Source organism: Lacerta agilis, chromosome 16, assembly GCF_009819535.1.
Source record: "Lacerta agilis isolate rLacAgi1 chromosome 16, rLacAgi1.pri, whole genome shotgun sequence".
Classification (NCBI taxonomy): Eukaryota; Metazoa; Chordata; class Lepidosauria; order Squamata; family Lacertidae; genus Lacerta; species Lacerta agilis.
In genome coordinates this window covers 29,865,157-29,975,654 of record NC_046327.1, presented here as the reverse complement: position 1 = coordinate 29,975,654, position 110,498 = coordinate 29,865,157, and the positions used below count along the sequence as shown (strand labels likewise).

Genomic DNA, 110,498 nt, shown 5'->3' with positions numbered 1-110,498 from the left:
AAAAACTGGGGTGCAGGGACCGTGGAGATTCCTCCCTTTCCCAGTTTGCAGGCTGCAGCATCCAGTTTTGAATCCAGATAGAGGGTGCCATTATTTTGGAGTGTTTCTGGATTTAAAATTCTGTTTGTTTGCCTTGCTAGGAAGTGAGCGAGGTCTAGGACACCTGATGCCAAGAAGGGTGGCTCTGAGCTCTGGTGACAACAGCGGCAGTGACTCGGCGTTCTTCATCCGTGCTCCTCTTTCCTCTGCATCTTAGATTCCCTTTCCCGCATAAAACCTACTTTTTCAACCTTTTTGGGGGCAGATGATGGACCAAGCAACTTGGCAGATGTAGTCGGCTTCAGCATAATCTCTTGAAGCCGTTTTCTGTTTCAGTGAAAATGAGAAGCATATTCTAATGCACACAAACACCCCCAAAAGAAAGTGGAGCTCAACTATGTGTCACACTGAGCTTTTCTATTTAAGCAGCTATGTTTGAGGAAAGTCTACTGACCACTGCCAAGAATATACCACTGAGTCTAGGGCTTGCTGATCAGAAGGTCGGCGGTTCGAATCCCTGCGATGGGGTGAGCTCCTGTTGCTCTGTCCAAGCTCCTGCCAACCTAGCAGTTCGAAAGCACGTCAAAGTGCAAGTAGATAAATAGGTACCGCTCTGATGGGAAGGTAAACGCCGTTTCCGTGCGCTGCTCTGGTTTTGCCAGAAGCGGCTTAGTCATGCTGGCCACATGACCCGGAAGCTGTACGCCGGCTCCCTCAGTCAGTAACTTGAGATGAGTGCCACAACCCCAGAGTCGGACACGACTGGACCTAATGGTCAGGGGTCCCTTTACCTTTACCTTATGGTGTTATAAGTTGGTTGTTTCAAGATGAGGGTGGTGCTGTGGTCTAAACCACTGAGCCTCTTGGGCTTTCTGATCGGAAGGTCGGCGGTTCAAATCCCCGCGATGGGGTGAGCTCCCGTTGCTCTGTCCAAGCTCCTGCCAACCTAGCAGTTCGAAAGCACGTCAAAGTGCAAGTAGATAAATAGGTACCACTGTGGCAGGAAGGTAAACGGCATTTCCGTGCGCTCTGGTTTCTGTCACGGTGTCCCGTTGTACCAGAAGCGGTTTAGTCATGCTGGCCACATGACCTGGAAAGCTGTCTGTGGACAAATGCCGGCTCTCAGCCTGAAAGCAAGATGAGCTCCACAACTCGGTAGTCGCCTTTGACTGGACTTAACCATCCAGGGGTCCTTTACCTTACCTTTACCTTTTACCTATAAGTTGGCTTTCAGGGCTCAGGTTGCAAGGAGGAATTATCTTGAAATTCAGCCAAAGCGAGGTCCACGAATGGAGACAGATACCAAGAATGATGCTGGTCAGTTAATTTGCACAGGTGAATGGGCTCAGTCCCCTTTTACTTGTTATTTCCTTTGTTTTTACCCTGCTTCCCCTCTCACAACAGCCTTGTGAGGCAGGTTAGGCTGAGAGATAACTGACTTGGTCAGGGTTGCCCTGGGAGTTTTATTGCAGTTGGGATTTGAAGCATGAGTCCATGTCTCACATTCTAAACCACTACAGACTTCCCCGCTCTGGCGCTGCAAAATTTGGTGCAACAGAAAGTGAGTAAAGTGGGGAATGACCAATATTTCTCAACACTGGGCAATTCAGACTTCAACCCCCTGGTCTCAGAACAGCTGCTGCTCTCAGTTCTCTGCTGCTATTTCTAGAACTGCTCCCCTCTCCACGCAGTGCAACTTTATTTCTGCTCACACCATACTGGGTTCCTTTGTCCTGCTACAACCATCTCCGTGAAGCTTTGGTGGCCACGTCAACCACCTTGCAGAATGAAGCAGCGCTGGGACTGTACCACTTCAGCGGGGGATTTGTATGTTTGTGTGCTCTTCCTTGGAGGGGCAAGGAGGAGGGGACTCATTGCATACAGGCAAAGCAGCATGTCAGAAGGGGTTGGTTTTAGCTTCCTGGCAGAACTGTTTTTAAATTTTGATTGTGCCACCCCTCCTTCCAGAGGGAAAAGCTCCCCTGTTGCCTCTGTGTTCTGTTAAGCTTCTTCAGGGGTGAAAAAGTGTGAACCGTGTCAGTAAGTAAGTAAGTAAATAAATAAATAACATCTTTGTCTATCTATTTTGTTGAACATTATTATTATTATTTATTATTATTATTATATATTATTATTGAGTGCAGATATAATTAAGATTAAGAAAACCAAAATGCAGAGCGGCCCCTTGTGCAGCTGCCCTATATGGCCTCTGAACCTGGAGGTCCCATTACAGCTGATGACAAGACTTCTCAAAAGAATTTGTTTAGGGAAGCTTTTAATGTTTAATGTTTTATTTGTTTTAATATTCTGTTGAGAGCTGCCTAGAGGGGCTGTGGCAACCCAGTCAAAAGGGCGGAATATAAGGAATACAATTATTATTACCGTATTATTATTCAATCCCCAGCTGCTGCCACCACTTCTTTATGGCAGTGCAATTTATTTCAAAGGACTGCAAGGGAAAGAAACCTTTGGCGCGCCTACTTGCTTCACTAGGTTTTTTTATTTAGTTTTTTATATTTATATGTGATTTTAATTTTATTAATTAAACCACTGAGCCTAGGGCTTGCTGATCAGAAGGTCGGCGGTTTGAATCCCCGCGACGGGGTGAGCTCCCATTGCTCGGTCCCAGCTCCTGCCCACCTAGCAGTTTGAAAGCATGTCAAAGTGCAAGTGGATAAATAGGTACCGCTCCGGCGGGAAGGTAAACACCATTTCCTTGTGCTGCTCTGGTTCATCAGAAGCGGCTTAGTCATGCTGGCCACGTGACCCAGAAGCTGTACGCCGGCTCCCTTGGCCAGTAAAGCGAGATGAGCGCCGCAACCCCCGAGTCGTCCCAACTGGACCTAGCAGTCAGGGGTCCCTAACCTTTACCTGTGATTTTAATTTAATTTTATTAATGATAAATTAATGATAATTTTTTTATGATTGTTGTTTTCTTTTCTAAGTGTTTAGCTGTTTCCATTTTATGCACAAGCTGCCTTGAGTCTCTGTCAGGGAAAAGGGGAGGGTATAAAACAACACAACAACAACAACAACACAACAACAACAGAGTTTCAATGCATACCCATTTGCTTTTGCCCCGCACATGCAGGAAATAAAAATAAAAATAAAAATAAAAATGACTAGTTCTCCCATGAATTGCAATGCATGCCAACCGCATCCTTGCCCAGGTGCGGGCGCCGTCCCCGCTGGCGGCCAGCAGGGGTCGCCCTCCTCCGCCCTGTCCCTCCCCGACCGCTGGCCGGCGTGAAAACGGGGCTCCTTCGCGAGCTCTTCCACCGCCGCCCGCACGGGGGCGCTGTCCCGCTCACTGGCCGGCAGCGTTCAGGAGGCGCGGCTTCCGGCCTCTCCTCCTGCTCCTGCTGCTCCTCCTCGGCGCCCCTCACAGCAGCAGCAGCAGCAGCAGCAGCATCGGCGGCCGCGGGTCGGGCCTGGGATGCCAAGATGGCGTCGGCGGCGTCGGTGTCGGTCTTCCCCGGCGTGCGGCTCCTGACCATCGGCGACGCCAACGGCGAGATCCAGCGGCACCAGGAGCAGCAGGCGCTCCGCCTCGAGGCCCGCACCGGGCCTGACGCTGCCTGCCTCGCCCTCTATAGCCGTGAGTGGAGGCCCGCGGGGGCGAGAGACGGGGCTGGTGGCCGGGCGGCGGGAAGGGGCCTGCTCGGGCTGAGGGACGGGTGAATGAATGGCTGGCAGGCTGGGTGGCTGGGGCGCGAAAGGGCCCGCGCCGGTGCCTCTGGGCATGTGGAGAGTGCCGCACCTCCGCCACTCTTCCAGTAACGGGGGCCGGCACTTCGGTCCCCCCCGGAATGGCGCCGCCTCACTCTTCCTCCAACTCTCCCCGTACCAAGGAGGATGGGGATCAGGGAAGAGGTGCCTCAGGAACGGGGTTTGGATGAAATGCCGACATTGGGATCCTGCCGCCTGAGGCAGTCGCCTTGCCTCGTGGGTGAGCCGGCCCTGCATCCCAGGGATAGCTTGCATGTTTCGTGCCGCGATGGGCATCTGCTGAGGACAAGGTGTGCTGGGCAGTGCATTTTTTTTCTAGGGGTACGCATACCCCTGAACATTTTGTGAATCTTTGTACTTTTGTCCATTTACTGTATTAATTTATCATGATTTGAAGTATAAAATGGTGATTTTCTTGAGTCAGAATGTGAGTACCCCAATACATTTTTTTAAAATAGAAAAAAGCACTGGTGCTGGGCCAGGAAGTCAGGCTTGAATTGTCCCGATACATCAGGGGTTATCCTTACATTCTTAAGATGGGGCAGGCAGGCATCATCCTTCGAAGGAATGGGCCAGCATGACAGCTCATTATTCTCACCATCGATTGCATTTGTATCCCGCCTTTCCTCCAGAGAGCTCAAGACGGAGTACAGAAATTCTGCTCCTCCATATTTTACGCTCACAACGACCCTGCGAGGTGTGATGTTAGGTTGAGAGGCAGCGGCTGGCCCAAGCTCACGGACTGAATTTGGTGGCCAAGTGGGGACTCCGGACCCTGGTCTCACTTTCCAGCAATAGAGACTGGGAGGAGGGCAGTGGTAATCTCCTTTGCAAGCAGGTGGAGTGGGAGGCTATCCCATGCCTATACAAATTCCTGCCTGGTCCGTGCTGAGTGGCTGTCTCTGCTTCTTGCTTTTAAACACAAACTGACAGGTTTCTTGGAATACTTCACCTGCTGAATGACTAGTTCTGCATTGCCTTGAAAGGCTTTCATAGTCTTATGCAATACTTGCAGGGAGTCCAGTTGGTTCTTCAAAAAGAGATGCAGATGTCTGTCTAGCATCTGAAGTACCTTAACTAAACTAGTAGAAGTTGATTCCCCCCTCCCCCAAGCCATCTTCTAAATTATCAGATCAATAGCTGATTTCAAAAGAGTTTTTTTGGGGGGGGGCACATAGTGGTTAAAGCTGAATGTGAAATGTCTGTTGTGATTCTAGAAGACAAAAAAGTAAATGGGTTGAAAGGCCAGGTAAGTAAAGATTTTAAAAGTTTTATTTCGGTCAATACATGAGATTAAAACTGGAATAGGGCATTTTAAAATTCTGCTAATGTGGAGAAGATCCTTGAGTTTATTTTTGGCCTGGAAGCCAAACAGGTCCAAAATCTGACAGGTTTGTTTAAAACTGGGTTAAGAGGTTGTTTTGAATATCAGAAGAAAGTACTGTCAAGTCAGTCATCAAACTATAGAAGCATATGTAGTGGGGTTCATTTGTCCTGGATACAAATGGCATTTTAAGAGTGTGTTCAATTACTGCTGGAATGGCTACTTGGAAGTATTCACACCATTGTAATAACAATACTTAGTGACTGTATAGTACTTTAAAGTTTCTGTTCATTACCTCAGTAATCCAGTTCAGTAAAATAGACCAGTTTTATTATCCCAGGTTGAGGCTGGGGTTGTCAAAGGTTGCCTAATGAGCTTATGTCTGCATAAGATCTGAATTGGATCTTCCTAGTTTGCAGCTCCCAGTTTAGGCTACTCTGCAACACCACTGGCAGATTCCACTGCGGTTGTGACATCCTATTGCTGTGCTTTGTGTATGTTTAGTTAGCTAGGTCCTTCAAAGGGACCTGCTAATGTGTACAGGATTGTAGTCCCAGGTTCCCAAGTAACAATGCAATGCTGCACCAAGTCTACTCAGAAGTAAGTACTATTCAGTTCAATGGGGCTTCTAGGTAAGTGGGGTTAAGGATTGCAGCCCAAGTCAGTCATACATAGCAGAGTAGTGCAAGCGGCTTTTAGCTTCTGGGACAGAAACACTTCTATTAAGTGCATCATTCTCTGAATGATTGGTGGAAAGGATTCCTAGCATTAGGAAGAAAATGGGAAAGTGCAATGAAACTGGAGTATGTGGTTCAAGAGGGGACCAAATTGTTACCCTGGAAGTTATCCAAAGATGCTGTAATTCTAAGGGCTTTTAATGTGCTCGCATCAATGAAGGAAGGAGCAGGTAGCAGCCAATGGGTGTGCATATGTTTACAACAGAATCAGCCTTGAAATTATTGGGCACCCTAGTAAAGTGTCTGCATTTAGACCTGCAGAGAACATAGTCACTAGGTTTAGCCAATAAATGCCTCACAGAGTGGACTGTGTGTGCTTTTAGCTGTCATTCTTGCTTGATGATGATGCCTCTTACGGAGACAACTGCAGGGAGACTTGAAAGACTTGAAGCTGTGGAAAGAAGCCACTGAGTTTATTAGGATGAAAGCACTGCAATCCCGTGTGTTGCAACACAATGCATCATGACTCCTCAGTAGGGTGACTACAACTCAGTGCTGGACTTTGACAGGTTCAGAATATTTCATATACATGATCTCTAATCCTTTCTGGCTTGCATACCAAGTGAGCTCTTGGTGTTGGGGGCCTGCAATAGCAGGGTCAGGGGATACAACTGCAGTAGAACTGACCACTCTGTTGCCCAACAGGCACTTTTGTTCAAGCTTAGTTGGTCTGATGAGTGATGTGGAAATTTTGGTAAACTTCAGCATACATGATGACTCTTTAGTGCTGGCTTAGGGGTTTATGGCCTCCATGACAATCACCCTGTTAACTGGTTGAAATTGAAACAAAAGCCCCCATGAAGCTGGCCACATACTTCTCTTGTGTTGCTGGGAACAGCAAGAAACCACCAAGCTAATGTACTAGACAGGTTTCTCTAGGGAAGGTTGTGGGGATCAGGAGTGCAAATGCTGCCAAGTGAATAGGTTTTTGTCTTTCAAAAGGCCTGGTTTCTTTTTTGCTTGACTCTGGAAGATTCACTCATTGCAAGGCTGTCCAGGGGAATGGGGCCTGCCTGTCTGCAAGACCCAACAGTGGGTGGGCATTTTTCTAGTGCTTTTATTTTTCTGCAGAAAAATGACTGCTTCATAAGTTCATTTGTAACAATGAACGAATGCAATTGCAAATACAATATTAGGCAAGCATGGCAGTTTCAGTTTTTAGATTTATTTACTAAATGCAAGTAAAATAAATTGCAATAAATAGGCTGCTCTCTTTTGCAATAAAACTTTCTTTTGCACCTTACCCAAATTGGCATAGGGAAGTTACCCTAAATTGAATAGGGGTCCCCCCCTTGAAAACTTAAAACCACTGATAAAACCCATCAGCTAAACACACAAAATTGCTTTTTCAGTAGATTACTCTCACCATCTTGAAGGAATTGTATAATTCTGACAAATCCAGTGTAGTGGTTGAGAATCTATAACTTCCCTTAGGTGTTCATAAGCTTTTGTTGCTAGTTTAGGTTAAATATGAGGAAAATATTTTGACATCTGCTTTCATGCACTAGTGTAACAAACTCATTGGTAGATGTGAATTTGCAGAGCAATTGTTGGTTGCTTTTGTTTAAAACATTTGAGAACTCAACATGGGTCCTCCTTAATCCTCTCTTTAGGCTACACATAGTCAGGTCTTTCCAGCTATCTTCTGAAACCCTTTCAGCTTCTCAAAATCCAGTTTGAAGGGAATCTAAAACTAGAGAAGGTTGTTGTTGTTAGTATTATTATTAATTAAATTTGTATACTGGTTGGTATCTCTACTACCAGCACTGAGCAGTATGACAGCCATTTTAGAAGCAGCTGGCTCAAGGGGTTCAGACTAAAACAAGTGATTTCTGCTACAGGAGGTGCTTTCTCTTGAAAGTGCCACTGTCTTGATCACTGTTTTTGGCCTTTTAACTAGGCATTTTTAGTGCCTACATTGTATTAGACATGAGCCTCACAATACTTCACTTCAAATAACTCTGAGATTTGGTGTTGTCTTCTAACAAGAGAAAGCACAAAGAAATAAGATAATGCGCTATACTCTAGTGCTTGGTTTAGTATGCTGAAACACACTGCACTGTGCAACCTTCATTGCCAGTATTTTCTTTTTAATAATATAGCTTTACTGATTTTTTTCTGTGAAGTATGCAAACAAATGCAAAACAAACAGCAACAGTCATTTTGTATTAACCAAAACAAACACGAGCTTGGTGTCCACCAGCAAATTCTCCACCAGAGTGGCTGGGGAGACCTGGCCAGATGGGCGGGGTATAAATAATAAATTATTATTATTATTATTATTATTACTTCCCCATCTCACCTCTTGTAGAAGTGTAATTGCTAGCTGATATTTAGATACACCTTGCAAACCTCAGACTGGACTTTTGGTAACTTAATGAATAGATACAGTCATACCTCGGGTTACGGCCCGCTTCAGGTTGCATGATTTCGGGTTGCGCACTGCGCCAACCCGGAAGTAATGGAGTGGGTTACTTCTGGGTTTTGGTGCATGCGCGGAATCACGCTTTGCACATGAGCGCTGAATTGAGTCATGCGCATGTGCAGACGCAGCAGCGCGGGTTGCAAACACGCCTCCGCACCGATCACGTTCGCAACCTGAGCGTCTACTGTACAAGTTACTTTTTTTCCTCAACAAGATCTCCAATATGGCTGCAGTCAAATATTAAAAAAACATTAAAATATGTAAAAGAATAAAGATGACAAAAATCTGAATTACACCAACAACTCAAGAAAATATAAAAAACTGGAAAGAGCATGGAATATAAACCTTCAAACCATGTCACAAAGTGAATTCTTTAAGCCTTCTTGCTGCTCCAGGTTTACCAGGAGACAAAACTTCACTTGTCAAGCAGCAGCTTTCAGAGCATTCTTCTAGAGCAGTGGTTCCCATATGGGTTATGTGGACCCATTGGGTCTGCAGACCACTAATTGAGAACCACTCTTCTAGGGTAAGTGATCTGATGCTTGGGCCTGTAGTTTCTCAGGTTTAATCTGTTGTGAGGGAAATCTTAATGTTAAAAGGCAAGAAAGACCTCGGTCCATAGTGTATTGGTGGGCATGTGGGCAAACCTACTAACCCCACGTCTTGATACTATAGCTTGTTATCAAGCAACAGTTTTTGCTATGTTGTTGTCCTATACTTTCTCTTGCGACTTTGATTTCAGGGGATGTTCAGCAGATGATTTGAAGGGAAATTGGCAACTCCTTCTTTCCAGGTTTCTTTCTAAGCCCTAACAAGTTTTCTTGTGTTCCTTCTACCGCTTACTTTTCTTTTTTCTAATTACCAAAAAGGGAAACATACCAGGTGAACTATTGGATCTTCTTTAAATGGTATTTCCTACCAAATTATGGCTTCTGTCCAAAATAATGCTGTAAAACAGGGGTTCCCAATGTCTCTTTTCTCAGGGCCACTCTGCTGACGGTAGTTCAGGGACTAGGAGTATATTTTTATACACAAACTGATCCCCTTGTAGATGCCCTAAGCACAAACATAACACGTTGGCATCACCTAAGGTAGAAAGGCTTGACACGGATTGGGCACCTACGACCCATCACAGCCATGACAACTGTCCTGACTGCCACCCAAAATATGTAAACAGCGGCTCTTACTTATAAGTAAGTGACCCTTATTCAGGCAAGTAACAGGGCTTATGATAATAGTGAAATGTGGGGCACCTCTCATACCTTGAAAACATTTCCTTTATGAGTGAAATACTGTACTGTGTCAACTTCTTACAATACCTTGATTAAAATATGTTAAAGCCAGCCAGGACTGAAAAATTGCTTTGGAATCTCAGTCCGGTCAACCATATTTTCTTGGTTGGGGTTGAATTAAAGTGACAGCTGATTGATTTGACACATCCTTTCTGGTTGGATGGGGCAAAGTTAGGAATGTGAGAGCTGGCTGGAGCTAGAGGTCCATTTACCATGTTCCTGGTAGTTTCAGAAAAGAAAGGAATGGTGTTTAGTAGCTCGATCTGATCCTGGAAAGTTTCTTCTAATGCCTGTCAGTTATCGGGCAAAGTTTCCAGTTGCTAACAAAATACATTACGACTGTAGCAGATGATAGTCCTGCTTCACTATTTAAGCTACGGTAAGTGCTACTTGGAAATCCAGCAGCACTCAGCCTTAGTATCCATTGATCATATAGCTGAGGAGCGTTTGTATAATTAAGGTTCAACCATATTTTTAGCATTCTGTTAGCTGAACTTTCTATTAGTGAATAATAAGCTATTTAAATTTCACAGAATTCAGATAAAAATTGATATTTTTTCATTCACCTACGAGAGAGTTTCAAGAAACGAAGGTACAGCCCTGAATTCTCTTTCAGCAATATGGTAGTTGAATACCACGATATGCATGTAAGATGACGAGAGCTTCACATATGATTGTCTTCAGACATAAACTGGAAACTCAGATTTTTTAGTTTTCTTTTTTAGATTTCTGATATATAGAGGGAGGAGGATTTCTACCTTCATGATTTAAACATGCATTTTCCACCTGATTTTTCTGAAATTTTGAATTTTTCTATCCCTCACCCAAGAGATCCTCTATGTAAATTTTACACTGAGAAGACAGATTGTATCAGTTTTACAAGAAAAGTAAAGATAGTGAGTCCCCCCAGCAGCAAGCAAGTGTAATAGAAACCCTGGCAGACATCCAGCAGGTACTACCTTCCAAATAACTTGCCACATATGTAGCTAATGAACTTCAACTAGACAGGGACATAAGGTTGCTTGATTGTTCCTTGTGAACATTATTGGTCTGGAGTTTAGCTCTAATGACTGGGTAGACCATTAGACTAATGTGTGTTCCCTGCCCGTGCACTATTTAGTATTTAAGAATTACAGTAAGGTTGGTAATTCTGTAGGAGCTATGACGCCTGTGCAACTTACGTAAATGTTTCTGCAGACTTTAGCTAAATTCTGTTGTTCTTCACTGGGACTGTTTAAGTAATGTTATGTGTTATACAGGCCCACTGTTGCCTAGCACAACTAAGGACTTAACCAGTTCTTCAGAGGAGAAGGGAATTTTTGGGACTGTATACCTCTTACACATTTGCATCGTATGTAGCTGGGTTGTAGAACTTGTGTATGTGTCACTGTAGCATACAAAGTTGGAGAATGCAGACCTGGAAAAGCTAAATAGCTAGTGTACAGTTAGAGTCCAGACTGGACTGTGAAGATGGGAGATCTTGTTTCCGTCATGGGTTGCAAGGTAAAACGTGTGAAATACTTTGAATCCTCCAAAGCATCATATAAATGCTAAGTATTGGTGAGGATGTTGTTTCTGCTAAAGAGGAGGATATACATGGGTATTAGAGGGAAACAGAAAAGATTGGTGCCGGCCCTGAGCACACTCTGCTTGGTATTGGGTCTTGGCCTAAAGGCTAAAAAACAATGCCTGCTCTGAGCCCACAAACTTGAATTATTATGTGTTTATATTTGTTAGCCAAGTAAATGGAGCAATAGCCAGAATCCAGCTCAGCCTGTTGTGGTGGCACCAAACCTGGGAAGAAATCAAGTACCATATTATCCACTATTCAGTTATCGAATGATATACAGATGTAATAGTTAAGTTGCTTCATGCCATTTCATTTCACTTCGGTCCCAACTTGTGTGGCCTACTACCTGGGCTCTGGATATTGCTTCCTTTATTTGGCTAACACATTAAACTCATATGTCTGAAGATGTTCAGACAGGCACCAGTCTTTACTGTTTCCTTCTAGTTCCCAGGGTATCTCCTTTGTATTCAGTGCACCATACATTTGCTTCGCTATTCCACTTGAAAGATAATGACTTGGCGTAGTAGAAAATTGAAGGTGAATCTCTTTGATCCATATACAACATGGATCCACTACACCATGCTGTCAGGTAGAGTAATCACTGCATAACTGCTATCAGTAAGGGAATTTTTGTTGTTGTGATACATTCATAGTTAGAATCCCTGTTATAATTGAATTCTACCCATTTAACTCATTATAGTGGTCTCAGGGTCTATTTGCAAGAGTGAAAGCAATATGGTTTGCCATAAAAAAAACCTGGTCAGTTGATCAAGTGTTTTTTTATGTCTTTAGGTATTGCAATTAATGATTTTAGTAGAATTGTATTACTACAAAATCCAAGTTAAGTTGTGACCAAAATCCAGTGGAGAAATACTGTATTTTTCGCTCCATAAGACACACTTTTTTCCTCCCAAAAAGTAAGGGGAGATGTCTGTGCGTCTTAGGGAGCGAATGGTGGTCCCTGGAGCTGAATTGCCCAGGGGCCAAAAGCAGATCCTGCTTTTTTTAAAAGAAAGAGAGAGAAGGGGGTGTTGAAAGGACCCCGCTCAGCAGCTGATCAGCAAGAGATTGGGAGAGAGATAAGGCTCCCTCTGGGCCCCGCCCCCTTGCCCAGGCCTCCATTGTTGAATGTGCCTGCAGAGGGAGGCTGTTTGTTTCCCCAGCCAGGTGTAACTGGCTGATTAGATTATCTTTCTGCAAACTGTAGAATGGGCTCCTTAAGAATCTGCAGAAATGTGAGTTGAACCCCATAAAAATGGGGCTTTTCCTCTTGCTTTTCCCCCTTTGCAAAAGCTTTGCTTCCCCCCTTTGCAAAAAAAAGCTTTGCTCCCCCCCTTTGCAAAAAAGCTTTGCTTTCCCCCTTTGCAAAAAAAGTTTTGCTGTTCTCCCTTTGCAAAAGCTTTGCTTTCCCCCCTTTGCAAAAAAGCTTTGCTTTTCCCCCTTTGCAAAAAAAGCTTTGTTCCCCCCTTTGCAAAAGCTTTGCTTTCCCCCCCATTTGCAAAAAGCTGCACAAATCTGAGCTGATCCTCAAAAAACCAGGGCTTTTCCCTTTGCAAAAAAAGCTGCACAAATTTGAGCTGATCCTCAAAAAACCAGGGCTTTCCCCCTTTCCTCTAAAAACTAGGTGCGTCTTATGTTCGGGCGCGTCGCCGTCTTATGGAGCGAACACTATTAACAGTGTTCAAATGTATGTCATTGAACAAAGGATTGCATAGTTCTTGGCATTTATTTAGAACCCTGGGAGAGCTCAGACAAGGTCTGTGTAACCATAATCCAGAATGGCTAGGGAGCAAGGAGTTACATCTCTGGCTTTTTCAAATTCAGATGACACCATGATGCAAAGAAAGGCCGCCTGCCAATCTGCAGAAGGGCATTCTTGGTTTCATGCAGTAATTGACCACAGCTGTCCAGTACCCCAGCACTGATCCTGTTACTCGTTAACATTAGCAAAGTATCCTTTGTAGAAAATCCCCATAATACTGTACTGTGAAATGAAACTACTGTGGTGTAGTGGTTAAGAGCACTAGACTCGTAATCTGGTGAACCGGGTTCACGTCTCCGCTCCTCCACATGCAGCTGCTGGGTGACCTTGGGCTAGTCACACTTCTCTGAAGTCTCTCAGCCCCACTCACCTCACAGAGTGTTTGTTATGGGGGAGGAAGGGAAAGGAGAATGTTAGCCGCTTTGAGACTCCTTCGGGTAGTGAAAAGTGGGATATCAAATTCAAACTGCTCCTCCTCCTCCTCCTCCTTTCCTTCTTTTAACTTTTAAACAAAGTGTTTTAAATGCAGTGTGTTATATCCAATTCTCTGTGAGTGACGTCATGCTTGTGCAGTATGATACCCCCCATCTGCTCCAGCCTGTCCCCCAACCCTCTGGAGCACATTTTCACGGTGCGCTGTGGGGCAGGGGGTGCTGCCAGGGAGATGGGTCAAGGGAGACGTCCTGTTGTGCAAGCAGAAGTCTGTTGTGTGAGCAGAGCCAGCAGCACTGGAATCCGCCAAGTCCATTGACATGTAAGTCATGGGTGTTTTGTACCAGAAGAAGAAGAGGACGAGTTTGGATTTGATACCCCGCCTTTCACTACCTGAAGGAGTCTCAAAGCGGCTAACATTCTCCTTTCCCTTCCTCCCCCACAACAAACACTCTGTGAGGTGAGTGGGGCTGAGAGACTTCAGAGAAGTGTGACTAGCCCAAGGTCACCCAGCAGCTGCATGTGGAGGAGTGGAGACACGAACCCGGTCCCCCAGATTACGAGTCTACCGCTCTTAACCACTACACCACACTGGCTCCCAGAGTGATGATTCATGATTGGAGTCTCTACGTATGTAAATCTACATACTTTGCATACACTCAAAATATTAGCTGAAGTTTCTGCGTAGCCTTTTTTCATTTGTACAGAATAGTGGCAAGGGGAAAGGGATGAATGTGTGACTGACACTTGTGGTGGGTTGGGTGTGCTAGTGACAGACAACCTTGATTGGGCTCTGCCCTCTGTACATCTAGGATAAATACACTGTCTGCAAGTGTTTTAAGTAAAAGTCAAAGGTTATGTAACAAGCACTAGTGTTGTGTGCACTAACATACCCTTTCTCCTTATTTAGTATGCTTCGTACCTTTACAGCAACATCCATAAAGAGCCTTGTGGCAACTAAAAGGGCTATTGCTTTTATTGTTGTTGTTGTTTAGTCGTTTAGTCGTGTCCGACTCTTCGTGTCCCCATGGACCAGAGCACGCCAGGCACTCCTGTCTTCCACTGCCTCCCGCAGTTTGCTCAGACTCATGTTGGTAGCTTCAAGAACACTGTCCAACCATCTCGTCCTCTGTCAACCCCTTCTCCTTGTGCCCTCAATATTTCCCAACATCAGGGTCTTTTCCAGGGAGTCTTCTCTTCTCATGAGGTGACCAAAGTATTGGAGCCTCAGCTTCCGGATTTGTCCTTCCAGTGAACACTCAGGGCTGATTTCCTTAAGAATGGATAAGTTTGATCTTTTTGCAGTCCATGGGACTCTCAAGAGTCTCCTCCAGCACTGTAATTCAAAAGCATCAATTCTTCAGCCTTCTATATGGTTCAGCTCTCCCTTCCATACATCACTACTGGGAAAACCATAGCTTTAACTATATTTGTCACCAAGGTGATGTCTCTGCTTTTTAAGATGCTGTCTAGGTTTGTCATCACTTTTCTCCCAAGAAGCAGGCGTCTTTTAATTTCGTGACTGCTGTCACCATCTGCTTTTTTGCAGACTAAAATTCCTTGGTGCTTCTCAAACTGTGAGTCATACAAAAAGGAGGTCCCCCCCCCTTTCCCAGGACAAGTAGCCACCTTAAGAGACATGCTTACTCTCTTGCTTGCTCCATATATGCCCTACTTAAATCATATTCAGAACATGATTACAGATTGCATTTGAACTAAGTACAACCATGTTGGTTCTCCAGTGACAACCACACATTCCTAGTTGCTGGGATTGGTGTAGTGGTGTGGGAGGCACCTAGCTACTAATCTTTATTTAGGGAAAGGATTATTGGGATGTAACAGAGCTGGTGAGGATCAGCCTTTGGTTTCATGGACTGGTCTGTTTGCAACACTCTGGATTGCTTGGGGAAATGGTGCCTGAGGCATACCACAATATAAGGTGTCTGAGGCATACCACTACCAATGTAAGACAAGTTGAAAGTATTTTATTTCGTTTTACAGCAGTCATGGAGATGAGCCTAAACGTTGGGAAATGTAAAATCTAAATTGGCCATACAGTGGTGCCCCGCTAGACGAATGCCTCGCTAGACAAAAAACTCGCTAGACGAACGGCATTCGCTAGCGGAAGGCTGCCCCGCAAGACGAAAAAGTCAATGGGGCTGCCTCGCAAGACGGAAAAAAAAAAAAAATTTCGGCGCGAAAACCTCCGCGCTGCATTGCCGCTTCGCTAGACGAAAAATCCGCTCTACGAAGACACTCGTAGAACGAATTATTTTCGTCTAGCGGGGCACCACTGTATTTGGATTGCTTATGCTTATTCCAGATGCTTCTCCTGTTTTGTGAACAACAATCACATAGTAACATAAACAGTCTTTGATTTTTCCTCTTCTGTATTTAAGCCTGGCACTTGGTGGAAATACACAGAGAAAGTATCTAAGGAAGAATGTCTTCCAATGCAGCAACTTTTTCTGGCTTTGCAGTACTACCAGTGGAGCTTAGCGTAGATAAAATCTTGGGAGGTGGGTGAGACACAAGCTGCACCCTTGGAATAAGCCTGCCATTGGAAGAAAGCTGGACTCTGGAGTGGAAGCAAGGCAAGCATCTCATCTCATGAATCCAGCTCTGATGTGACAAAGCTCTGGCGGCCTTTTTGAATTCACCAAGCATTCAGCCCTTTTGTGCTCTGTGTATGGAAGCCCAGAGCACATCTGCTGTGCCTCTTTTATCACTCACAAAGAACTTGGAGGCCCAGCTTGACAGCTTAATTAATGTGCATGAGAGACATTTACATTGAATAGCTTTCAAAAGCAGAATCTTGAAAAGGCAGGGCTCTCTTTTCTAGGATCTGAATTGTGTTCTTCGCAAGGCACACAACTGCTCTGGGATTTTTATCCCCTCCCTGTCTTGGGCTAACCCTTGCCTTGCCAGTCAATTTCAGTCTGAGGCATTGTTCACATCCTATCCTGGCTGCTTATGTCTTCAGGAGACCAAGCCTCATTGTGTTAATTTTACTACATTGTGCAGTAAAATGACTCCAACTGAGCTCATGGCCTTGTCTCTGACCTGTCATTGAATTGGCAGCTCTTGGTGTTGCAGGGAGATTGCTTGGTGGAACTCTTGATTTTTTTCCTCTTCACCTCCATCCTGTCCTCTCGATTTTTGTCCCAGCACAACATGCCATAGTCCATCCAGGGGAATGAGCAGAGTTTTAGAATAACAAACAAACAAAAGGGAAAAAAACCTCAAAATTGTCAGGTCCCTCTCCAAACTCTTAGTATAAAAATTGCACAATGTCTTTACACTTCAATTTCAGACAGTTTTGCACTGGTTGTTGCATTCATTTATTATACAGGAGCCAAGAGGGCGGTTTGATGCTCAGGATAAACTAAAATAAATTACAAGAGTGCCCACTGGAGTTACCAGAAGGATGCTGTGTTTGTATTCTGTGCCATTCTGTGCTTGTATTCTGAATGCTTACCTAGTGAATGCTTGCCTGTGGGGCAATCTGAGGTTGTGAGGGTGAATGTGTGTGGTGCCCACAGCCTGGTGCTCCTTTCCAATGGAGGAAATTAATGTTCATTTCCAAGAAGCACTCTTTTTTGTACTATAGAAATGACTGAGATTGATGTGGTCCCAGGATTATATTATTTAGAAGCCCCAGCAATCAGAATCGTGTTCTTTAAGGAAAGTGTAGCTATGTTTGATCTTGCCACTTGAGTAACCACTTATATTCAACCTCATATTAAAAGGAGAGGGCCTTCTTTTCTGAACCACTCAGGGTAGGGTTCTGGGCCTTCTATGGTGTAGTATGTTGAGCTCTTGAATTCAAGATGAGCCTTGAAATATTAGAATGGAATTTGGTACATTGCTCAAGACCCAGTTTAAAAGAGCGAACCCATCTTGATCCCTGCACCCATTTCCCTGTCAAAAGATGTGAAACAGAAAGCAGCATGCAGTCTTTGATGACTTAAGCCACTTTTTATTCTGGAGTCTTCTGAACACTATTGATCATTTCAAATATGAACTCCAGTTTAACCCAGCACCTGCCTTCAAAAAGAAGGGAATGCAAGATGCATTGCATCATGATATGTTTCAACATATATTTAGACCCTGTCAAGTAAACTTTCCAGGTCATGGAAAAACGTTGTTCTTTCCAGTAACTACCAGCCCTTGTTTCTGGGAAATTCTGATACTTTTCAAGTTTTATTTGTGAATATAGAACAAAATAGAAATTTAACAGTTGCACACCTAAGTTGGCAACAATTCAGTAGGACGAAAAGGCATGTAGGCCTTGACTACTGGCTTTCAACTGCATTCCAGGCTTGTGTTATATGACATTGCTGAGTTATTGCATTTATTCTCACTGATTCCTGAAATATATTTATGGAATCTGAGTCAGATTTCTTTGAATACTGCATATAAGACAGCTTGCTCTGCCACAGGAGTGCTGTCATAAAAATAACAGGACATTTAGCTAAAACCGACACCAGCATTTGCTGAAACAGTTGAGTTTTCTCCTGCTGCCTCATTGTGAATTCAGTTGTGGTTCTGCAACATGCTTGGTGGTCATGGACGTATCCTTCCGATAGTTACCTGGAACAGAGGTTCTCCATATGTTTTAAGGGTTTTGAGAGAGCCCTACTGGACATCAAAATAATTTCTTAAGACACTCAGACATTATGATCCACAGCAGATTGCAAACACTGCTGAATAGATGCTGCAAGACAGAGGTGAGCCCTCTTACTTCCTTTCCCCCTTTCCTTTTGACAAGCCATCCTGACTCAAAAGATGCTCAGGGCTGCTTTTCCTCAGGCCATGATTAAGTGGACTAGCATCTGAATAGAGTATTGCCAATACTGTTAAACTTGAACTGTTGACAGAATAAATTATTCTGCTTGTTAACCTTTGCCAGCATGTGATTAACTTGTTCAGCCCACAGTGCACCCTGAGTGGATTGTTAAGATGCTTAGGAAGAGTTTGGATTGACTTGGAATCTACAGTGGGTTACTCATTTTATCTTGCTTATATAAGATTAATTAGTATTAGGGGCTAGGCACTGTACTCCAAAATTTCTCATAGCTGATGCACATCTTTTTCCTGAATTAGTATTGAGAACACATTTTACAACCTCAAAAGTTTACCTTTAAGAGTGCAAGAGTAAGAACTACCAAATTTTAGAGGACCCCACTGTGATGTTGCTGTATAGATAGGGTATATAACCATTGAAACCATTGTGCTAAACATATGTAAAAAAGCAAATCATGAATATAGGTAGTTGGGACAACATATACTTTTGCAAACATCTTTATACATTATCATTTGAAAACTAAATGTGACAAATACCTTAAACTTTCAGTTTCCATTCAATGGCTGAAACAGCTTTCACAAATACTAACTAGCTGCCTAACTGGCACCTTAAGGAGGGCTGAATATGAGAGAAGATTGCTGACAAACTACAACTTGAGAATTAAGCAATACACCTGCCAGGGAGATAATATAATTTACCATGTGGGAAAAGTTTCTCATGAATGGACATATGCAAGCATAAGAGATAAAAAAAATAGGTTGGAGGAATTCCCTCACTGTAGCATACAGGTGAAACTCGAAAAATTAGAATATTGTGGAAAAGTCCATTTATGTAAGCAATTGTTTTCATTAGCTACTGGAGTTTAATATATGAGATAGACTCATGACATGCAAAGCGAGATACGTCAAGCCTTTATTTGTTATAATTGTGATGATTATGGCGAGCAGCTGATGAAAACCCCAAAGTTGAAATTGTTAATTTGGGGTTCTCATCAGCTGTACGCCATAATCATCACAATTATAATTAAGTTGAATTATTGAAAGAAATAAACCTTTCCGCGATATTCTATTTTTTTTTTTAGTTTCACCTGTATGTGCAAAACAAAGAAAACTGAATAAAGCTATTGCAAACCTTGCACATGCTAGGCACTGAGTACGTGAAAGGTAAATGAAGCAAAAGCCTGTCACTGGTTAGGGTTCAGCTTTCCTATAATCCAAACACTACTAGAAATACGGTTGATGTGAACTAACAGATGCATACTCACCTTACTGAATATCAGTAGGGAATGGCTACAGGTAGTGAGGCATTTCTTTGCTGTAATGAAGATTAGGAAGTTCTTGAAATTCAGGTTCTTGCTTCTGCAGAAGTCCCTGTCCTGCTGAAGTCACAAATCTGTTCCAGAGGGCTAGAGGAAACCCCACAACAGATTTAGGGTGTGTGTGGTGGGAGGAGAGAGTTCAGTTACAGAAGGGTAAATCCTTGTGCTGCTTGAATGAAATATTTGGATATTTGCCCTTGTGTCCCATCTTTTAGGAGACAATGTTTTCAGCATTTGATGGAGCCACTGATCCTATTTTCTTCTTTCCTTCCTCTTTCTCCACAGAAGATGATGTTTGCGTGTTCAAGTGTTCTGTGTCGAAGGAGACGGAATGCAGTCGAGTGGGCAAGCAATCTTTCATTATTACACTGGGGTGTAATAGTGTCCTTATACAGTTCGCAACGCCAAGTGGTATGTACCACCTGATTTGTGTTTGATTTACGTACGTCTGCTGCTCCAGGGGCCGTGAAACTCCAGATTGCTTCCTTAAAAACAACTTCAGAAGAAAATAACCTTGCTGGGTTCAAGATGGCACCAGATACATTTTATATGGGCAGCCTTCCGATCTGCAATGCTAGTGCCTTGCTACGTGGTCTCTGACTTGCTCGTTGCTGAGGCTGTGAAGCTTTATACAGTCAGAGGGCTAGATACTACGTTAATAGCCCACATGGGTTCAACACAGCGTTTGAGACGATTGCCCCTCTCCTAGTCTTCATCCTTCAGAAAGTGTGTTGCTTGTTAGTTCTCCAAGTTCTGTGTTTGGTCTGAACAGTGACATTTGAAAGCTAAACAGGCCGTGTTTGACTTTTCTTTTAGACTTCTGCTCATTTTATAATATCTTGAAAAACTGTCGGGGCCACAGCATTGAGCAGTCTGTGTTCAGTGAGCGTACAGAAGAGTCTTCTGCTGTGCAGTACTTTCAGGTAGGTGGGTGAGTTCAACAGCTGATGCTTTTCTCTGGTGTGTATGTGGAGTCACTGTAAGTTCCTTGTGTTCATTTCCAAATGTATGTCTCTTGCAAACTGGAGATTTTTAAAGCTCCTTATTGGTAAATAAGGTGCTTCTGCTAATTGAGTGTGTATGCTTGTTTGCTACTCACTCATTAGCTTTTTCAGCTGTTGAGGTAGGGATTTGGGGGGGAGGCTTGGAATACTGGGAAACAAAGCAAAAGTTGTATGTTAAGGGCTGAATGATAGGAAGATGAGCAGAACTTTGTCTACTGGAATCCTCCATAGATTCTCCGTGTGCTATAAAGCATTCAAAGAACTGGCCAAATTGTGGGCACAGCTTTCTTCAAAATCATGGGGTCATGGGCCTTAATTGCAACTGCAGATCGCTGGATGCATGTCCTGGTCATTGTCAGAAACTGGGACAGTGTAGTGTCAAGAGTAGTTCTGCAAACTAAAATTACCAGGGCTTGTACACTGGCAGTATCTGTGCACATGGAGAGTGAGTGAGTGCAAGAAGTGATTTCTTCTGGTAGCAATTATTTGTAAGCATTGCTATCATTTGGTATACTGGATGCTTATATCGAGTGAGGTGCTTCTTTCTTTGAGTTAAATGTTTACCGGCTTTAGCAGAGGCTTTTTGTTTCCCTTTAGTTTTATGGATACTTATCTCAGCAGCAAAATATGATGCAGGATTATGTCAGAACAGGCACGTACCAGCGAGCAATTCTGCAGAACCACAGTGACTTTAAAGACAAGGTAAGGGGGTGGAGTCTATTGGCACTTTTTGAGTGCATCCTGTATTTGTGATGCAAGCAGTACAGGCTCCTCCTAATAATCCAAAGTTCGTGAAAGGCAAGACCAAATGTCTGCAAGTTTCACGCCCAGGCTGCATTTCTTCTGTGTTCAAAATAAATGTTATCTATTTCGCATATTTGAAAAGTGGTATAACATGAGCATTTGAAAAGCAGTTTATAACATTAAATTTAAAAATAGATGTGGCCTCACAACCGTGGCAAGGGTCCTGAACTGAATCCTAAGAAATTCTGTCTGTCCACCACCGCTGGTCAGTGAAATTCCAGGGTCAGTGAAGAAATGTTGACTAGGTCAGGACAGGTCATAGAATGAAGTCTTATGCTTAAATGCTTCTAGCTGGCTGGCTTGTTCTCTAATATGAGGACACTGCCACTTAAAATCTCTGGGCACTGGAACTGCCTCCTTCAAAGATGGAAATATTCCACACTTCAGAATTTTGTAGTTGTTTTGGTTAGATTTTGTGTTACATACTAACTTCCTGTTATACAAATATTTAATGCATTTACAAAGTCATTTGGGAGGAGGGAAAATTTGCTTATGCTTAGTGACTTGATGATATGTCTTGTCTATTCACTTTCCCCACCAGATTGTATTAGATGTTGGCTGTGGTTCTGGCATCCTGTCGTTTTTCGCAGCACAGGCTGGAGCAAGAAAAATCTATGCAGTGGAAGCCAGTACAATGGCTCAACATGCAGAGGTCAGTGATGTTTCAAGGCTTATGGAAAAGCCTCTGGGGAGCCACCCATACTTAGGTCACAAATGCTGACATTTTGCAGCTGACAGGACATTTTCCCTTCTCTTCCTTGTGCTGCTCTATCCTTATAAAGAGAAAGTGGTGTTGATTTAGGCATTGAAAAGAAACTACGCTTCGATGCAAGGGTGGAATTAACAATCTTTCCCCCCCATACAATCAGTTTGCTTATGTGCATTTTATTTATTTTTTTAAAAGAATATTTATTAAGTTTTCCAATTAACAATCCATAAAGGCCACATTAAAAACATTCTGAATTATAAAATAATCAAACAGTCCAAATATTAAGCCAAATCATAAATCTTTGTTTGACTTCCCATGCTCTTAGCTCCTCCGGCTTGTGTGCATTTTATATGAAAATCTGGCTCAGATTATCTCGAAGGTCAAGATGGGGAGAAGTCCAGAGGAAGGTTTTTGAGCACACGTATGAAATTCACTTTGGACCAGCCTAACCTACTTCATAGTCTGGTTGTGAATATATTGTAGGGAACGTCCCATGTTTATAGTATTGAGTCTTGAGGCATTTCCAAATTTTCCACATTTCCAAATTTTCTCCACAGCCATTTTGTGAAGGTGGGATTGTTATTTCTGATTTAGCATTGGAAGTGATGTCTTATCAGAACAGGGCTAAACCCAAATTAGGCCGATTCTGCACATGTCTAAAATGCTGGTGTGCCTCTAGTTCATTACTTCCCCTGAGCCATTTTAATCCTTGCTGCAAGTTTGCAAATGTTGCATTCTGTTCCAAGGAAGATCCTTGGGATCCCTTTAAGCTGTTCAACAGTTATTTTGAATTATTTTATCATTTAGTAATGCTCCTTGTATTTTGCACACATGGCAGGAACCTGCATCCCTTCTGATGCACTAGGCTGAAGGGATAGCTCAATCGGTAGAGCATGAGGCTCTTAATCCCAGGGGATTGAAGCCCCATGTTGGGCAAAAGATTCCTGCATCACAGGGGGTTGGACTAAATGACCCTCGGGGTCCCTTCCAACTCTACAGTTCTATGGTTCTACTTTTTGCTTTTATTTAAAGGAGAAAATGGCAAATTGTTCACATGCGCATCCTTCAACTGAGGGCTGATTCAGACTTCCTTTTGCTCCAGGCAAAGGTGGCGCTTTAAAGCTCCATGTCCAAGCATTCGTGTTGTTGTTTTTTGTCCTGGCACTTTCCCTCGGAAAGCCCGCATTTTGCCTGAAACAAAAAACCTGATTGCTGTGTGCTCCGATTCAGCAGTAAAACATGGGTTTTCCCAGGGAAAGTACTGGGACAAAAGAGCACACGCTTGGATACAGAGCTTTAAATCCTGGACAAAAGGAAGTGTGTATGAGCCCACAGATACTACATATGTATTTTGTATCGGGATATCTCTACCCAAGTTTATAACATATATACAAGTCTGAAACTGGGGACTCCTATCATGGGGTCCCAGGTGCCCTGTACATGCTGTCAGTGTTTGAAACTCCCATTGTTCTAGGCGCATTTTGTGACAGGGAATTTCATTAGCGCGAGCAGTTTCTGAGCTCTGGTTGCCTAAGATTTCAGAGTAAAACTGCAGAGTGGAAGGAAAGGAGAACCTTTTTCTGCCTCCCCACTTCCAGCTACTCCCTGAAGACTAGAGAAGAGACCTTCTTAAGAATATTAGGGGAAGGACTAGACCATATGAAAAGTGAACATAATATTTTAGTTGCAGTTCATTCATTTTCAGCTTTGTATTCTTGTTATTAAAAAGTGTGCCTAGACATTCTGTTGCTGCACCCATAACCTAGGTTTAAGGTGCCATTTAGCTCCTAGCTTTTATATCTCTGTTTCTAACACTGCACGCTGTGGCAGCTATCTGGAACTGCAGCACCGCCTTCGCTGCTGGTCCAAAAGATCGTACTGCAGCTATCAGTCCAGCAGGGAGCAGATGACAAAAAGAGTCAACAAAGCAGCTGATTCTGGCTTGACATCTCAGTGTGATGAATTCATTGCTTAAGTTCAAGATGAACTGCTTAGCCACCTGCTGAACTTGTTTCCATGTCCCCAGTCCTGACATTGACATAAGCAGCAGCCCTGAGTTATCTGTCTACCTGTCTGGGATAATATTGTTTTTGGTGTACTGTTAGAGAAGCCCTTAAAAGTATCCACCCCTTTCTCACAACAGATATCTAAGGACCAAACAGGTGGGGATTTCTGTGAGTTTTCTTTGATTGGTCTCTTTCTGATTTCCTCCCATGATTTCCTCCTGAACAGGTTTTAGTAAAGAGTAATAACCTCACTGACCGGATCGTGGTCATTCCTGGGAAGGTAGAGGAGGTCTCACTTCCAGAACAGGTGGACATCATTATCTCTGAGCCAATGGGGTACATGCTTTTCAATGAACGTATGCTGGAGAGCTATCTGCATGCCAAGAAGTATTTAAAGCCCAGTGGTAAGTGACTTCCTTTTGCGCCCATGGTGCAGTGATGGGGTTTGGTTGGGCAGAAGAGCTTTTGTCAAGGCTTCTTCTGACACACTAAGCCAAAATGGCACTGGGTTACTCAATAAGCAAGTGGTGTTTCAAGTACCTGCAGAATAATATTTTAATATGAAGGGAGTGCATTTTAATATGGCAATCATCTTGCAGGCTGCAGGAGGTGACCCTACTCTGTTTTGCTCAATGCGATTCTCCTCTGTCTGCCTTAGATGCTGGTGAAGGAAGAGTTGGGGACGACCTGGTTTCCTGTTCATGGTTTATACGGGTTCACTCACCTTTTGATGCTAGTATAAAGTAGAGGTGGGCCAAAGAGTGAAGGATTAGGAAACCATGCGAAGCTTCTGTATGCCAGTGTTTATAGCAGGTGCTAGGATCAAAAAGCCTTTGGTTTAAGAGAAAGCTGTTCCAAATTCACTCCTGCAGCAGAAAGCATGAAAATTGGCAGGTTAAGGCACCTGCCTCAATTTCTGCGGTTTGTAAGCACTAAACATGTTCTGCCATCTTGCATGTGGTGCTCACTTACAGCATAGGCTTCATGCACTCAAGTCTTTTCTGTTAGTCTTTCAGCCCTGATTCTCTTGTTTTGCAGGCTGGGGCAGCAGTGAATCTGGCGTCAGTGGTGTTAAGTCAATATTTAATAAGATACATACCGTAGTTGTTTAAGGGCAGGACAGAATTCTGCAAAATAAATTTTGCGTGCAAAGCCTCAAATCCCTTAATTCTTACAACCGGTCCCTTGCAAAGCTTATCTTACGAAAACTTGATCCTTTGTTGTAATTTCTAAGCCTTTTAACGTTCCGACAGCATAGTGTGCATCCAGTCTTGTGCATTGCAGGGTGGAGGGATGTTGAAGCCCTACCCTTCCTGTAATGTAGTGGATTGGCTTTAGTGGACTGCAGGGAGTACAGCAAGGTGCACATTGAGACCTGAAACTTCTCTACAGTGTGTGTGTATGGGACGGAGTGTGTGCGTGTGGGGGGAGGGAGTTTCCCCCCAATCCATCTTGAGGAAGAGGAATTTGGTTTGGATGATGCCTAATGGCACACATCCACCAAGCCCAATTTCCTCCACTTTGCCCCACCAGACTAAAGGGAAGCAAGCGGCAGGCTCCACTATGCCGATGCAGCTCTTCCCTCTCCAAGCAGGCTTCAGTAGCACAACGGAGCGTTCACTAGGTAAGTCGCCCACAATTCTCTCTTCATTGAGTAAAGTGGAAACGTTTTAACTTGGCAAGTTTGATCCTACACAATGGATTTTTCGAAACCAACAAGGGGCGCCCCCTAGCAACGTAAACATGCATTGGGGGAAGTCTTTCAACTTCCAAAAACAACAACATCTAAGTAGCCAGAAGCAAAGGGCCTTCATTTCTGTATTCAAATTTCTAAACTGCTCGAACTCACCCTTTTACATCTGGTGTTTTTAACATTCAACTAACTTGTACACCTGAGTTTAAAAAAGAACCCCGCCCCCCAATAAGACATATCATAAATCAATCCTACAAGGAACTTGTGGGACCTGCAAGAAGGTGTTGCAGTATATTACTCTTCCCTTTTTTGATCCTGAGGGCCTTGTGGAATGGGGGGCTGGAGCCAGTGATAAGTGGGGCTTGGATCCAATCTTCCCTAAAGCAGGCGCAGCTTTCCCTTCTCTTGTGCACTATCTCTCACCTCCCCCCCCCCCCCAATCTCAGAGCATCAGGGTGGGAGGAGGGAGGTTTAAACCTTTCCTCCCAGCATGTTGAGATCCCATTGTGTGAGGAGTTTTCCATTTGGTGTGCTTCCTCAAGCAGCTGGGCAGTGGAGCAGGAGTGCAGTGTGCAAGGCGATCTCAGTATTCCTATTGTGTGCCTTCCCCCCCTCCCCCCACTCCCTCACTGACTTACACTCGAAGCAGCAAAGCAGCATGCCTAGCAAAGTGCTCTTTGGCACCAGTCAACTGCTGGGCAGTGAAGAGGGAGCCTCTGGGCTGCAGGCTACATGGGTTTCCCATATGTGCCCTAGAGCAGCTGTTCCCAATTGGTGGTCCATACCGTGGACCCCAGGGGGTCCGTGTAACCCACCCAGGGAGTCCATGGCACCATTCAAAAAACAAAAACTACCATAGAGATAGGAAATTTTTCAAAAACTTGGCTTTTGAAAAACGGGGGAGCCACAATTGGGAACTACTGCCCTAGATCAAGCATGGGCAGACTTTGGGTTTGACAGATCTACTTTGTGGGATTTTTACTTGATTCCCAAAGTTGGTCCATTCCAGCTAGATACAAAATACATGCTGTTAGAATTGAACAACAAGATTAATCTGAGCACATTCAGATCCTGGGAATTTGTTGTTGTTGTTGTTGTTAAAATTTCTATACCACCCTTCATCTGAGGATCACAGGGACTCTTAGAATATAAAAACACAAAAATACATAACCTAGTGACAAACAAAAACAATACCACCCCCCTCTCCAGTACCTGAACTAAACTGACCTCTTGGTAATTTAGCACAAAAGTTACTCCAGTTTAGCGTTCTTCATTTTGGCCACTGGTAAGGTAAAACAACTATGATCCAGGAACACTTGCTAATCTATTGCAAATCACCCAGCGATCTTCTGCCCACCCCTGCCCTCAAACGCTGCAGTTTAGGGTCCAGCCAGCCTGAAGTAGGAGCCTCCTAGTGTTGGTTCTCTATAGCACTATAGAGGGGTTAGGTTTATGGCTAGCTTCCTGTTCTAAACCTGAGCGTCTGAGTTGTATTAGCTGGGGTGGCAGTGGCTCTGGAGAGAGTGAAAGGGAAAAGACTTTCTCCATCCCTTCCTTCTGAAATGTCCCCATATAGACAGGGAGAGGAGTTCCGTTAACCACATAGCACCAATGGGTGCTCCCTGCTCCCAATGCTACCTCTGTCCAGTGAGCTTCAGCAGGCCAGTTTCCTCTCTCTTTCCTCTGCCTTCCATTTTCCTCCCTTTTTACTCAGTTGACATCCTAACATTCTGTGTTTCAGCTGTTTCCAATCCACCAGCCATTTTCTCCCCTCCTTTCCCCCCCGGTGGGCACCATAACTGTTCTCAGTCATAGACTGCATTGATAAGCACTCAGCCTGCCCCATTTCTAGTTCAAAATGGCAAAATCTGGGTTATTTACATAGTGGGGGCAACAGCATGTCATGGTCCTTCTACCTTGCTCCCCCAAAAGCAACAAAGACAAGAGTTCTTGTTGCTGTTCAGTGCAAATCTGGAAGTTTACTTTTCAGATAATGAGTTACTATTTTCTTACCTCTAAGCCATTGGTCCCGGAGGCTCACAGGTGCTTGTTGTGCACTTTGACTTAAATTTTTTTTTTTTTTAATTTACAAATTAAGTCGTTCAGATGTATTGTATCCACTGCCTTTTTCTTGGGTGACCCCATTTTGCTTCCAGACTGATCTGCACTCAACCAGCCAATTTTGCTACGGGAAGGAATTGCAAAATTTTCATGCTTTATAATAGTAGAACAATTTAAAGTGGTCACGCCTTGATTTATAGAGACGCTCCCTCTATTGGTTCTATAATTAGCAAGGCATCATTGCTGGTGTTCATCAGAAGCTTGGTGGAGGCCAAAGGATGATGCTGACAATGGAAGCATTCCCCATAAAAATCAGTTTTAAAGAGGAGAAGCTATGTGGAAAGTGAATAATAAATGCACCGCGAAGAACAACTGCCGTCATTTGAAACAGACGCATCTTCAGTGGGTTCCTGGTGGGGTGATACAATGGGGCAGTGGTCAGGATTGAACTCACTCAATTCTGTGGGAAGGTTTTGACTGTGGTGCTGTTGATTTCCTTCAAATGCTTGTGGCAGTGACTCAAGGTGCAGCAGAGTGTTAAGGAAATTAGTTATCTGAAGGCATTCATGGTGCCAGTGTAAATAAATCAAGATTTGATTAAATAAATAAAGAACAGATTTATTATTAATGACAGTTTTGTTTTGTAAATCTCACTCTACTTTTACCTGCTGCTCCTATATCTTTTAACTTGTTTTTATTTTACTGTCTTCCCAGTTTCTTTTTCTTTTTAACCTGATCAATCGTAGCTGCCATTCTGTCTGATTTTTAACCTGTTCGTTAATTTTTTTCCAGACCCCCCCCCTCCAAATCCTGAAGTTATCCACCTTGGGGTTTTTCTTTGTTAAAATTGGAAGGGGACCATAAGTATATTTCTGTAAATAAATAAATAAACTATGTCCATCTTCCATTCAATTTCAGGAAATATGTTTCCAACCATTGGGGATGTCCACTTAGCACCATTCACAGATGAGCAGCTCTACATGGAACAATTCACAAAAGCTAACTTTTGGTAAGCCACTTTTCCTAGGAAGCAATGCTCTCAGCCCAGTTCCACAACTGCTGCAGTTTATCCGACAGAAAACTAGCTGCTCATGTAACAAACTGCAGTGTTGATCTGTGCCAGACAGACTCAGGTTTGGGTAAACCTTAGCAGTCTGATCTTTCCTAGTCTTCTAGATAGCAATGAAGAACCTCCATGGTCCTCTGCAGTGTAACTGCTATCTTTCCAGTATAGGTTCTTTGGGAGGAGACTAATATTTGAAACCTCACATTGGTGCATCCTTGGATACCCAGACCCTCCCAAGTCACCCAGCCTGCTGTGTTTTGTCTTGCAGGTATCAGCCATCCTTCCATGGGGTAGACTTGTCAGCACTTCGGGGTGCAGCAGTAGATGAATATTTCAGGCAGCCTGTTGTGGTAAGTCTGTCCTATAAAACTTGACATTCTTCCTGATGGTGGGAGCATGGTGAGGGGAAAGGATGAAATGTGATTGAAAGCTGTCTCTAGTCCTCGGAGCCTTCCTAAGGGAGCTTTTGTCAGAAGAAATGGAGGGGAGGGGGATTTTCCAGCTTTTGGTGTCTAATCACCAAAGCCTGTGTGTGTTCATTAGAGACTAATACCATGTGCTAGCTTGGTTACTTGCTCACAAGTAGCACAACCAGTAATCAGCCCAGTTGATGAGAACCCACAAGCTTCTAGCCTCCTTGATGGCTTGAACACCTGTTATACTTTACTTTTAAAAACCATAGTGCACCTGACCCGAACATTTTTCTTATAGGGAGCCATCAGTTTTATGCCTTTGCTATTAGACACATTTACACAAAGATGGGATTGGGTGGCCTGTAACTTCTCCCAGGTCTGACTTCTTCAAATGGAGCAAGTAAACACCAGGGAACTGGTATTGCCATCTGAAGGAAGTACTGAGCACTGGAGAGGTAGAGTGTCTTGGTTCATGCCACTGTTTTGCGTGGAACAGGGCAAGGCTGGCAACCATGATGCTCACCTCCGCTTCCCTCTTAGGGTGGCAGGGAAGAAAGGCATTGTTCTGTTGTATGGCATAATATTCACAAACATCTTCTGGTCCTCAGAGTAAGTTAGTAGTCTGTTGTCTGTCTTCTTTACATTTGTCTGGGAGTGGAAGTGGGTGGAGAGGAGCTCAGACTTGTAGTTTTCCAACCAGAGGTTTTCATTTATGTGCTTTTCTTCCCAAGGACACCTTTGATATCAGGATTCTAATGGCCAAATCTGTTAAATACACAGTGAACTTCTTAGACGCCAAAGAAGCGGATTTGCACAGGTATGTTATCCCCTTTATAGGAGACCAGAGGGATAATCCAGTTTGGCTCCCAACTGTCTGTTACACAGGGGTGGGAGAAGCCAAAGTTATACTGTTTCTGTCCTTAAAAAAGAAAAGGAAGAAAAGAAATTGTGTCTGCAGTACATGCCAGTGTATGTCTTCATGATTGTATTGTTACTGTTGTGTGGCAGAGCCAGATGAAAGTAGCCTGGCAGTCTTTTCTGAGCTATATTTTGGTCCTGCATAGGAGCCCAGTCTTCTTCCCTTGACCATTTAACCAATTATGGTTTGCTAGAAACAGTCTGGTGGCTTGATGCATGCTTTGCTTGCAGGAGACCTCAGACTCAGGGGTCAGGATAAACAAAAATGGGCTGAGTTGGTACAAGAGAGTTCCAAGCTCAAGAGGGCCAACGTTTAAGAACTGTTTGTGTTGACTTCCTGTTCTTTGTGTTTTCTGCCATCCGTCATGCTGCTTGTTGAGGTTTCAGGCCATGTCTGCTGAGGCGATTTATGGTTCATTCAAAAAATTGCAACCCGTTTTTGAGGGCACACTGTCCAACGAAGGGTATTTTAAGTAAGGTTTTAAAATAAAATAACAACAGTTTAACCATTAACTTAAAACCAGCAGCAACTAAAATTCTTCTAGCATAGTAAATACAGGTGAAACATGCCACACAATATCATGGAATATCATGAAAAAATCCATTTATGTAAGCAATCCATTTTCATTAGCTACTGGAGTTTAATATATGAGATAGACTCATGACATGCAAAGCGAGATATGTCAAGCCTTTGTTTGTTATAATTGTGATGATTATGGCATACAGCTGATGAAAACCCCAAAGTTGAAATTGTTAATTTGGGGTTCTCATCAGCTGTACACCATAATCATCACAATTATAACAAATAAAGGCTTGACATATCTCGCTTTGCACGTCATGAGTCTATCTCATATATTAGTTTCACCTTTTAAGTTGAATTACTGAAAGAAATGAACCTTTCCATAATATTCTAATTTTTCGAGTTTCACCTGTAAATCAGACACAGATTAGAATAAAAACCTCTTCAGAGTTTTCCCAAAAATCAGCAGTGACAAAGCCATATATATTTCTCTGGGAGTTTCAAACATGGAGAACGCTCAGTCTCTGGTTTCCAACAGTCTAACCATTCTTACAAGTTGGTTAGAGAGCAGCGCCTCTGGTCTTAATTCTGGGACTGGCTCATGGGGAGTCTCTTGTTTTGCCACTTCCTATACAAAAATACAAAGTCAAAAAACCTTCCTCAAACCAATGGAATCTTGTCTTAACTATTTCCCACCCATATCCAGGTTGGGCTTGTTTCCAGAAGAAGGCTGTTGAGCAATGACAAGATACAATTGTCTAGTGTAGAATGACTATGCATAGTACTTGCATGTCTCAAGTCTGTATCAGTGAGGTGGCTCTTATTTTTTGACCTTCTGAAAATGTGAACATCCAGAATTTATTTTCAGGTTAGAATGAAAAAAGCAAAACAAAAAACAGTACCCTTAAGAAAGCAGCCACAAGCTATTGATTAGTGCAGCTGGAGAAAGGGGGAGCCACAGCCTGATAAAACTCAACTTAAAGGAAGATCTTAGATGGCCTCTATATGAGACAGAGGCAGTCTCAGATCTCCATCTACATACATACATACATGCACATGCATGCGGGTGGTGCTGTGGTCTAAACCACTGAGCCTCTTGGGCTTGCTGATCAGAAGGTCGGCAGTTTGAATCCCTGCGACAGGGTGAGCTCCCTTTGCTCTGTCCCAACTCCGGCCAACCTAGCAGTTCAAAAGCACACCAGTGCAAGTAGATAAATAGGTACCACTGTGGTGGGAAGGTAAACAGTGTTTCCGTGCACTCTGGCTTCCATCACAGTGTTCCGTTGTGCCAGAAGCGGTTTAGTCATGCTGGCCACATAACTTGGAAAGCTGTCTGTGGACAAATGCCAGCTCCCTCTGCCTGAAAAGCGAGATGAGCACCACAACCCCATAGTCGCCTTTGACTGGACTTAACCGCCCAGGGGTCCTTTACCTTTACCTTTTACTGTGTGCTGACTAAGAAGAAACCATGTGACTGCGAGGGAGAGGGTGAATTCATGCGGCATCTCCTCTTGTTTTGCAGGATAGAAATCCCGTTCAAATTCCACATGCTGCATTCAGGTCTAGTCCATGGGTTGGCTTTCTGGTTTGATGTAGCCTTCATCGGTTCAATGTAAGTGGTGGCAAAAGTGCTCTTTCCTCCCATCAGAACTTGGATTTTATAAAACAGATAACTGATTATCACTCCTACACTGCAGTAAACGGGCAAGTTCAAATTAAATTATCTTTTGACTTGTGTCCTTCAGTAGATGAATGTAAATATGTTTGTTTAACTTGGCAGCAGGGGGACGTATTTAGAAAAAAACAACCCTCGGGATAGTAAATGGAAGCTTGCATTTCTTCCCAACGCTAGATTTGCTCTTGGCTGCACAGTTTGATAGAGCGAATGCTTGCTTGCCAATTCTGATTTTGTTTCTTTATTTAATTCCAAGACCAATTAAGGTACTGGTTGGTTTTAAAGCTCTTAATTTTTAAAACCCTGGCTATCTTGGGAGAATGCTGCCTCCCTTTTGAGATTATCTAATGAGGTCCTATTGCAGAGACTACCTTTTATGGATGCCGTATTAGTTTCAAAACATAGCCAAATTGTTTCTGTAATTGTCTCAAAGCATTAGAAAGAACTCCCTTGGTATATCTGCTTGTCTTGCTGTGTCACTGTTTTGCAAGCAGACTAAGGTGGCCCTGTTTTGTTGGGTGTTTTGGAGGAGATACTCTCTTATTACACTGTTTTTATAGTATTTTAGCTGTGTTTACTTTGTGTGTTTTGTGATTGAATTTTATAGTGCTTTGAAAATTGTTGTTCTCAACAACCACTAGTCAACAAAAGTGACTGTAATGATTAGAAGGAAAGCATATCTTCAGTTTCCTGTTACTGCTAACATAACAGAACCAAAATATCCTAAAAAAGTAACAAGTCTTCTATTAATTGTGGCCTTTTTAATTAAAGTTGGCCCTCACTCATTAATCAAGTGAAGCTTCAGCTGGTTAAAATTTAATCAATTTAAAATTGATTTAAGCACTAATAAAAGTTGACTAAAAGGACTGTACTGTAACACTAACCATTAAAAGCAAGATCAAGCAGGAAAGTCTTGACAGGTGCTTCCAAAATGAGCACCTGCCACCAAACTGAACTTTCAAGAGGGGCTGACTTGAGGAGGAAAAACAGGAGCCTTGGTTTCTCTGTGGAGAGTGAAAACAGATTGGTATATGGCAAGCCAGACCTGAGTGCAGCTACTTTGCAGCTGGGGATATGCTGACAGTTGGGAAACAGAGCAATCTGAGAGGGGTAGGATGTGGATTTGTGAAAACTCGAAGTCCTTGTATCTAAACATGATTCCCTTGCCTCTCTCCTTCCACTAGAATGACTGTTTGGCTTTCAACTGCTCCGACAGAGCCTCTCACCCACTGGTACCAAGTTCGGTGCCTCTTTCAGTCTCCACTTTTTGCTAAGGCTGGTGACACCCTCTCAGGGACATGCCTGCTCATCGCAAACAAGAGGTAAGCTGAGCCACATGGAAAAACAATCCCTCTTGCAGCTAGGTCAGATTCTGCAGTGGCAGTGTCATCTAGGGTGTTGTGTGCTGGACTTTAACCAGAGAAAGATGAGTTCAAAGCTATGTGCCAGGCTGATTAAGTTGTTACCAGGGTGGGAAAAAATTGAAGATTTAAAAAATAATTTTTAAAAAATATATAAATTGGATTTTTAAAATAAAATGCTTTTGGAGGAAAAATATTTCTAAAGCTGGTTTTCTATTTAAGCTACATTATAGTCCAAAGGCCATTCATCAGGAAATAAGGATTTGTTTTAAGTTTTTTGTGTGTGCTAAAACTCATTCTTGATTTTTTTTAAATGTTTAACTACATCAGTTAACAAACATGGATACATATGCTATAATGTTATTGTTTTAGTTAAATAAATTGTTTAAATTGTTATTAAGGAAATGGTTATTATTCTCTTTCTAATAAAGCACAGCAGAAAAATTGTCCAAATATAAACAGTTAACATATTAAACCTTACAATAATTTCATAATTATCTGTCTATGTATTTATACTAGTATAACCAAATTAATGATTTTTGATATAACTGTAAAAACTACTATGAAAATTTTTTATTCCAAAAACGAATCCTTCATCTGGTTGTAAATATTAAGATTTACCAGCAAGAATGAGTCTTTCTGTAAAAAAAATATGATATAAATCAAGTCTTACTGACTAGTGATTTAAACCATTCTTTAAATCGATTTGATTTAAATCACATTCACTCTGGTGGTTACCTTCTCATCAATAAATAGGGATAATAGTTACTTTCCCGACAGGAAGGTGCAACTTAGTTCTGGGCTTGTGTAACTTGAATCCAAGCTCAGCCTTCTTGACTGCTAGCTGTTTTTTTTGCACTTCAGAAAGGTCTTGTGAGCAACATTTGCCTGTCTTCCCTTTGCACAGCCCACTTCGGTCACAGCTGTCTTTTTGGTGTTTCGCTCTGCTTCGTAGAACCCAGCAATATGAGCAAGCCCATTGCACTCCTGACATTTTGGGATTTGCCCCAACTTCTCCTGTGACTCACACTATGAAATAGCCTGAGTTTTAGGCCTTGCCATTGCGAAGACTTCTGAAAGTATAGAATCAGGGAGGCCTGCAGTTAAGATGAAGAGGCTTATGGATCCAATCATGCTGGTGGCTGCCCCCGAATTATCCTTTTTGGTGATGGCCCCCCAAGTTCTGAAATCACTTCTGTGTGATATATCCAGGAAACAGGCCCTCTTAAATGAGCTATTAAGACATTTCTCTTCAGACAAACTGCTGCTAAGATGTTGTTTTTATTGTTGGCAATGTTTTATCATTGTCACTATAATTTTACTTACACTGTAATATTTTAGCTCTAACCCGCTTAAGGAACAACTGTTGAAAAGTAGGCTAAAGATCAGTAAATGAAGATATCCCTCGTCCAGGTAGAACTGGTAGAGCAGAAGGTGAGCTGGCTTTGTTTGAGCTTTGAAGCTTTCTGCAACACTTGGGAAGTGTACGTTGCCGGACTTCTTGCCGGTGTCTCCATCTCCTTTCCCAGTAAGCAAGATTCTCTCACCCTCCTGTAGAGTCCTGATCTCCATTAGAAATAGCCCTGCTGAATTGTCAGAAGGGACTGGGGAGTGTTTTACCAGTATCTCTTCCCCTTCTCTTTCAGGCAAAGTTACGACATCAGTATTGTTGCTCAAGTTGATCAGACAGGCTCCAAGTCCAGCAACCTCCTTGACCTGAAAAACCCATTTTTCAGGTATGTCACAAGGTTTTTTCCCCACCTCTATAATAAAGTTTTTTGTTTTTTTTAAAAGGTGTGCTTGTGTGAGTGAGGATGCAGTGTGTTTGAGGAACTGCTTTTCAGGGAACTACTTCTGCCTAACTCAAAAGCAAGTCTTCACTGGGCAGACTGGGAGGGGAAGCAAGCTAACTCTCCCTGATTGAATTGTTTTGCTTTCACAACCTGTGTTGGGAGGGACCGGGGGGTGGGTTGGAAAGACACACAGCAATTTCAGGCAAAGGGGGTAGGAAAGGAGCAGAAATGCATTCCTTTCTTACCAGTATAATCAGATAGCTTTTTGCTGGCGAGAGGAAAGCAAGGGGACAGAAAGATGCATATTCCTTCCTATTCCTCCTTTATCTTCTGAGGTGAGCCCTCCAATAGTATGAATAAATGTGAACCACTAGAATGTGGGCCCTTTCAGCAGGACTAAGAACATAAGAAGCACCCCTGGATTACTCCACATATCATCTCACCCAGTATCTGGGTTTCCCTCAGTGCCCAGCCAGATTTTGAATAACTTGCCATCTTCCACAAACCAGGCTACTTCACTGCTCACACTTCGGGAATCTAAGCATGAGTCAATTTAGGTGCTTCTTCGATGAGAAGGAGGGAGGCATCTCCTCATTTGGGTCCTGGTTTGTTGTAATTCAGATTCTACTGCCTTAAAATATTCACATCTAGTTAGTCCTTGCTTTTATTTCCAACAACATCTTGCTAATTTATGTTGTTATCTACCTTGAGTGGGTGAGGAAAGGTTAGTGTGTAGATATTTAAATACACTTGCTCCTGGCCAGTGACTGCTGGAGCCCTAGAAATCCAGCGGCATAGTTGCCTCTCTGCATCTTGCATTTTGGACAGAGGAGCCCTTGCTTTCTCCTGGTTTAGTTTGAGAGGGTGGGTAAGCTGTGGCCTTGCTGATGATGTTGAACTACAACTCCTATAATCCCTGATCACTGACCCACAGTGTTGTGGGATGATGGGATGGCACTTTGTGGGCTGTCCTTGGATTAAAGTGTGGCAGAGGAATTCTGGCACCAACTTCTTACCGACAATAGCTTTTTGGAGAGACAGTATTGTAGGGAGGGTTTGGGGTTTTTTATGTGTCCTGCCATGTGTGTGTTCAAATTTTCAAAGTGCTTCAAGCTCTACCCTGCAAGAAAGTGAAAGTAGCAGGAACAGCACTGCTGCAATAGGCAACTGAACATTTTGGCATGATTGTCATGGCTATCTATTGGGCAGTGCTCAATACGTGTGGTGCTCAATACGTGTGTGTGTGTGTGTGTGTGTGTGTGTGTGTGTGTGTTAGAGATATTCTGTATTTTACTACTTGAAAATCAGTTCTGTATCTGCATAAACATTCAGGTAAGCTATCCCCCTGCCTCCTCTTTTTAAAGATAAAAGCAGAATTTTGCTTTGGTGTGTGTTCTTCTCTTAAACCAAAGGTGGATGTTTTTTTAAAAAAATCCTAGAATGCATTTGAATGCACGTGGAAATGTCATATACTTTCTTCAGTGGTCTCTTGGCCCCACAGTATTAGCTTCTCTTTCTATGCAAGTTTGTGTAACCCACTTCATGGATTCCACAAAAGCTTATGCCGCAATGAATTTATTGTGCTTTTAAGTTGCCACAAGACTCTCCTGCTCCTCTGGATGATGGTTGGAAATGGCCCACTATGTCTAGAATGATGAGCCACTGGGGTGCTTTGATCTCCAGTGTATTGACGTTGGTGCTGGTGTTTGTGTGTGTGAGTGAGGGTGTGTGTGTCTGCCTTCCAGGTACACAGGTACAACTCCTTCACCCCCGCCAGGCTCGCACTACACCTCTCCTTCAGAGAACATGTGGAACACAGGTGGCGCCTACAACATGAGCACAGGGATGGCTGTTGCTGGTACTGTACCTTCTTCACTGTCACTCCTGGGCAAAGCTGATGGGTCATCTATGTTCCTCAGTCATTTGGGGTCTGGACAGTCAGGACATCAGCCAGGAGTGCTGGATGCCACAGGGCTCGAGCTTTGCCTTCAATTTGAAGGTTCACTGAATGGTTTTGGCTGTAAAGCTTTCTCATACAGTAACATGAGGGCCTGCGGCAAGCAATCTGGTTTTGTTTGCAGCCATATCTTCATCCAGTCCTGGTGGTTCTGCAGCAGAGCATAGGAACATCTTGGACCCATGTAATTGAAATTGAGCAGTCTGCAGAGGCAAGCATAACAAGTGGGAGGATTTTCTAGCTAATGTCACAGAGTTTAGATATTGAGTAGCTATGGGGTGATGAAGAGCAAATTTTCTCCTCCAAGGGCGAGCCCTATTGACACTGTGTCCATAGCATTAATCAAGCAAATCATTTGCAACTAGAACAGTATTCTTGGGATGTGGCAACTGCCTTTCTCTCTCTCTGTAGAGATAGCATATGTGTGATGCAGAATATCATACTTCTATATAATCACTATCCTTTTGGGGTGTTCGTGCCGCTGCCCTTATCTTTCTGCTGGTGGTTATGCAGTAGATCATTGTGTGGCATGTACACCTAAAGTCTGTTGGAGATTACCTCAGAGCAGAAAGAAGCTGGCTTCCTTGCCCCGAGCTCACACATGAAGATGCTCGTACTTATACAGCAGACATGAATTTTCCTTCTCCAGTTGACCGTTTTGATGTTGACTACTATTCCCCTTTGCTGACTGGAGCACTGAGACCGAGGAGTACCTGTTGCACTGGTGCTGTCGACATTTTTCTGTTCATGTTTCTTGCTGTCACCTGCAGACAGCTGCCTGTAACCCCTTCAGCAGCTTGCTCAGTGTTGTGTCTCATTCTGCTGAGCACCTAATGTTGTAACCTTTTAGCACTGGTAAAGCTAAGCAGATGTGGATGAGAGATTGCTGGGAGCCCTGTGTCAGCTGCTTTTTTTCAAGGAAGAGTGGACTTGGAGTGTGATTAATATAAATCTCCTATTGTCCCAGGGGGTACAGCAGCCTGGTCTATATTTGATCTCTACCCAGCTCCTGTTGGGAGAAAATTTCCCTTTCCACCAACATTTCTCCTGTTGGGCTCCTCTCTGGTGGCCACTGCTGTTCACCCCCTTTGTACCTGTCTGAGTTGAGTTGGCCAACACCTTTGTCCCCACTCCCAGGCACAGCAAGTGCTGTAGCCTCCATCAGTTGCTGAGATGGTTCCAACAAGGCTGCCAGCCTTCCTCGGCAGAGAAAATCCAGATTCCATCCACTTCTGATCAGCTAGTTCTCAAGCAGCAACTCCTTCTTCCTCCAAAGGCAATTTTGGCAAGGCATCTCTTTCTCAGGCAACCCAGCCAGACATATAGAAGGGAAGAGTACCATGGAGTGGAGTGAGCAAGCCCCTCTCTTACTTTTCCTGTAAAAACCAGATTACAGCCCAGTTTCACTGCAGCGTTTGCCCAGGAGAGCTTCTGCATGGAAAACCCTATCCCTGCCTGGAACAGCCTGCCCCCTTTTGAAAATCAGCTTATGGGAGGAGGGGCGGTGCAGTGTGTGTGGCCTGGAGAGCCTCATGCGTCTGTAACACTTACCATGTAATGGCCTCTCCTGCCACAACAGTGCTGGGCAGGATGCTTGAAGGTCTAGGTGTGTGTGTCTTGGTTAGTGCCTTCCTCGTTTCTCACCCTCTTCCCTTCTACCCCGTGCTGCAGGGATGCCCACAGCCTATGATCTCAGCAGCGTGATTGCTGGTGGCACCAATGTTGGCCACAACAACCTTATTCCTCTAGGTGAGTTTATCTGCAATGTGGAGCAGATTATATCTAAATGGGAGGATCCTAGGAAACATGAGAGTCAGTGGCTGAGATGAAGGCCCCAGGTCTCAGATCTCCTGAGCATCTGATCTTTTGGGTTTTACTCCTGGCTCAGAGGTCATGAGGAGATCCTTCGCCCTACTTCATCCAAGTACTGGGCTTGCGAATGCCCAACAGGCTATACGTGCCTTTGGTCACAGAATTATCTTCCTGCTCATTGTCCTTGAGTTTACCATGTGCACTAAGCCCAATTGTGGGAGAAGAGTGTCCCTGCTGGTTCTAAGAAGTTGGGTTGAATAATTGGAATTTTGGGTTCAGTTCCAGTTCATTTGTATTTCTTTGGTTCAGACACTTAAGTTTTACAAAATGGTTTTAAATAGAGCTCATAAGACTATCATAACATTTGCTTACAGTATAATTCCTATGAAGAGTACGCTTGACATTTAACATTATTATTTGTTCTTAAAACTGTTGCCTGCACTGCTATCCCTCAGAACTCATCAGTCATGTTTGATTCCTGATGGAACAGAAAGGTGCCCTCTCTTGTGTTGGGTTATTGAACTATGCAAGGTTCCAAAAGCAGAAGCAACAAGCGAGATTCAGTAGAGTCCATACCTGATATTCTTCAGGTCTAGTCTGTGCTGTCGTGCGTTTGGGGGCCTGTGCAGAGCCAGTTTCAGGAACAAGTTAGAGAAGAGAACTAGCTTGAGAATTGGGGCCTGCTCCTTGTCCCCTTGAAAAGACGCTAACAAGGGATGCGCAGCAGAGGGTGAGGTGGGAACTTTGCAACTGCCACATAGATGTCAAGTGTAAATCACAAAGAAAAGGCACATGCCACTGCAGGCAGGCAGTTTGTGTGACTGAACTGATAGCAGTTGTGATCTCTGTGCATTCATACATGCATAACTGGCAAGCTGACATCCCTGAAGGTGGGTGTCAATGTTCTTATAAAAACAGAATGCAGAACAGCCTTCCCACAGTTGACTCCTGGGGTCATTGATGAGATGGTCATGATGCAGTCCACTGTGGGATCCCTTGCTTTTGAGCATCAGGAAACCCATTATCAGTAGATAGTAGGCTTTACCCTCCCTGCAGTCTTGGCTCTGAGTACTGTACTTTGTTTTCTCATAGTAATGAATGGCAAACTATTACCTTTATGGGCAAACACACCAATTGGCATATTCTGGACACCACTGGGTGGGACAGATAAAAACTACTCCATGCCCCTTTTGGCAAACGTGTTTACTCCCATCTGTAAGCCCATCCTGGCTTGTTTCTTGGTCACCCTGAATATGAAGGAACTAAGGAAGTTATGAGAAGATGTGAGCTGGCTTAGCTAAACAAGTGATGCCATTATACTTAAGCAATAGGCATGCACCTGCCCCAGGAAGCTCACACAATAAATGGTGATGGAAGGGGGAGAATGAATGAGAATAAATTTCAGTCACAGCCGTTTCATCATTGGAATATGAAACATTGGAAATTTAGCCATGCACACTTTATTTAAATTTCTGTTTTTTTGCCCTGAGAGAAGTGGTTTGGGGTCAAAGTAAATGCAGAACAACCTATCTTAGAATCTCCCTTCCTGTCTCTCTTGGCCTACTTCTCTAGACCTGAAGTAGGTGAATTACAGGCTTTTCACCACTTCAGCCCTAGAGAGGTTGGCCAAGAGAGACAGAAGCAGGATTCTGGGATTGGCACGTCTGCATTTACTTTGTACCTAGTTAAGCTACTTCTCTCAGACCTCAATAATTGAGATACTCATTTTGAACTGGTTATGGTTTGGGGTGGCTCAAGTGGAGTCCAAGGCATCTTAGGCTCGGGTAGTTCTGCGTCATGAATCAAAATGCCTTTGAATTTTAGATCATACTTGTTTGGAGGTCCAGGTGTTTTATTTCTGCTGAGTAGTTAGCAGCCAGAGGCAGAGCGGGAGAAGCAGTCAGAGTGTGGGATTCACTATGTGTACAGCCTGTTTTTCAGATGCTGTTGGGAATGGTCCATCTGTGGTGCATGCTTACAGCTTGGGAGGTGGGGGTTAAGGTAAAGTGAAGTAGCCTAGCGTAGATTGAACATGTCTGTGTTTTTCCTCCTCCCTTTTCTTCTTCCTGAGCAGCCAACACTGGGATTGTCAATCACACCCATTCCCGGATGGGATCCATCATGAGTACAGGGATTGTTCAAGGTAAACCTGGTCTGGGCTTTCTTGGGAGTTGAGGGGAAAGGATGTGTGTGCCTCTGTTGAGCCTTTTCCTCTTTGGGGGTTTGAGCTGGCCACAAAGGGATCAGGTGCTTCATTGGGAACGAGAAAGGTCAAAGGCTGCCATGTTAATTGCAGAATGTAGTCAAACCTCTGTTGTCGAACATAATCCGTTCCGGAAGACAGTTCGACTTCCAAAACATTCGACAACCGAGGCACGGCTTCCGATCGGTTGCAAGAGCTTCTTGCACTCAAGCAGAAGCCATGTTGGATGTTTGGGTTTCTGAAAAATGTTCGAAAACCAGAGAATTTACTTCCGGGTTTTCAGCATTCGGGAACAGAAGTTTCACTGTAGTATTATCACCCCATATCCCCAAAATGCCGGTGATGTGAACGCTAAACATTTATAGCATCCCATTTTGGCATCAAATTACTTTGCTTCATGATGGGTGAATTAATAGCTGAATTGGGTAGGTGAAGAGATTGACTTGGCTTATTGTGACAGAGGTTTCCCTAAACAAGCATTCACCATCTCAGATGCATGGACCGAGAAGCTAGTGGGCTATATCATGACAGCTTCAGTCTCCTATCAACTTCAGAGTGTGGTTGCCCAAGGTGGTTGAATTTCAACCATGTATGCAGATAACACCCAAAAGTGAGGAGAATCTTAATTTATATTGAAACCTGTCAGTTCAGAGTTGCTTTAGCTTCCTCATAGAGGTTCCCAGTATATATATAAAGTTAGTGGTCTAGTGCTCAGGATTTTTATTTCTGCTAGAAACCTGACTTGATTCCTTACATATGAGACTTCTGAACTCTTTTCTTTCTTTCCTGCAGGTTCATCTAGTGGTCAAAGTGGAGGAACATCAAGTGCTCACTATCCTGTCAACAGTCAGTTCACTATGGGAGGCCCAGCCATTTCCATGGCATCTCCCATGTCCATCACAACCAACACAATGCATTATGGGAGCTAAGAGACCCTCACCCCTGATCCTCTGAACTGACAGCACCAGGAAACCAAATGAAGAAGAAAAAATTCCGCCCTGCCCACCTGCCTTCTGCACCTCAGTTTGGCAATTGCTTCTCTGGATTTCTTCTACCCCATGTCTCCTCCCCTCCCCACCCCACCCCCCAAAAAATTAGGCTTGCCAGAGATGTTCTGACCCTTGTACAATAGAAGACACCCCCCACTCGTTCTTTGATAGCAGACTTGTACACTTTTTTATGAAATGTTGGAAACTTCAACTTGCTCAACCATGACTGAGTTCCTGCGCTCACTGTGTCTTACAACCAATCATGTCGCTAGTGGTTATCATTCTTCAACTCTTCCATGACTGATCAGCATTAGGCACAGGTTGTAGAGCAAAGCTGCAACAGGGCTTCTCAGCAGTACTGTGGACAGCCCAGCGGCAGTGCTAGTAACCTGAGCCTTCATCCTTGCTCCCAGTGTTTTGAACGAAGGGCCTGCAGCTGGCTGTAGAGTGGGCACAGGCGAAAATCCAGCTGCACATCCTTCCATCTACGCATTGGTTTCTTTCACCCAACCCAACCTCTGGGTTCGTTGCTTTGCTAAGACTTAGGAGGAGGAAGTATTTCCTGTCACGAGGGAAAAGCAAAGGCCGACAAGCCCTCATGGCTGGCTTTGTGAGGAGTTCCGGCAACTTACTGCTGTAGATCTTGGGCTTCCGGAAGAACATCTGAGATGAGATGGACTGTTGTGCCACGAGTATCTTATCAGCCGGTCTGATGATTGCCTGTCTCGGGGGGGAATCTCGATGTAGCATCAAAGGGTTAAAAAAATTTAAAACATGAATGTACCAAAAAGAAAAAAAAGGTTGCTGGCTGAAAGTGAACAGTTTGTGTATCAGTTTCCTGTTGCTCAGCTCATCTTGATGGCTATGCCCAGTTCTGGCTCCATTTCCACCCTGTTTTCTAGGCTGTTGCAGCTGCTGTGTCTAGTCCATTTTCTCTTCAGCTGGGCAGGCAGTGGGTACTGGGTGCCAAGTGGCTTAGTATATAGACTTGCCTGCTCCCTGCAGTAGCCACCAGGGACTCTTAGAGTAGATGGTTCTGGCATCTGTTATGGAAGCCCCTTTGTAGTCTTTGTATGTGTAACCTGTAACCATTTATGGTATTTTCTTTCTTTTTTTCCTTTCAGAGCCACCAGTTGGCATGTTCGAAAGGAATTGGCAGGGACCCGTTTTATGGAGGGGGGGGGAGTGTGTTTTACTTAGGCAGTTTCCTTTGGTTCCCAACAGGGGCTTGGTGGGCTGAATTTGGGGGGGGAGGGAGGAGGGGTCTTGTGCAGAAGCTCCATAGTGGCTGGATTGTGGGGTCTACACAGTCAATTGTTAGGTCTGGCTGATCAATGATTTTGTGACTATTGAATAAAACTGGGAGGGTTTTGAAGACTTGTTTACAGTGGCTGGTTTCCCCCACCTCAGGTTTTGATGTGACTCTACAAAGCTCATTTCCCTTTCGCTCACATCTTCAAAAGACAAGCCTCTTATTTTTGACATACAGTTAAGAGACTCTCACTCTGTGCAAAGGCTGCCTTTAGGACCTCAGACGTGGGTACAAAATCCTCGAGGACGAAACCCAGCAGTTTCCCACCCGTGCCATTAGGTGCTACTTTCTACTAGATTTTCGGTCACCCTCTTTAACTGTCAAAGAACGCATGTTACATGGATACTTTTGCTGATCCTGTGTTATACAATGTGGCCACAGAGGATGGCAGTGTCTGTTGGAACAGAAGCTGGAAAAGAGCCACACTCCTCTTAAAAGGCAGTTTAATTTAAATTAGCTTTCCATAGAAAACAAAATCAAGTAGCTAAATTAAATCAAAGTAATCTGAAGTGCTCAACCTCCCTATCATTCAAGCTTCCCTCCAAAGAAGCTCTTACTTCTATTCCTTGATAATCTACCCTTACTCACCGAGGATCTAAATAGTCTCAGCCACCTGCTGACTCCATTACATCCCGCCGTTACCAAAGATTTAACTGGAAGGGGAACAATAGAGAATCACTCCATGCAATCGCTTTCCGCAGCCCTGTCAGGACGGCAGGCCCATCCTGTGATGAAGGAGCAAAAGGCAGCTGCATCCACCCCAAGCAAAGTTTTGTGGTGTTAACAGCCAGGCCTTTAAATTTGTTTCCAAAAGTGGGGTTCTTTGCAAATCGGGCACCTTGGTGACAAGGCTGGCTGAAGTAGGAAAACAGAAGTCTTGAAATGGTGAGGTGATGCAGCTTGGTCCCTGTTCCAGCTCAGGTGTCTCCTTGCCTCTTGAATGAGTGCGCACTTTCCTTCGCCCATGGGCTTTCCCTGAGGCCAGACGTTCATGATGAAACTGTCTGCAACAGAGATTGGTACGGTTGTAGGTCTTGTAAGCAGGGCATGCACTAAGGAAGATGAGAGATGCCAACCCCTTATTACCTCTCCCAGAAGCACATTGGTTCCTATGCTTCCATTGGTAGGGGTGGGGATTGGGGAGCAGTGGGCGCTTTGACAAAGAATATTTGACACCCAGCAGCATTTTTAGCATCTGTTGCATGCCATACGGGATGGCCAGAAGTTCTTACCAGCTGCCTTTCACATACGCGTATCGGAGTGGTTGGCCGGGTGAGGCAGTGTGCTTCTGAAATGAGCAGCTGGCGTGGGATGAGAAGGTGTGCCAGTTGCATTCTGGAAGAAATACAGCTTCAAAGAGAAGAAAATAAATCAGCTGCAGAAATCAAGCAGGCTTGCCTTCCTCCACCTATAATCAATAAGTTAATTTGAAAACCCAGTGACTGCACTTTTAAGAATACTCTGGTTTAATCAAAACCTGAACGCAAACAAGCAGAAACAAAACCTGCGTGTCTAAAACTGAATACATTACCTGTGGCAAATTGTTTTTGGGCTACTTTTCTGCTACCAAGTTAACGGCAAAACAAGGTCCTATATTAAGGGCCGGAGATGCCATATGCCGGTATTCTCTAGAGTAGCCCACTGGATGTGCCTGCTTCCCTGTTCTGCAAGTTGCTTAGGGAGCAAGCATTACCATTTATTTCCCGTTTCACAGAGAAACTGTTTATTCAAGGCTTAGCTACACACGCCAAAAATACATACCGTAATTTGTCAGCATACCGGGGCGTGGGGGGGGGGATCAGGTTTGGAAACATTGTGTAACTGTTTTTCTTGTTACCATCCTAATCCAGTTTGGCAAATGGCAGAAGAAGTATAAATAATACTCCATTCTCTAGAGCACAAAGCTTTCTTTAAGAAACTGAAGTTTCCTAGGGTAGAATAGTGAGACCGTAAATCTGTACATTTGCAATCGGCATGTACCAATACTTGAAATGTAAGTGGGAAAACTGGATTCACTTTAGCTGGGTAATTTAATCCACCCCATCCCATGTTAGGCTGGATATCCAGCTATAACTGCTTCCCCATTTATTAGACGAGAGCTTTGTACAGGGTGTCCGGGCATGTGCGTAAGAACAACAACCCACATCCTTGTTGGATCTTGGCTGTGGAGTTTGTATTGACACTACCAAGGTGGGGCCAAAGAGTTTGCTTAAGAGTTCTCATTTAAGTTCAGTGTTGCAGGCAGAATGTGACTAATCGAGAGCACATTGCACTCCTCTGTCTCCGCCTACAGTGTCATTTCCGAACCTTGAAATGCATGCATGTGAAAAGTCCACACTGTAACGCCAACTGTATTTTTATAACAGGCCTAAAACTATATGAAAACGCAAAACAAAAGTGAAGGGAGTTTAACAAAGGAAAAAAAATGAATTGGGGGTGGGGCTAGCTGTAAAACAGCTCATTTATTTTTCTTAACGTACTTAATAGGCTTCGAGGTTTAAAAATACAAAACGAAAAGACAGCAAAAAAGCAGATAAATAAGCTTTTAAGGAATGTTAGAATATTAATACTAATATTTATTAACGTTTGCCTCTCTTCAAAACCCTAAGTATTCTCCTGAGGAAGGGAGTTCCATAGTTGAGAGGCTGTCACTGAAAAAACCATCTTTTGCCTGACTGCTTTGTGAATCTGCAAGCACAGGCACTCTATCTGATTTCAAGGCCAGGCAGCCTCATACGGGTAAAATGGCCCAAACTTGATCCCAAACTGTTCTGGACTTTAGAAGTTTATGATCCGTACTTTGAATTGGGCTTGGAAGCCAACAAGCAGCCAGTGCAGGAACCTGTTACTCCGATATAAGAGCCTAGCCCCTGCAGGTACCCAGTCTGCTGCATTTTGCACAAGTGCAAGGGTCTGAGCCCTATTGAAAGGCAGCCCCACATAAAGAGCTTTGCAGTAGTCTGGTCTAGATGTATACAAGTAACACTCTGGGATCTTACAGACTTCATCAACTTCACTGTTCCAGCCATATTCTGTCATTTACAAATTCGGCTTCTGCTGACACAGCAGATACATTTCTCACTGTGCTGCAAATTAGCGAGCAGCACCAATATATGCATTAATTACATTAAAAATCCACATCAAAGGTGTAGCTTACACCCCAGGGTTCAGGGACCTTCCAGGCTTCTCTTTGCTGCCTTCGGGACCCTTCCTTGACCGTTTCCCTCCCCGGATCACGACCCTCACCAATCTTGCTGCATAATCTCCGTGCATAACCCTGTCTGGATTTAACTGTGTTGATGCTTCTAGCCTGCCTGGATAGAGATGTGTCGCATAAATCCAATTTATGTTGTACTATGGTAAGTCCCACCCACCACCAGCATGCAGCCTTCATACAGAGAAAGCCCTGTCGCTCCCCAGCTCTGGTTTGCAGGTACACCAGCGGAAGAACCAAATGGCTGCTCTCTTGAAAGCAAGAGCAATCGTTACTCCTCCATTCAACCCAGGATGCCGTCACAAGTGGAGGTCTTTTTGCACCAGAAATGTCTTCCCTGTTATATCTGGCAGCATTTCCCCCACCCCTGGTGGCCCAATCAGTCTGAACAAAAGTTCTGATGAGCTCAAAGTCTTGCTCCCAACCAATATTTAGTTGGGCCTTAAAAGGGCTAGAACAGTTGCTAGAAAGGTTTCAATGGTAAATCACAGCCTGTTGTTTCCGACTTAATCAAATGCCTGTTCCGTTCCTCATAATTTTGGGCACAATGAGCACTGATATAATGAGAATTACTTTTATCTATACAGTGGAACTTGAGAAGCCAAACCCCTGTAAACTCGAACCTTTCGGCTCCCGAACGATCAAAAACCGGAAGTTGATTGTTCCGGTTTCTGAATGGTTTTTGGAATCCGATCCTCCAGCATGGCTTCCGATTGACTGCAGGATGCTCCTGCAGCCAATCAGAAGCCGTGCCTTGGAAGTCGAACGGACTTCTGGAAGGGATTTCGCTCGACTTCCAAGGTACGTCTGTACTCCCACTACGCAATGTTTACATCTAATTTTTTTCAGGGGTCCAGTATAAATCTACCTCAAATATTGTAAGTTCTGAGCAGGTTTTGTCAACCTGTTGCCCTCCAGACAACTCCTTGCCTGCATGACCAGGTAGGCAAAAGCTGGTTTAGAGATGTTCATAATACTAAATTGCCACAGGGTACCCAGAATTATATAGTAAAATCATGCAATGACATCATCATGTTTCTTAAGTCCCTCAAAGTTTTATTAAAAGTGTGTGTGTTTGTGTGTGTGTTAGAAAGTGCCTTCCTGTTTCCAGCCCTGAGTACTTCTGCTGCTGTAAAATCTGCAACTTCCGAGGCTAAAAACTCATTTGAAATATCTGACTTTCTAGTGGCTGCATCGTACACAGCTTATTTCCCTCTACTTTTCCTTCCCCTCTCGGCACAAGTAGCATTTTGCTCTCCAAACCTTGCCTTAGCTTAGTGGGAAGAGAAGAAAACATACCTTGCAACCAATAGCCAGAAGGACATGGAGAGAAACAATGACAGCCAACAGGGCACAAGCTGCCAGCCTGGTGTCTGAGCGGATAACTGGCCAGAAGGTAAGAACCAGAACTGAGCCAGAGAGACCCACTGCAAAGATGAGCAGCAGCCACTGCAGCCAGGATATAGGAATGAGCCACAGCATCTGTGAACGAAGGCGGTGGAAGTTGAGTAAGATCTCATACACACTTCGTGAGAAACAGGACCTCAGCCAGTGGCAGCTCTGAGTTTTAATTCAGGTCCTTTTTGCTGAAATCCCGCAGCACAAAACTAGCAGTGCTTGAGGAACGTGTGAATGTCTGGAGGCGGTTGGAAGATGGATGGCGGCTAACAGATTGAGGCTGAATTCTGACAAGACAGAAGTACTGTTTTGGGGGGGACAGAGGGCGCGTGGATGTGGGGGACTCCCTGGTCCTGAATGGGATAACTGTGCCCCTGAAAGACCAGCCTGGGAGTCATTTTGGACTCACAGCTGTCCATGGAAGCGCAGGTCAATTCTGTGTCCAGGGCAGCTGTATACCAGCTCCATCTGGTACGCAGGCTGAGACCCTATCTGCTCGTGGACTGTCTTGCCAGAGTGGTGCATGCTCTAGTTATCTCCCACTTGGAACTACTGCAATGAAGGTGGCCCGGAAACTACAATTAATCCAGAATGCGGCAGCTAGACTGGTGACTGGGGGTGGCCGCCGAAACCACGTAACACCACTCCTGAAAGACCTACATTGGCTCCCAGTACATTTCTGAGCGCAATTCAAAGTGTTGGTGCTGTCTTTTAAAGTCCTAAATGGCTTCGGCCCAGTATACCTGAAGGAGCGTCTCCACCCCCAACATTCAGCCCAGACACTGAGGTCTAGGTCCAAGGGCCTCCTGGCGGTTGCCTCACTGCGAGAAGTGTGGTTACAGGCAACCAGGCAGAGGGCCTTCTCGGTAGTGGCACCAGCCCTGTGGAACACCCTCCCATCAGATGTCAAGGAAATAAACAACTATCTGACTTTTAGAAGACATCTGAAGGCAACACTGTTTAGGGAAGTTTTTAATGTTTGATGTTTTGTCGTGTTTTTAATATTCTGTTGGGAGCCGCCCAGAGTAGCTGGGGAAACCCAGCCAGATGGGCAGGGAATGAATGAATGAATGCATTAATAATAATAATAATAATAATAATAATAATAATGGGAAGCACAACGGAGCAGGACTTTTGAGTACTTTTTACCGAAACGTTATGCTCTGCAAACTGAAAAGAAATGACATATGAACCAGTCTTTTCCCTGCCACCCCATTTGCCGTACTCACCGCAGTGGGGATGTACACAAATAGGGAATAACCATAGACGCACACCATCTCCAGGAAGGTGTAGGAGTCCACATGGACCTGGACCCCCTTTCGCCACTGCAGATAGCCCCACAGGGCAAGGGGTACCAGCCAGGCATAGCAGTAGATAATTATTCCGGCAATGGACACTATGGAAAAGGAAAAGAATATTAAGAGCAGCATTTGCTCCAAGGCAAAAGCACTGGCGGGGTCAATAACCAGGGCTTACTCTACCAGGAACAAGCCTCTACATATTTGCCTTCTGCCTGCCCTTCTCCTGCAGGCACAAGAGGAGCAGAAGCTCCTTAGCATAAAATGAATGGAAGCTTTAAAAGTAGTTCTCAGTTATGACAGTAAACACAAGAGGGAGGGAGGGAAGGAAGGAAGGAAGGGTTGTGTGTGTGTGTGTGTGTGTGTGTGTGTGTGTACACACACATGCAAAAAAACTCCCCCCTCCCTCTTGTGTTTACTTATCATAACTGAGAACTACTTTTAAAGCTTCCATTCATTTTATGACTTAAGTTATGCTAAGTAGCTTCGGCTCCTCTGCGAGAAGTTAAGGATATCTGGGAGCCAAAATTTAGGCATTCTGAATACTGCCCATTTACTCATCTCACACATCCCCAGTAGGAAAGAAAGGAGTCATTACTACAACTCGCATTTCCTGCTTTTTTGCAGGCCGCACTGCTCAAAAGCTTTTGCAGGTAACGTGCAACTTATTTTTTACCTCCCCCCCCCCAATCTCTATTTTGCCCATTCTTTGTGTGCCTTCAACAATACCCAATATATAAAAGGGCTATGATTGCATTCAACCACTTGACACTCTGTCCAGAAAGCTTAAATTGCAAGAGACACTCGTCCCCGTCGACCCCTCACCTTTGTGGAACTGGGGGCTGCCCTTTTTCTCCTGGAAGCTGGACAAGTTGCCGCTGATAGCCAGCGTGAAGACCAACGTGGCACAGATCCAGAATGGTCCTGTGAGGGGAAGAAATACAACATTACAAGACCAAAAAAGACGGGCAGACTTCCTGTCTCGGCACAGGGCAAAGAATGGAGCCGACTGTGAACTCATTTACCAAATACAGAATAAGGAAGTAACTAAAGAGCCGGGGGTTGGGGAGGTGTCTCAACACAACACTGGAGGTTAACTGCTAGAGCATGCCTTAGAGGGAAATCTATATTCCCCAAGCACAAACCTTGGAGACACAAAAGTGCAACACATTGTTAGGCTACCAGTCCATCTAGCCCAGCCTCCCACCCCCAACCTTCTGTTCTCCAGGTGTTTGGGGCTTAACTCCCATCATCCCAGCAAGCTAGGCCCAAGGGTCAAGGGTGATAGGAGCTATAGTCAAAATAATCTGTAAGAAAGAATCGGAATCAATGAAGAATCTTCTTCAACATCAACTTTGTTTGGATACCCGATTACCGTCTCCCAAAGCAACTACTCTATTCTGAACTTAAAAATGGAAAGCATAATGCTGGTGGTCAGCAAAAGAGGTTTAAAGGCTCTCTCAAGGCAAATTTTTAAAAAAGTACTATTAACACCGACAACTGGGAAACACTGGCCTGCGAGCGCTTCAATTGGAGAACAGCCTTTACCAAAGCTCTGAGGATGCTCAAACTCGGGACGCAAGGGAGAAACATGGTAAGAGGAAGGCATGCTTGGCAAACCCTCACCATGATCAACTCCTGCCCGGAAACCTATGTCCCCACTGTGGAAGGACGTGTGGATCCAGAATTGACCTCCACAGTCACTTACGGACTCACTGTTAAAACCAATCTTACTCAGCTACGAGTGATCGGCAAAGAAGAAAACGAATCTGTAGGGCACCAAGCTGGGGAAGTCTGATCCAGTCCTAATTCCCCAAGGCTTTTCCCGGGGTCAGACATCCACTTGCAAGGTATGTACTTAGGGATGACAGAGCAAGGAAATGAAGACAGCACTTCTGGAAGATGACTAGCAAGCTGCTGGGCAAGCTGAATTCTCTGTCCTGGGCACAGTATGCTACATCACATTTTACAGTTCAATCCAGACTTTGCAAAGCAGGAGGCAGTGCTCTGTATCAGTCTGAGCTTCTCTGTACTCACCATACAGGTCAGGGTTATTCCGTAGATGGTGCCATACAAAGTTTTTCCCTGGCAGCGGAAGCAGTGACCCCTTTATCCTGTCCAACACCTGATAAACAAGAAACAGGCCTTGCCTCAGCAAAATGGAGCCCATGGGGATGTGCAAGGATGCAGGGATTTTTGCTTCCCATCTCAGGTGGTGCAGGGACTACTAGAAACATTGTACAGGCATTTCTATGCCTTGCACTAGATCCCATTGTCAGGGTATGGAGAGAAGACTGAGAATATGATTGCTCAAAGCCAAGCAAGCAAGCTTGTGGTGGAGGGAAGACTGAACTCAAATCGTTATTCTAACTTCATTGTTGGGAAATCTCCATCCCCATAGTCAGAACATCACTGCTGTGAATTTCAGCTCCTGATCAGGAAGATCTTCAATTTGTAGCCAACAAAATAATGTTGGTAATTCAGCCACAGCAGATCCTGGAGCCAAATTAGGCTCAAAGCACAATGCAAATGTGCCAGCCATGAGGTTGTGCCTCCAGCCATGAAACAGAACTGGACCCTATTGATCATCTACCCAGTGGTGGCCAAACTTGGCCCTCCAGCTGTTTTGGGACTACAATTCCCATCATCCCTGAACACTGGTCCTGTTAGCTAGGGATGATGGGAGTTGTAGTCCAAAAACAGCTGGAGGGCCAACTGCAAACTGTATGGCAGGTCTCATGCTTGTTACTTGCAAGCTGAGTTACTATACTCCCTCATCTTGTCAAGTGTGGCTGATTCTTGGCTGTGCCTATGAAGCTAGAACTACACAAGCTCCCTTACCTGGTATGTGTCAACATCAAAGAAAGCCTGGTAATATTCAAAGGTCCAGAAACTGGATTGCTTCTTCTGGGAACTCAAGAGCTGCAGGGATGAGAATGCAGGTTACTACTGCAATGAAACCCAGGAAGGGGAGGTCGGGGGAAGTCCCACTAAGATGATATAGGGAAAATGTGATGTTGATATAAGAATTGTTTGTGTTTTGTTTGTGTTTTTTGTATTTGTGTTTTATGTTTTGTATCTTTAAAAATGAATTTTAAAAATATTTTTTTTTATAAAAAGAGAGAATGCAGGTTACTGCTTTGCCCTTGGCCAGGAAAGAATAGAATAGAATAGAATTTTATTTACGGCCATAGGCCCATACAAGTAAAAAACAAACAAACACATAGATAACAACTTGTGCAAGTGGGAACAACAGCCGCTAAAACACCACAGTAACAATACAATACAATAAAATAAAATGGCATAAAATGGCCAGGAAAGATATTTTGGGTGAGATAAAGCAACCCCTGGGCCTCTTGTGAAGATAGAACTCCTGACCTCGTGCCCTAAGCATTCTTACTTTAAAAAAGAAAAGAAAAAGAGACAGAGTGCTTCATTCCAAAGAATGATCCATGAAGAAGACCTCTTTCTTTCATGGACGCTTCTCCTCCCAGGAACTCCTTGCAGCAAGCTTTGAGGAAACTCCATAGGCTGCAGTTGTGTGTGTTAAGAGGTGGGGGTGAAACTTATGGGAGGGACTATAATTACTAGGGAACATTATTTTTATGGAAATTCTTCCAGTTACTCTTCATACAAGGAAGAATAGGAATTTTAGCTGCTCAAGAGTGAATTAGACAGGTAGGGTGACACAGCAAAGTGCTTCGTGTGTGTGTGTGTCTGTGTGTGCATATATTATTAATAATAAATAAAATTTTATTTATACCCCGCCCTTCCCCGCCAAACCGGGCTCAGGGCGGCTAACACCAATAAAATCACAACAAAAACATAAAACAATTCATTAAAATACAGATTAAAATAAAATTTAAAGTTTAATTTAGACTGCAGCCTCATTTTTTAGCCCACCAATCACACCAAAAGAATAAAACATCAGGGTTAAACTGAAACCAACCCAAAGGCCAGGTGGAACACCTCCGTCTTGCAGGCCCTGCAGAAAGATGCCAAATCCCGCAGGGCCCTGGTCTCTTGTGACAGACCGTTCCACCAAGTTGGGGCCAGTACTGAGAAGGCCCTGGCCCTAGTTGAAGCCAACCTAGCATCCTTGGGGCTCAGGACTTCCAAAAAGTTGTTATTTGAGGACCTTAAGGTCCTACCCGGGACATACCAGGAGAGACGGTCCCTTAGGTACGAGGGTCCTATGCCGCATAGGGCTTTAAAGGTCAAGACCAGCACCTTAAACCTGACCGTGTACTCCACCGGGAGCCAGTGCAGCTGGTAGAGCACTGGATGAATGTGGTCCCGCGGCAAAGACTCCGTGAGGAGCCTCGCCGCGGCATTCTGCACCCGCTGGTTTCTGGGTCAGCTTCAGGGGCAGCCCCGCGTAGAGCGAGTTACAATAATCAAGTCTGGAGGTGACCATGGCATGGATCACTGTGGCCAGATCAGGGCGAGAGAGGTAGGGGGCCAACTGCCTAATACGGCGGAGATGGAAAAATGCCACCTTTGCTGTGGCTGTAACCTGCGCCTCCATGGAAAGTGAGGCGTCAAAGGTTACACCCAAACTTCTGACAGAAGGCACTGGCACTAATTGCGCCCCCGGAAGAGATGGGAGTTGGCCCCCTACCTCTCTCACCCTGATTCTTCCAGTTACTCTTCATACAAGGAACAATAGGAATTTTGGCTGCTCAAGAGTGAATTAGTCAGGTAGGGTGACACAGCAAAATGCTGTGTGTGTGTGTGTGTGTGTGTGTGTGTGTAGGCATTGTGTTGTTATTTATCATCTTTCTTACCCACCCTTCACAATAAGGTTCCAGGGTGGGTTACAGCATATTAAAAAACACACAGTACATCTAAAACATCAACAAACAAAAAGCACACCCATTACCTGAAAACACTAATTCCATACAACATGTTACAGGCGGGACACAAAACTAAATTCTTCCCTTTTCAAAGCAAACAATGGAAGCCAGACAAACATCTATGGAAAGGGAGGTCCACATTCTTGGAGCTACCACCAAGAAGGTAATCTCACAAGCTCCCCAAACCTGCAAGAGCGGGAGAACTACCAGGAGGGCCTCCTCTGCCGATCTTAAGCTCCAAGCTGGTCTATACAGGGAACGAGGCATTCTTTCAGCTATTTGGAGCCCCCCCCCCTGTTATCTAGGTTTTCAACACAAATGTGAGAGAGCAAATGCGAGAGAGCACCTTAAATTGGGCTGGGAAGCTATGAGGGAACCAGTGTAACTGCTACAGACCAGGTGTTATATGCATTCTATGCCTCTTATCTCTGTGCCTTACATCAAAGCTCCCATTTGACCTGTTATCTCCTTCCCACTCTCTTCCAGGTCCATAGGAACTAGCCCCTTGGCTAGGCTTATGTTTCCTTCCTGCCACAAAGCAGCTACTTCTCCAGCTAGCTATAAATCAACATGCAGGACAGAATTTGAAACAGCAGCACCTCTGTTTTATCATCCTCCTCTTCTGCCTCACGCTCCTCATTGTAGCCGGAAGACATGTTTACGGTTGTGTGGCTTTGCCGCTCACTGATGCTAGGAGTGGTGGCATCCGCGTTCTCAGCCAGCAAATCGATGGCTTCGTCGAATTCTGCAAAAAAAAAAAAAAAAAAAAATTAAAAAAAAAATACACCAGGCAGTCACGACAGAAATACTAGCACAATCAGATTTTGCTCTAGAGCCCCTGTAGCTCAAAGCTAGGATAGGACTTCCATAGCGTGACACTGAATGAAAGCAGTTTTGCAGGAGAGCAGAAGTAGATTTTTGCTTTGCCTGTTTCAGAGCTGCCAAGTTACTTGTCTGGAAGAAGTTGTTAGCCAAGCCAGTCACTGCACCATTTTCTCATCTGGTGCTTAAAATCGCAGGATGCCACCAACAGAGCAGGTGAAAAAACCTGGACGGCTTTTCCCTCTAGTTTTAACATACTGGTGACCCAGGGAGCTTTGTGGCTAAGTGGGGATTTGAACCCTGGTCTCCCAGGTCCTAGGCTGACACTCTAACCATCACACCACACTGGCCTTTCAGGTACAGTTTCATGCGTATGTGGTACCAGAGGCAATATTTGAAATTCAGAAAGAAAAGGTATAGGACCCCACTGTTTAGTGAGTAGAACGTCTGCATTTCTCCCTCCTAGCTTCAACCTGTGTTTTTTGAGGGGGGCGGGTTTCCAAGAAAAGCTCAACAACTTTCAGGGTGTCCTGGTTTCTATTTTTTGAAATATGGCAACCCTAGCTTAAGGTAGAAACAAAACTTGGATACTTCCAAAGAACTTGTGTTTCCTTGAGAAATCAAGGTCTGCTTACCTACCTTCAGAGGCAGCAGGAGCAATCTACACCAAAGAAAAATCAGCACACACATACCCCCCCCAAAAAAAACCCAGCTTGCTCACAACACTTTTTATTGTAAACACCAAATGGAACACGTATTAACAATTTTTGCTAAAAAAATGTGACATTAACTATCGTGAATTGCTTATCACTTAGTTCATGCTTATCAAAATAATAAATAAAAAGTGCTGTTGAACCACACATACACACCCAGTGGTGACTAGACAGCTGATTTTGGCGCCCACAACCCAAGTCCCAGAAGTCCTTTGGCTCCTAGCTTTTCTATCTCAGTTTCTAACACTGCCAAGAGCTGTAGACTGACTATTCCTGGTATAGAACACTAATGAGAAAGGCAGATAATCCAACAAAGGTTATGCTCTTGTAAGTGGGACATGTATGAACAGGAAAGCACACTGCACAGCCCAGTGCCCAAAGCTTCCTACAATCCAGAGCTCACTCAAGGGGAATTAAAACACTCACCATGAAACTTGAGCTCATCTGGGGCAGCCATGATGCTACTGGATTATCCTGGAAAAGAAAACAAACTGTGTTGGCAGAAACATCAAAGAGCTTGGAAGCAACTTAAAGACTGAAACTGTATTATGGCATTGGTATTCACGCACCGCAGCCCGATTCCTCAGATGCATGAAGCGTAATCATAAACTGGCAGGTCCATATATTATAGACATACAGATGTGTACATTTAGATGGTTGGGTTGGGATGTATGGACAGAAGGCAGTCAAATGCAGCTTCAAAACAGGTGTTGGGGGGGGGGGAAACCTGTGGTTCTCCCGTATGTTGCTAGACTCTTATCAGACCCAGGTCAGCACAACCAACAGTCCGCGACATTGGCAGTTAGAATCATAGAACTGTAGAGTTGGAAGGGATCCTGAGAGTCATCTAGCCCAACCCTCTGCAATGCAGGAACCTCAACTAGATCATCCATGGCAGATGGCCACTCAACCGCTGCTTAAAAACCTCCAAGGAAGGCGAGTCTGTCCTTTCCACCGTTGAACAGCTCCTAGTTGTAGTCTGACAACATCTGGGGTGGAGGGCAGAGACACCGCTAGCCCTCTGACTTAAAAACGGCTGGGCCAAAACAAGGGCCGGATTTAGGTTTGATGAGGCCCTAAGCTACTGAAGGTAATGAGGCCCTTTATATGTCCAGCTGTCCTTTGTCAACAACAAATTGTCACTTTTTTGTGTTGAATATATGCTATATAGTAATTTATGGACCTAATAGGTATCTAAAGCCATTTTCACATAACAAAACATGTATTTTATCAAAGTAATTGATATAGAAATGAGCAAACCAGTGATATTTTAGGGAGCAGGCTAGCAGGCAGGGCCCATGATGAGCCTGCACAACATGTAGGTTTTATTTGTTTTTTATCCTATATTTTGGAAATGTACATCTTTTTTTCCCTTAATTTTTTTTTTTTGGGGGGGGGGGCAAGAGAGTGGGGCCCTAAAGCTTTGGCTTGTTTAGCTTATATGTAAATCCGGCACCGGCTGCGAAACGATTCCCAGCTGCTGCAGCTTAAATGCCAGCGGTAAGCTTCCTAGTGGCGTAGAGATAAAACATCCGGCACATTTCGCAAAGCTAAGCAGGGTCTGGTATGGGGTTGGGGTTGGTGTGGGTGTGGGGGAACGGGAACTGGCGTCGAGAATCCTGCCTCGCAGGAGGTTGGGCTAAATGACCCTGGGGGGGGGGGTCCCCATCCAACTCTAGGATATTCCAGGAAACACCTCTCCTCCCTCTGCCATGGCAAGCCCCCGCCATGGAAGGGAACAGCCCTGAACCCTGAGCATGACGCTGACTTGTCCAAGGGGGGCACTCTGCACATGCTCAGAGACCGGGCCTGCTTTCCAGGCCTGAGAGAGAGCACAGGTCAGCCTCTTGCGACACCCCCCCTCCAACCTTAGCCCACCCTTGGCGGCCAGAAGCCCCTTACCCGGGCGAGGCTCCCGTCACCCAACGGAGGGGCTTAGCAGGCAGAGCCCGCCCCACGAGGGTCCCTCAGCGGCGGTGGGGGGGAAGAAGCCCGGCCAGCCTCACCAGGAGCTCAGAGGATACACGGACGCCGACGAAAACGCAGCTTCCAGCGAGGCACCGCCGCCGCCCCTTCGCTGCTTCCGGCGCGCGTCAAAAGTGCCCCTGGCGCTCATAGACTCGGAAATACAGAGACTGGAGGCCCCGTGGGTCGCGTGACGGGATTTCCACACCGACACGGATACTTCGGGGCTGCACTTGTAATTTCGCCTGCGATGGCGGAAACCCGTAAAGGGAAGCAACCCGGCGGGACTTAAAACCGCGCGTGTTTTTCTGCCCGAAGGCAGAAGCAAGAAAGGAGGGCAGGCTTGTGAAATGTCCGAAGAATCCCAGAATTGGGGAGTTGGAAGGGACCCCGAGGGTCATCTAGCCCAACCCTCTGCAATGCAGGAATCTTCACTAATTTTTTATTAGCCGCTTCGAGGTGTTTTGTTTGCTTTTTTTAACAACCAAGCGGTGTCAAGATATTATGAAATAAATCAATAATGTTATACACACACACACACGCCCTTCGTCCTAGGATCACACGGCGGTTGACTGTGTAAACTACACAGCGAACAACAACAAAAAGCTAATCTATATATTTCCTATCTCTATGAGCTCCCGCTCCTCGCCTTCTCTTCCTTCTTCCGGTCTCTTCTGAGCTGGTCCGTCGCGCTTTAGCGTCCGGCTTCGCGGTCCTCCCAGAAAAGGCCAGCGATGGCGGATCCTCCGAGCCCGGAGAAGAAGCGCCTTTGGGGGCGGCTCCGCACCGGCCGCATAGGTGAGGCGAGCGGGTGGCTGGAGTTGAGGCCCGAGCTCGAGCCCTGAGCGGCGCCTGCTTCCTCAGACCTCACCCCGAGAGATGGGTGGGGAGGGAGGGGTTCGCCGCCGCCTCCCTGCATGCTTCCCTGTGAGGAGGTGGCGGGTGCCCTTCGGTGGCGCGCTTTGCCTCGGCCCGGGGCCGCCTCCTTTTCCTTCCTCCCGGCGTGGAGCTCACGCAGCTCCAGGTACCTCTTAACCAGAGTCAGGCTTATGGAACTCTCTCCCACAGGCCTGAAAATAAGATTAGAGACAATCAAGGAGCAGCGCCAGATTAAAGGCGGTGCGGGCTGTTCTCCAGCACAGAGCGCTGAGACGAGGGAGACACAAAATGACCGCAATAACAATCCCAGTAATCATAATAAAACCTATGTTCATATAGGTACCTATTCAAAGTCGTGAAGGGTGCCAGATTTTGGCCTGGTTCAGGGTTCAATATATAACCTGCATGGCATGGAGGATCAGGGGGTCTGGGCTGGTTGCTGATCGCTACTGGGCCAGGTTCAAGGTGTTGCTATTAGCATATAAAATCCATAACAAATTGGGGCCGCTTTACCCGCGAGATCTCCTTACCCCACAGGTGTCTGCTCTTGCTTCTCAGTCAGCGGAACTGGCACTCCTTCAAGGTGCCACATTTGTAAGAACGTGGTCGTTCAGTGTGGCAGCACCTGTGCTTTGGAACTCCCTGCCTATTGAGATCACTGTGTTGTTGTTGTTGTTGTTTTATTTTCCACGTGCTAAAACATTCCTGTTTAGACACCCAGGTGGTTAAAAAGTCAAAGCAACTCACCTCTTTTATTACTTCCATTTTTGCATGTTTTAAAGTAGGGTTGTGAATTTTTCTCAATTTAACTGTATTGTCTTTTTGCAAAGTGAGGGTTTTTACAATCAAGAGGTGTATAAACCTTACAAAATAAATACATAAATAAAACAACCACAAGGCTATCAGCCAAGGCTACTAGCTATGCCCATGCAGCAGAGGCCTGGAGTGGGAGCTCCCAGTCGCCTGGGAGGCATGGGGCATTGCCATGACAGCATGAGACCAGCAGGCCCCTCTGGCCAGCTTAGTCCACCGAGTCCCGAGGCAAGTGCACCTGGTTGCCCCCCTCTGCATAGGCCAGCTACTAGCAATAATGGCTGTGCTGAACCTCCACAGTGAGGCAGTAATACTTCTGAATACCATTTGCTGGAAACCTTGGCAGGGGATAGTTGTTATTGTGCTCAAATGCTAGTCACTTGTTTCCCACAAGAGGCATCTGGTTTAGCCACTGTGAGAACAGGATGCAGGACTAGATGAGCCATTGGCCTGATCCAGCAGTCTCTTCTTCTGTTCTTACCGTCCCTATTTTCTTCTTTCCTGCCTCCCCCCCCCCCATCCACAGCTTCGTGGTGCAAGAGCCTCCTGCACGACTATGCTGAAGCCTGCAAAGAGGTTGCTGTGGGTGTCAGGCAGCGGCCGGGGAAAGCTGGGCTCTACCTCTCGCTGCTGGCCGGAGCAGTGGGCTGCAGTCTCCACAGCCCCTGTGAGTCTTCCTTCGAGGCCAGCCTCCTGGAAGCCTCGGGCACCCTCCTCCTGCTCTCGCCCTGGACCCGCAGCAGCAGTTCGGAAGGGCATGTCCAGCGGCTGACGAAGCTGAGGAACCGGGGCCAGCTGCGCTTCCAGAGCCTGCTCTTCTTTGCCCTCGTCTACGAGGCTCCTTTTGACGCGGGAGCAGATCTCTACCAGGCGCACTGCAGGTACCTAAAGCCACGCTGGATGGAGGTTCCCAGCCAAGTCCTCGATGTGGGCTTCTGGGGGCGCTGGTGGGTTCTGCACTCCAAAATGCGGGATCCGGACATTAACGAGGAGGAATTTCAACACCTGCCGGAGCATCTCAAGACAATTTCTTTCAATAACCTCCATTCAGAAGCCAACGAGAAACTTTTTGATGAGAAATATAAGCCTGTTGTCTTGACAGAGGAGCAGATCCAGCAAACAGAAAGGGAGAGTCAGGGAAATCGACATCATTGATGTGCCTTGGTGGCTGTAGTTTATCATCTCCCTTTGGAGATGGTGGAACAAAGAAAAAGATCCGTTAGGAACATGGTCTGTTTTCTTCTAGGATCCTGATTTTCACTGTATTGTTCATGTAGACTCAGCCAGGTATGGCGAATAAATGAGTAAAAAAGAAGAAGCACCCATTCTCTTGAAATTTTATTTGATTCCCTCTCCCTTTCAGTTCTTCACATTTAATTTCTCAGGAGCTGTACCTCCACAGGAGCTCTGTCCAAAACCTATTCTGAAGATGTATAGGGTTTGTTATTCTCTTAACTTTTCCCCAAGCCTCCCCTTTCCTACAGTATATGTACTTGAATAAGTATTTTGTAATACTGTTAGTGAGAAGCTGGATCTTCAGTTATTACAGTGCTGCCTAGTTTAATATTTTGTGGAAATCTTCCATCTGAGGTGAAAAATAGTTCATAGCATCTTCCCATGTGTGTCTGTTCAGAAGTAAGCCCCACTGAGTTCATTAGGGTTTAGCTGTGGGTTAAATCACAGAGCCTAGGGCTTGCTGATCAGAAGGTCGGCGGTTCGAATCCCCGTGATGGGGTGAGCTCCCGTTGCTCGGTCCCTGCTCCTGCCCACCTAGCAGTTCGAAAGCACGTCAAAGTGCAAGTAGATAAATAGGTACCGCTCCGGTGGGAAGGTAAACGGCGTTTCCGTGTGCTGCTCTGGTTTGCCAGAAGTGGCTTTGTCATGCTGGCCACATGACCCGGAAGCTGTACACCAACTCCCTCAGCCAGTAATGCGAGATGAGCGCTGTAACCCCAGAGTCGGACACGACTGGACCTAATGGTCAGGGGTCCCTTTACCTTTGTATAGGTTTACAGTCTTCAATTTTGCTGTTGAATTAGGATGGTTTTTTTTTTTAATTTGTGTTCATCTCTGCATTCTCATGAGCTCCTGTAAGCAGGGCAGTCCAATGACAGCAGCAAAGAACAAAAGAGCTGGTGCAATTGCATTATTAAGTGCAGTGGAGAGAAAAGTCTTAGAATGCAGGAATCTCAGCTAAAGTATCCATAACAGATGGCCACCCAACCTCTGCTTAGAAACCTCCAAGGAAGGAGAGTCCACCACCTCTCATCGGAGTCTTGAAAAGTTTCAAATTGGAGTGGCTGTTTGGTTCCGTTCACCAGATGGCAGCGAACAGGGAGTGGGAAGAAAGAGGCAGTAATTACAGGGTTTTGTCACCAGGTGGCAGAAGCAGAGTGGCAGGCTAGGGAGTAGGGAGTTTAAAGTAAGGCTCAGTTGTCAAGGGGGATCCAGACTGCATTGTTTAATAACAGCAACAATAAAAAGGCCTTTTCCTCTTCTAAATTGTGCACCTTTCTAAGGCTGGTCTACTTTTGTAAAAGATGTGATGGATTTTCTCCACCTCAATTTCTATTCCTATTTTTAATGCACTATGCACACACAATTATTCCTTATTTCAATGAGGGTCCCTGTGGTTAGAAGAGTGTGGGGTTGCAAACTAATGAATTCATGCTTTTACTGCAAAACTAACTCCATGCACTGAGGCTAGTTTGGATTCCCAGCCCAAAATACTCTTGAGATGCAGCAGATTTACTTGTAAATTGCCCCTTTGGATCTCACAGCCCAAATTCAGTGCTCAGCTGAATGTAGAAGACTTCTGTTCCACAGAAGTGCGCGCATGTTGCTCTTTTAAATGTGTTGCATTTTAAATCAATCACTTTGTTGATACAAAATAATACTGGCTTAGAGAAAGGCAATAGATCCTGTCCTCTTTGTTTTTGATGGGGTGGGGGCACTTTTGCCCTTTCACAGTTGGGTTATATTCCTGCATTTCTCTTACTATGTTCCATGAGCAACTCTCACTTCCGCACAGTGAGAAGACAAAAAGAGAGAGAGCATTCATCTTAGTGAAGCTGCAAGTTCTGACTGTGGGGCAGGGGGTGAGCATATTTGTGTATGTGACGGTATAGTTCTGTTCACCAGATGGCAGCAAACAGGGAGTGGAAAGAAAGAAGCTGTAATTGCAGGATTTTGTCACCAGGAGAAGGTAAGCATTTTAGTCCATTTGGGAAAATAAGAATAGATAACGAGAGCCACCGATATTGTAGAAAACAAAAGGAAGTCCTAATTATTTGCATTTGGAAACAGTTTTTTTCTGTTTCAGAATAATAGTTTTTTTTAAAAAAACAATTTTTTTTACAAGTTACACACTTGCACATGTGAAATACTGTAGGGTGTATATCTCTCGAATCCTACCCTAACAGACTCAAGCAGTTATAACGTGCTCTCTCTCTCTCTTTGTGTGTCTCTCTCTCTGCTGTAGTAATATACTATATCCATTCACTGGCAATGAAGTGTCCTGCACTGCATTGAAAGCATAGCAGATAACCAGTGAATTACCACGAAAGGTTGTCTTGCAATAGGATTCCAAATTGCAGCTGCAAACGATGTGGTCTAAACCACAGAGCCTAGGGCTTGCTGATCAGAAGATCGGTGGTTCAAATCCCCGTGACGGGGTGAGCTCCCGTTGTTCGGTCCCAGCTCCTGCCCACCTAGCAGTTCGAAAGCACGTCAAGTGCAAGTAGACAAATAGGTACCTCTCCGGCGGGAAGGTAAACGGTGTTTCCGTGTGCTGCTCTGGTTTGCCAGAAGCGGCTTAAGTCATGCTGGCCACATGACCCGGAAGCTGTCTGCGGACAAACGCCAGCTCCCTCGGCCTATAAAGCGAGATGAGCGGCGCAACCCCAGAGTCGTCCACAACTGGACCTAACAGTCAGGGCTACCTTTACCTTTACCATTTGGAATCTTAACGCAGGACAACCTTCAGTATTGCTAGTAGACGCGACACAGTAGGAGGGGGCAGGGGGAATGAAGAGGAGGAACACAATCTCATTCATATATATATATATATATATATATATATATATATATATATATATATATATATATAAATTACCAAGGGCTGAATTCCCTCGAGTAGCCTGCTGATGGTTGGCATGATAGTGGAGCCACAGACAGAAGTCTTTTGACTTGACTAATCTGCAATAAAGACCACCCTGCTTCAATTTCAACTAGGGCTCTGTCAGATAATAATTCCCAGTCCTATGCAGGTTTACTAGAATTATAGGGTTTCTCTCAAATATATATTTGCAGAATAATATTATATGTATATTTGTATGTATACTGCATACACGTACTGCATACATATATTGCAACAGACAGCTATAGTTGTAGAAATCAAGTGAAAGTAATTCCTTTCTGTTACACACACACACACACACACACACACACACCTGTGGCAGAAATTTATGAATTTAAAGAAACCCAGATTTCACATATAATACAATGTTGCCTCTTTATTCTGTCAGATCGATTTCTACGAAATTCAGAAGACTGCATATTTCCCGGGGTGTCTCTGTGGTGAAGTTAGTGTGCAAACCTCTCTGGAATTTAATTTTTAGCACACATTTGATTGCAACCAAGCTCTGTCTTACCTTACACACAATCCTTAAAAAGAAAAAGAAAAACACAGGTGTTAAAAGTGTGATATCATGGAAGCTCCCTTATGAAAGCTGGGAGGCTTTGCCCCCTTATGTGTGAGATAAGGATTAATATTGACCCCTGATTTGGCTCTGTATTTTATTTCCCTTCCTCCTTCCTCCTATTTTCTCTCTTTGTTTTCTCTCTTTTTTTCCTTTTATTTCCTTTTCCGTTTCTTCTCTATTTTTATTTGTATTAGTTTTATTGTGTGTTGAAAGCTTTAAATGAAAATGCATATCTAAAAAAGTGTGGCTTCTACACAAAGGTGGCTGTATAATTTGCAGGTGTTTGCTCTTAGAGCTACCCTAGAATGGTTTATCTTTTCAGTTTTGCAAAGTACACTACTCAGATTTTTTAATCTCATACCTGGCATTTATATAGTGTCTGAAGTTCCCTACATACATAATTATGTTGGCTCTTATAAGAAGTTATATAGTATTATCCCCATATTTTGGGGGTTGAGGGCGAGACAGAAAAGAGCAAGTTCTAAGGCCCCCCCCCTATAGAGTTGATAGGTAAGGTTATCTAGATGCCAAGGAAGTAGAGGAGCTTATTGGAGTTGAAGCTTAAGGCAGGGATTTTGCCATTTATCATGCAAAATTTCAACCCCCAAATGCAGGAGGGCAGAAAAGTGCCAAAGAATTAGCATTGGCTGCCCTCTTGTTGACAACAAGGCAAGCAAGATGGCTGGCAATTCATTCAATCAACATCCTTGGTCCAAGGTTTCCTGAAAGAGCAGACATAGCCAAAGGGGACAATGCTGAGCACTGAGAGAAGAAATGCAAAATTTTCTTCCCTGCAGTGAAACAATTTGCACTGGGAGGCGAAAATTTCCTTGCAGAGTTTGGTTTTTGGGGGGTTCACAGTTATTTTTCCTCTTGCATTTCATAGGGTAGGGCAACATTACCTGCAAAACTTCAGCAATTTGTGGAGCAGGTGGGCAAGGGAAAGGAGCATCATTAGACTAAAAGGTTAAACTATTTTATTTTAGTTACAGGTAGGTAGCCGTGTTGGTCTGCCATAGTCAAAACAAAATAAAAAATATATAAAAAATTCTTCCAGTAGCACCTTAGAGACCAACTAAGTTTGTACTTGGTATGAGCTTTCGTGTGCATGCACACTTCTTTGCTACTGGAAGAATTTATTTTATTTTATTTATTGTACAATATTTACAGTATATACCACTTGGCTGTACTAAAACCTCAAATGGGTTTACAAAAAACACACACAAACCCACCAATAAATTATGAGGGAAAACAAGTTGTATTCTCTGCACAAGTAGGGCTCAAAGTGAGATAAAGTCACTACAGTAAACATTGTAATAGATAATAAAAAGTAAATCATGAGGGTGCATGTTCAGATTTAAGAGGCCTGCCAAATTCCACATTTACAGCTTGGCCAATTCTGGAGTCAACCACTGTGGTTCTGTGACCTGGAGCAATTCAGCAGCAGGAGGGAGGCGGCGGCATTGCGTAGAACAATAGGATAGAATCATATATTTGTAGAAGGGGCCACAAGGCTCACCTAGTCCAACCCCCTGCAATGCAGGAATATTTTGCCCAACGTGGGGCTTGAACCCACAACCCTGAAATTACGAGTCTCACGCATTGCATGGGGTTGGACTAGATGACCCTTGTGGTCCCTCCCAACTCTATGCTCTGTTGACTGACAGCAGGATGTGGGAGAGTGACAAGTATGGGGAAATGTTGCCCTCTTGGCCTTCTCTTTTGCAATGGTCATGTTCTCCTGCATTTCTCCAAAGATGGTTGGCTGGATAAAGTAACTTCTGACGGCAGCTGCAGTACCACCACAGAGCAACTGGGCTTCTCCCTTCTGTGCAGGACTAACATATCCAAGGCACTTCTTCTACTGAGCCTCATCCACCTGAGGCCCCTATAGCGCTACTTGGGAGGGAATAGATTCTTGAACCTATTTCTGTTCCTTCTCTTGCCCAGCCATGTTACTGAGGATACTTTTCAGCTTTTGAGGCCTGTGGAGGTGGATGAGGGTCCATCACTACCTGAAGTGAAATCTGATTGGTATTGTTGGCATCCATCTGTTTCAAGAGGCAATGGAGTGTGCCTCCAGGGGTGAAGCCAATCCACTGTGTTTAAACCACCAAACTTAACTCCCTGGGGTGCGTGCAAGTCTGGGAGGATTGCGTTGGCTGCCCAGACAAGATGATCCCCCTCTCGGACTCGCTGTGATATAGTTCCTCTTTTCTTGGCTATGATATCAGTTGCCATCCTAGTGGTTCTGGTCCTATCTAGATTGAGGGTTAATGTGACATGTGGTCAGTATGCAGTTCTGCCCTTCCTTTCCCATCTATCTGTCCCAGAAGGCCCTCCTGTTTAGGGAAAGCATTCAGTAAGGCAGGCTTTTCTGAAACCTGCTTTGCTTCCAAAAGGTTTTTCCCACTGCTGTCCTGACACCCATATTATGGTGCTTAATAAAGGTAAAGGGACCCGCGACTCTGGGGTTGCAGCACTCATCTCGCGTTACTGGCTGAGGGAGCCGGCGTACAGCTTCCGGGTCATGTGGCCAGCATGACAAAGCCGCTTCTGGCAAACCAGAGCAGCGCACGGAAATGCAGTTTACCTTCCCGCCGGAGTGGTACATATTTATCTACTTGCGCTTTGACGTGCTTTCGAACTGCTAGGTGGGCAGGAGCTGGGACGGAGCAACGGGAGCTCACCCTGTTGCGGGTATTCGAACCGCCAACCTTCTGATCAGCAAGCCCTAGGCTCTGTGGTTTAACCCACAACGCCACTCAATTGTACAGGACATTGCTGTATTTGGCTTTGATGCCACTCCCAAAACATTGATTGCCCTGGGTTTTAGTGCAGCTATGGTTCTGGTTGGGCACCATGAGGAAAGGATGTAGTGGAAATGCGGAAGACCATTGTCATTTCGAGGAGTTAGGTGATATGTCTCTTTCCTTTCCAGGTCTGCTGGATTTGTGTTTCACACACCTGTCAGGAGTTTCTCGGGGTTTCTGTGTGTAAGTTCTGACTGGATGCCCAGTTGCAGTGAGTGGGAGACTGTCAGCTGCTCTATTAATTGCATCCCAGGGTCCTGGGCTGATCATGAGTAATGCCAGGTGCATTCAATTACATCAAAACAATAAAAAAATAAATAAAATTGTGCATGCACACGAAAGCTCATACCAAGAACAAACTTACTTGGTCTCTAAGGTGCTACTGGAAGGAATTTTTTATTTTTTATTTTGTTTTGACTATGGCAGACCAACACAGCTACCTACCTGTTATCAATTACATCAAGTTGGCTATAACAGCCTCAGGTGGGAGGAGCTCACTGAGCTTCACAGATCGAGGTACCCAATGCTGTGAGACTGACAGCCGGGGTCAATCTCGCTGCTCTACCTGGGGCTCCGAGCAGCTGAAGGGGACATTGTGTAGCTCCTGTCGGGTATGTTTTATTTTGTGTTCTGCATGCCTGCCGTTTGTTTGTTAACCTTATGCAAATAAAACTGCTTATCTTTCATCCACTGGCATGCTTATTGACTCCAGATCCAGAAAGAACCCTGCCCTTGGCAGAACAATGAGCCTTTGGCCTGATCCAGCCTATAAGTTACCCTAGGGAAGGCAAAAAGCAGGACACTATTTTTTTATTATTATAAAAGAATACCTTCCTGGCCCCCAGAAGGTCAGAAGCTGAAGTTTGGGGTTGTTCTCACAACATCCTTGCCTTCCCTCCATCAGCCAAGTTGCTGACTCCTAAAGAAAACTTCCTTAGTTTTACCAGTTGCCTGTTGCCTATCCCAAGACACCTGCCTCATCTTAGGTTAGTTGTCATTATGATGCTCCTAACTGCTGAGAGTAGGTGCATATTGTTGTCTATATTTAATAGGGCCAGTTCTGGAGTTGCTTCTAATACCTCTTTTGTTATTTTGAAGATTTCTGGTAGGACTGATGTCCAAAAGTGTTGAATTTCGAGGCATTCCCACCACATGTTGATATATGTTCCTGGTGCAACTTCTCCAGCATTTAGTTGCGTTTCCTGGGTTTATCATTGTCAGCTTCCATGGTGTTAAAAAACATAAAAGGTAAAGGATCCCCAACAGTTAAGTCTAGTCGCAGACAACTCTGGAGTCTGCAGACAGTTTTTCCAGGTCATGTGGCCAGCATGACTAAGCCGTTTCTGGGGCAACCAACACCGAAACCAGAGCAGCCCACGGAAACGCCATTTACCTTCCCGCTGGAGCGGTACCTATCTACTTGCACTTTTGGCGTGCTTTCGAACTGCTAGGTTGGCATGAGCTGGGACCGAGCAACAGGAGCTCACCGTCGCGGGGATTCGAACCACCGATCATCGGCAAGCCCAAGAGGCTCAGCGGTTTAGACCTCAGCGCCATCCATTGTGTTAGGTACCATCGATAATTGTCAAAGTGAGTTCCCTTCTTTTGGCAGAGATGGATTCAAAGAGTGGCTTCTTAGACCAGTGTTTTTCAACCACTGTTCCGCGGCACACTAGTGTGCCCCGAGATGTTGCCTGGTGTGCCGTGGGAAAAATTAAAAAATTAAAAAGATTAAAAAAAAAAAAAGTCACATTTTCGCCGCGCGACCAACAGCCGAAATGGAGCTTGCGGCGCCAGCAGCCCCACCCACCGAGCAACCGCCGAGCCTTTCCTTTCCCCCCTCAGCTTGGAAACAACGGCAGCCGGCAGAGCCCAGGCGGGTTCTTACGGCGGAACCACCAACTGCAACCTGCCGGGTAGTTTCTCGCGCTGCGTGCGCAGGCGCACTGCGCCAACCCATTGCTCGCCCTCGTCCTCTTCCCCCCACCCCCACGCATCGCCACGAGGAGGTGGGAGGGAACTCGAGTGAAAAGTCACACCTACTCCTAGGGGAGGGTGCACGCGCTTAACAGTCAGGGACTGAGGCAGCGGAGGCGGGGCTAGTTTAAAAATAGTTGGGTTGCGCTGGATTCTGAGGGAGAAGCAGCAGCGCGGTTGCTGTTCTTGGGGAGCTGAACAGCCGAAAAGGGAAAAGGCAGCCAGGCTCAGGGAAGAGCTGTGCAGCTCCTTCTGATATGCCTATGTAGGCTATGTATTAAGTTGTTGGTGAGTACATAGTGTAAGCACGTCTCTTCTGGCTCTTTTTTTTTAATAAGTTAAAGCCTCATATGCCAAGTTACATTTCATTCGGGTTAAATTTTGTCTCACTGGCAATATGCTGGCCAGTCAGTGGATTCACAGTCTCTCTATATACCGGTAGCACCTTCTGCTCTGTCCGTCTTGATTCAAAGGGAAGAGCCTGGACTGTATCGCTAGCTGCCAAGAACCAGAAGAGACTTCCTGACATATGCCAAATATATCCTTAATTATATTGTACCTTTTTGTGGGTTTTAACTGGAACCTGGTGTGAGAGCCAATCCTGACTGAAAAGCAGTACATTAATAAGTTAATATTACGTAGTGCAATCCTATGTATTTTATTTAGAAGGGACTCTTATCTAGTTAATATCAGCTTTGTGTTCAGCCAAACAGGCCCTGGTTGCGCACTGAATAAAGTATGTTATAATTTTTCATATTTCTGTTTACTTACTATTTCATAATAAAGTAATTATAAAATACTTTCTTTGTGTTTATTTGATTCCTATTCAAGAGAATTACTTTATATATAGTCAATATAGGCACAGAGTTAAATTTTTTAACATTTTCTAATGGTGGTGTGCCTCGTGATTTTTTTCATGAAACAAGTGTGCCTTTGCCCAAAAAAAGGTTGAAAAACACTGTCTTAGACCACAGTTTATAGACACAAAGGTGTAAGTTTAAAGCAGAGAGTATAATTCACCTTTTAGACTATTGCAAATAATTTAAGAAGCATGGCAGGGATACCTTGCCCTTTCATTTATAAATATCTGGGAGGATGTAGCAGAGTAAAAATATGTATTGCTTAAAATTTACAATAGACAAAATGCTCCATTACTGGAAAGGATGCAACAGGCTTGTCTATGAGTGAGTGATGGCTGCATTATTATTAGCATGAAGATAACCCGTTTTTGGCCTCAGGTAACCTTAATCCAAGCTGCTCTGAGCAATATATGAGATCATTGTGAAATGTAAGTCAGAGCCTGTTTCAGTTAAAGAGTCTATGGGCATCATGGCTAAGTGGGGGGTCTTAAATGGGTTTCCTGAACCTCAACAAAACTAATATTCGTTGGCTAGCAACATCTCTCCTAGGGCAACAAGGTTATGTACTTATCACAAGGTTCTTGTACGATGACAGCTGCAAATAACTTGCCAATGGCTTATTTAAACTTTAAACCAAAAAAAAAAAGCTAAACAGAAACACGGATATCAGGATGCACGTTTTACTAACCAATCATAACACCAATGCCTTGTGCAGATTAAAAATGAGACAGCAATATAGTAAACACTCTACATTAACTAGAAAGCAGGTGTGTTCCGTATGCAAACACACGAACCATGAGAATATGAAACACTAAAAACATTTGGCAAGTCAATAAACTCTCCCCTCATTCCAAAAGAAAATCTAATCTAGGCAGTTAGGCTGCTGATAAGCAGGTAGGTCCACAGTACGGCCGATAGGAGCATAGCTGTCAACTTTTTCCTTTTTTTAAAGGGAAATTCCCTTATTCCGAATGTGATTCCTCACAAGGAAAGGGAAAAGTTGACAGCTATGGATAGGAGGCAGACATTTCCTTCCCCTTCCAGTAATCAGTACATAGTAAGACTTAAAAAGCAAGGCTAGCCAGAGGAAAAATCAACAGTGTCCTGCAGTGTCATATTTAAAAAAAAGCACACAAAGTCTCCATCTTTTCTGGCAGCTCAGTAGATCCCCTATGACGATAGGTCTTGTCATATTGGCGAATGAAATATTATTTTATAATAAAATGGGGGGGGACGACATGCATATAATACTAAGTTCCAAGTTGGCCATCAGCAACCAAGCCCTAGCTTAGAGAGCCTTTGGCTAGAGGGTTACTGTGGGATTGTTTATGCAGTCCTTCAAGACAACCTGCAGAGATCATCCCTTGCTATTGCCTGAAGATTTGTGGTGCAAGGGAAAATAAAGAGCCTCTTACAGTGTTTCCTGCCAAAATAAAGAAAACCTCGCTTTTCACCTTGATTATATCTGGCTCTGTCCATTATGTTTCTGGAGGTCTCCTCAAGTGAAGAGGTGCAGAAGAGGACAGGTTCAATAGCAGCAGGTTGTTATGAAGAGGTCACAAAAGGCCACCCCCCTTGCTTCCAGATAGTGGATGTACCTTAAACCAGAAGTTCTATCCTCTGCCTCCAAGTCATCCTACTCTTAATAGATATGCAGTTGAAGCAAGAGCAAATGTTCTCTTGTTAAGAAACAATACCTTTCACGAGAGATCAAAGAGGTGGAGGATAACGGGGAAAGGAACAAAAAGGGCCTGTTTTTTTTTTAAGAGTAGAAGCTGCCTTCAAGTTGTGTTGTGGAGGGGCTTCCAGATTTTGAGCTCTTGGGGAAGTGATTCACACAGCAGGCAATCAAGGGTGGGGGAGATGGGACCACTTATTAATTCTAGCATTTGCAGATTCCTCTTCGTGAAAATGGTCTTCCATACACATCGAGTGCCTTTTCCTGGAGCCAGCCAGGACGAACTGATGAAAACCAAGTTCACAGCCACACACACACACACAGCCCTGAGTCAGAAGACAGTAATAAAACTGCCCATTTTCTGTTTTTTTTCCAAGTGCCAAAATCCTTCACAGATGCCAACGAAGGATGTGGGAAGATAGGAGTGGGACTCCTATTTGCAGCAGGAGAATCTGAAGAGAGAGAAAGCAGTAAAAGACTGAGGGCCCTGGGTGGCGGGGAGAGAACCTAAAGTCTGGGAATTAGAGCTGCTCTGGTGTCCTTGAGTTTGCAAGAGTGTCTATCTGATAATGTTGCAGGACAGAGGTGCCTGCTGCAGTGGCAGATACACTGGGAAAAGGATATCCATCCATCTTCACAGCAGCATACTCCAGGCTTGCAGAGAAACCATGACAGAAGTTCATCTTTTGCTGGCTGATGTACCCGATTGCCTGTTGGCCATAGCAGGGCCCAGCAGACTTCCCAAAGAAGCCTCCATCCTCTCCTCCCCCCACAACTGGATACAGACCCTGGGGGCTGCCGTAGATTTGGCTGTGATCGCTGCTATAGTTCTGGTTGTTGACGCTGATGGGGTTGCTGGGATAGTTCTCGTGGGCATTGGCCAATGAATGGATATTCCTAGCATCATTGATGGCGTATCCTTGGTGATAGCTGGGGTTTATGTCCATGTAACCGTTCTGCAAAGAGAAAAGTAGTGATGTTTCAACACACACCCAAATAGCAACACTTAGCACTTAGACATCACCTGTCTACAGAAGCACATTGCACCCAAGTATAGCTCCCAGTACATTTCCAAGCACAATTCAAAGTGTTGGTGCTGACCTTTAAAGCTCCATAAGACCATCTAGCCCGGCTCTGAAGGAATAGGGTGTTTGTTTTCAAACTTATATACACTGCACATTAAAATAATGATTTAAAAAATGGTGTCGTGCCAACAGATAGCCTAAGATTTAAAATCTCCCAGTTTATTTTGTTGTTTTCATGCCCCCAGAAGTGACCTGGGAATAGGAGGAATAGATGGGTGTGAGTGGCTCACTCTCCTGGACTTTTAGGAACAGGCCTTTTCATGGAATCACACAGTGCCGGATTTACGTATAAGCTAAACAAGCTATAGTTTAGGACCCCACTCTCTTGGCCCCCCCAAAAAATTAAAGGAAAAAACAACTGGATGTACATTTCCAAAATATAAGATAAACAACAAAATATCACTGGTTTGCTCATTTCTATACACAGTGGTACCTCGGTTAACAAACTTAATCCGTTCCTGAAGTCTGTTCTTAAACCAAATCTGTTCTTAAACAGGGGCACACTTCCCCTAATGAGGCCTCCTGTTGCCAGTGCCTTTCCACCATTCAGCTTCCGTTCACACACTGAGGTAAAGTTTGCAAACTGGAACACTATTTCTGGTTTTGCGGAGTTCGCAAACCGAATAGTTCGTTAACAAGGCTGTTTGTAAACAGAGGTACCACTGTACAGTGGTTACCTTGGTTCTCAAACTTAATCTGTTCTGTTCAGTTCAACAATTACTTTGAAAAATACATATTTTTGTTATTTTGTTATGGCTTTAGATACCTATTAGGTCCATAAATGACCATATAGCATTTATTAAACACAAAAACCAGCGACAATTTGTTGTTGACAAAGGACAGCTGGACATATAAAGGGCCCCATTACCTTCAGTAGCTTAGGGTCTAATCAAACCTCAATCCGGCCCTGGAGTTGGAAGGGACCCCCAAGAGTCATCTAGTCCAACCCCCTGCAATGCAGGAATCTCAACTAAAGCATCCGTGACAGCACTTGTGGTGCTGAGGGGCCCTATTTTGATCACATGTCCATGTCAGGATGTCTGCCACCATCCCTCCCTATGTAACGGACCAGTATTTCAAAGCTCTATTGTCATACTGAGGCCTGCTTTGTATTTTTTTTGTGTGAGATACATATATGGGACATTATTCTTGTTTGTTGATGTCGACACCCATGTCAGTGAAGAACCCAATATATGAAAGCGAAAAAAGTGCCTGCAACCTCTCTCCCCACGCTTAGAAATGGAGGCTTAGCTCAAAGTGGGATAGTTCAGTCTGTACAGCTTGGGACTCTTAATCTCAGGGCTGTGGGTTCAAGCCCCATGTTTGGCAAAAGGTTCTCGACTTGCAGGGGGTCAGGCTAGATGACTCTTGTGGTCCCTTTCAACCCTACTATTCTATGGTTCTAGGTTGGATTTAGAAAGCCCCGTTTCCATAAGGAAACCATAAGGAGCTGCCTTATACAGATAGATGAGCTAAGGATCTCAGTATCAGTCATTGTCTAGACTACCTGGCAGCAGCACTTTCAGGATTTCACAGGGATCTTTCCCAGCCCTACTAGAGATGCCAAGGATTGAATCTACAACCCTTTGCTCACATTGTGGGCCAGGCACTACTATAAGGGCAACACACTGGAGCCTAATGAGTCAGAAGCTGGAGAGGTTCTGCTCCATCCGATGGGCCGCCTTATTACCTGAGGTTGGCATATTCCTCTTCTCGTCCACACAGCTTCCTTCTGGGTTCGTTTAAACTTCATCCGCTGATTCTGAAACCAGGTTTTTATCTGAAATACACAGTACAAGATAAGCAACTTCCTTCATCTGTAGTCAATCTATGCAAAGGTATACCGGTCTTTGCACCACTCACAAAACACATGCTCAGATCTTTACATTGTCAGCCACGAAGGTGAAAAAAGCTCACCCAGTGAGCATGTTTATACAATAGGTTTAGAATGAACTTGACATTCCATCTTCTCAAGAAATATCTGGGAGTTCTGTGCAGGTGAGTAGAGAGTCAGCCATTCCCTCCATTTCAATGTGCAGGTGGAGATTTCTTACCAAATTGGCACTACTTGTGTGCAATTTCATTTCATTTTTAATTTGTATACCGCTTTTCTATAGTACTATACACAAGACGGTATAAAAGCAGAAGAAAACAAGACTGCACACCTTATAACAATTTGATCCAATACAAAAATGTCATAATATTAATAAAACCTAACTTTAATAATTAATAATTTAATAATTAATAAAACCTAACTTTAAAATAAACAACTTGCATCAGATTTCAGTAAAATTCAATAACCCATTAGACTATAATAGTACCCAATAAAATTAAATATCAGAAAACAAACAGAAACAGCAACTCACAGTGCATAAAATAGGAAGGACCTCAAAAACAACCTAATGAGAACTGAAGTGTGCCATGGAATTTTGACTAGTCTGTTGCGATGGGGAAGCAAAAGATTAAATGACTAATCAAGATAACCCGCACTGCAGCATTTTGTTGCAGTTCAAACTTGGATGTCTAATGGAAATCTCACCACCAGCACCAAACTTGAACTCCCAGGAAAGCTCAGAGAAGCCATGGCAGTTAAAGCACAAGGAAACCAATACAATTCTGCATGCCACCAAGAAAGAATAAAGCAAGCTATGTAAGAAAGGAAGCTGTAGAAGGAGAGAAAGAAGGAAGGAAGGAAGGCTCAAATAATCGAGGCATACACAGTCAGAAATGCCTCCTGTGTGGCAGACAAATATTAAAGGTGGATCTCAAGTCAGAAAAGGTACCGTTCTGCAGGACAGCTTGTGCAAGAGCCAGTTAGAACAACTGGAATTCTGACTCTGGAAAGTCAAGTGCAACAAGAGCAAATCTTAAAATAAAAAATTCAGGCCAAAGGTCTCCTGGCCTGACCCTGCCCTGCTTCAGCAAAACACTTACTTGTTTGTAGGTGAGTCCCAAGGCTGAGGCCAGTTCTCGGATCTGTTGTGGACTGAGATATTTATCCATCTGGAATCTGTGATGCAAGATCTGCAGCTGCTTTTGAGAGAAAGCAGTGCGGGTCTTGCCCTTTTTGCCTCCTTTACTTTCCTCCTTGCATGGCTGGGGAGTAGAAGTCAGAACTGGGGAGGGGGGCGGCTTGTTGGGGCTGGTTGCAGAATCTGGTGAATAGTAAGTGAATATCCCAGAGTTGCAAGACCTCGGGGAGAGATCTAGGAATCAAGCAGAGAGAGTATGCAAAGGATAAATAAGGCAGAACGGGGCTTGAAAAGCCAGAATGCAAAAAGTGTTTGATAAATAAGTTTACATGGATAAAACATTACACAAACTTTCTATATATTGTAGAACCCTTGCATCAGGCAAGATCAAACTGTAGCTACATCTCAGACCTGCCATGATATTTGAAAGTTTGCACACTCTGAACACAGAAACTTAAAAGGAAACCTTAAATAGGCTAAACAAAATAGGAAATTCTTTCCAGTAGCACCTTAGAGACCAACTGAGTTTGTTCTTGGTATGAGCTTTCGTGTGCATGCACACTTCTTCAGATACACACGAAAGCTCATACCAGATACACACGAAAGCTCATACCAAGAACAAACTCAGTTGGTCTCTAAGGTGCTACTGGAAAGAATTTCCTATTTTGTTTCGACTATGGCAGACCAACACGGCTACCCACCTGTAACTTAAATAGGCTGCAAATCCTAACTCCACCAACAGGGGACTAAGCCCAGGTAAATTAAATAGCACTTACACCTGAGTAAACACCTGAGTAGGGTTGCATTGCTCATCTCCAGGACCAACAGACCACGCCCATCAATTAAGTTATCATTAGCATCACTAGACTGCAGAACACTAATGAACTAGATGTAAGCAATGCTTTTATTCTGGCTGAAGACAATCACACCTTAAATGGCTCTGCAAAACACCGTTTGGTCTGTAACCGGCTTGCAAAACGCTTCGGGCAAAATGCACGTTCGTAACAAGAGGGAAGGGTTAACGAGTTGACACCCAGATCGCGCTCGCATTTCGAGTCCGCAAAATGTTGGGAATTGAGCAATTTGTGCCCAGTAATAATCCAAGTTAAGAGATAAAGGTAGCCACTTTCCGGTCACCTCCACAACATATGTTTAAAGCACAGGACTTCCCACAAAGACTCTCGGGAACTGTCCTTTACCTGTCAGAGAGCTATAATTCCTAGCACCCTTGGCGAACTACAGTTCCCAGGAGTCTTGGGGCGGGGAGGAGGAAAAACCCATGCATTTTAAATGTGGTGCCGAGGTGAGCTCATTCTTCTCCGGCCAGAAAGCGGTTTCTTTGGCTAGGCAAGCGACTCCTAGCACTGACCACATCTTCGGATTGATCGCCCCTTTTTGCTCCCTAGTTTCAAACCCAAACAATTTTTCCTTGAATACCTCCTCTCCACCAGGGGCTGGGCTTTTGCGCTGGCCTGGAAATCCAGATCCATAACTTGTTTAAGCCCAATTAGGCGCCGCGCACCTAACTTTGCACAGGACCCGACTGCGCACCTGCAACCTGTTCCCTGCGCAATCAGCAAAATGTGCTCCCAAGGAAATATTTCTATTTCTTTAGCTACTGCGTTTCTATTCTGGCTTTCCTCCAAAGCGTTCTAAGTGGTTCACATGCCCCTCCCTCCCCATTTTATCCTTCAAAACAACCCTGTGAGGTAGGCAGGTTGGGCTGAGTGTCCGGGGATGAAACCCAGCGAATTTCATAGCTAAGCGAGCCTTTGAACCCCGGTCTCCCTGGTTCAACAACCCCCTCTACCCACTACGCCCTACTGCCGTGCACACCACCCAAGCTTATCATGGAAAAGGCCACAATCCAAATTCGGTTAAAGGACCCCCCACACACCGAAATTATCATTATTATTACTTAATTATTATTTGTTAGTCGCTTTATCTTGCCAAAGGCAACCCGAAGCGACTTCCGAACAAGCAACCCCGCTTAGGTGCATTAAAAGCAAGCGAGCAAGGATGCCCAACTTTTGCATTCAAAACGGTTTTGTATATTTTTCCCGCTTCACATTTTGCGAATTCCAAGCTTTGCATTCGCTGCAAGAAGCTCCCAATGTTTACTTAACTGAGAAACGGAATTCTGTAAATGCGGGGTTCCCCATACTTGAGTCTCCAGCTGTTTTTTGGACTACAAGTCACATCCTCCCTAGCTAGCAGGACCAGTGGTCAGGGATGATGGGATCTGTACTCCAAGAACTGCTAGAGACTCATGTTGGGGGAAACGCTGCTGCAATGGAGTCAGCTTTTCTGGGTGAAGTGGCTTTAAGATGCTTAAGCAAAGAGGGCTGTGTGACCTTCTTTGCGCGTTTTCCTAGGCGATCCACTTACCTGGGTTATTGCTGAGGCTCTTCCCTTCCGGGCCGCTAACAGCCTCGGGGGCAGGGAACCCCCCGGAGCAGCTGTGCGGCTCCATCTCCTCCTTCACCGAGGGCCAGTAGTAACCGTCGTAGCCCATGTCAGCGGCGGCCGCCGCCGCCACCCCTGCAGGGTAGACCCGGTAAGGGGCATTGAGGGCCAGCGGGATGCTCATGAATGGAGGAGCCGGCGGGACCCTTCGGAAGCGTGGCTGGATCACCGAACCGAGCGCGAGCCCCTGGGGGATCTTTTATGGGCTGCAGGCAGGACTTCCCCAGTCATTTTCATGTTAAAAGGGGGTCCAATCCGCTGGGCGGGGCGAGAGGGAGGGGCGGGAGATCGGAGGATGGAGACCCTCCTTCGCAATTTATTTCCTAACTTTTAAATATTGATTATTATTTGTAGTAGTAGTTATTTGTATACTGCGGTTGCAAACATAAAACCACACTGTAAAAACACGAAATATATAAGAGAAATAAAAGCAAAAACAACCCAATAAACCCCCTTTCCTTCCCAACACATTTAAAAAAGGGCATTGGAAGTCAATTCATTCAGTATTTTATTTATTAAATTTGTATGTCGTGTTGTGTTTTAATTTGTTGGACGCTGCCCAGAATGGCCAGAGCAACCAAGTCAAATGGGAATCATATAAATATTATTATTGTTATTATTAAGGAGTCATTCATCTGTAGATCTCAGGGCAGTTTACATAAAAATACAAGATAAAAATACATAATAAAAACAAGAACTAAAACCAGTAACTTGTTTGTTTTTAACCCTCAAAACAGTTTATTATTCTTATATTAATTCAGATATACTGGGGGCAGATGAATCCAGGGAAGATCAGTCGATCAACAGCAAGGAACCTCAGCCAAGAGAGCTGAAGGGAGCCTCCATGTATAGGGGCAGTATATCTCTAAGGATCAGGTGCTGGGAACAATCAATGGGGAAATGCCATTAGTTTCACACCTTTCCTTTAGTTTTCCAGAGGCATATGGCTGGCAGGCCAATTCTTATTTCTTTGAAAGTCACCAAAGAAAAGCCCTTATCTTCCAGGGGCTTGCTATCTAAATTTCAGCAGGGTGGGAGGACGGCATGAAGAACAAAGAGGCAGGGAAGTGGAATTACCAACAGGAGAGGAAAGAGAGCAATGTTGCTTTGTCTACCTGCGAAAGGGAGGATGCAAACATTACCAAATAGCCATTGTGGTTGTTGCTACAATTGGGTTGGCAAGTGGAAAAGTGCTAAAAGGATGTGATGACAGGCTTGGTATCTAGGCACCTTTATCTTCTGTGTGTTTATTCAGAAGTAAGCCCACTGAATTCAGAGGAGGCCAAGCAGAGGACCTGTAGCCATGAACTTGAGACCTCATGGTACCCAGAGGTGGAGCTTAGGCTGCAGAAGAGATGATTAAATCCTCAGCTCAGCTGTGACCCTGAGGAAGGACTTCTTGAGCAAGACCTTGCTTTCCCAGCCACAGCTCCCTGTCTCTAAAATGGGAATAAGCACCAAAAGGTGCATAAAGCTCTAAAGTTATTATATCCGGATGGGTTATTTTAATGCGGGAGCTCCAAGTGGTGGGTGTGGACTGGGCAAAGTTCCATGGGGAGAGAGGATTTTTAACACACACATTTTATTGGAATTTTCTCTCTCTCTCTCTCCAAACAAAGAACTTCTAAATGTAGCATCAAGATCTCAGCCCTTTCCACCTCACTGCCACCACCTGCTTCCAATTAAAAGACTCAAGGCACAGGGGAGGAGCTCCAGGGAGAGGCGAAAGTCTGCCTTCCACCACCTTCAGTTGATCCTTGAGCTCTGGTGAGTTTCCTTACGGGCAACACAAATGCAAGGTTGCCCGTGTGTGTTAGAACCATAGAATTGTAGAGTTGGGACCCCAAGGGTCATCTAGTCCAACCCCCTGCAATGTCCATGTGGAGTGGAATGTAGAGGGCTGAACTGGGTTATCCTGGAGGACAGAAGAAGGGTGGATGGAAGAGCAAGTTGGTGAAAGGCTCATCCCAGAGGCGGACTTTGGTCTTTCAAATTTCAGCTGTACCCTGTGTGAGGCCATATTTTGGCCTCTGTGCCTCTTCTTGCGGTCTGCACATGCACTATGTCACCATTGCAGAGCCCCCTTGGTTCGGCACCTAGTGCCAGGCTGCTCTGAATCTGGCTCGGCTCAGCCACTTCAGTCAATGGCCTGACACGTTATTCATTCAAGGCTCAGCCACAGCACATTCCCAATGGCAATCTAGGGATCATAATAGGTAAAGGTAAAGGTACCCCTGACCGTTAGGTCCAGTTGCAGACGACTCTGGGGTTGTGGCACTCATCTTGCTCTATAGGCCGAGGGAGCTGGTGTTTGTCCGCAGACAGCTTCCCGGTCATGTGGCCAGCATGACAAAGCCGTTTCTGGCGAACCAGAGCAGCACACAGAAGCACCGTGTACCTTCCCGCTGGAGTGGTACCTTTTTATCTACTTGCACTTTGACATGCTTTCAAACTGCTAGGTGGGTAGGAGCAGGGACCGAGCAACGGGAGCTCACCCCGTCGTGGGAATTCGAACAGCCGACCTTCTGATCGGCAAGCCCTAGGCTCAGTGGTTTAGACCACAGCGCCATCCGTAATACTGTAGTAATAATGACCTGTTTTAGGGCACAGTTGTAAGAATTACTGCAATAAAAGTTGTGGTTTGTTTTACTGCAGCAAACTTAAGAGTTTCCCTTTTGGCATCTAGCTGGTCACTGTAAGAATGGAGGGCCTTTGATCTGATCTAGTGTCCTACCAGCGACTAGCATGCGTTTGGCCAAACTGTGGGAGGCAGTGGAGGATAGGGGTGCCTGGCGTGCTCTGGGGGTCACGGAGAGTCGGACACAACCAGGCCCGTCTTGGAGGAATCTGCCGCCCTGGCGCAGCGATCCCTCGGCGCCCCCAGCCTGCCGCCTCTCCGCCCGCCTCCCTCCCGCGCTGGCCGCCCCTCGGGAGGGGGGGTGGGCGAGCGGGGGATGAGAGGCGTGGCGTTGGAGCGGGCGCCCGTGCTCCGGCGGGCGGAGGATGAGGGGCGGGCGGACGGGCGCTCGCGCACCGGCGGGAGGGCGGGCGGGCTGCAAGCCGGCCGCCCTCGCCTCCCAGAGCCCCAGCTGGAGTGCTGGAAGGTCGCGCAAAGCCCCGCGCCGCTTCAGCGCTACAGCTGGGGCTCTGGGAGGCGAGGGCGGGCGGCTTACAGCCCGCCCGCCGGCGCGCGAGTGCCTGCGTGCCCATGGGGGCGGGGGCGGGTTGGGGAGGGGGAGCCCGGTATGCCGGCGGGCTCACGGGGGCGCCCCTGGGGTGCCCTGCGCCCTGGCGCGCCGCGCCACCGGCCTCTATGGATGAGACGGCTCTGGACACAACTGAACGACTGAACAACAACAAGTGTCCTACCAAAGCCTGCCCTCCAGTTTCTCCAAAGTTTTCTCTACTTGCGAAAGAGTCTCCCATTTTCCTGTCTCTTTCACAGGCTACTTCAGAATTTGAAATTGATCTTGTATGATCATTGCAAATGAGTTATGCAGGGCTGGATTTAGGTTTGATGAGGCCCTAAGCTATTGAATGTAATAGGGCCCTTTATATATCCAGCTGTCCTTTGTCATCAACAAAATGTTGCTTTTTTTGTGTTGAATATATGCTACATAGTAATTTGTGGACCTAATAGGTATCTAAAGCCATTTGCACATAACAAAATAACAAAATATGTGCAAATATATTTACCTTTTTATATTAATAGTGAAATCATTATTAAGCTCTAACTTAAAATGATTTTTTTCATCCACAACAAACTTAATAATGCAAACACATTGGCATTTGGCAATAACAAAAGTTCCTTTAGAAACACAGTTTACAAAGACTCATAATCTAGTCTCTAGAAACTTGCTGTAACATGAAGTAATAATAAGTGTAAATATATGATGCAAACTACTAATAATGATAAAGAGCAGAATGTAGGCACCCTATATATAGAAATAAGCGAACCCGTGATATTTTAGGGAGCAGGCTAGTAGGCGGGGACCATTACAGCATAGGAGCCTACACAACACAAAACACTGTTGCTGTATGTAGGTTTTATTTTATTTGTTTTTTATCTTATATTTTGGAAATGTACACCCAGGTTTCTTTTCCTTTAATTTTTTTGGGGGGGCTCCCAAGAGAGTGGGGCCCTAAGCTATAGCTTGTTTAGCTTATACGTAAATCCGGCGCTGGGGTTGTGGGCGGTTTTTCTTCTTCGCATTAAACGTTTCTCCAGCATGCTGCAGCCTCCCCACCTGCCGGTGTTTCCTGATATCAAAATCATAGAATCTTAGAGTTGGAAGTCTTAAGATTTAGTGTCAGGAGTATAACGTATTCCTGGACACCGCAGAGTTAGACGCAGACTTTTCTGGAAGCTTCTGGCTGTTGTGAAATTGACTAGACAGCTCAACGCAGGAACTCAGCAACTCACTGGATAACTATATACAGTATTTATTGAATGAAGCAACTAGCATCCATAAGTTACTATGTACAGACTATACAAATAAAAGAAACAAAAACATAAAATCTTTCCCTCTCTGTCTCTCTCTCTACACTGACCACGTTCTCCACACACTAACCACACAGCTCTCACACTGAGCTCAGTTCTTTAGGCACTCATTGACCAATCACAAGGTCGTTGCTAAGGGTCTGAGAGAGAGCAGATCTGGGCTTTCTGCCAACTAGCTAATTGCTTAATTGCTTGGAGATAAGACAGCTGCATTTCTGCACGTAGTCAACTCTGAAATCTCTAACAGGAAGGGACCCCTCTGAAATACATGGGGGCATCTTATAGACAGAAAAATACAGTGTAGTTTGAATCTCCTTTCTTGTACAGCGGAACCCTGGGTTATGCACACCCCGGGTTGCAGATGTTCGAGTTAAGAATACCTGCAACCCGGAAGCATTTCCGGAGCGCGTGCGACTTGCGTGCGACCCCTGGATGCGCTGAAGCGCTCAAATCACGATACTTCCAGGTTTTCAGGGTTTCTTCGTGAGTTCAGGATGCGCACGCCCGCGTTACGCACGGCGACCCGGAACGGATCGCGCGCGTAACCCGGGATTCCACTGTAACTTGAAACCAGGAGATGCTTCAGCTGAGATTGCTGCATTGCAGAAGGTTGTACTAGATGACCCTTGGGTTCCCTTCCAACTCTACAATTTTATGATCCTATATGCTGCTTTACTGATTTGGTACTTATATATCAATTGCCTGTCTATCTAGCCATCCATCTATACAGAGGAGCATAGGGGACAAAATAGTAAAAGGTGGGGTTAAATGGCAATTAAAATGGAAACAATGTGACAATTAAATTAAAGCTCATCAGAAAGTGGTGGTGATACTATCATCATCATGACTAACAGTGCAATTCTTCCTATGTCTACTCAGAAGTAAGGGGTGGTATTCAACTAAATTCTAGCCAAAGTAGACCCACTGACATTAACTTAGCCATGTTCATTTCAATAGGCTTACTCTGAGTATAACTTAAGTAGGCTACAACACACATTAAATTGTTGTTGTTGTTCAGTCGTTCAGTCGTGTCCGACTCTTCGTGACCCCATGGACCAGAGCACGCCAGGCACCCCTATCCTCCACTGCCTCCCGCAGTTTGGCCAAACTCATGTTAGTAGCTTCGAGAACACTGTCCAACCATCTCATCCTCTGTCGTCCCCTTCTCCTTGTGCCCTCCATCTTTCCCAACATCAGGGTCTTTTCTAGGGAGTCTTCTCTTCTCATGAGGTGGCCAAAGTACTGGAGCCTCAACTTCAGGATCTGTCCTTCTAGTGAGCACTCAGGGCTGATTTCTTTGAGAATGGATAGGTTTGATCTTCTTGCAGTCCATGGGACTCTCAAGAGTCTCCTCCAGCACCATAATTCAAAAGCATCATTTCTTCGGCGATCAGCCTTCTTTATGGTCCAGCTCTCACTTCCATACATTACTACTGGGAAAACCATAGCTTTAACTATACGGACCTTTGTCGGCAAGGTGATGTCTTTGCTTTTTAAGATGTTGTCTAGGTTTGTCATTGCTTTTCTCCCAAGAAGCAGGCGTCTTCTAATTTCGTGACTGCTGTCACCATCTGCAGTGATCATGGAACCCAAGAAAGTGAAATCTCTCACTGCCTCCATTTCTTCCCCTTCTATTTGCCAGGAGGTGATGGGACCAGTGGCCATGATCTTAGTTTTTTTGATGTTGAGCTTCAGACCATATTTAGCGCTCTCCTCTTTCACCCTCATTAAAAGGTTCTTTAATTCCTCCTCACTTTCTGCCATCAGGGTAGTATCATCAGCATATCTGAGGTTGTTGATATTTTTTCCGGCAATCTTAATTCCGGTTTGGGATTCATCCAGCCCAGCCTTTCGCATGATGAATTCTGCATATAAGTTAAATAAGCAGGGAGACAATATACAGCCTTGTCGTACTCCTTTCCCAATTTTGAACCAATCAGTTGTTCCATATCCAGTTCTAACTGTAGCTTCTTGTCCCACATAGAGATTTCTCAGGAGACAAATGAGGTGATCCGGCACTCCCATTTCTTTAAGAACTTGCCATAGTTTGCTGTGGTCGACACAGTCAAATGCTTTTGTGTAGTCAATGAAGCAGAAGTAGATGTTTTTCTGGAACTCTCTAGCTTTCTCCATAATCCAGCGCATGTTTGCAATTTGGTCTCTGGTTCCTCTGCCCCTTCGAAATCCAGCTTGCACTTCTGGGAGTTCTCGGTCCACATACTGCTTAAGCCTGCCACATTAAATTAGCCATGTTCATTTCAATAGGCCTACTCTGAGTACAACTTAAGTAGGCTACAACACACTAATTTCATCATGCTGTTGCATGTGTGTGCTTGGAACAGCAATACACAAAGAGCTGATTCCATTAGATTTGGCAAATGTTGCCACTATTCAACTTGCCTAATTTGAGTTCTGATTGATGTCCATGAATTACCTGAAAGAGCATCTCCACCTCCATCATCCTTTATCTCCTTGACATCAGATGGCAGGGCGTTCCACAGGAAGGGGAAGGCCCTCTGCCTGGTTCCCTGTAATCTCACTTCTCGCAGTGAGGGAACCGCCAGAAGGCCCTCGGAGCTGGACCTTAGTGTCCGGACTGAACAATGGGGGTAGAGATGCTCCTTCAGTGCATTGCTAAAAGTGGAAAAATACATTGATGGACTTCCCCCCCCCTTCCCCATCTCACATTGCTGTCTAGAGCACTTGGAAGTCCCACATATCTGTGGTGGAGAGAGTCATGACAGTGGCATGGATACTTCTCACCTGGTCTGATGGACAGCCTTCAAAATAGCTTTATTCATCATTTCTGCAGCTTATGGGAGGAGCCAAGTAAGTTCCTACATCTGCATTTTTATAGTACCAGATCAAAATAAAAAAGTTCTTTCCTCCCCCTTAAAGGTAAAGGGACCGCTGACCATTAGGTCCAGTCGTGCCCGACTCTGGGGTTGCAGCACTCATCTCGCGTTACTGGCTGAGGGAGCCGGCGTACAGCTTCCGGGTCATGTGGCCAGCATGACAAAGCCACTTTTGGCGAACCAGAGCAGCGCACGGAAATGCAGTTTACCTTCCCGCCGGAGTGGTACATATTTATCTACTTGCACTTTGACGTGCTTTTAAACTGCTAGGTGGGCAGGAGCTGGGACCGAGCAAAGGCAGCTCACCCTGTTGCGGGTATTCGAACTGCCAACCTTCTGATCAGCAAGCCCTAGGCTCTGTGGTTTAACCCACAGCACCACTTAATTGTACAGGACATTGCTGTATTTGGCTTTGATGCCACTCCCAAAACATTGATTGCCCTGGGTTTTAGTGCAGCTATGGTTCTGGTTGGGCACCATGAGGAAAGGAGTGGAAATGCAGGTGACATGTCTCTTTCCCTTTAACATCCCCACCTTGAGGTCTGCTGGATTTGTGTTCCCTTAATCCCCCCCCTGTCCTCTTAATCCCCCTTAATTTTTAAATTTTAAGGGAACCAGGTAATCCTTTCCCTGGATGAATACAACTACCAGGCCAAACCAGTCCTGGCGGTTCTCCCATTGCTCTCCCCTGCAGCAGCTTTCCTGGAAAAGGAATCTTTATGCATATGAACAGTTGCTTCCCATTTGCCCTTGGGGCTGTCAGGTCACAGAGAGGACAAGCTTCCCTTGCCACTAAAGCCTCAGACTCCTGATTATCTGAATATCTTAGAACCATTAAGGCTTTTATTGGCATTGGAGATGCAGGGTCAAAATTTAGCCTGGGGCACAAGACTTTGGCTGGGCAAGTGTGAATAGAGAGTGAAAGGGGAAAGCACAGGTTGGCAGTGCAGCTAATGGGCAGGGGATGGAGCACCCTGCTCTTCCATGCCCCCTTTCTGCCCTGTGCTTCAGTGCAGAGAGACTTTTATAGCATGGAAAGATATACAGATGTTGCCAAAGCAAAGTGGAGGTAACATGTCCTGCAGAATGTGTCCCCTATCCACAAGTTGCACAGCTCTCCATGCATGTGTTGTTATGGGAGTCATTTTGGACTCGCAGAACACATTGCCCTACCCTTTTGATTCCCAGGCCTCCAAGGATTTCCCAGTTATCCAAGCGCTATCTAGCCATTGAACACATCATATATCTCAATAGGATGATTCTTGGTTTCTGAATTGAGGTTGAATCCTGACAAGACAGAAGTACTGTTTTGGGGGGACAGGAGGCGGGCAGGTGTGAAGGACTCCCTAGTCCTGAATGGGGTAACTGTGCCCCTGAAGGACCAGGTGCGCAGCCTGGGAGTCATTCTGGACTCACAGCTGTCCATGGAGGTGCAGGTCAATTCTGTGTCCAGGGCAGCTGTCTACTAGCTCCACCTGGTACGCTGGCTGAGACCCTCCCTGCTCACAGACTGTCTCCCCAGAGTGGTGCATGCTCTAGTTATCTCCCTCTTGGACTATTGCCATGCGCTCTACGTGGTACCACCTTTGAAAGTGACCCTGAAACTGCAACTAATCCAGAATGCGGCAGCTAGACTGGTGACTGGGAGTGGCCGCCAAGACCATATAACACCAGTCCTGAAAGACCTACATTGGCTCCCAGCATGTTTCTGAGCACAATTCAAAATGTTGGTGCTGACCTTTAAAGCCCTAAATGGCCTTGGCCCAATATACCTGAAGGAGCATTTCCACCCCCATTGTCCAGCCTGGACACTGAGGTCCAGCTCCGAGGGTCTTCTAGCGGTTCCCTTCCTGCAAGAAGTGAGGTTACAGGGAACCAGGCAGAGGGCCTTCTTGGTAGTGGAACACTCTCCCGTCAGATGTCAAGGAAATAAACAAATATCTGGCTTTTAGAAGACATCTGAAGGCAGCCCTGTCTAGGGAATTTTTAATGTTTGATGTTTTATTGTGTTTTTAATATTCTGTTGGGAGCCGCCCAGAGTGTCTGGAGAAACCCAGCCAGATGGACAGGATATTATTGTTGTTATTATTATTATTATTATTATTATTATTATTATTATTATTATTAATAATAAATAACAATAATTTCAACATTGGCTTACCTTTGTAGTGAAAGGTTACACCATAATTTTGCCAGTTTCTGCACTTGTTTGTGGACCTTTATCGTCTATTACAAATGTCCTTCCTGATACAGTTGATGATGAAGGAACTAGAAATTCTCTGACTATATTTTCATAGGGCACCCAGCAGTAGTCATTTTTAGTTGGCCAAAAATATGTTGGTGAAGGACCAGGTGGGTGCATGAACTGAACTTTAGCATCCCTTTCCTCTGCACAGCTGTTTAGCAGAAGTGTTTTACACAATAAAATTTGCAAGGGTTCTGATACATATTTTCTTTTTATTAATTAATAAAACTTGATTTTTAAAATATTTTATAACCACAAAAAACACCTTCTGAGAGTACAAATGTGTATTTTGAAAGCTGCCTAGAGGTGGTGAGGTAGCCAGGCAGAGAGAGAAGGTGTAGCCCACAACCTAAAATGAAAAGGCAATAACTTTCAAACCACTGGAACTGATAATACACAATGAATAAAGGAGGAACAGCTAGCCAGCCAACACCTTGGGCAGGCAAGTGCATTTTCACGAGGGGTTGGAAACTGGATCACAGTCAGGGCCCACTTTATTTCCTTCGATTCCCATAGGGAATGTGAGGCAGGGGGTGTTTGGGGGAAACTATAAGGGAAGCCCAGATCCAGATGCCCTGGTCCTCCTGAGGAGGGGTAGATTAAGGGGCAGGGCAGGTGCTTGGAAGTTGCATGCGGATACCAAGTGTTGACATGGGACTGAGATGGAGACAGAGACAGAGCCCACAGTCCATTGGGTGAGACTTTGGCCAAGACCTGCCTTCACAATGGGCTGCAGAATGTTTTGTTTCCCAGGAAACCAGGTGAGTTGTTTGAAAGGATCCTGAGATCAGTTAAAAGCTCCTTCAGATCAGTTGACATCGCAGATGTCTGTCTGCTTCAGAGAACTGTCTTTTTTGGATCAGTTGATGTTGGAAACATCTGTCTCCTTTGGACAACTATCTTTGGCTCAGTTGAAAGCCCAGATAATGGTCTTCTGCCTCCCCTGCTGCCACAGAAGGTAAGGTAAGCGGAGAAGAGGGGAGACATTCTGAAGCCTTCTTCTTCCCCCCACCCCATGGCCAGTTTTTAAAGATGCTCCTTGGTTATTTGACCTTCATAAATCCCATGCTCCCAGGGAGTGTTCTTTTTGGTTTGTCTCCATCCAATGTCAGGAGAACTACCGCCTCCCCACGCCCTAAAAAACCCCCAAAATCAGTAAAATGCTCCCCCTGCCCCCAATTTCACCACCCACAAATAGGAAATTCTGGGAGCTCATTTTTCACTCTGTCCTAGTGGCGCTGTGGGTTAAACCACAGAGCCTAGGGCTTGCTGATCAGAAGGTCAGCGGTTCGAATCCCTGCCACGGGGTGAGCTCCCGTTGCTCGGTCCCAGCTCCTGCCCACCTAGCAGTTCGAAAGCACGTCGAAGTGCAAGTAGATAAATAGGGACCGCTCCAGCGGGAAGGTAAACGGCGTTTCCGTGCGCTGCCCTGGTTCGCCAGAAGCGGCTTAGGCATGCTGGCCACATGACCCGGAAGCTGTCTGCAGACAAACACCGGCTCCCTCGGACTATAGAGCGAGATGAGCGCCGCAACCCCAGAGTCGGACACGATTGGACCTGATGGTCAGGGGTCCCTTTACCTTTACCTTTACCTATAATAAACACACCCCACCTCTGCAGGGCTCACACCTGCACCCTTAAGTACCAGTACTCCCTCCCTAGGGTGCATTTCCAGGATCTTGAATTAGTTTCTCAACTCCCAACTCCTATCAGCCCCAGACAGCAGATCCAGGATGTCAGATGTCATGGAGGAGGGGGAGGAGGGCAGTTGGAATCTAGCAGCAACACCTGGAGCGTTTGGAAGGTTAGACACATAAAACAAGGTGATTTAGCATCATAGCATTGGGTAACTGGTCAGGAGTTTGTCCTGACTCTGTTTATGAATGGCCAGAACTAGCCACTTGCTGTCAAGTGTGGAAAGTGGAGCAAAGGACCTTTTTAGGAGAGCAGACCCTGGGATCAGTTCTGCACTCAAAATGAGAAATTGTGTCACTGTGTGGAAAGAGAAGTAACCGGCTGCGACCTTTGCCTGTTTAAAAAATTGTGGTGACTTGACACATAGGTAAGGGAGGCTTTCCAACAGAGAGGTGCCAAAATCGCCTCAAAATGTGTGGCTGATGGACACAATCTTCAAGGAAGAGGATGAGGCCCTCACCTGCATCTGGAGAGCTTACTCTCATTTGCTTGGCACCTAGAGGTGTATAATGAAGGTACCAGGTGAGCCTCACTTGAGAAAATAAAACCCTTTAAATAAAATGTCCTCCTCATTCTTGGTGCCTGCTGGTGGACCCAGAAACATGGCACCTCTTCCTTCAGCCCTTTTCTTGGAAATGCAGGCAGGGCACTGCAAGAAAGAGGGAGAGAGGGCATTGTCTTCCGCTCCGAATCTCTCTCACTGTTTATGTGTGTTGGGGGGCAGGCGGGGGGCAGAGAGAGTTAAAGGCCAAAGGCCTGGTTATAGAAGAAACCTTATTGCCTGGTGCCTAAAAATATGTGATGGTAGTCCCAGTTCAACTGTACAACTGTGAAGCCTGTAACTGACTGTGATCAATTAATTATAAGTACCACTGCAATCAGACCAGCCTTTTCTATCTGTGGTAACAGACTAGAGGATAATTTGGTGGGCCATTCCACGCCAAATCACCTGGTGCCATGTGCTCTCACGTCTCAGATTTTGTTCATTTTTTAAAAAATGTGTAGATACCTATGAGATAACCTCAAATTAATTTTTAAAGATATTTTTGGTCCAAAATTGGGTGCAGGAGAGTTTTTTTTAAATCAATTTTTGCACGATTTAGACCAATGCAATTTCTGTGTCAGTTTAGAAGAAGCCTCCTGTTCTGCTTATTTTTCAACCGATTGGGCTTATTTTGGTATCAAAATAAAGCTATTTTTTATTTTTTTTTAAATAAAGATTTTATTCTTTTTCCATATATAAACAAAAGAAAATACAGAAATACATAATAAGCAACAAACAATAAACAATAACAATAAACATAAAAAACGCAAATACATAACTAAACATACACCTAGCTCAGTCTTCTTCTTGGTTCTATCTTCTTTGCATACTTTCAGACTTCCCCCGTTCCCCCTCCTGCATTCAAAACTGATATAAAATTTGGGTAGCTTTGTATCTTTTTCCATAAATCTTAACCTTATCTCTCAATAAACTTTAAGTTTATTAAACAAATATATTTTCTAACTTAAACTCAATATCTTAGACAACCCTTAAGCATTTGTAACATTCACATCTAAACTTCTTCTACACTGTTCTAGCTAACATATACATGCTAAAGCCAGTTCTGCTAGCTAATTCTGCTCAAATATTCAATTTTGCATATTTAACTAAATAGTCCTTGAATTTCTTCCAATCCTGTAAATCTTCGAAAGGTACCTTTTATCATATGTGGTGGTCATGCCCAGGGGTAAATGCCTTCTGGGACAAGATTTATAACGAATTAAAGAAGGTAATGAAAATTACCTTTAGTAAGAAACCAGAGGCATTCCTTTTGAGCATGACCAATGAAGAGATACCCAGTCAAGATAGAGTATTTTTTATGTATGCCACAACAGCGGCTAGAATTTTATTGGCAAGAAACTGGAAAGGTGAAGAGATTCCGACAGTAGAAGAATGGCAGATGAAGCTAATGGATTTTATGGAACTCGCCGAACTGACCGCGAGAATCCGAGACCAGAGGGAGGAGAATAAAGCTATTTTTTTTTGTCTATTTCAAAATAAGGTATAAAATGGTATTAAGTGCCACAGAAAAGGGTCACTGACCATTCAAAGTGAATTTTAGTCATTTTCTACCTTGGTAGGTTCAATAAGCCATAGCATGCAAACCAAAACTAACACATGTATCATACTTTTTTTGTAGAATGGGCTAACTATGAACTTGTTATGTTTTAAAAATAAGAAGGGTGTTTTTTGTGGTTATAAAAATATTTTTTAAAATTAAGTTTTATTAATTATTTAACAAAAACAAAATACTGTATGTCTTGGAACCCTTGTTCATTTTATTGTGTAAAACACTTCTACAATGATATGGTCAAAGCTATTTTGTTTCCCATAATATGGTCAGTGATACTGTTTTGGCAACTGCATGCAATATGACCTCTCTGAATCAACAAGAAAAAAATATGTGTTTTTTCCCACATTCCAGAAGTCAGTTTTGCAGTACTTAAGACAAGAACACCCATATTTAACAAATGTAGATTATGTTACTGATGGTAGTTCAGCACAATACAAGAACTACAAGAACTTTATTAATGATGGCTGATCGCCGAAGAATTGATGCTTTTGAATTATGGTGCTGGAGGAGACTCTTGAGAGTCCCATGGACTGCAAGAAGATCAAACCTATCCATTCTCAAGGAAATCGGCCCTGAGTGCTCACTAGAAGGACAGATCCTGAAGTTGAGGCTCCAGTACTTAGGCCACCTCATGAGAAGAGAAGACTCCCTGGAAAAGACCCTGATGTTGGGAAAGATGGAGGGCACAAGGAGAAGGGGACGACAAAGGATGAGATGGTTGGACAGTATTCTCGAAGCTACTAACATGAGTTTGGCCAAACTGCGGGAGGCAGTGAATGATAGGCGTGCCTGGCGTGCTCTGGTCCATGGGGTCACGAAGAGTCGGACACGACTGAACGACTGAACAACAACAACATGGTAAAAATCCGTGCAGTGGAATAGGGGGAACGATTAAGCGCCTTGCCAGGAAAGCAAGTCTTCATAGAACTGTAGAGGGACAAATCTTGAATGCACAGGATTTATCTGAATTTGCTTCCTAAAACATAAATGGAATTCAGGTGTTTTTCACACCATCAGTTGAGGTGCGTGCAAAACAAAGAGTTCCTGAAGGGACGGTATGATAATTCATTATCAATAGGTGGCGCCAGAGAGATCCGCTTCTTCAAACCATTGGACAAAAAACCCCTTTGGTGAAGCAGGTTTCAGTTTCTGACAAATGTTTTAAAGTCACTGTTGGTGGTAAAACCAAAGAACTAGTCAATATTGTTCCTGAAAAGTTTTATGCAGTTAAGTATGACAGAAAGTGGTGGATTGGGAAGATACTACACAACTGTGTGGAGGAAAGGTGTTGTTACACACACACACACACACCCCACATTATTTTTTTATTTTATAACCACAAAAATAATTTTTTTGTAGTTGTAAAATATAAAAACATTTTTTTTTGGTAAAAAAAAATACTTCAAGGTTTAAAATACAGGTTTAAGGTCCCATTGAACCTGAAATAACTCACACATTCATGAGAATAGTTAAAATTGTACCCTTTTATGTTACACTGTCATCTGATGTTATTGTTACATTATTTGGACTACTGCAATGCGCTCTACATGGAGCTACCTTTGAAGGTGACCCAGAAACTACAACTAAACCAGAATGCAGCAGCTAAACTGGTGACTGGGAGTGGCTGCCGAGACCATATAACACTGGTCCGGAAAGACCTACGTTTCTGAGCACAATTCAAAGTGTTGGTGCTGACCTTTAAAGCCCTAAACGGCCTCGGCCCTGTATACCTGAAGGAGCGTCTCCACCTCCAACGTTCTGCCCGGACACTGAGGTCCAGCTCCGAGGGCCTTCTGGCGGTTCCCTCACTGCGAGAAGTGAGGTTACAGGGAACCAGGCAGAGGGCCTTCTTGGTATAATAAAATTATTATTATTATTATTATTATTATTATTATTATTATTATTATTATTAGGCAAGATTAACACATTTTTTAAAAAGGGATCCAGGGGGCATCCTGGAAACCAGAAGCCCATTATTTTAAGGGTTTTTTTCTGGGAAAATACTTAACTATATAGAGAAGTATATAGAAGAACAAGTCTTGTCCAAGCAGAACGAGCATGGCTTCTGCAGGTTGCCAGGGAAGGACCCTGGTGAGGAGTCTTAGAAAACGGTGGAAAGGTGGGGATCTTCAGTCCTCGCAACTGCCCCATTGTGGCAAGACCTACTGGGAAGAGTTGCTGTGACCACTAGGTCTGAGCTGTTTTGGTTCTTTTGAATAAAGAATTAACTTTGCTGACACGGAGTGCTTTATTGCTGACGTGCTCCTGAGTCCCAGCTCCTGAAAGCAGTTCACAAGAGCCTAGTGCTTTGCAGCAATAACAGGCTCCATGATCTTTATGCCAACCTCAAACCTGTCAGGGACCTGCAGCTCTCTTTGGCCAAAGGAGGACAGTTCAGTGCAGTTTCTTTAATGGAACTGAAGAACATTTCACAAAGTTCAGATATGGCTTCTACAAGGCCAAATTCTGTCTCACTAATCTTTATTTTAGACAAGTATATAGATAGAGGTGAGCCTATGGATATTGTATACCTAGAGTTTCAAAAAGCTTTTGACAAAGTACCTACCCGCTTGAACGATTTGTTGTCAAGCATTGCTAACTCATTGCTCACTCCTATTTTGAGAACATTTCCTCAGAGATAAGTCCTGCGGATTTCAAAGGGACTTATCAAAGTAAGTGTGTGGAGGATTATAGCCTGATCTCTTTCAAATTCACTGTAGCATATGAAATTAAATCAAAATTAAAGGCAAAATTAAAGTAGCCAAGTACATACAATATTTTAACTTAAATTGAAAATGTTAAGAAATCACAATGAGGAAGAAATAGGAATCTGTTACATGTTTTTACCATGTTGTCAAGTAGCCGAAATGGGCAAAGTGATTGAATTGTATAATGTGACAGTAGGGTTAATTTAGCTTCTAACAATGTAGTTTCTACATCCCAGAATGGTTATTGTATTTGTATGTCTTTAAAAACCAATAAAACGTTTTTTGTTTTTTTTTTTTTTAAAACCAGTGTAATTCTGTGGTATGTTTACATCTTACAGTGTTCAATGGAACGTACCCATTGGTAAGTATATATAGGGGGCTGCACTGCAAATTGCTTTTATAAATTAGCACCTAACTTCCCAATGGTATACAGCAGTAGATTGTATAATACAAACCCTACTGAGATGAATTTAAAAGAAATTATGAACTATTATGTCACATGATTAATTTTAAGCAATAGCACTGCTTGGCAATGAGTTGTTCTTTTGCTTTGCATCCCTCAGGTGTGTTTTATTTTGACAATAGTTACTATAAAGCTTAGTATTTGTCTTATAAAGCATAGCATTTATAATAGCACTTTCCCTACGTTTAAGTTAAAATATGATTGTGATTACTTGCTTTATTTTTGCCTCTAATTTTGATTTAATTCAATACCTTGCAATGCGTTTGAAAGAGATCAGGCTGCATGCCTTTGCACACTTGACAAGTCCCTTTGAAATAAAGAGGACTTACTTTTGAGTAAATGTGCATAAGATAGTGCCTTCATGCTGCATTCTTTTTCTCCACCAAATTCAGTGGCTACACTTCCAAATAAACAAGGATTCAGACTTCAACCTGCTGTCCCTTTCGCCAGGTGCCTTTGGGCTTCTCACTCAAGCATATAATAAAATAAAGATTTCCAATGTTACACAGGGCCCCCCCCCTGTGTTTTGTGGAACCCCAACCCCCCAGCCTGGGTTCTTCTGACCCAAGCATCATTCATAGCCGATTAGCAAGTACTTGAGCCTCAGGCTCCTTGGCCAAATAGCTCCTCTCCATCTGAATGGAGGTTTGGAAAAGTTATGACTGTGGAATGGAAGTGGTGGGGGAATGTCTGGGGCTGAAGGAAGAAGGCAGTTTACCTGCTTTTGTTGGAGGAGATAAAAAAGATAAAGGGAGGGGAAGCCATGTAGATAAGGCTGCACCTTGGCTTTCTGTCCCCCTCCCCCACTGACCTTGCTTATGTTTCTTTAACAACTACAAGGCAGGTAGAAGTTCATCTGGAGAGCAGCTTTCCTCATGCTTATCTTCTGCATGTTTATGTGCTGCTGCTGCTATTGTTCCCTTGCATTCATAGTGTAGACATTTTTGAAATTGAACTTGTATGTTTTCCTTAAGGTGTCATCTATTTTCCTGGTGCTGTGTTTTGATTGCAGTAGAAACAATAAAAATAGAAATAACGTTGTTTTCTTTAAGTAGTCTGACAGCCATTCCTCCCTAAAGTAATAACACTTGTATAGCACTTGCAAATGTCCAAAGTTGAAGGAGTTGAAGGAAGGTAGAAAATTTGGAAAAAAATCCCCCCATCAGGTGTCAAGGAAATGAACAACTATCTGATTTTTAGAAGACACCTGAAGGCAGCCCTGTTTAGGGAAGTTTGATGTTTTATTGTATTTAAAATATTTTGTTGGAAGCTGCCCAGAGTGGCTGGGGAAACCCAGCCAGGTGGGTGGGGTAGAAATAATAAATTATTATTTTTTCCTCTTTTCTTTTTTTTTCTTTTTTTTGTTTTAAAAACAATTTTATTGAAATATCCTTAAAAATAAAATCCAATATTCATACAGTATTACATTCAAACTCAAAAAGCTACAAAAAGGAACAAAAAGAGAAAAAGAGGTAAGTTACAGGCACAAATCATACAGTATTACATTGAACTTAAAGAATTACAAAAAAGAAGAAAAAAGGAAAAGGAAAAGGTAAGTTACACACACAACTCACATCCAATTACAAAAAAGAAAAAGAATTACAAATAATAATAGGTAGATTAGAGATAAAAGTTAAAGATATAAATTATAGAAATAATAGAATTATTATTTCTATAATAAATTAGAAATAATAAATTATTATTATTATTATTATTATTATTATTATTATTATTATTATTATTCCCACCAAGCCAATGTACCACTCCCCTCTGTGGCCAGAAATGAATGGTCATTAAATAATAATATACAAGCTTCTTTGGTAGTGCAAATCATAGAACCGTAGAGTTGGAAGGGACCCCAAGAGTCATCTAGTCAACCCCCTTCAATGTAGGAAACTCAGCTAAAGCAACCATGGCCCTGTGAGTTGTTTGTATTTGAAGTTACTTTGCTTAGCCAGTGCTCCAAGCAGTTTCCTTGAAGAAAATAATGGGGGGAAACAAAACCTGTATTAAAAACACGTAGCTGCTTCTGAGGAACCCATAAGTGGGACAGGGCGCCATTTCACTTTTGACAACTGCTATCTGCAAGGGGGGAAAAGAGCAATGCACCTGCATGCGAGTAAACGGGGCACAATTCACTTCTGCGTGCAGTTGAGCCCTGGATTGCGGTTGGAAGGGCAATTTAATCAGATTGACATTTGCTGCAACTTGAGATAGCAAAAAAGACCTTGGCTGGTATGGCAGAAATGCTTAAAGGTAAAGGTAAAGGGACCCCTGACCATCAGGTCCAGTCGTGTCCGACTCTGGGGTTGTGGTGCTCATCTCGCTCTATAGGCCAAGGGAGCCGGCGTTTGTCCGCAGACAGCTTCCGGGTCATGTGGCCAGCATGACAAAACCGCTTCTGGTGAACCAGAGCAGCGCACGGAAATGCCGTTTACCTTCCCACTGGAGCGGTCCCTATTTCTCTACTTGCACTCTGACGTGCTTTCAAACTGCTAGGTGGGCAGGAGCTGGGACCGATCAACGGGAGCTCACCCTGTGGCAGGGATTCAAACCGCCGACCTTCTGATCAGCAAGCCCTAGACTCTGTGGTTTAACCCACAGTGCCACCTGGGTCCCTGCAGAAATGCTTACCGCAGCCCAAACAGACCCAGAAGCAGACAGCTGCACCAGCAAAGAGGAGCCCCCGCACACATTGCTAGGCCTTCTCGCGAGGTCTGTTCTCCTTTGGGCAGCTCTGACAATAGCAGAGGATCTTCCAGGTTGCAAGGGAGTGGCCAGCATCTGACAGGGGTTTGGATGTGGCAGAACTGCACCCACCCCTTGCCCTTCCTTGTCCTTGGGATGCCCCCTTTTTGTGACCTTTCCCTGGCCCAATTGCTGGAGGATGTCTCACCTGCCTGCTGGCCTGTCTATGGGCAGGAGGTTGAGTTCTTGCTGTTAAAGAGCACCTGCCAGGTCCTCTCTGCCAGAGGGTTCTTTTTTTTTTTTTTTTTTAAAAAAGTTTTTACTTATATTTTTCAAATTTATACATTTCATTAGTTTTACAATCAATTTAACATTTCAAAGTTTGACTTCCTTCCCCATCTTTCTGCGGTTCCTTCAATTTATTTTTTTAAAATATTTTCTGCTTATACAAATTCATTTAATTTGCTCATTTAATTATCTACAAATATATACTCTTATGTTCCACCTGACCTTTGGGTTGGTTTCAGTTTAACCCTGATGTTTCATTCTTTTGGTGTGATGGGTGGGCTACTTAAAAATGAGGCTGCCGTATAAATAAAATTTTAAATTGTATTTTAATCTGTATTTTAATGAATTGTTTTATGTTTTTGTTGTGATTTTATTGGTGTTAGCCGCCCTGAGCCCGGTTTGGTGGGGAAGGGCGGGGTATAAATAATTTATTATTATTATTATTATTATTATTATTATTATTATTATTATTATTATTATTAAACTGCAGGTTATTACAATTATCCTGTCAATGTTTTTATCTGTTTCCAATTTATCTGTAAATATTCAACAAACCATTTCCATTCCTTTATTACAAAAATTGTTATCTTGATTTCTTATTCTTCCGGTAAGTTTCGCCATTTCTGCATATTCCATAAGTTTTTGTATCCATTCTTCCTTTGCTGGGACTTCTGCTCCTTTCCACTTTGGGGCAAGTAGCATTCTTGCTATTTTTCAAAATTTCTGTACAAGTCAGGTGCAGTGGTGCCTCGCTAGACAAAAATAATTCGTTCTGCGAGTATTTTCGTCTAGCGATTTTTTCGTCTAGCGAAGCACCAATGCAAATAGCGGTTTTCGCTAGACGAAAAAAAAATTCGGCTTGCGAGGCAGCCCCATTGACTTTTTCGTCTTGCGGGGCAGCTTCCGCTAGACGAATGCCGTTCATCTAGCGAGTTTTTTGTCTAGCAAGGCATTCGTCTAGCAGGGCACCACTGTATTTCTGTTCCTTAACAGTGGTACCTCTGGTTAAGAACTTAATTCGTTCCGGAGGTCCGTTCTTAACCTGAAACTGTTCTTAACCTGAAGCACCACTTTAGCTAATGGGGCCTCCTGCTGCCGCTGCGCCGCCAGAGCACAATTTCTGTTCTCATCCTGAAGCAAAATTCTTAACCTGAAGCATTATTTCTGGGTTAGCGGAGTCTGTAACCTGAAACATCATGTAATTCCGAAAAGAAAAGCTTCTGGTTGTTTGGTTTTTTTTACAAAAGTTATTTTGAACATCCTTTTCTATTCATTATATATCATTTCCCAGTAAGCTTTAACCTTACTACAAGACCACCACATATGATAAAAAACCTCCTTTCTCTTCACATTTCCAACACTTGTTTGATTTATATTTATACATTTTTGCAAGTTTACCAACGATATATCATTTTCATATAATTTTCTCTTAAAACTATAACATGCTGAAAATTTTATATCCACATTCCACAATCATTCCCGTGCTTCCATATCTATATTATGACTGATATCTATTGCCCAAGTGTATCATTGAGGATTTTACTTGCTCATCCTTTGTCTCCCATTCCAATAATAGCTTATACATTTTAGAGAACACTTTTACATTACATTCCAACAGGTCTCTCTCCAGTTGTGATATTTGTTCCCCAAACCCTCATGTGCTATCTTTCTTAAATACTTCATTCAAATGATGATATTGTAAGCATGCTGTTAATTTTCCACACAATTCCTTAAATTCTTTTAATTTATACTCTCCTCCCTCTTTTTAAAATAAATTTCTATAAGTTGCCCACTGCCAGAGGGTTCTTGCTTTATCCATACTGCCCCCCCCCGGTTCAGAGCATCGGAATGGGGTTTGGATCTCACTCTTAGGACTCAATTTCAAGCACACTTAACTTTGGAATGAGCCCCATTGAACCCAGCAGGATTTACATCCAAGGAAACAGCCATAGGACTGAGTAACCCCATTCACCCACCATTCCTTTGTGAATGTGAGGAGGCTTCTAAGTACAGTGGTACTTCGGGTTAAGGACTTAATTCATTCCGGAGGTCCGTTCTTAACCTGAAACTGTTCTTAACCTGAAGCACCACTTTAGCTAACGGGACCTCCCGCTGCCGCTGTGCCACCAGAGCACGATTTCTGTTCTTTTTTTTTTTTTTTATAAGAATTTATTGACCTTTTTCTTATAACAACATATACCCACACCCACACCTACAATTAAACAAATAGAAAACAAATACATTGATAAAACAAATACAAACAGTGTCAAGTTTTCTTGTTGCATCTTTTCTTTAAAAAGAAAGTTTCTATTTCCTTATCTTGACCATTGACTTCCCCTGCCCTTTCTCCTTCGAGTTCATATCCTTAATCTATTTTATAACCATTTCTCCTGAAATTCAAATTCAATTATATAGTTACACACAATTATATATTCAACATTTAACTAACAATGCATCATCGTAATAATATCTCATCATAATTCTTCTTCCATTGAAATCTTCACCAATCATTTATATCATATCTATCTCTTCTATCCTTTAAACTGCTGCTAATAACATAGTAACTCAAAATATCTCCTTTCATATTCAAACAAAAAATAAAACAGAAAGATTGTTGACCGTATTCACCCTCCGATTTCAAAATTCCATGACAGGCTACTTCAAATTTTACTTAGTGTTTCACCCCACACCCCCTCTGTCCATTATTCTTCTCCTGGTGGCATCAACACTGAATTTCCCTGTGGCTTCCCTCTCCAAGCGTCCACAGATCCAGGCGCAGTCCAAAACTCTCCTTGCCACGAGCTCCAGGATGTCCATCTCGTCGTCTCTCAGCTTCTCCGGTTCTTTGTAGCATTCCTTTTCTTCTTGTAAAAACCTTAATTCTCTGTCCCTGGCCCCCGAGCTCACACCTCGGGGACTGGATATAACAAATCTTACCGTCGCCTTGGGACTGCCACCCCCAAAAGGCGAGTTTCTTCTCCGAAGTAGCTCACTCATTTCTCTCCATCTTCCCAGACACCCTCTCAGCTCTTTGGCAAGACTTTCTTCCAAAGTGTTAAAAGTTTTAAAAGCCTCCTCTGTGGGCAATTGGTTCTCTTTCAGACCCCCACACAAGACTTTGACTTTCCTGTACAGCAGTTCCACCTTCAAAGCAGTGAGCCTCTGTTCGTCCGTTAGTCCAGAGTTCAGTACCAGTTCAAGGACGAAGCCCAGCATACTGGTAGAGGGGGAGGAAGTGGGTATCAAATTTCTACTCCTGCCTCTCTGTTCATCGCCATTTTCCTAAACTGGAGCGCAGATACCGCAACTTTAAATGGAGATATTTTCCACTAATTTACTTCCCAAGAAAAAAGTTTGCCAATCTCATGTATCAATTTTAAGCACATTGTAGCAGTCCTGTAGCAGCAGTTGCTCAAATTGGTTAGCTTCTTTAACTCGAAGGGAAGAAGGCAGGCTGCCTTTCTCCTTCCCCCCGGATCGTTCCAAAAGCTCGATTTCTGGTCAAATTAGTTACTCACGACCACCGGGTTCCTTTGGCTCCATTCTTCAAAGGTAGAACTAAGACGCTCACCGCGGGCTTTGTCGCCGCATTTGCATCCCGGTTGGGGCATATCCCCGTAAGCCCGGCTCCGTTGTCCCTTCACCCCCACTCCCCCTTTACAGGGGGGGCAAGGGAAGGGTTCGGAGCCAGAGCACGATTTCTGTTCTTATCCTGAAGCAAAGTTCTTAACCTGAAGCATTATTTCTGGGTTAGCAGAGTATGTAACCTGAAGCGTATGTAATCTGAAGCGTACCACTGTACCCCCGTAATCAGGAACCCAGAGGAAATTTGAGTGGATAATCTTTGCTGCTGTTTTGTGTGATATTTCCCTATCTCCTGCCCATAACCAACAATGGACAAGCTTTGTTGTTGTTCAGTTGTTCAGTCATGTCCAACTCTTCGTGACCCCCTGGACCAGAGCACGCCAGGCACGCCTATCTTTCACTGCCTCCCGCAGTTTGGCCAGACTCATGCTAGTCGCTTCGAGAACACTGTCCAACCATCTCATCCTCTGTCGTCCCCTTCTCCTTGTGCCCTCCATCTTTCCCAACATCAGGGTCTTTTCTAGGGAGTCTTCTCTTCTCATGAGGTGGCCAAAGTAATGGACACGCTTACTTGCAAGTAAAACATGGAACTTTTACTATACAGTGGTACCGCGGGTTACGAACTTAATTCGTTCCGTAGGTCCATTCTTAACCTGAAACTGTTCTTAACTAGAGGTGTGCTTTCACTAGTGGGGCCTCTTGCCGCCACCACGCTGCCACGGTGCAATTCTGTTCTCATCCTGGGGCAAAGTTCTCAACCCAAGGACCTAGTTCCAGGTTAGCGGAGTTTGTAACCCGAAGTGTTTGTAACCCGAGGTACCACTGTAGTTGGTCAGCAGCTAGGGAAGAGCAGAATCTAGTTCAGGCATTCTTACAAAGCAAATGTGTGTGGAAGTCGGGTTTGAGAGCAAGGGCGAAGCTTCGGGAATCTAAAATTCATAGCCAGAGTTCCAAGACGGCTTGAGGCCTGCAAAGTTGTTCCGATGGGTTTCACCATCTGCCTGCCAAGCGCCGAAGCAGAGAACGCCCATCAACTCTTGAGAATCCTTGTCTCTGCAGAAATTCCAGCAGGCGGATGCTCCACCTTGGGGGCTGAATCGCCTCTTTTCTTCTTTCCTCTCCTGGGAAACAGCACTGAACCCACGCAAATCTCTAAAAAATCTCTCTCAGAGCAGGTTGTGCTCCTAAGCCATTCTCACCCTCCACAGGTGGGGAAGGGGCAGCTCCTAGTGGTGGTAAGGTGGGGGCACACCAAGAAGGCTCTGTTGCAGAGTCTCAACCTCCCCTTCCACTTCTGAGCCCTTTCCCCCAAGTGCATCCCCCTCCTGGTCCGACACAGACTGCTTGGAGGGAACCATGCCAGGTCTCTTGTTTTGCTGCACATGGGCTGCCTGCACTTAAAGAATGACTGCAGCTATTAGAAATATTTCAAATCAAAAAGTGACAGGAGAATGGAAATATGTAGAAGAATATATGAAAAAAGAAGGTGTTGAAACAAGACTGCTGATCTGTTTAGAATGATTCACTCACAGGAGTTAAGAAAATGTAGAGATAAATAATGGTATTTAGATATAAGCTTGATTGGGAAAAATAAAGCAAACAGCATTGATTGGAATATCTGTAAGAAACACGAAGTAGAACTTTAGGAAGTCTTTTAATTTATCCTTAACTTTTATCTTTAATCTATCTATTATTATCTGTATTTTTTTTCCTTTTTTTGTAACTGGATGTGAACTGTGTGTGTAACTTACCTTTTTCCTTTGCTTTTTTCTTATTTTCCTTTTTTGTACTCTTTTAACTTCAATGTAATACTGTATGATTTGTAACTTACCTTCTTTTTTGCTTTCTGTTCTTTTTTGCAACATTTTGAGTTTGAATGCAATATTGTATGAATATTGGATTTTATTTTTAAACATATTTCAATAAAATTGTTTTTTTAAAAAAAGATTAAATGTCTCCTCCAGACCTTTGTGCTCAGTGCAGAAAAAGCTGGAGTTTGAGCTGATGAGGATGTTGCAGGCCTGGCTGGCATTTCTCCCTCCCCAACCTCTGCATGCCTTGGCATAGTATAGAACAGAGATGAGGCCAATCCCAACTTTGGCAGGAAATTCAGTTTAGTTTTCTGTTTTTACAAAGTTCACTAGGTGGACAGGGGAGGGAAGGAGGGAGCAATGGTCACCTGCCTCACGTGGGAGGTTGTAGAGGAGAGTGGAATAAATTATTTGTCCAAAGGCTTGTGGCAAGAATGGCCTTTGTGCTTTTTGGCCAGTCACGCAGATAAGCTGAGACCAGCTCCTTTGGTGACGTATGAGAAGAGCTATGATTTCTCCTGTGTGGATCCTGCCCTGGCCCCTTTAGTAGAGCTGGGGATTGCTTTTCTGTAAGCAGCTGGCTGTGGATTAAAACAGTGGCTCCACATGGCGGCTGTTTAAATAATGGTGATGGTGTATTATTTCTACCCCACCCATCTGGCTGTGTTTCCCTAGCCACTCTGGGCAGCTCCCAACAAAATATTAAAAACACGATAAAACATCAAACATTAAATACTTTCCTAAACAGGAACAGGAATCAAACATTGTGCTCTGCTTCTCTGGCTTTCCAGCTTGCTTGTTGTTGTTGTTGTTGTTGTTGTTGTTCAGTCGTTCAGTCGTGTCCGACTCTTCGTGACCCCATGGACCAGAGCATGCCAGGCACTCCTGTCTTCCACTGCCTCCCGCAGTTTAGTCAAACTCATGTTGGTAGCTTCGAGAACACTGTCCAACCATCTCATCCTCTGTCGTCCCCTTCTCCTTGTGCCCTCCATCTTTCCCAACATCAGGGTCTTTTCTAGGGAGTCTTCTCTTCTCATGAGGTGGCCAAAGTATTGGGGCCTCAGCTTCAGGATCTGTCCTTCCAGATAGGAAGGTAGCTTTGTTTAGATTTTAGCACCTGCTGGATCCAAGGATCCACAAACTCATAACAGTATGGTAGGGTGAAACAAGCCACAATCTTGAGTTCAGACTAAGGCTGTGTACACATGTCTGTTTACTCCAGCTAGCCCTGGTGTCTGAAGCCGACATCAGCTACAATCCATCGCTATCCTGCGGTTCCTTGAGAACTACTGTTATCTGATGTGTTTCCCTCAAATCATCTTCCATCTGATTTGAAGACATAAGCCACATTCATTTCAGAAAAGCTGAGGTGTTTTCATTGGAGACTGCCGTTGCATAGGAGTTGGTGGGTTTGGAAGGATGGGGGAAACAAAAAAGTAAGGTAAATTGGATGAAGACATCTGTACGTGCAAATTCGACTTGAAGGTGAGGGGAAACGACCTCACTGTGTTCTAAGCTGGTAATGTGTACAGAGCCTTGGGTTTGTCCTTCGTGGTTTGTTTATCACAGGTCATCTACCTTTCTGGGTAAATTTGCAAACCAGAGAAACTATCTTGGGCCCCACACAACACTGCAGCCAACAACACACCACAAACTATTACAGTGGATGCTCGGGAGGCGCGTACACAACCTGCAGCATTCACAACCCGTGTCGCCACGTCTGCGCATGCGCACTATGCAATTCAGCACTTCTGCGCATGCGCAAAGTGCCATTTAGTGCTTCTGTGCATGCGCAAACTCCGAAACCCAGAAGTATCCCGTTCCAGTACTTCCGGGTTTGGCGCATTCGTATCCCGCAGCGAGCGCAACCCGCAGTGAGCGCAACCCGAGGTATGGCTGTATTCTGGCCACAACAAAATGCTTCTTTCAAGCCTAGTTTCAGTGAGGGGAATTGTGTGAGGGGAAATGCAGCCATGACAAGCTGCACCTGCAGAAATTCCCTCTTCTACACAACTGTCAAAGGTGCCGAGGGGGGGAGGCCTGGCCTGTTCTACTTTTGATCCCAAAATTTATCAATTTTTATACCCTGCCTTTTCCCCTGACAGAGACTCAAGGCAGCTTACAGATAAAAATAAGAACTGCTAAAAAAATCATTTAAGCATAATTAAAACTTTCTATCTATATGAAAAAGCATACAATAATTAAATAAATTAAATAATTTATTATTTAAATAATAATTAAATAAATAATTACAATAAAAACAGCATGGCACCAGCCCTTTCATTAAAAGCAATCAGATCCCCAAAGCCTGTTGGAGAAAGGAAATCTTCATCTGTCAGTGTAAGGACCTCAAGGAAGGAGCCATCTAGCTTCTCTAGGGAGGGAGTTTCTCAGCCTAGGAGCAGCCACCGAGGAGGCCCTCTCTCACGTCCCCACCAAGCGTACCTGTGAGGGTGGCAGGACTGAGAGAATGGCTTCCCCTGAAGATCTCAGGACCTGGGCAGGTTCATATGAGGGAATATGGCCTTTCTGAGAGCTTGGGTGGCTTCATAGGCAGGCCATAACCTTTGAACTGAGCCTGAAAACAAACCTGTAGCCAATGGAGCTATTGTAACAAGAGAGCTGTCTGCTCCCTACAACCAGCTCTGGTCAACAATTTGGCTGCAGCTCTTTGAGCCAGTTGAAGTTTCTGAGGACTTTTCAAAATTTAGCCCCACACAGAGTGCATTTCAGTAAAGTGGTACTTTGGTTTTTGAACATAATGCATTCCGGAAGACTGTTCGACTTCCGAAATGTTCAAAAACTGAAGCATTTGCTTCCGGAAAACTCAATGTGGAATGTTCGACTTCCGAAAAGCGTTCGAAAACTGAAGAAGCTACTTCCAGGTTTCGGCATTCAAAAATTGAAACTTTCGGCTTCCGAGACATTTGAAGACCGAGGTACCACTGTAATCCAAACGTGATGCAGTTAAAGTGTGTTTTACTGTGGCCAAATCAGACATCTCAAGGAACAGGTGCAGCTGCCACACTAGCTTTATAACTGTGCAAATGCCCTCCTGGCCTCCACAGAGACCTGGGCATCTAGGAGCACACCCAAACTGCAAACCTGTGTCTGCAGTGTGACCCCCCCATCCAGCCCAGGCTCAATCCCTATTCCCCGTTCTGCCTTCCGATTATCATTATATCCTTGGAACCATAGGAACTGACTCCTAGGGGGCCAAGGTCCCTTTGCTCCCACCCAATAAAATATTTGAAGGGGCTGCCCTCCCCCCAAAAATTTGATGGGCATTGCCATTCAAGTGGTGTGCATCTGTGATAGATTATGCAGGGCAGGGCTTACCTGGCTCCACCGAATATTTTATTCAAGTTGGTACCCTTGTTTGGAACACTACCGTTTGTTCCATTTTAATTATTCCAACCATCTGTTTCTGGCCCCAACCAGCTTCCTGTCTGTCAGAAGACTGGCCCTCAGTCTATAAATGCTAACGTTTCTATAGGCGCCTGCTGTGAGGGACTTTATCAAAGCTTTTTGAAACATCTATGGAGGATTGAACCTGAAGGCTTTACCTTGATGCCAATCTTGATATAGTGACTGGAAGTCACTGACCCATTGTACTTTCCAACTATGTTTAACTGACCTTCTCAGCAAGTATAAAGTTCACATTTCTAAATCTGTTCCAAGACATACAGTCACATAGATCCCGGATCCTTATTTAAACTTACATAAACAGCAGGCTGAGAGTAAACGTGCCTGATGTTACTGCTGATTTTTGTGGGATGAAATGCACAGCTCAGGAAGTTATGTAAAGTGCTGGATTTTCCTGCACCCCAACATTTTTATCCCTTGATTTTGATTCCCAAACCGGAAATGTACCGTACTTTTTTTCCGTGTATAGCACGCCCCCACGTATAAGACGCCACCTATTTTGGGGGACTCAAATTTAGAAAATGGGGGGACGTGGTGCAAATTTGTTGATCTTTTTTGGGGAGGATTGGCCAGAGTTACTGAGTTGTTGTTGTTGTTTTTGCAGAGGATTGCCCAGAGTTGTTGAGCTTTCTTAAAAGGGGAATGCTGGCAATCGCTCACCCGCACACACTGCTAAATCAGCCTCTCGTCTGTCCCCACGCCAGCAGAAGCTGCAAATTGCCGCAGCGTCGCCCAATCAACACCACCCACACAGCAACCAATAACACGCACAATAGCTGCTGACAGCCACGGCAGCAACCAATCAAACGGCAGCACTACCCATGTATAAGCAACACCCACTTTTTAGCATGAGTTTTATTGGAAAAAACCTAGTCTTATACAGGTACACGGAAAAATACGGTAGGTGGTTTTCAGGCAGATGTTCCCTCACATTCTGGAGTTGAAAGGACATAACATATTTCCAGAAGGACAGCAATGTTGCCCCGCAATCCTAGCCATGTTTATTCAGATGCAAGTCCTGTATTTGCTTAAAAGCAAGCCTGCAAATTTAGGGTTACAATTCACAGATCTGATGAAACAGAGTGAAAACCCACCTTGCTTTTGGGTGGGGCTGGGCTCTTTCGGGGAACTAGGCTTTTTTTCTCCAGCACTACTGAATTCTGAAATTATTCTTCTGGTACCGTAACCATATTTACTCAAGTCTAATGCACCATCAAATCTAATGTGCACCCGATTTTTCGCAGCCTAATTTGGCAAAAAAAGAGAGGTGTGCATTAGACTCGAGTAAATATGCTATATCTGAAATAAGTACTTGTGGCTTTTCTGTTGTTCCTCAAAACAGCACATCCTTATGTACACATAACTGAAAATATCTATCTATCTATCTATCTATCTATCTATCTATCTATCTATCTATCTATCTCTACCTATCTATCTATCTACCTATCTCCATCCTGTAAGCACTGGCTCCCATTGTCCCTGGGGTCTGCATTCCTGACGCTTTCCCCCTCCTTTCTCCTTTGCATAAGGAACTCTGAGACTGGTAGTTCTCAGGGAAGCATGTCACACAGGGAAAAACAAATTTCTATGCTCTCCGCTCCTCAGGGGCATCGCTAGGGGGGTGCGGTGGGGGCAGTACGCCCCCGGGCGACAGGGGCCACAAGCGGCGGGTGGGGGCGACAAGCGGCGGGTGGGGGCGACAAGCGGCGCCCCTCCCGCCACTCCCCAGGCAACGCCGGTCACCCCGGGAGCAGCAGCGCTGCACGGATGGGGTGCTCCCTCGGCCGTGCGCTGTTGCTCCCGGGGCGACCGGAGCGAGCGGCGGCACATGGGGGTGACAAGCGGCAGCCCCTCCCGCCATTCCCAAGCGCTGCCGCTCCCTCCGTCACCCCAGGAGCAACAGCGCACGGCCGAGGGAGCACCCCGTCCGTGCAGCGCTGCTGCTCCCGGGGTGACCGGCAGCGTGGGGAGTGGCAGGAGGGGCCGGCGCTTGTCAGCCCCACGCGCTGCCGCTGGCTCCGTCCCCCCGGGAGCAGCAGCGCACGGTGTGTGCGGTGCTGCTGCTCCTGGGGCAACGGAGCGAACGGCGGCACGTGGGGGGGACAAGAGGCAGCCCCTCCCACCATTCCCACGCGCTGCCGCTCCCTCCGTCACCCTGGGAGCGGCAGCGCGCGGCCCGACGACGGAGTGCGCCTGCACGCGCAGGCGCACTCTGTCATCGGATCGCCGCTTCCACAGCCTCCTTTTGAGCCGGAGAGCTTAAAAGCGAGCTCTTCGGCTTAAAAGAGGGCTGCAGAAGCGGCGCCGGCACCCCCGGAACCGCCCTGGGGGCGGAGCGTCATGACGTCACAATTTGATGTCACGACGCCCCGCCCCGGGGCGTTTCCTTTGCCGCCCCGGGTACCGCGGAGCCTTACTCCGCCACTGCCGCTCCTCCACATGCAGCTGCTGGGTGACCTTGGGCTAGTCACACTTATTTGAAGTCTTTCAGCCTCACTCACCTCACAGAATGTTTGTTGTGGGGGAGGAAGGGAAAGGAGAATGTTAGCCGCTTTGAGACTCCTTAGGGTAGTGATAAAGCGGGATATCCAAACTCTTCTTTTCTTGTCAAATACTGTACATTGTTTGTTCTGCTCCAACACTGTTTTTGCTGTGTTCCAGCAAGTGAGTGGCGCTGTGGTCTAAACCACTGAGAGTCTTGGGCTTGCCAATTGGAAGGTCAGCGGTTCCAATCCCCGTGATGGTGTGAGCTCCCGTTGCTCTGCCATCACCGTCGCTCGGAACAAGTGCCAGCTCATCCTCCTTCCTGAGCTTGGTGGCGTTGGTGTTGGCGGGGGAAATAGGGACATTCCAGGATCAAATCAGAAGCTCGGGTGGCTTTCATAATTCTGGGGCTGTCTCTGGAAAATCGGGACGCTTGGAGGGTGTGCATTACTGAAGAAAGCCAAATATAAAGTATACATTCCAAGTGACATAATTAACAGGAAACTAAGCTATTGTCTTAAAGATTTCAAAGTAAAACATTCCAAAAGAGGTCAACTACAGAATGCACATTTAATAAAGCAACAAAAAGATTTAAACATCTCCAAAGAAAACATTACTAAAGGCAGTCAAATACAAAATGCACATTTAAAGCAGCATAATTAGCAAGAGAGTAAAATATTATCGTAAGCATAGAACATATCTGCTACTGCTGCCGCTCGTCCTGCCAATAGTGGTCCACGAAAGGCAGTGACTGTGGAAGCTCAGACTCAATGACCTGGGTCTAAGAGACAATCAAGAAGGTCTCTGACCTCTTCAGCAGCCTCAGTTTTTGTAGCTGGAGTCAGTCCAGGCCCCGCTCTCCCAGATCAAGCGAGAAAAGGCCTGTGAGGCAGGGAGCAGGGTCCCTAGGACTCACAGCCCAGATGGTCTCCTGGTTGCCCAAGATCTTCTGGATTGCTTTTATTTCTTTCACAGTGAGATGAAGGACTCATCCAGGCTTCCCTTTGTGCCATGCATTCCACGCAGAGGCCTGCGCTTTAAGGTTCCTTGTCCGACCAGTCCCCCCCCCCCACCTTCCATAGATTTCCCTGGAAAACCCTGACTTTTACTACTGAATCAATAAGAGCAAATGGCGTTTCACAGAAAACCTGGTTGCTATTTGCTGCGATTCACTGGTAAAACGCAAGTTTTCCCCGGGGGAAGCTCCAGGACAAAAAAAAATCCCCAACAACCTGCACTTGGGCAAGGAGCGTTAAAGTTTGGACCTGTGCCTAAAAATGCAGCACAGAGGTAAGTATGGATGAGCCCAAAGTCTCCCTGCCGAGGTGAAGTCACAGATATTCCACGAGTCTCTCCGCATGCTTCTCTTTGCATGGCTCAATTCAGATG

General features: G+C 44.6%; 4 protein-coding genes across 6 annotated transcripts; 2 read left to right on the top strand and 2 right to left on the bottom strand.

Moving 5' to 3' along the window:
- The first annotated feature begins 3,439 nt into the window (after positions 1-3,439).
- CARM1 (coactivator associated arginine methyltransferase 1) lies at positions 3,440-43,238 on the top strand. Of its 2 annotated transcripts, XM_033173917.1 has the most exons (16): positions 3,441-3,637; positions 19,721-19,846; positions 20,252-20,358; positions 21,037-21,141; positions 21,785-21,895; positions 24,185-24,362; positions 28,631-28,721; positions 29,047-29,128; positions 29,923-30,008; positions 32,152-32,241; positions 33,489-33,626; positions 35,312-35,401; positions 37,204-37,316; positions 39,087-39,164; positions 41,302-41,370; positions 42,223-43,238. In XM_033173917.1, the coding sequence occupies exons 1-16, from the start codon at positions 3,484-3,486 to the stop codon at positions 42,357-42,359; spliced, it is 1,755 nt and encodes a 584-aa protein (XP_033029808.1). In that variant the 5' UTR covers positions 3,441-3,483; the 3' UTR covers positions 42,360-43,238. The 2 variants fall into 2 exon arrangements, with proteins under 2 accessions (XP_033029809.1, XP_033029808.1); XM_033173918.1 differs by lacking the exons at positions 37,204-37,316; positions 39,087-39,164 and having other exon boundaries at positions 3,440-3,637; positions 42,223-42,364.
- Positions 43,239-44,157: 919 nt separating this feature from the next.
- YIPF2 (Yip1 domain family member 2) lies at positions 44,158-58,148 on the bottom strand. Of its 2 annotated transcripts, none has more exons than XM_033173408.1 (10): positions 57,935-58,148; positions 56,459-56,506; positions 55,097-55,242; positions 52,483-52,563; positions 51,679-51,766; positions 50,467-50,565; positions 49,573-49,739; positions 48,245-48,427; positions 44,964-45,081; positions 44,158-44,735 (listed from the first exon to the last, which is right to left on the bottom strand). In XM_033173408.1, the coding sequence occupies exons 2-9, from the start codon at positions 56,487-56,489 to the stop codon at positions 44,974-44,976; spliced, it is 903 nt and encodes a 300-aa protein (XP_033029299.1). In that variant the 5' UTR covers positions 56,490-56,506; positions 57,935-58,148; the 3' UTR covers positions 44,158-44,735; positions 44,964-44,973. The 2 variants fall into 2 exon arrangements, with proteins under 2 accessions (XP_033029299.1, XP_033029300.1); XM_033173409.1 differs by having other exon boundaries at positions 58,039-58,057.
- Positions 58,149-58,657: 509 nt separating this feature from the next.
- Positions 58,658-61,010, top strand: TIMM29 (translocase of inner mitochondrial membrane 29). The gene is made up of 2 exons (XM_033173680.1): positions 58,658-58,795; positions 60,216-61,010. Exons 1-2 carry the CDS (start codon positions 58,732-58,734, stop codon positions 60,842-60,844), a joined length of 693 nt encoding a protein of 230 aa, XP_033029571.1. The 5' UTR covers positions 58,658-58,731; the 3' UTR covers positions 60,845-61,010.
- An 11,040-nt stretch (positions 61,011-72,050) lies between these two features.
- Positions 72,051-78,438, bottom strand: LOC117061238 (homeobox protein NANOG-like). The gene is made up of 4 exons (XM_033173942.1): positions 78,166-78,438; positions 75,740-76,011; positions 74,496-74,585; positions 72,051-72,676 (listed from the first exon to the last, which is right to left on the bottom strand). The coding sequence occupies exons 1-4, from the start codon at positions 78,365-78,367 to the stop codon at positions 72,242-72,244; spliced, it is 999 nt and encodes a 332-aa protein (XP_033029833.1). The 5' UTR covers positions 78,368-78,438; the 3' UTR covers positions 72,051-72,241.
- Positions 78,439-110,498: the final 32,060 nt, after the last annotated feature.

Bases quoted from the DNA above. Each gene is read 5' to 3' on its own strand.
- CARM1 (XM_033173917.1), top strand. From the start codon at position 3,484: ATGGCGTCGGCGGCGTCGGTGTCGGTCTTCCCCGGCGTGCGGCTCCTG. The intron at 32,242-33,488 runs GTAAGTGGTGGC...TCCTTCCACTAG, and splicing joins GTAGCCTTCATCGGTTCAAT to AATGACTGTTTGGCTTTCAA. The intron at 33,627-35,311 runs GTAAGCTGAGCC...CTTCTCTTTCAG, and splicing joins CTGCTCATCGCAAACAAGAG to GCAAAGTTACGACATCAGTA.
- YIPF2 (XM_033173408.1), bottom strand. From the start codon at position 56,489: ATGGCTGCCCCAGATGAGCTCAAGTTTCATG. The intron at 55,243-56,458 runs GTGAGTGTTTTA...TTTTTTTTGCAG, and splicing joins AGATGAGCTCAAGTTTCATG to AATTCGACGAAGCCATCGAT. The intron at 45,082-48,244 runs GTATGTTTTCTT...TTCTCTTTGAAG, and splicing joins TTCTGGCTATTGGTTGCAAG to CTGTATTTCTTCCAGAATGC.
- TIMM29 (XM_033173680.1), top strand. From the start codon at position 58,732: ATGGCGGATCCTCCGAGCCCGGAGAAGAAGCGCCTTTGGGGGCGGCTC. The intron at 58,796-60,215 runs GTGAGGCGAGCG...CCCCATCCACAG, and splicing joins GCTCCGCACCGGCCGCATAG to CTTCGTGGTGCAAGAGCCTC.
- LOC117061238 (XM_033173942.1), bottom strand. From the start codon at position 78,367: ATGAGCATCCCGCTGGCCCTCAATGCCCCTTACCGGGTCTACCCTGCA. The intron at 76,012-78,165 runs GTAAGTGGATCG...CTTGATTCCTAG, and splicing joins GAGCCTCAGCAATAACCCAG to ATCTCTCCCCGAGGTCTTGC. The intron at 74,586-75,739 runs GTAAGTGTTTTG...TGTGTATTTCAG, and splicing joins TGGGACTCACCTACAAACAA to ATAAAAACCTGGTTTCAGAA.